Source organism: Canis lupus, chromosome 16, assembly GCF_048164855.1.
Source record: "Canis lupus baileyi chromosome 16, mCanLup2.hap1, whole genome shotgun sequence".
Lineage (NCBI taxonomy): Eukaryota > Metazoa > Chordata > Mammalia > Carnivora > Canidae > Canis > Canis lupus.
Window position 1 is genome coordinate 34,592,992 of NC_132853.1, and position 121,029 is coordinate 34,714,020.

The 121,029-nt window shown below is 56.6% G+C and overlaps 4 protein-coding genes across 35 annotated transcripts; all 4 read right to left on the reverse strand.

Annotated features, from left to right (window-relative positions):
- Positions 1–7,057: 7,057 nt before the first annotated feature.
- Positions 7,058–70,510, reverse strand: CACNA1G (calcium voltage-gated channel subunit alpha1 G). Of its 27 annotated transcripts, none has more exons than XM_072780069.1 (38): positions 69,595–70,510; positions 62,502–62,613; positions 62,211–62,344; positions 61,688–61,785; positions 59,426–59,585; positions 58,626–58,926; positions 58,363–58,455; positions 55,092–55,824; positions 52,387–52,763; positions 40,251–40,402; positions 39,281–39,466; positions 39,065–39,179; positions 38,827–38,982; positions 35,959–36,027; positions 34,357–34,441; positions 34,078–34,274; positions 32,785–33,216; positions 31,596–31,696; positions 31,283–31,406; positions 29,200–29,268; positions 28,879–29,063; positions 27,894–28,020; positions 26,200–26,325; positions 25,511–25,600; positions 24,739–24,931; positions 22,801–22,854; positions 17,566–17,717; positions 16,690–16,799; positions 15,902–16,035; positions 15,562–15,632; positions 15,341–15,419; positions 15,125–15,246; positions 14,557–14,910; positions 13,685–13,828; positions 11,619–11,753; positions 9,720–9,897; positions 9,265–9,434; positions 7,058–8,099 (listed from the first exon to the last, which is right to left on the reverse strand). In XM_072780069.1, exons 1-38 carry the CDS (start codon positions 69,834–69,836, stop codon positions 7,365–7,367), a joined length of 7,095 nt encoding a protein of 2,364 aa, XP_072636170.1. In that variant the 5' UTR covers positions 69,837–70,510; the 3' UTR covers positions 7,058–7,364. The 27 variants fall into 27 exon arrangements, with proteins under 27 accessions (XP_072636170.1, XP_072636166.1, XP_072636165.1 ...); XM_072780065.1 differs by having other exon boundaries at positions 34,078–34,271; positions 55,092–55,875; XM_072780064.1 differs by having other exon boundaries at positions 55,092–55,875.
- A 4,775-nt stretch (positions 70,511–75,285) lies between these two features.
- On the reverse strand, positions 75,286–82,476 carry SPATA20 (spermatogenesis associated 20). Of its 3 annotated transcripts, none has more exons than XM_072780096.1 (16): positions 82,319–82,476; positions 82,005–82,184; positions 81,773–81,837; positions 81,464–81,618; positions 81,238–81,381; positions 80,931–81,132; positions 80,399–80,529; positions 80,198–80,302; positions 79,898–79,972; positions 79,591–79,800; positions 79,313–79,505; positions 78,842–79,010; positions 78,345–78,556; positions 76,784–76,983; positions 75,825–75,905; positions 75,286–75,648 (listed from the first exon to the last, which is right to left on the reverse strand). In XM_072780096.1, the coding sequence occupies exons 1-16, from the start codon at positions 82,393–82,395 to the stop codon at positions 75,478–75,480; spliced, it is 2,370 nt and encodes a 789-aa protein (XP_072636197.1). In that variant the 5' UTR covers positions 82,396–82,476; the 3' UTR covers positions 75,286–75,477. The 3 variants fall into 3 exon arrangements, with proteins under 3 accessions (XP_072636197.1, XP_072636196.1, XP_072636198.1); XM_072780095.1 differs by having other exon boundaries at positions 79,898–79,993; XM_072780097.1 differs by lacking the exon at positions 79,898–79,972.
- Positions 82,477–87,760: 5,284 nt separating this feature from the next.
- Positions 87,761–97,036, reverse strand: EPN3 (epsin 3). 2 transcript variants are annotated; one of them, XM_072780099.1, is made up of 10 exons: positions 96,668–97,036; positions 92,964–93,640; positions 91,886–92,004; positions 91,153–91,233; positions 90,745–90,873; positions 89,728–89,815; positions 88,984–89,253; positions 88,682–88,753; positions 88,327–88,557; positions 87,761–88,116 (listed from the first exon to the last, which is right to left on the reverse strand). In XM_072780099.1, exons 2-10 carry the CDS (start codon positions 93,499–93,501, stop codon positions 87,779–87,781), a joined length of 1,866 nt encoding a protein of 621 aa, XP_072636200.1. In that variant the 5' UTR covers positions 93,502–93,640; positions 96,668–97,036; the 3' UTR covers positions 87,761–87,778. The 2 variants fall into 2 exon arrangements, with proteins under 2 accessions (XP_072636200.1, XP_072636199.1); XM_072780098.1 differs by having other exon boundaries at positions 87,764–88,116; positions 88,682–88,798; positions 96,668–97,030.
- Positions 97,037–98,215: 1,179 nt separating this feature from the next.
- On the reverse strand, positions 98,216–118,893 carry MYCBPAP (MYCBP associated protein). 3 transcript variants are annotated; one of them, XM_072780102.1, is made up of 19 exons: positions 118,757–118,893; positions 111,724–111,851; positions 110,566–110,725; positions 110,335–110,438; positions 109,326–109,509; positions 108,952–109,067; positions 108,265–108,415; positions 107,018–107,133; positions 106,814–106,929; positions 106,261–106,372; positions 105,282–105,471; positions 104,608–104,795; positions 103,073–103,219; positions 102,223–102,633; positions 101,713–101,834; positions 100,742–100,857; positions 100,198–100,343; positions 99,860–100,030; positions 98,216–98,400 (listed from the first exon to the last, which is right to left on the reverse strand). In XM_072780102.1, the coding sequence occupies exons 1-19, from the start codon at positions 118,797–118,799 to the stop codon at positions 98,299–98,301; spliced, it is 2,823 nt and encodes a 940-aa protein (XP_072636203.1). In that variant the 5' UTR covers positions 118,800–118,893; the 3' UTR covers positions 98,216–98,298. The 3 variants fall into 3 exon arrangements, with proteins under 3 accessions (XP_072636203.1, XP_072636201.1, XP_072636204.1); XM_072780100.1 differs by lacking the exon at positions 118,757–118,893 and adding an exon at positions 118,534–118,691; XM_072780103.1 differs by lacking the exons at positions 98,216–98,400; positions 99,860–100,030; positions 100,198–100,343; positions 100,742–100,857; positions 118,757–118,893 and adding exons at positions 101,276–101,505; positions 118,534–118,691.
- Between the last annotated feature and the right edge of the window lie 2,136 nt (positions 118,894–121,029).

The following is a 121,029-nucleotide window of genomic DNA, read 5'->3' on the forward strand; positions in this document are numbered from 1 at the left end:
CAGCACATGAGGAGCTCGGGGGCCTGTGTGCCTAAGGACAGGAGGTGTGTGGGGCGCCTAGCATCAGAGATGGTGCCTTCCCGTGGTCCTCTCAAATTGCTGTCTTCCTGAGGTTCTGTGGCTCCCTGATCCTGTGCCTGTTGCTGCAGTGTCACTCTGTGCCTCTACTTTTGTTTCTGAAAAACAGGGATAATCCTAGTTCACAGGCTTACTTCTGGGGAGTACCCAGCAAAGGTATGTAAAGCATCAAGCATGTTGCCTGGCACACTTAGTCGGCCCCTGGCGTGGGTTAATTTCCTCCACTCTGGCCCTGATCAGGGCGAGGGACCGGCAGGTGAGGCCCCAGAAAGATCTCCACGTTAGCACACTGCTAGAGCTGAGTCTTCACATTCTCCATCTGGAAAATGGGATTTGGGCTCAGTGGTCTTCTCTTGCTTGGCCCAGCTTGGACACGTTGTATCCCCTCCATCCTTCTATCTCTCATTCCCCCAACAGAAGCCAATTCACCTTATTGGGGCTGAGAAGGAATCCCCACCCATGCCCTCCCTACCCTCCACCCTCCACCTCTGCCCCATCTCTCTCCTGGCCTCATCTCCCCAACCCTGTGGTCAAGCTTGGTGCTGTCTTCTGGGTCTGCCGGGTTCACCCTGGTGATCCCTTCTCTGGCACTTGTTCTCAAGAGGTGTTTCCCTCCTTGGCTGCTTAGCAGCAGGCGTGGGTGCCCAGCAATATAATACAGAAGTAGCCAGCCAGCGCCTGTCCTTCTGGGCTGGCAGGAAGTGACCAGAAGGAAGTCTATGCCGTGAGCTATTGGAACAGAGATCTGAGCTGCACTGGAAAGAGCAGGGTGGACAAGGCTCCCCGCTCCCAGGCAGAGGGATGGGGGGGCAGCTTCCCCTCTACCAGGCAAGCCCTCTCAGCCCTTTGTCTGCCCCCCTCCCCTCCACTGACCCAATTGCCCTTCACCCCACCCCCATCTCTGAGCCCAAGACTTTCCAGAGCTTTCACATCTTGTCACAGAGTGTCTTGGATTATATTTAGTTGTGAAGAGTCTGTCTTCCCTGCCAGTCTGAGGTCCCCAAGGGCAGGGATTGACGGAGTCACCTCCAAACCCCCTCCCTGCCTCGGGCAGTAACTTTTGTATGCTGTGTGACCTCAACAAGGCCCTTGAGGTCTCTGGTACTTGGTTTCTTGAACAACTTGGACAGAATGCCATCTAAGGTCTCTCCCAGCCCTGGTGATCCAGGCTTCTGTGGTGAGCAATTGGGGTTCCTCCTTCAACTCTTCCTCTAGTTTGGGGCCAGGACCTTCAGTTTCCATCTTCAGCGTTGGGGTTGAAGCACCGTCCCGTCTTGCCATGGAAGAGCTGTCTCCGAGCTCATGGCATTGGGTGGGAGCCTCCAAGATCACGGGAGGGGACCTTTGCCATCCTCAACCTCTCTCATCTCTCTTGAGGTATTATTCACTGGGTCCTGCCATTTCTGGCCTCTCTTGGAATGGGATCTGTTTCGCATGGCCCTTGAATAATAGCCATAAAACTCCTAGGATGTGATAGTTTTGGCTTCACCAGAGCAAGAAAACATAGGCCCTGAGATGTCTTATCCTGGCAGAGGTGGGATGAGCTCCCCGTCTCCCCAGTGCCGGGCTGTCTCCATGTGGCTGCTCGGGCAGGATGCATTTCTGGTGTCCTTAGCTGTTGCACTTGTGCCCCTCAGCCCACCTTCAAGGTGCTGGGCACAGTCTCCTCCCTACACCTCAGCTCTCTTTCTGCACCTGGCAAACTCTACCCATCCCTGGAGATTGTGTTCAAGTCCCACAGCCTCCCCAAAGCCTCCTGTGAACCTCCCTCACCCCTGGGCTAGGGACCCTTCTCCACACCGTCTCCCTCCTGCCCTCATTATACTCACTGATCCTCTTGCTCACCTCTCCCAGGGGACTGTGCATACCTTCAGAATAGAGACCAAACACACTTATTTATTGCCATATCTTCAGCACCCGGGACAGTGCCTGGCAAAGCTGAGCCTCAGGAAATGTTTGTTGACTGACTAACCAAGCATCTCATGTCCTTAGAAGAAGTTATAAGTGGTGAGGACACTGTGGTCTCAGCTAGAGTCCCAGCAGTGGGCACCGTCCACTCTGCTTTAGACTTTCCAAAACCAAGATGTTTCCATCCGGAAGCTTCTGAGAGGAGGAATAGAGATCTGTGGGTTGGGCTGCAGCAGAAACAGGGGCTGCACCTCCCCCAGCTTTGTTACCCCGGCCCCATCCTCCGCTTCAACTGACTGCAGCTCCAGGAGGGATGGACAGAGTGTGTGTGTGCTGCGCCTCCCCCACTGGTGCGCATCCCAGGGGAACCCAGCAGAGATTTTCTGGCAGGGAGATGGAAAGATAATTGCAAGGTACAGCTCTGAGCAGGAATGACAGCAGAGAAGAAGAAAGCAAAGCAAGGTGGGGACAGGGAGACCAAGGGACAGGAAATGTTGTGAAGGTTGTGAGGAGGAGGGAGCCAGGTGGGAACTAGAGCAGGGAGGGGCGTGGAATAGAAAAGGTTATTCTAGTTCTCTCCTTCACTCACTGCCCTAGTCTTTTGAGCCCTTTGTGGTTCCTTGAAGGCCCGGAGCACCCCCAAACCAGATCCAGCTCCCAGACTCCAGCCTCCCCCTTCTCTCCTCCCAGGTAGTGGGGCAGGCCTTGTTTTGTCCGATCCTGCCTGGTGGGGCCCCACACAGACGCCCCTCATGGGCTCGGCAACCCGCACTTGATCTGATTTGGCATGCGTGTGAGCGCTGGCTGCTGTGCCCGGTTCAGGAGTTTTCAAAGCAGGAATTAATTAGCTCCGTGGGCCACAGTCAGCAGCTCCCGCACCTGGACCGGGGCTCAGTCGAGTTCTGAAGTTCTTAGCAGATTTCCCTCCTGGGTGTTTGCTGGAGCTGCCACCACCTTGACCTGCCTTGCTGTGTCCTCAGAGTGGAGGGCCGGCCCACAACTCAACTGGCTCCTGGCAGCCACTGTCGCGGGTTAGTCCTGGGTCCCCTGGCCCCAGACAGGGGTCACTGGGCACTGTGGGCTCAGCACTCCCATAGCTGGGATTCCCTATGCACAGACGAGTCCTTCATTGGGCCCGGGAGCGTGTTTCCTCCTTTGGGGGGCTATGCAGAGCCCCCGTCTATAGAAGGTGTCTGTCAGTGTGGTGTCCTCTCCCTAGTCAGGTCCCTCTACAGAAGAGGCACATGGTGGCCCCAGGGGAAGATACCTTGTGCTGCCACCTGGTGTCTGAGGTCCTCACTGCACCACCGTGGCCAGCCCTCCAGGTCTGGTTGCTCAGCTGACCCAGGAAAGGGGAGAGGAGGCCATGGGGAACTAGGTTATGATGGGTGGGGACCAGGGGTGACGATGGAGGAAAAAGCTGTTTGGAAAGTGGGAGAGGCCTGGGAGGGGCACGGGGAGAGGACAAGAAGGACAAAGGGATGGGAGGTGGGGAAGGGGAGCCAGCGCTCTGTGGTTCAAGGGCAGCATAAGGCCAGAGAAAAGATGCCTGGGAAACTGGGTGATCACAGAGCCAGCCGTGGCTAGCCCTTGGACGAGCGCACCTGGAGCTGAGGGAACGCCTTCTCTTGTGGTTAAACGTCTCTCCTCGCGCAAGGTGTGGGCTCCTTTAAGCTTCCGAGTATGCCAAGCTGGGAGCCCATTTCTATGAACACAGTCACAAATGTGACTGCCTTGGAAAATGCCTCCCAGGGAAGTTGTTTCGTGACCAGGATTCTTTGCACCACGTCGTCGTCCCACTCCCTCTACGATGAGAAGAGGCTGGGTTATGCGAAGCCAGTGGGCTAGAGGTTGGCCGGACCTAGGATGAAATCCCAACTCTGTGGTTTCCCCTGTGTGATCTTGGGCAGGTTACTAAACCTCTCTGAACCCATTGCCTCATGAGAAAATGGAAGCAATGGTATCCTCCTGGTTAGGGTGTTGTGAGGAGTAAGTGAGAGATTGCAGAGGAGCTTCAGATTTGTTTTTAGCACCAGCTCAGCTCTCCTCTTCCTAGTCCCCACCCCCCACCCCCAGGCAGACCTTTTCCTGGAGTCTTGGGGTGGAGGAAGCAGAAGCAGACAAGCCCGAGGTGGAGGCCTGCAGCTGTTGACACAATTTCCTCTGAACCCCCAAGGAGAAGGCTGAGAGCAGAAGTGCCAGGATGCACATTCTTACCTCCAAAGGCTCCCACACACCTGAAGCTCCTGGCCAGTTCCAGCCCTGTCCCTGGAGGCCTTAATCCAAGACCTACTTTGCTGCCACCAGCCCCTCCCCCTCCCAGCCTCCTTCGGGCTCCTCCACTCCCTCATGTACCCTAGAGCAGATACAGCCATCCAGACAAATGTCATGAGGTTTGCATCATCATTATTACTACTGTTAATAAGATTCAGCAGTGTTGTTTTTTCCACTTTTATTTTTTTTGAGATTTATTCACTTGAGAGAGAGAGACAGACTGCATGTAAGTGGGGGGAGGGGCAGAGGGAGAGAGAGAATCGGAAGCAGAGCCCCCGGTGAGCACAGACCAGACCTGGTGCTCCATCCCACCACCCTGAGATCAGGACCTGAGCAGAAACCAAGAGTCAGACGCTTCATCAACTGAGCCACGCAGGTGCCCCTATTTCCACTTTCTTTTAAGATTAATTTATTTATTATTTTAAAAAAGATTTTATTTATTTATTTTTAAAGATTTAATTTATTTATTCATGAGACAGAGAGAGAGAGAGGCAGAAACACAGGCAGAGGGAGAAGCAGGCTCCATGCAGGGAACCCGACATGGGACTCGATCCCGGGTCTCCAGGACCACGCCCTGGGCCGAAGGCAGGCACTAAACTGGCAGATGCCCAACCACTGAGCCACCCAGGCGTCCCCCCTATTTCCATTTTTAATAAGACACAACCTTTACCATTGGTAAAGATTTTACATTGTTGGGGGAGATTGCTGGGAGAGAGGCCAAGATTCTGCTACATGAAATATCCACGTTGACTCCGGGGGTTCCTGGAGGCAGGGATAGGGGAGAAGCCTGAGATGTAGAAGCCAAGCTCTCTGGCTTCATCTTGACCCAGAATCCTCCAACCATTAGAAGAACAAAAGACCCCAGAGCCCTCTCCCCAACTCTCACACCCTCATTAGGGAATGGACAGCTACAGAATTCTACAAAAATATAAAAGCTTAATCTGCAGACCCAGGTGGACAAAACTCTAGGAATTTTGTACAGCTATGCTTAAAAAAAAAATAAAGGTAGCTCCTACAAGCACCCCCCCTCTCTCCACCCAAAGAGGCCAGAGGAAAAAGAGTCCCACTCTACACTCCAAGAGGATAAAACCAGGTGTTTGCTTCAAGGAGTAGTATCATTTCTGTCCAGAAGAGCAATCAGAAATACTTTCATCAGCTTAGGAAACAAGATGGGACAAAGCCTCCAGGTGCCCCTGCAGCCTGGCATCCCCCCATCCCAAACTCATCCCAAGTTCAGAGGGGGGCAGAGTAGGGGCCTGTCAGCCCCCTGGAGCGGCCTTTGAGGTTCCAAGGGCCCTGGGAATGAGGAGGTAAGGATGTTCAAGGGAGTAGGGTTGGGGTGGATGTTTGCGGTGGCTGGCAGGGGAACAGGCCGGCTGAGCCTGTGGTTGAGGCCTGTGGCACTGCCTCTTGGCACCAGGGTTTCAGACAAGAATATTGACAAGGTAGCACCAGAAAGGAGGTTCTGGGCCACACCAGTAGCCCATCCTCCCCTCTCCCTCCTCCCCTCCTCCTCCTCCCCCCACCCCATCCCTCCAGTGCCAGCCTTCACCCCCTTCCTCCTCCCGCTGGCTCCCACTGAGCAGGCAGCAGCAGACCATGTAAACACCTAGATGGAGCTCATTCATCACCCCCCAGGGGGCCAACTCCAAACTCTGCAGCCTGGTCGCTGGGCCAGACCGACTCCACCGGGAGGTCACCTTTGGCCTGGCGGCCCCCTGGATCTCAGGTGGGAGCAGCCCTCTCCGTGTGCAGAGCTTAATCCCATTGCCAGCTTGATGGAGCAGTACCCACAGTGCCAGTCAGCAGGACCCCTGAGGAGGGAGGCTAAAGCCCAGACTTCCCAGGTCGGGGCGCCGAGGAAGGAAAGTCCAGAAGCGCCGGCCCTTCCCCCACCAACCCACAGATCCCCTTGGCAGCAGCTGAGGCTGCCTCCCCCAGTCTCAGTCGGCCCCATTAACCAAAACAGCTTCATTATGCCAATTTCCAGCTTTCAATGTGCGGCTGATAGCTGTCAGCAGAAATAAGAGTTAATCTGGAATTACATTCACAGAGCTGCCTGGCTAAGAGGAAGCGATAAAGCTTTGGTAGAAGCAGTGAACCCTGCTTGCCCAGCCTTCCAGCCAGCAGAGGGGCTTCCCTCCTCCCTGGCCCCGGGGACGTGAGGCTGCAAGGGTGCAGCCCTCCTGGGAGGTGTTCTCTCTCCCGGCCAAACAGACAGATGGACGGACAGACACCACACACACACTCAAGCACACTGAGGCAGCTCTGACCCCACTCCTTGCCCTCTGCCCACTCCCCAGCTCCAGGGGTCTTTTCTCCAGCGCCACCTGGAAAAGCCTAACTCTGTCCCTTTTGCTTTTACTCTGGACCGTGATTAACTTTTTATTTTGGAAAATTACTTTATTATAGATATAGATATAGATATGTATGTATATATATATATATATATATATATAAAAAGGTTCCATTTCATTTGTAAAATCTTATTTTTCTCTTTCTCTCTCTCTTTTTTTTTTCCTACAGAAAATGATGGCGAGGTTAAAGGAGAAAATAAGTTACATTACAGTTTCCGAAGTGGTTCTCGCTCTCCGCTGAAGATGGGCCACCCGGGCAGAGCTGTAATGCACTCTCGGTCCCAGCTTGTGCTTTGCAAGAAGAGGGAATATAACTAGACTGGTTATTTTGGGTTAAAATAGCCAAGAGACAGACGCCTTCGCCTCAAAAATATTCTGAGACACATACAAGTAGAAGGAAACAAGTCTCTTCAGTCACAAAATGCCGTACATCCCGCATATACTAGATTCAATTAATTTAATAAAATAGAATATACATAGAGATTCTGCACAAACGTATTGCTTTCTCCCAGTAGCTCCTGGCGTTGGGAACCTCAGCTGCACTGGGCCTCTCTCTTTCCGCCTGGAGCCAGGGTGGCCAGGGCTGCTGCTCCTAACGCTCTGGACAGTGGGCTCGCGGGTTCCCAGCCCCACTGAGGCGGGGAGGAGCGCCTCCTTGGAGTCCATATGCAACGTTTTTCAGGAACATAGCCCGGGAGGAGGAGCTAGGATTTGGCACCCAGTGGAGAAAGGGGAGTGGGGCAGGATTCAGGGGTCCAGGTCTGCTGGGTCAGAGGCTAAACCAGAGAGACTCAGCACGTCTTTCTTTGGGGGGGGCGAGGCAGCCATGCTGTCAGGGGGGCCGGAGGCCGAGGGGTCCCTGGAGTCGCTGGACGGAGCCCTCCGCCGGAGGCAGACGCCGGGGCTGGGTGGGGGCCGAGGGCCCTGACTCTCTGGGGGGTCTATGGAGATACTAGGTGGGCTGAGTTTTTTCTTGGGCCGGCTTCCAGGTCCCCCAAGAGGCTGGCCGCCAAGGCTAGAGGGGCCGGGGCCCAGGCTGGGTTGGGAGCCGCCGTCCAGGCAGCTGACCGCGATGGAGTGTCTCCTCTGTTCATCCAGCCAGGACGCAGGCCTGCGCCGGCAGCTCTGGGCCTCCACGCTGTGACACTTCTTCAGGTCCCGTGGGGACGGGGGCTCCTCCTGGCTGCCCACGGTCAGGAGGTCTCCTGAAATCCAGCTCAGCTCCGTGTCCAGCTCTAAGCTGCTTCTGGTCTCGGGTGGGTCTTTGCTCCAGGTGGTTTCTGAGCCTGGGCGGGGGGCTGGCGGGGGCATGTGCTTCGAGATCTTGCTCTGGCGGTGGGGATGCTGCTGCATCTGGGCGCCCAAGTGGCCCCAGAAGGAGGAGGCCCGGGCCAGAGGTGGGGAGGGCCCACTCACCTCGGACAGCAGGTCTTCCCGGCTGCCCAGGCCCTGAACGTCCAGAGAATCAGTCCTTATTGCTGCCTATGGGAGGTGGGAGGAGGGCTCAGCCCAGGGGCTTCTCCTCTCCCATGGACTGTCATCCTCCCCTCCCCCCACTCCATCCTGGTCAAACCAGATAACCCCCACCTCCCCCTACAGGCCCACCCTAAGCAGGAATGTCAGTATTTGCTCTTGCTGGGAGACAGGGGCTACATATGTGCAGCCTGGCTTCTGCTGCCCACCATGCCTGCTGCCCTGGCCTTCCCCGATGCCTGCAGGAATCACTCTCTGAAGCTCCCAGCCCCTGGGACACAAGAAAGCACTGGCCTGGCTCTGCTCCCATGCTGTGCATAGGCTGTTTCTTTGGCCTAGAAGACCCTTCTCAAATGACAAATACCCCTCAAATTTACAGGCTCAGATTCTCTTTGACACAGCGCCTGACAATCTCTACCTGAAAACTAACCCCTTCCTCCTCTTTGCTCCCTGATGCACCATGACACAGGAGCATCCCAGCAGCTGTGGCCTGTTGTTGCAATGGTCTGCTGGCATTTACATCTCCAGTTAGATTGTGAGTTCCAGAGGGCAGGGGCTGCGGCCCCAGTGCCCAGCACAGGGAAGCTGCTCTGTGAATCTTTGTAAAATGGATGGGGACTGGGCCTGGGTCAAGTGTGCAGCATCGAGCAGATTCTCATGTGGCCATGATCACACATAAGGGCACACAGGGCACAGGCTGCGGCCTTGTCACAGTAGGGGCAGACCAGTCTCACCTGCCTGCCTGAGCCTCAGCTCTGTGCCCCTGGAAGGTGGGCCCCAGGTTTGGCCAAAGGCAGAGGTACCTAAAATGTGCCGTGTGTCCCTTAGCTAAGTCTAGAATCCCAGAGAATAATTGGGAGTCGCCTCTGGGCCAGGGAAAGGGAATTCAGAGATGTGGGTTCTCCTGCCAAGTGGACCTGTGTCCCTGGCCTGGTCTCCAGGCCTCCTCAGTGAAAGAAAGGAGGGGAATATAAACACTCAAAGGGCATAGACCACTTCTGCTGTGCCCGGTACTGTGTCCCAAGGACCTAGAACTGTCTCTGGCACATGGTCAGCACACAATGAACGTCTGCTGAAAGAATGAAAGTGGCAACCCTGGCCATCACCAACAGCCGAGGGTTTCTAGCAGAGAGGCCAGCCCCGGGCCCAGGCCCACCTGTCCACACCTGCTCACCTGGCGCCTGAGTGGCCTCTGAGCCAAGGGGGAGCGGCCTGGTGGGGGCAGTTTGGGAATGGTGCCCCAGGTGGGAGCGCTGTGGGGCTGGAGCAGGTGAGGTGTGTCTTTGGGAAGCTGCAGGATGTAGCTGGTGTCTGCTGGCTGCGAGTGGACAGATAAGACAGAGCCTGCGAGCAGAGTAGGGAGGAGGAGAGAGGAGAGCAGGAAGGTCAGTGGTCTGACTCTCACCTAAGTCCCTTCCCTCCTTGCTCCTTCACCCACTGGGGCCTCCACCCTCACCCCAGACCTCTCACCCTGGATTGAAAGCCACTCTTCACAGGTTGGGGGCCCCCTGGAGGGCAGAGAGACCTGTCTTGCTGCCTCAGTGGCCCCCCTGCCCAGGTCAGGACGGGGCGTAGGCAAGGATAGGGTCTCCCTGTGTGAGCCAAGCTGGCCTGCTTGAGCCCTGCTACCTGACTGAGCTTTGGGGAGCCCCCAGCTTCTGCATCCTAGGGACCCCTCAGCGGTGCCTCCGTCCCGGAACATGTAGCTGTCATTGGGCAGGGAGTGTGTCCGGCTGACCCCAGACTTCCTCACAGTCAGCAGGTCCAGTCCCAGTGCAAGGGGCATCTCCTCGGGGTGGGGCTCCATCTGCAAAAGGAGCAGGGGCGGGAGGTGGGGGAAAGAGGGGGGCATCCGGATTGTCTAACTGAGGCAGAGCTGGAAAACAGAAACCAGAAGCTTCCCCACCCGGGCTCTGGTCCCATCCCCTCCCCACCGCAGGGCAGTAATGGGATGAGTTAGTTGATGGGGGAAGAGAGGGCAGAGCATGGATGAGCCCTCTAGCACAGCAGGGAAGCAGGTGGGAGGAGTCCCTGCCCCAGAAAGCTATCCAGTACCGCATCACTTCAGAGCCTCCAGGTGGGGAGAGTGGAGGAGTGAGAAGGTGTCCAAAAAAGGGAGAGCAGCCCCCAGGCCTGGCCCAGCAAGTGGTTCAAGAGATGGTTCCCAGGGCCCCATTAAGAGGTTCTGAAGCATCACAGTGGAGGGCAGAGGATGAAAAGCTAAAAGCGCTCCCCTATCCCTGTGCTGGGGTTGGGGGGTGGGGTGGGGAGTGAGGAGGACCCACCCCGTGAGCAGGGCCTGCCTCACCACCCAATGTTTTAAGACAGCCCCAGGACCCAGCATTGCACATGATCTGGGTTAATGTGGGTTTGATGACAGGTGACCAGTGGGGAATGTCAGCTGGCTTACCTGCCTGGCTTCCCCCACCTTTTAATATCTCAATGACTCTGGCAGGTAGCAAATGGGAGGTGGGGCGCAAGGCCTAAGTACTATGGACTCAGGACCTCCCTTACTGGACAGATTGGGGTTGAGAGTGAGTTTTTTTGAGTTTGTTTCAAAGGAAAGCAGTAATCAGGCTTTGACCTCAGCTGGAGGGAGCTAAGGTTTGTTCCCCAAAGACTTCTCCATCTCCCTGTGACCCCTTTCCTGTTTGGGGTCCCTTGTACCCTCCATTCCTAGTTCTCAGAGAGGCTGGAGGGTTCTTGTTCCCATGCAGGCCCAGCCAGTTAAGCAGCCCCAGTTGGGCCTGTTGGAAGAGTCTGCATCTTTTGCTTCCTCTCTGAGCCCAGGCTCCATTTCTGCCAGCCACCCCAAGACCCTGAGGGACCTCCCAGTCTGTGGTCAAGCCCCTACCTCAGCTGAACCCTGCTATGAGGAAGGGGACCCTGTCTCTTAAGTCCTAAGAGGAGGGGGAAGGCAGGGAGGAGGGGGCTGCTCTCAGTCTGTAGGGGAAGGGGAGCTGGGCAAGGGAGGAGAAGCTGTCCCAAACACAAAGAACCACCCACCTCCCGCGACATGGGGACACACAGGGACAGTCACAGAGGAGACAGGGACAGCCCCACCCCCCACCCCCCAGGCAGAAGGGCACAGTGGTAGCAGCAGAGATGTGGCTTTCACCCACTCCATAGAGGGGAATGGCTCATGTTGCAGGGAGGTGGGAAGGAGGGGGGCGGGGAGGGGAAGGGCTGGCTGGCACAGGCTCCAAATACAGAGACTGACTCTGCATCAGGTCAGCTGCCTGATGCCACCTCTGTTTTGGGCTGTGTTACTCCTGGATGTCTGGATTCACTCTTTCTTAACTGTGCCCCTGGGCTCTCGAGGCCCCAATTTAATATTATCTAATTTCTTTGCCCACAGTGGGGAACTGGGAAAGACCTAGCGAAGCCTTGGGCACCAAGCGCCTGCTGGGTGATGCCTCTGGGTGGGGCCTGGTGGCCAAGAGAGAGGAGTGGGGGGGATCTGGAGCCCTGCAGCCAGCCCAGCCCCTGGGGAGGCTGGGGGAGCAGTGAGGGGCCATGTGTAAGTACATTGCTGTCCAGGGCACTAGGTAAGAGTGTGTGAGTGTCATCAGGCAAAGAGTCATCCGTCAGAGCTAGAGAGTGGGACGGTTCAGACACAATCTCTGACGTCAGAGACAGAGCCTCCATCTCAGCTAGAGGGATCTAGACAGGGAGAGAGATGATCAGGCGTAAGAAACCAGGACACATGCACACGCGCACACACGCGTGCGCACACACAGAGCCCCCCTTCCCCCTTTTCACGAAGCACGGTGTGGGGGAAGGCCTCTCTCCTCTCTCCCACCCCTCTCCCAAGTAAGCTGCCGGCACCTCCCCCACCCCACTTCCAGCCCCCCCTCTGATCAGAGAGGCTGCAGCAGGCACCAGGGAGCCAGAGCAAACACCGACAAAGCAGGAGAAGCAGAAACTTATTCTAAAGATACCCCAGGAACCTTACCGGCCCCCTCCCACACTACCACCACCCAGGGAGGAAGCGGGGAGCAGGGACAGCTTTCGATTCTCATAAAGATGATACCAGAAAAAAAAAAAAAAAAAAGAACGAAGAAAGGCCAGCAAAGCGCCTCTCCGCTCTCGCCACAGACAGAGCAGCGTGGGGGGGCGCTGGGGACAAAGCCGCCAATCTGATGACTCTTTCCTGCCTATTCTCTCTGCTTCCAAAAGCCTGGCAGGACTTGGCCTACCCCCAGATTCTGGCTTCGCCCCTCCTGGGCCCTCCTCCGCCTGCCGGCAGCTTGCCCGCCCTCTAGCTTGGGTTCTGGGGGATGCTCTCCTCCTGCCGCCATTCTGAGTTGAGCGCACCCGGGTGGGCCGCCTCCCAACTGGCTGGCTCTGCAGGGAGACTTCAGTGTCTCCAGCACCCTGAGGGAGGGGAGGGCCCTCCATCTCAGGTGAGCCACCTGCCTGATCACGCCATCGCCATCGTGTCCCCTTCTCTCCCTGCACCTTTCCCCCAGGAGCCTCCTTCAGGATGGGAGGCCTCGAGAAGGGATGTGCTCTCTCACTGATCATTCTAGGTCACTGCCTGATTGCAGTCCTGATGGCCTATCTGAGGCTGAATAATCCCTAGAGGGGATTCAAGAGGTCAGGAACCCTAGGGCCAGGGTCCCTTCCTATGTGAGCATCGCTTTCTATTTCTTTGGATCAGGATACAGATGTCCCAGGTCCTGGGAACCTGCTTTCCTTCCCTTCCACCTGGCAGGGCCAGTGGAACACTAGGATTTTCTCTCTCCCACTGACACCTGTCTCCTTGCCTCCACTCCAGGTCTATCGGGGGCTTCCCTGCAGTACCTGACCTAGGAGGGGTGGCAGGGGGCTCTGCCAAACGGAGGGGGTCAAGGGCAGCCAGATAGGTCACAAGTGGGGAAGAGGAGGGTAGGAGAACCCCAGAAAGCAGAAGAGCTGAGTTTAGATGGGACTGGAGGAGAAAAACATACAAAACTATGGAAAGGGACTGGGCTTACGGGGGACACCCAGTCTTATTTCACAGCGAGGTCTCCAGAATCCACTCTCAGCTGGAACCTTCCATTCCCTCTCAGGACCAGGTCAGAAAGCACTGGCTACTGAGAGCACTCATCATGTCTAGTGGGCTTCATGGCTAAAAAAGCCACCAAACAGAGACTTTGGGGATGGGTGCTGGACATAGGGAAGAAGCAGACTATGCCTGAAGACATATCCCTCAGTGGGTCCCCTGGCCACCTGCACTGTCCCCAAAAGCCCTCTTCCCCGGCTTTGGCACCTCACTTCCTCCACCCACTAAGGTCCCACTGCCAACTTGTCTTCCCTCCCATTCTCTTTTTCTTGTCCAGGTGTTTTCTGACAAATGCCCTCTGTAAACCTCTCCTCAATTCATCCTTCCCTGGAAGTTACAACCTCAGCATCCCTACCTTCCAAGAATGTGTTCCAAGGGTTGATCTCAGCTTGTAAGAACCCCAGCTCCCTCCTGCCAAGCCCAAAGCTCAACTGAGGCCCTGAGGCTGTTCTTTCTCCAGAAACCCAGTGGGCAGGAAACACCCCCGCCTCCCCAGAAGCACGGCACAGCATGGCACAGCCCGGCACAGCACGGGGGGCACAGTAACCTGTGGGTCGGAGCCGCCCAGGCTGCGGGCGGGAGGGAAGGCAGAGGGCTGGCCCCCTGGGCCTGCCAGCTCGTCCATCAGCTTCAGCTCCCCTTCCAGGGAGCCCTGGATCAGCAGGGATATGGTGTCAAACAGCTGTCTGTCCTGGGGAGGACCAGCCCATGAGGGAGCCAGAGAGTCAGGGGAGCGGGGTGCAGAGGGGCAACAAGGGGAAGTGTCGTGGCAGGGGATTGACAGAGAGATATAGAAAGAGAGAGAGAGAGAGAAGGAGGAGGAGGAGGAGGAGGAGGAGGAGGTCACACACACACACACACACACACACACACACACACATGCACACGCACACCCCAGCAACAAAGAGACAGGAGAAAGAGGAGGGGATAGGACAGAGGAGAGAGGTATGGGAGGAAGGAGAATAGGAGCCAGAGATGAGAAGAGCTCACAGGGAGAGAGGGAGCAGGAAAGCAAAGATAAGGAAAGGATTGAGAGATGGAATCAGGGAGGTTGAAAGGTGGGAAGGAAAGAGGTTTGGTCATCGGGCAAGGGTAAGAAAGAAACAGGAAGGAAACAGAAAACTTAGCCTTGAACCTAAGAGCCAAGAAGGGGAGGCCGGCTGGGCTGCAGGTGCAGGGCGTGGATGAGCCACACACGTGCTGGTGGCTTGCTGGGGTGGCCCTGTGCTGCGGGTGCAGCAGCCATCTCTGGGGATGGGTGGGAGGGGGGACCACTCACCCCTCAGCATCCAGGCAGGAGGGGCAGGAGGATCTGGGCAGGGCTCTGGGGCCCACCACACTGCCGATTCCTTGTACACCACCCCCAGCCACTGGCCACCGGTCCCACACCCTTCTCGGCAGGGGTGGCTGTTTGCTCACCGTGGGGTGTTCCAGGGAGAAGCGCGAGGCTGCTCCCGTGTGGGCCGCGGTGTGCGGGGCCCCGAGCTTGGGGCTATCGGGGCTGTCGGGGCCCTCGACCCCCGGCCAGAGGAAGGGGCTGCCCAGTGGCGAGTGGGGCTGTGGGCTGAGCGTCTTCATCTCCAGCTCCAGCTCAGCCTCCAGCTCGGCCTCCTCTTTGGCCTCCTTGTTGCTTTCCTCCAGGTGCTTCATCAGCACAGCGATCACCACGTTGACCAGCACAAACTGGGCCGTCAGCACGAAGGACACGAAGTAGATGGGGGAGATGACTGTATTGTAGCATGTGGACTCCTGGTCACAGTCCCGGAGGGTGTCCTGGGGGTGGAAAAAGCATTACACGCTTTGTCCTGGGGAGAGGCAGTCAGAGTGTATGCTGGGGAGAGGGGGTTCTAGAGTGTTTCTGCATGGAGAAGCACATGCTTTTATTCATGGCCCCTCATCTCGCCAAGGAATCTGGGCTCAAGGAGTGGAAGTGCCTCCTGGGGTCAGGGCCAGCCCTGGGACAGCCCCTACTGCCGTGTGGGCTCACCTTCATAATGCCGTTCCAGTTGTCACCTGTGGACACTCGGAAGAGGGTCAGGAAGGCCATGCCAAAGTTCCGAAAGGTGGCATGCCGGCCCAGGCCCTCGCAGGGGTGCGTCTCATCACACTCTGGAGGAGGGGGGCAGGAGAGAGAGGCGGGAGTTAGCGCAGGAGCCCCGGGGCCTCCAGCCCTGGCCCCTCTGTCCTGCCCACCCCGACTCACCCAGGTCTCCAAAGAGCTCCACACCCAGAGCTGCAAAGATGAAAAACAACAACATGAAGAGAAGTCCCAGGTTCCCCACCTGGAAGAGAGGAAAAGAAATGGGAAAGGTGCCACTGGGTCTCCCAGCCAGCTTCCCCGAGCTCCCCCTACTGCCCGTCCCTTCGGAAATCACCCCCTCCTCCCGAAGAGGAGCCCTCCCGCCACCCCCTCCCTCCAGCTACCTGAGGCAGGGCCTGCATGACTGTGTCCAGCAGCGCCCGCATGCCCACAGCCATCTTCAGCAGCTTCAGCACTGCGGAACAGGACAGAGCAGTGAGCCTGGCCCCCGGGGCTGGCTCCCGGGTCACACAGCTGGATGGCCGGCCAGGGCCGGGGCGGGGCTGCTGGCTTGGCGGGGTGGCCAGCCAGGCTGCCAGGGCTCCACCCAAGCCCTCAGCCCAGCCCTAGCCCTCCTCTTTGACAGAGGCTGGGGCTGGGAGAGAGCCCCGGTGGGAACACACACGCATGAAGTCCCCGGCCAGCCTGGACGGGTGGGTGGTGGGTGAGCACCCGGGCACTGACCTCGGGCAATGCGCAGCACTCTCATGATGCGGATGATGGTGGGGTTGATGGGCAGCGAGGCATTGACCTCAATCTCCTCCAGCGTGATGCCCATGATGGACAGCAGCACGATGGCCAGGTCCAGCTGGTTCCACCTGGAAAGCCCAGGACACGGCTCCCTGAGTGTGTGTGTGTGGGGGGGCACCGCAGAGGAGGGGGCAGTTGTGGCAATACAAGTGATGACAGAAAGGGGGGTGGAGGTCTGTCAGTCCTGCCTCTCCATCCTGCGGAGAAGCCATGGCTTGACTCTGTCACACCTCACACCACCAGCTGGCCACACAGGTAGGACCAAGTCTTTTAGCTCAGGACCTCTACTTTGCATTTGTAGCCATTCTTTTTTTTTTTTTTTTTAATTTGGCACTTTTATACTGTTTACTAGGTGGCAAGCACTCTTTTAGGGGCTTTACAAATAGGAACTCATAATCATCACAGCATTCTTTCTCCTTTGATAGATCAGGAAACCAACGCACAGAGCAGTTAAGTAACTTACCCAAGGTCCCCAGTTTCTAAGTGGTGGAGCCAGGATCCGAATCTGGTCCAGGCAGTCTGGCTCCAGGCTCTGTGCTCATAAGCCCCAGTCTGGGCCACATGGATTTCCAGCTGCTAGCATCCCCCAGGCCCCCCGCTCCCCCTTGCCATCAGCTCTAGAGTGGAGGCTGAACCTTTCAGGAGTCCAGAAAGGTTTTCAGGTATTTCCTCGGGGAGATGGGTCCTTTCCCCACTCCCATAACCCCACCCCTCTCAGTTACCTGTCCTGGAAGAACCGACGGAAGCCAAAGGCCACGAGTTTAAAAACTGACTCCAAGACAAAGATGACGGTGAAGATATAGTTGCAGATCTTCAAGGCCTCGTCCAGGATCTGGCAGGGATGGGCCGGGAGGGTCTATGCAGGGCCTCCTAAGGCCCAGGGGGGATGCCTGCCCCTCCCCCTCCATCACACTCCTAGATTTGGGAAACAGGTGAGTCTAAGGGGGTCCTTTCTTTTCTGTCTCTGCCATGGTGGTCGACCACTGGCCACCACACCAGGATAGAAGAAGGTCCTCATTCACACGCATGATTCAAACTTTGTGCTAAAGGATCTCTCTCCTTGAGGGATGGTGAGGACACCACATGAGAATGTGTTGGAAGGCACAGAAGGCTAGAACCTGGAAAGGACCTTGTGTATTACTAATTCAGCATCCCCATTTTACAGATGGGGAGACTGAAGGCTGACGGAGGCTGATCTGAGGAGTGACAAGATCGCTGGTGAGTTTGGAGCTGGATAGTCACTAGAATCCAAACCCCAGAAGGGCAGATACCAGTTTTTACTGGTCTGCCTTCTGTACCTTCAAAGGGTAAAGAAACACATGGCAGACACTCAATAAATATTTGTTGGATGAAGAAATCAGGTCCTCTACTTCCTAGCTATAGGACCTTGGTCTGGTCATGTAACCTCACTGAGCCTCCGTGTCCTCATCTGTAAAACCAAGATGGTGCCCACTTCCAAGGTCACTACAAGGTATACACAGGGAAGTCCTGTAGGGTGCCCAGCACTTGCCCAAGGTCCCCAGCACAGGTTGGATTCGCCTTACCCTGCAGTCCCACAGCTGGAGGCAGGGCCCGGAGTGCCAGTTACTCACTCTTACCTGGGGCTGCTGGTAGTGCTCCATGGCCATGGTGACCACATTCAGACCAATGACACCCGTGATGAAGAGGTCCAGATAGTGGCTGGTACACAAGTGGTGGACGAGGAGCCGGAATCGGGAGTAGTCTGAGTAGTAGGGTTTACACTGGGCCTCTGGGGGGAGCAGAGGGGAGAGCAGAGCAACCATCGGCCCCTGCCCACGGAGCCCCCACCACCCAAGTCCCTCACAGGCGCCAGCCTCTAACGCCAGAGCTGCAACATTCCAGTTTCATCTGCGTCCTCGCCCTCCACACACTGCCTTTCTCGGGGGGCAAGGGAGCTCCCTCGGCGTCTGCCCCCCAAGCGTCTGTTCTACTGGCTACAGTTGGGTGCAGAAGGAGTCAGGACATGCAGAGCTCCCACCCACATTAGACACCAGGTGAGCCCCCTCCCCAGGGCTGCCTCCAAAATCCACCAGCCCCTTGTAATGCCCTTGACTTGGTGTTCTGCAGTAAGGCCAGATCGATAAGATGGAAACCAACCGGTCTTATCAGGCTTAGAGGAAGGAAGCTCCATCGACAGAGAGGCAAAGGCCCTTGCTCCTTCACCACGCTCAGCCCCTCGAGGGGAGCAGAGCAGATTACACAGAGCTGGGGTTCGGGAATAACCAGAGATCAGAAATCAGACATCTTCTTGACTGGCCACACTGACCCACCTAAGGGCCCCTGGAGGGGCAGGGCCTAGGTCCCCCATGCCCTCATGGGGGGCGGGGTACAGAGGAAAGGCCACAGGCTCTGCTCTTCCCAGAGTCATCTGGGGGTGGCTCCACCTGAAGGACTCACCCAGTTTCTAATGAGGCCATGCCCCGCCTGCTCCTGGGCGTCAGGGCAGCATCAGACTACAGGCTGGGCTGGAAGCACTGTCTGAGATCTGTCAGAGGCATATTTCTCTTGTAATTAGTGAACCACTTAGTTATAAAATCATGGTGCCAGAAGGTTGGCCTGCTAAGCAGGCAGAATGAATCTGGGGGCAGGAGATTGCAGGGGGCCCCTCCTCCAGGTGCTGAGGAAAGGCCAGGCCAAGTTGGGCATGGATGTCAGCTGGAGGCGGTTGACAGATTGGTCTCCTAGGCAGTCACAAAGAAAGAAGAGGCTCCCCACGGGGAGGTGTGGGGCAACCTCAGGTCCCAGACAGCCCTTCCCCCCCAGAAAGTCTAGGGCGGAAGCCAGCCAGCAAGGGCTGCAGCCTCTGAGGCCTGTGCCAGGGGTGGCTGGCTCAGGGGCAGCAGAAAGCTTTGGGTCCAGGCCAGCTCAGATAGAAGTGTCCTTCCCCATGCAGAGGACTGTTTAACAGAGAGGTAAACTGAGGTAGGGAGTGGCCTGGGGTGGGCCCCCACCAAAGGCCGAAGGAAGAAGAGTGCCCAAGAGCTGCATGTTCCGCCTCACCCGATGCCACTCTCCAGCATCGGCCTTGAGGTGTGGATAACCAAGAGGCAGAAAATCTAGAATGTTCTGGGGGAGGCACCATAGAGTGCATTAGGCCATCATTTAATTCTCAGAGCTGGGCCAGCCAACTCTGGCTTTGGTAGCTCAGATGGCCCTCGGATCCCAGGAAGGGAGGGTGGGTAGAGAGGCTCAGGACAGAAGACAACATGAGGCCACGGGTCATCCACACTGCGATTGTGGAGGGTGGACCAGGCGAGCGGGGCCTCTTCCTTCCTTCCTTCGGTACCCACAAGAACCAGAGGGCGCTAGTCGCCCTGCGTTGCCTTAGCAGCTGGAACACTGTCTCTGCATTAATCTCCATAAGTGCCGAGAGCACCCGATCCCATTATGCTAAAATATGAATGGAGAATTAACTAAAATGTTTGAATACAATTAGGTTAGAAAAAGTGGCTCCTTATTAGCCCCATTATTAGCTGAGATAACGCAGAGGAGAGGTGGAGAGAGTCCCCCCTCCCCCGTCCCCCTCGTCTGACTGCGTAGGCAGCCCCATCAGAGCTGCGGCCACCACCTCTGCCTGCTGGCCTTGCTCTAGCTATCTGAGGGCAGGCGGGCTGGGATTAGCCTGGGACCCTCCTCCAAGCAGCCCAGAGGAAAGGTGGTGACAGGGCTGAGGCAGGGCATCTGTTCACAGTGACAGGTGCCAGGCCCTTGAGGTCTGCCCTTCCAGCACCCCACTCCCCCAGACCAGCAGGTGCCGAAGCTGCCAGAAATCCCCCTTGGGAGCACAGGTCCAAAGAGTCCCAGGGTCAATCTGATCAGCATGTCCTAGCCACTCCTTTTGTTTTACAGAGGAAGAGAACGAGGCCCAGCACAAGTGAGCTTCCACACATTGTGAGGCCATGATGGAGCCAGGACCTGAACTCCCAGCTCAGATATCTCGCCAGCTGCCTGGTAGGTTTAAGCCCAAGGCCTTGGGGCCTTGCCCCACAGGGTCCCTCAGAGATTTTGCCCGAAGTCTCTTGCTGTTAGGCTTTGAATGATGCCACCCCCTGTTGCTCCCCAGGCTTGGGTTCCATAGGCAAGCACCTGTGCTCGAAGAAGTCGAGACCTCCTGGGGTAGCGTTGGACAAGTCTGCTGCTCTGAGAGCTCCGGCCATAGCCCATCTCCCTGCCCCCACCAGTATGAGCTGCCTTAGGAGGAAAAAAATGGCAGAGCTGGACAGTAGGGGGAAGGGCACCCCCAGGACTGCCCAGCTCCTTATCAGGGGTAAGATCCAGGAAAGGAACAGGGGGCAGCACAGCTGTGAGTGAGTTAGCCAGCAGGTTCGGGAAGTTAGTAGAGCCCAAGGCACAGCCAGGGCAGAGGGTTTGCAAAGAAGAGTGACAGGGAGTAAGCGGAAGGCAGGGGTCACTCCCCTGGGACTACTGGCCCCCATGGCAGAGGCCACACCTTCAGCTGCTGTGGCCAGGCTGATCACTGGGTCCCGGTGGAACTAGAGAGGGTTAGTGGACATAGGCTCCACAGGTGGTCGACAGGAGCACAGCGGGTACGGGAGGCTGAGCGGTCCCTTAGTGCTGACCTGATCAGCCAGTGACTCCATCCCTCTCTTTACCTGGAAGCTGGGCTGGACCCAGGTGTCCGGTCAGGCCATTCCCGATATCCACTGACTCTTCCCTTCTGCCTTTCCCTGGGGTCTGGCTGGCCCCCTCCTCTGGGAGTAGCACAGAGTGGGAGTGGTGCTGGCGTGGAGGTGTGATGCAGGGGCAGGGGTGGGGGGAGTTGATTCTAGCTGCCCCAGGCTAGGGGTTGTGACTTCATACCCATCAAACGGTTGGGTAGACCATGCATCATCATCGCCATCCCCTGGCAACTAATTGGAAATGCAGATGTTCAGGTCCTACCTTTTAGGTCCTACCACAGACCATTCCATGAGAATTTCTAGGGCAGTGCTCAGGAATCTGTGTTTTACTGTTTTTCAGGTGATTATTAAGCACACAAGTTTGAAAAGCTCTACTAGAGACCACACAGAACACCAGGTTTGGGAAAGAGAGATATGGAATGGTATAAGCTCCTGTTAGGGGTCTCTGAGTCTTTATTACCTGCTGAAAGGTAAGACCCAAAATTGTCATCAGGGTACGTGTCCGTTTGTGCCAATGGGAGCGTGGTGGAATGTGCCCAGAATGGGGATGCGGTGTGAAGGTAATAAAGATGTTGGGCATTAAGTGGGTGTATTGGGAGGAGATCTTGTGGCCAAGAGAGTCTTAGTGTGTTAATTCCTGGTGTGGAGAAGCCTCTATGGGCCATCCCCATGCTAGGGTGATATTGGGGTAAATGTGTATGTATGGACACTTCAGTCAACAGACCAGGTGACCCCATAAGGGAAAAGCTGAAGCTACTTCTTCCTACCCTCGCCTCATCCCTAACACATCAGGAATTTACGTACAGCCTGACACAGAGACATGGGACCCAGGCAATCCAGACACGAACCAGCTGGAGCTTCCTGAGCCCCCAGACAGATGGTCTCTCCAAACACCATAGCTCAGCACCATGGGGACAAGAGACATCGATCCTCAGGGATGGCCCCCCATACTGAGGCTCAGGGGTTCCCTGAGCCCCCACAGGTCAGACAGCCCAACCCCTAGAGGGCAGTGTCTGCAGGAGTCTGGCTTCTGGGGGAGCCCAGATTAGTGGGGAAAGGTATAGCCCAGTGGTTCCCAGCCTCAAGTCCCAAGTCCTCTGCAGCCTAAGAAGGCAGCCATGTGGGGGTCCTGAGGTTCTTTTCAATATTTCTAAAAGTGTAAAGAAATCATACCCATGCCTACATTAAGACCCCACAGACTAATTTAATGGCAAAATGGTCTTTCTTTGCTATCATTCTGTGTGAAACCTTCTGCAGCTCAGAAGCTCTGGTTAGCAATTAGATGTGCCTTTGATTAGCAAAAGCAGTGAAACAAAGTCATTACTTCAAAGGCCGGCTCTTAGAATGTGGGGTCTGCTGGAGGAAACGATAAGGGGTGCCCTTGGGGACGAACAGATTGGAAACCACCTGGCCAAGCCATCGGAGGGTGGAATGAGGCCCCACAGCCCTGTTACAGGCTCCCTGAGCCTCGGACCCTCTGCCTGGGGGCCGTGTTGGGGGAGCAGTGGCCAGAGGACCAGGGGAGGACGAGCAGGACCAGAGCCTTTGCAGGGACACGGCTCTCAAAGACAAGGACCCAACTCACCCCCAAATCTTTGGCTTTTTGTGGGGAGAAGCTTGTGGCTAACTCAGGCCTTCGATCCCCAGCCCTGCTGTTTGTAGCGATGACGTGGCCACCGCGATTACTTGACTATTAATGAACCTGTTCAATTATTCATTGTTACATTTTTAAAACAAATCCTTTTCCTCTCTGCTCCTCTCATCCCACTTGCTTGGATCAAAGTCTCCCCTTCAGACAAAAGGAGACGGGAGAGATTTGCAGCTCTAATAATTGAACGGTGTGACACGGAGGAGGAGTGGGAACAGGCAGCAGGGGGATGGGCAGCTTGGCCCTTGGAAGCCCTGTGCGAGAAGGAAGGTCCTCCATGAGGTGTGGGAGGAATGGGTTTGCAAGGCCCTCACCTCCCGTCTGGCGTAGCATAGGCCTAGAGGGTGACACAGAGCCTGGCGCCCCAGGGACCCTCACTCCCTCACCCCAAGAGGATGGAATCAATGAGCCAAGGAGGGGAGAGCAAAGAGGACATCCCAGCACGCATGAGGCGGGCCTGGGGGCAGGTAGGGCATGACTGCCCCCGGGCCTCGCCCTGGAACCCATAACCCCAGACGCAGTACCTGGCGCCGCGCTGGATGAGCTGCCGGAAGCAATTACATCGTCCAGCATTAGATCTAAAAGAACGAAACACGACATTGGTCACTGGCCGGACCAGGTGGGCTGGGCAGGGCCCCCCTCTAAGCAGCTCGCTCCCCCTCGGCTCCAACCCTCACTCTGCCTTTGAGTGGGGTGCCCTGAGCATGGGTGGCTAGTCCTGAGTGTCCAGCCCCAAACTCGGGGCCCAGGGCACTTGAGGAAGATGAGTAATTGGGCCAGCTCATCAGGGTCACAGGGACAGGGAGATGGAGGCTTGGGGAGGGGCAGGCAGCCTGTCATCAGAACAGATGTCCACTCCTACCCGCGCCTGGGCCTGGGCAGCACCTGAGATAGCTCCAGACCCCAGAAGGGGAGCCAGCTGGTCAGGCAGGGCCACAAGTGCCTCCTGCCAAAAGAATTCCATCTGGAGAGGCCCCGGCCGAGAAGGCAGACTGTAAGGAGGGGTGGGGCGGATGGAGCAGGGGTGGGAGCGTGGCTGCTGGGGGTAGTGCGCCTGCTTAGCTTCAGACATCCACAGGGAGAGCCCAGATGGGGCCCCTACCCCAGAGTTGAGCAGAGGGCCTGGGGTGCAGGCGTTGAGGATGTGGGATGTGGAGAACAGCACCCACCGTTGCCCAGAGGCCAGTATCTCCTTGCCATCCATCCTGAGGTCCTACCCCACCTCCCCTGGCACAGGGAGCACAGGCTCTGTCCACCCCTACCCCCTCTCCGGCCATCCCCCCATCGCTCCAGGTACCCCCCACAGGTAGCAGGAGATGGAGCAGGGGCAGAGCGGAAGGAAGGGCACCGCGGCCCCTAACCCATTTGTTGGTACTCACATTTCAACAAACCAAAGGGAAAACTCAGAGCACTGCACACATCTTATTGGCGTGAAGAAGACGGTTTGTGAAAGGGTAGAGAGAAGGGAACCCCGTAGACCAAATAGAGACAGACACACAAAGGCTCAGAGAAACCCACACAGAAAGATACTCAGCAAGACGTGGGCAGTGATTGAGAGTCTCAGAGAGTACTAAGTACCAGACAGACAGACAGGGATCCTGAAGACAGGGAGACAGGTGCAGACACACCTGGAGAAACAAAACCTGTTCCTCCTCTTGCATCCTTCCTGGAATCTGTGTCTTTTCCCTTAGTCTTGGCCCACCCCTGGCACATGAGCATGAGGAAGTTAGGATGGGGGGGGCCTCCCCCAACCAAGGCCATGAGATATTGGAGATCCCAGGTGAGGGGGCTAAGGCCAGAGAGTCGTGAGCTTAGAGTTCCTATAACTTCATACCTTCCCTGAGAGATCTTCCCCCCCACACCCCCACCGGCTTGGCAAAAAAAAAAAAAAAAAAAAAAAGATAGCCAGGAAGCTAGGGACTTTTGCTGGAGATAGGGAGAGAGACTGGGTCTGGGGTTCTCTCATGCCACTTGTTGATTTGTAGACTCTGCTGAGGCCCTTGCTCAGCAGCTACGGACACTAGGCAGGCACAGGTTCAAGATTCTTGCTCCCCAATCCTGGGGGGGAAGGTGAGTCTGGCACCTGGGCCAGTTCCTGGGTCTCCGGACACCGGCAAGTGGCAAAGTAGCATGATTCTCATCCCATGAGCTCCTCTGAGAGGGCAGCTGGGAGAGGTCGTGCATCAACTTCCACCTGGCATCATCCGAGGAGTATGATGCTGAGACCTGGGGAGCCCCGCGGGGTGGGGTCGCCCCCCTCCCCCACGGAGCTGAACTGGTCTGCTTCATGCGTGCTCTAAAGGCTGACATGCTTTTAGGGGAAGGAGGTGGGGAGGGGGGTGGGAGCATCTTCTCCCTGCCCCCAGCCCCAGCCCCTGGTCCCCTGCAGTCACAAGGCCAAGGTCAAGCACGACTCAGAGAGATGTGGAAAGACTACCGACCAGCCATCTGCTTCTCCTTACTCCTTCTCTTTTTCTCCAGTCTCCGCAGACGTTTCTCCTCTCGCCGCCGGGCCTCCTCCTCCTCCTGGTGCTGCCGACACTTGTGAAAGTTCTCCACCACCACACCCACAAACATGTTCAGGACAAAGAAGGCCACAATGAGCAGGAACGAGATGAAGTACAGCAGCATCCAGGGGTTGTGGTTCATGATGGGCTGGTGGGGACCAGGAAGGACAAGGGGAGGAGGCATCAGCCCGAGGAGGCAGAAGACCCAACTGTCTCAGGTGCTGCCCCACAGCCTGGTTCCCTCCGACATGGTCTGCAGACTTAGTCAGCTACAGGGCCCCAGCAGGTGATATAAATGAGGAATGTGGGTTTGGTGTTAGACAGTAGGGAGGGGTAGCAACTGTGGCAAAGTGGAGAGTAGGTATTGTCTCCCAAAGGGGCAGCTGCTTCCATGTTCCAGTAACTCCTGCCCTGAAGGAATGCAAGCCCTATGTTCCCAGATCCTTCGACTAATCCTGAGCAGGCCCGGTTCTGGATTATCACATGCAATCCACCAATTTTTTTAAATGTTTGCCACTACTCAAAAAAGTGTAAACACGTGGCAATCCAATAAAACACACCGGGATTTGGCTCTCAGGCTACAGGTCAAAGCCTCTGCTATACGGAGTGATGCTTCTTTGATGGCATTTTGCCAGGTAGCCCCACCCTCTCCCTGTCCAATGCCTGTACCCTGTTATGCCTAGAGAGACCTAAGTCCAAAGGTGGATCGTGCCCACCCCGGCCCTACCTGTTGGTCCACACCCACGGCGTCCAGCCCGTCGTACATGATGTCCACCCAGCCGTCCTTGGAGGCCAGTACGAACAGGGACATCAGGGCCTTGGGAGAGGGGAGGAGAAACCATCTGAAACCTAGGATATGTGGCCAAAGCACCCACCACCTGTCCCCAAAGCACCTCCTGACAGCAGCTCAGGGGACCCTAGCCTTTCAGAGCTCAGGGCTGAGTCACACTCCAGGCCCTTACGAGAGCTCTCTGCCCCAGGGCTCTGTGGCTGGTGTGAAGCCAGAGGAGCCATGGAAGATGATCAAGCCCTCTGACCCTGGCCAAGCGGAGCAAGGAACACTCGAGCTCTGGAAATCCAGAGAGCAAAACCACTCTGGGTCTGGGAAACAAACTAGCAAAAGCAAGTGAACGATGTCATGTTCTACATTGCTCTGCGTTGGCAGATATGGAGGAAGAGAAGGCGCTGCCTCGACAAGATACATGTGCCCTGTCCCTCACTAAGCAGACACACACATCATCTCATTGTGCCCTGACACGACCCTCCACAGAGATGCCAGGATGGCCCATTCACCGTTGACGAAGCTGAGGCCCTGGCAAGTGAGCTGCCCTGCATGCATCGTCATGCAGGGACTCGTGTCCTCTCCAGACTCTTGCTGCCGCCAGCCCCACCCCCACCTGGGAGCATGGAGCTCACCTGGCCGAGGTTGTCAAAATTGTACTTGTGCCGGACCCACCGGTAACTGGCCTCGGTGCAGTCAGACTTGTTGGTGATGTTCCTGGTGTCCTCGCCCTGGCACACGAAGAACTTCCCTTTGAAGAGCTAGACACACACGCGTGCAGAGATGGAGCAAGTGAGCTGCGGCCGCAGGGAGCCCTGAACTTGTCAGCCCCACCACTCCCACACAAGCCCTGGGGCCTAAGAGCTCCAGGGACACCTCTGGGTGAGAACAGGGTGCGCCGGCCAGTCAGGGGAACGCTAACAGGTACCACCCCTGCAAATACTCCTTCCTCTGGGCTCCCGGGAGCAGGGACCCTAGGGAAGGAGGAAAGGTCAGCAGGGCAGGTGCTGGGGAAGGACAGAGGGAGGGGAATGGCCATTGATTTTCAACCAAGGGTAAGGCCACTGGTTCTTCAAGTGTGGTCCCTAGACCAGGAGCATTGGCATCATCTGGGAACATGCTAGAAATGCAAATTCTCAAGCCCACGCTAGACCCACTGTATTAGATGCTCTGGGGAAGAGGCCAGGTGTCCTGGTTTAATGGTGGGGGCAGGCTAGGTATTATCAACTCCACTTTACAGGAGTAAATTCACTCACTAAGGTTGAATAGCCAGTAGGTGGCAGAAAGGGGGCTTGAACTCAGGTATTTCTGACTAGAAAGCTCACCCTCATTCCAGAACAGACCAGGCTATGACCATAGATGGGGAAGGTGTGGGAGGATCAGGAGTACCAGGAGCCCTGGGTAAACCTCTGAGGATGGACCTAAGTCCATGGAAGAGCCCAGGACTGGGCTCCCAGTGGTTCCCTCTGCTCATCCAAGCTGGCTAAAAGTGAGAGAAGGGGAAGGGGCCCTGGGCGTGCCAAGAGGCACCACACAGCTTTGGCAAAAGTACCCCAGCCTGGTCCCTGGGGCTAGAGAATTCTAGGAAACTGGGAACAGCCCTCTCCCCAGGGCAAAGAGGACACTCCAGGAAGCCAAGGGACGTGGGAGGGGCAGTAGCCACCCAGGAGTTCCCCTGTTGCCGCTGCCCAGACAGCCGTCTGTCTACCCTGAAGCTGAAACAGCTGGAGCCAGAGGGTTCTGGAAGGCTGGGCTGAAGGGGCTCCCCGGCTCCTGGGGGCGCCTGCTAAATCCTGCAGGCAGCTCCTGATCTTTTTTTCTTCCCTGGGCCAGAGGCCCAGTTTCCTGAGCAGCCCCCACTTCCTGCCTCGTCTGGGGTCTGCACCCTCCTGCCTGCCAGCTCGCCGCCGCGGCCGCTAACCTGGCCCAGCTGTCTGGGCCTTGGATCCCCCGGCCTGGCCTGGGGCCCACTCAGCTCAGGCAGGGAAGGAGGGGAGGGGATTCCGGGGCAGCCTGGGCCAGGGCAGCGTCTGCACTCCAGAGTGCAGGGTGTGAGCAGGCGGAACAGCAGTCTGCAGCTGCCGCAGGTCAGCAGCCTCTCAGAGGCCCTCGGCCCCTTTGGGGATCTCTTCTAGGCTCCTAGCTTTCTGCAAAACGCCCAGGAGGCAAAAGGGCCTGAGGCCTAGGGCCTCGAGGGAGGTGTCCCTGTTTATTCCTTTCTGGAATAAAAACTACAGCCGCAGCAGCTCAAGCCTCAGTAGCTAAGGGCCAAGAGGGAGGCCACTCCCTGGGTTTCCACCAACACGGGGGCCCCCAGATCCCCACAAACCTGCACCCCCAGGATGCCAAATATGATGAAGAAGGCACAACAAATGACCACGATGTTGCCGATGGGCTTCAGTGAGGACATCAGCGTTTCCACTACCAGCTTCAGCCCCTGGGCTCTGCTAATAACCCTAGGGAGGGAGGGAGCAGAACAAGAGGGGGCCCCTCAGCTCAGAAGCTCCCTTGTTCCCTGCCCTGCTGGCCCTGGCCCCCCATCTGGCTCTCTGGTCCCCACCCTGGACTCTGGCTTTCTGGGCTCCATGTGCAGAGCACTTCTTACACGGGATCACTGACTGACATGGGGACTGTGACCCCTAATCTTTCAAAACAGGATGTAGACACTCCCACCTCCCCCACCTTCCCCTCCCCTCCCAGATGTCAAACTATGACCTGATAGAGCTAGGGTGAGGACTCCACTCAAGGGAAGTAGAACCCTGGGATGCAATGTGTTGTGGGGACAGGGAGGTCAACTTGGAGGGGACATATAGGGTGCAGGCAAGGAGAGGAAGGAGGCAGGAGGTGACACCAGACCCCCCAGCCAGGGAGGTGTCACTAGTCAGTATTGTCATCTGTGACATGAGTAGGGAGGGGTGAGGGGTGATTGAGGGAGGGTCCCCTGAGAGAGTAGATTCCCTGCTAGGAATGTTACCCAGTGGGTGGTCCCTAAGAGGTGTGCAAAGATGGGGAAAGAAGTCTGTTATCTCATCAGGGAGGACTGTCACCCCCAACGGTACCACTCAAGGGAGAGCTCCCACTGAAGAATATGGGGGCCCTGCCTGTGGCTTCTTATGTGGTGGCCTGCCCAAGGTCAGGGGCATGTGGTGGAGGGGATGTGCCCAAGGAGGGAAATTCTGGGGCCATGGTTTAAGCCAAGTGATGCCAGGGTTCCCTGTGGGGGTCACAGGCAGGACGCAGGGGCTCGTGGGGCTTGCACTCCACTGTGGGCTTGTTGGGGGCGCCTCTGAGGATGACACTCAGCTGGGGCACACCTGAGTGGGCGCAGGGTCCGTAGCAGCCGCAGCACCCTCAACATGCCCAGGATCTTGGTGCCGCTGTCGGAGACCATGGACACCAGGATGTCGATGATGGAGATGAGCACCAGCAGCCCGTCGAGAACGTTCCAGCTGCTACGCAGGTACGCCTGCTCCCCGAAGCACCAGCCCAGCGCTACCACCTGGGGACGCCCGCTGCATCACTGTCGCCGCCGCCTCCCTGCGGTCCCCAGCCCTGTCTTCCAACAGGGGTCAATCTCTCCAGCCACCACCCTCCAGGAACCAGAGAGCCCCAAAGCAACACCGACCCCCCATCACCTTCACGGTCATCTCTGCCAGAAAGACTGCGGTAAAGATGTAATTGGAGAGGGTCAGGAAGATGCGCTCCTGCAAGAGACGGCAGGCAGGTATCACCCACTAGGACCCCCTTTCATGGGCCAGGGCTGCTCTGCACACAGAAGCTAGAAACCACCTCCAACATTTGACTCAGCAAAATGACCCCCACCTTCCCCAAAAAGGCAGACAATCTCCTCTCCTCAGACCTCTCTCTCTCTCTCTCTCTCTCTCACACACACACACACACACACACACACACACACACACACACAGCCAGCGCCCAGGCCCCCAGACTCACTTGCAGATCTGTGGACAGTCTCACCCTTGCTCCTGAACAGCACTGCCTCCCGCCCCCCGCATGGCCTGGAAGGAGAAACGTTCCCCCAACAGTGCTGTCATCTGAGTCCCATATCTCAGGCCCTCTCCTGATTCCCTTCTCGAAACTGGAGCAGGGTTTACCTTGATCCCTGATCCCCTCATCCTACTCTCTGCCCTTCTGCCAGCACTTGCTGTCCTGCTGTGTGGCCCAGAAATGCAGCCACAGGGCACACGACGAGCCTGAGTCCAGGCTCTGCATCCCCTGGCACCATAGTTATGGGTTGGGGCGGGGCAGGAAAGGAGGTGACCCAGTCTCCTGATGTCTGTAGACTAGGCCCATCCCTGGGTGGCCAAGAGAGCAGGTGGAGAGGTCTGGAGAGGCAACAGACAGAGTGTGTCAGAGAGAGAAACAGAGGAAGGGAGAGAGAGAAGCAGGCACATGGGTGGCTCAGCAGTTTAGTGCCTGCCTTTGGCCCAGGGTGTGATCTGGGAGGCCGGGGATCGAGTCCCATGTCGGGCTCCCTGCATGGAGCCTGCTTCTCCCTCTGCCTGTGTCTCTGCCTCTCTCTCTCTCTCTCTCTTTGTGTCTCTCATGAATAAATAAATTTTTAAAATATCTTTTAAAAAAAGTGAGGAACTGAGGGAAAGACTGGGGAAAAGATATGGTGACAGTGGTGGGGGGCCCTGAGGCAAGGCCTCAGGCAGATGGCAGACACAGGGTGGGGGGGCAATGTGACCAGCCACCCTTCCTCTACCCCACACAAGCCCTGGAGGTGGGGATCCCCTCACCCACCTATTCCCAGGCTGGCCTTCCATTCAAAAGGGTCCTCCATCCCCTCACCCTGGCCTGGCTGGAGCCCACTCTACTGAAGAATAGAAATCTAGGAGCACTGAAACCTGAACAACAGTGTGGGGGCAGCGAGGATGGGTGGGGGGCCATTCCAGGCAAGTGAGGCAAGATGCTATGTGGGGCAAACATTGCCTGGGGTAGGAACTATGGTGCCCGGCTTGGAAGAGACAGCTGCCAAAACCAGTTGGGCCCATTTCAAAGAGGTTGGACCCTGGGGAGCATGTCCAGATACTCAGGCCTCTGGCTCTTCTTCTCCTTCTAAGACAGACTAACAGGTTCACAACCAAGCAGAAGTGACCAATGTCCCCACTCACACCCCTAAAAACCTACTTGTCTGTGACCCAGCAGAACCAAGAGGAGCAAAGGGCAGCTCCCTCTCCTCCACTCTACATTGTCCGTGGTGTAGACTGGGCAGGGCATCTCCTCCATCAGCGCAGAGGTCATGGGCAAAACCCAGACCCTTTGCAGGGAGCAGGGGAAGCAAGACCACTTAGCCCAGCCGGGGCCACTCTTGCTGGTCGTATCACCCCAACACTCACGAAAATACACCTGGGCCCCACAGGTCTTAGGCTCCTAAGAATGTGCTGTCTGCAAATAGCTGGGATGCAACAGGGCTCACTTTTTACCCAGGTAAGGAGCAGGGCCCACTCCCCCAGCTGGGCTTTGCTGGGCTGCTGTATCACAGAAGGGAAATGGAGGCAGAGGCTGGGGAGGGTCACAGGAGGCAGCTCAGGGTGCCAGGTGCCAGGGAGGCCTAAAGGAAGTTCCTGGTTCCCTCCCTCCACGTCTCTCTGGGCCTCCTCGCCCAGCTTGCTGGCCCTATGAGTGCTAACCCAGGAGGGGGCTGGCACTGAGCAGGCACTCAACAGCCACTGAGTTTAGTCTTTGGTGACTCACAGCACTGTGGGGGTCGATCTTGGGACGCTCCATGGCGATGGTGATGCAGTTGAGGAAGATGATGACAAGGACCACATGGTCAAACATCTTGTGGGTGATGATTCGGTGACATAAGAGGCGGAACCTGCTCGAAGACAAGCAAAGGCTGGGCAGGAGGCAAGCAGGGCAGTAGTGAGAGTCCCGGCCCCATAGCCCCTACCCCTCCTGGGCCCTTGCCGCCTGGGGCCCCTCTCTCACATGCCCCTACGCCAGGGGACACTTGTAGCATCCCCAGGATGGTGTCATGGAGGCGACGTCAGGGACCCTTGCTCACCTGGACTGAGGAGGGAAGATGTACGCGGACCAGGAATCACGCTCGCGGCAGCAGGCAGGCAGCCGGGCTCGGATCCACACTCTTATCCGCTCCCCTCTGCTCTGTAGAAACATCACGGGACTGGTGTGCAGGGCCAGGTCCCTCAGTTCCCTGAACCTGCCTGCCCTCGTCAGCAGCTCCATGGTCCTCACAGCCTGTCCAGCCCCTTCCACTTGGCTCAGCCCTCTGCCAGGCTTCTCTTTATTCCTGAGACCCTCATCTCCCCCTATGCTCCCTCCTGCCCCAAGTATCCCTCACTTCGTTCATCTCCTCCCTCTTCCCCTGCACCCCATCTTCCCTGCTCTCAGCTTTCTTTTTTTTTTTTAGATTTTATTTATTTGAGAGAGAGTGCACAAGTGAGAGAGAAAGAGAGAGCAGAGAGAGGGGGGAGAAGCAAGCTCTCTGCTGAGCAGGGAGCCTGATGTGGGGACTTGATACCAGAACCCAGGGATCATGACCTGAGCCAAAGGCAAGATGCTTAACTGGCTGAGCCACCCAGGCGCCCCAGGCTCTCTGCTCTTACCTCTCTGTCTCCTGCCCAGTCCCTCCCACCCTCCTGACTGGGCTTGGAAGCCATATCAATTATCAAACATTGTCCCCATCACAGTTCCAAGACACCCAGAACGGGGAAACCCTGGCCCTTTCTCCTCACATGCTAACCCCAGGGTCCTAGGTCCCTGTGCCCAACCCCCAGGGCTAAAGGGGGTGGTGTGCGGAGCCCGGGGGAGGGGTGACTGGGTAAGGGCGGTGTGATCAAGGCTTGTAATGAGGTCAAGATGACAGAGGGGGACAGGGGAGGGGATCAGTTTGGAGAGATGAGTGATGGGTATTTCTGAGTCATAGGGGGAGGCCCATGAAAGATTCATACACATCTGCCCGAAACCATCCATATCCACTAAGGACCGCAGAGCCGCAGCCCTGCAGCCCCACGGATGATGAGGATCTGGGGCTCAGGGGACGGACATCAGGAGGAAAGGCCATTTGGAGCTCAGCTACAGGGCTGGCACCCCCTTGAGATCCCTGGGGCATGATGGCAACTCCCTGAACCCCACAGAACTGTGAAGGGGTTGTCCAGCCCGGTGCCAGGTCAGGCACAGCTCGGCTCGCTCGGGGTCAGGGGTGAGAGGTCACTGTGCCGCAGGGGCCTCACCAGGTTGCCCTCGTCATCGCCATCATCCCCATCCAGTGGGGGGTCGTCGGGCCGCAGGGCCCGGGCCAGGCGCCCCGAGGCCGACTTGCCGTTGCAGTCCTGGTGCTCAGAGGCTGAGCTGCGGCCACTGGCCGTGCGGTGCAGTCCGGGCACTTGCAGCGTGTCCGGCAGGTCGAAGGAGCTCTTGGCCTCCCGCTCCAGGGAGCCTCCATGGCGCCGGTCGCTGCCCGCTGGGCTGGCCCGCTCCTCTTCAGAGCTCTCCTCCTCATCCTGGCTCTCCCGACCCTCGCCGGACAACAGGGACCGCCGCTCCCCACTCGGGCTCCTCCGCTTCAGGCTGGGGGCTCGGCCCAGGCTGTTCCGGCTGGAGCGCCTGCTGGTCCAGCTGCTTGCTGCACTCCAGGGGCTGTGCGGAGTGCTGCGGGCGCTCGGCTGGGGGGCGAGCCAAGAAGAGGGTGGTCCCAACTGAGACCGCACAGTCCTGCACCCCCTCACATGCACCCTGTCTCCTGCGAGGCTCCCCAGCATCACATCAGGTATGAAAGTGTGAGCAGGAGCCCTGGACCAGACACCGGGGTTCAGATCACTTACTCCAACCAGCTGTATGACCCTGGGCAAGTTACTAAACCTCTCTGTGCCTCAGTTCCTTGTCTGTATAAGAGACATGACACTAGTACCTATTCCTCATTTAGTTGACTGGCTGTATAAAATGATGGCAGGAGCATGGGCCCTGACGTTGGCTCCTGGATTAAACTGCTGGCTCTGTCACCTGCTCACTGAAGAGCCTCCCACAAATCAGTTTGGCAATCTAAGACTCAGGACCCCATCTCTAAAATGGGGATAAGGATGATACCCACCTTATCCCCATCACAGGGGATGCCTACTTTATCCCCATCACAGGGCTGTGATGAGGATTCAATGCATTAGAACATTTCTGAGCAGTGTTTCTAGAATAGTGCCTCGTACAGTATCACTAACTGCATGGGGTTTGCTATTATTAAGATGAAGTATTAAGAAGATAAGGGCCCCCTCCCTTCCAATATGCAACGCAGAGGCTGAGTTTCACACAAGGTCATTGAGTTAAGAAACCTTGGAGTAGGATTAGAACACAGCTCTTCTGCCCCCAAGCCCAGGGCTCTCCACCTGGCTGTGCTACTAGCCCTGCTGACTGCCCAGGGGCTTGTCCAGGCTATGGCTTAGCGGCTGTCTCCTTGGGCTTGTCCACTTCCATCCTCTCTTCCCTCCTGACATCTGTACATCTCCCACTGTCCGGCACCCACATGCACCCCATACCGGTGACTTCATCTCATGGGCCGCCCCTGGCTCAGCAGACCCGCTGCTGCTGGTGCGGCGGGAGGCAGGGCCCAGCACCTCGGCCAGGCCAGTGCTGGAACTCTTGGGGAGCGACATGGGTGTGGCCGCCGTGTGGATGATAAGAGGTGGCAGCAGGTTCCTCCGCAGCTCTGGGTGCTCTCCCAGGGACACCACTGCTGGGGGGAGAGAGGGAGAGACCCCGAGTCTACTAGAGGCTGGGCCAGGGACAGGAGCCGCACCCCCAGCATAGATACTCACAGGCCAAGCGCTTCTTCCTGTCCCCATTGCCCTCCAGGCTGGGTGAGAAGAAATCTGGCTCTGATTCGGACTTGGTGGCATCTCCCTAGGGTGGGGGAGCAAAGGCCATCAGGGACCCTGCCGTGCAGGGGTTAGTGGGATGGATGGAGGTTTCCCTGTCTCCACACGCACACACCACATAGAGGCTATGGGAACCAGCAACCACGGCACGAGACATGCACTGGCGCAGGCCAGACCACCCAGGCGTGGGGCCCAGAGCCCTCCCAGGGCCCCCAACACCTCTGACTCCCACCAGCCACACCTCAGAGAAGGCCACAGCTAACCCCAGAGCCCACATCACAACCAGCCTGGCTGGGACTGGCTCCAGGAAGGGCTGAGGGGAGAAGGGAGAGTGAGCTGGGCAGGTGGGTGGCATAGGCCAGAGGGAGCTGGGGACCTAAGTGAAATGGTCACTATAGCCTGAATCCCAAAGGCCACTTGTACCCTCCGCTTTCCTTCCATGGCTGCCCTCCCCCGAGCCTCAGACCTGAGGGCCCCAGAAGGTGATTGAAAGACCCCAGACAGAGCAGCTCAGCCCAAGGAGGACATTTCAGGCCCTTTGCTTCTTCCTCTCGTCTTTCCCAAGACCCCGCCCCTTCCCCTGTCCCCATTTGTACCTCTGTCCCTGTCTCAGGGGTACTTTTTCCTTCTTAGCAGGTCAGTAGGTTCCTCAGTAATTACACACTTCTCCTTAAGAAGTTATTAAGAAATACTTGATTGCTACTTTTGATAAGGACATAAATATTGCGTAATTGGCATCTCAGGGGATCATTTTCATTAACTCAGTTTACATCCCTAACGAGGCCTTTAATTATCTCGCAGGATCTCCAGGGGGCTGCTCGGGATGCACAGCACCATGGGGTCCCGCAGGAATCCTGGCTTCGGCCCGAAATTCCAGTGCCAGTGTAGGGAACGGCAGAGCACAGGCTCTGGCATGGGAGCCAGAGGAGGAACGTGCCCCCACCCCCCGCCCCGGATACCTGCTGGACCTCCCAGGTGGTCAAGGGGCCAGAGACTTGGAAGTGGACTAAGAGTCTGGTACATTCTGGCAAGAGGCATCTCCACCCTCACATCCTCCAAAGACTTGTCCTGAGCTGAGGCAGCTTGTGGGGTCTCCAATAGGGGCTCAGGGCAAGGGGGAGGGGAGAGAGATGGTGGAGCACGGTCTGCGGCCACGGAACCTGAGTCCACTGAAGCCTGATGACTTGGACTCCTCAGGGACCTCAGTGTAGACACGCACACGCGGTGTCCCACACACGTGCACACAGAGGATTCTAAGTCCCTTCCTTCTCCCGCCCCTCCACCGGTCCAGCGGGGGACAGGAACTGTGCCCTTTGCAGGCTGATGGGCCCAGAGGTAAGGAGGCTCTTCCTCTCAATGTCCTGGGTGGGGGGTGGGGGAAGGGACTTAAAATCGAAGCAAACCTCACAACACCAATGACCACCACAGCTACCACAGTTGCACAGCAGCTGAGCGTGAACACGAGCACAGACGCAGAGGCAGGGTGGAGGGGACACAGGGCACGGAGAGGGGAGGCATGCCGACTCATGATTGCGTACCTACCCCCTGGGAGTCGACAGGCAGCTGAATACAGCTTAACTGTCCACTCGCATCTTCCCGTTTGCTGATTTCCTACAGGGAGACGGGGAGGCAGGGGACGGGCGCTGGTCACAGGCGCTCGGGCTTTCAGACATCAGCAGTGTCGAAAGAGGATGAAGAAAAGGATAGTGCAAACCGGGCAGGGGTGGGAGAGGGACGAGACACTGCGGGGAGGGGCACAGGAGAAAGGGAACATAACGGCCTTCCAGAATTCAACCACAGGCCCTCAGGCCAGAATGAATCTGAAGGGTGGAGGGCAGAGGCCATGAAGATGGGCAAAAGGGCAGAGGGGGAGACTGAACCCCCCGATAATCCTAGAACACAGCTACCATTCACTGGAGGAGTGCCAGCCCTCCCGAAACTACCTTATTAATACCGGCTCGCCTCTCGCAAGCTGGGAAGGAAGCACCGATGCCATCTGAGAAGAGGTACCTGAGGCTTGGAGAAGCTAAGAGCACTGCCCCAAGGCATGCAGAGAGTAGGGGTCCATCTGGGCCTTGCACCTGAGTCTCCAGCTCACCTTTCACTGGCCCAGCACTGGCAGGGGGCTTGAAGGGAGTGGATAGGGAGGGTGGGAAGGAGGACAGGATGGAGCCAAAAGCTGGGAGGAGGCTGAAGGCCGGGAGCTGGAACAGGCCTCCCCAGGCCCACCCACTCGGCCTGGTCCCTCCAAAACAGACCAGGGCCAGCTGCTCCGACTGGGATGGGATATGACAAGTAACACTGGGATGACAGCTATGATGTTGTTTAATATCAATTAATGGCCTCACACAGGGCTTGCCGCCTGTTCATTTAATTAAGTGTGTGGATGATAAATATACAGGGATTCAGGGCACTGCTCCCCGCAAGTCAGGAAACCAACAGCTGAACCAGTCAGTCCCCTGGGCCTCCTCCCTCTTACCTCTTGGCAGGGTGGCAAGGCCAGCCAGGGGCTACCCTTGAGCCCTCCTGCTAGTGATGCCCAAGAAAATGGGGGCCGCCACTTCCTCTCCTGAGGTGGCTTGCCTCGTTGGTAAAAAAGCCGGACATCACGAGAGTTAAAAAGCAGCCTCTCCTGCCAGATTGTGGAGCTCCCCCAAAGCTACATGTGCAACCCCCTGAAACTTGTACAAGAGAGGGCAGGTGCTTCTGAAAGAGTCCGGGTCACTGGCATTGAGTGACTGGCCCTCCCCCACCACCCAGGTGTTGGCTTTCACACGCAGGACAGGGGGCAGCTGGTGAGGGCGCTCCAGGGCCATGCCACTGCCTCCCCGCCTGGACCAGGATTGATCTGGAAATCTGTTCTCCATCCCACCCCAGACCTGAAGCACCAAGTGCTGAGTGGGACCCTCCTCTACAGACACCTGTGCTCTGCCAGTGGAGGAGGCTGTGGCCCCGGACCCTAACCGCCCCCATCAGGCTGGGGCAGCCACAGGCCCCCAGCAGGGCCAGAGTGACCTGCCTTCCTTCCCAGCAGCAGACTTCACGGCTGCCTAGCAACCAGGCCGGCTGGCAGCACTGGATTTAACAAAGTGTTTGCGGAAAGGGGCGGTGGCGGGAAGGGGGCTGTCTGTTCCCGAATGGCCAGCCAGGGCCAGCCGAGGGGAGAGGGATAGGCTGGGGTCTCTTCCATTTCCTTCCTTGGAATTTCAAAGGAATTTCTCTGAGGACATCTTAACCGTCAGGAACAACGACGGTTTGGAAGGGGCTGCAGGACCCCCATCCCCACTCAGCTCCTCTTCCCACAAGCTGAGAGTGGTGGGTATCCACGGAGACTCTGGCTCTTATGAAAGAATGATGGCATCCTCTAACTTTTCAGGCCCCAGGGAACCCCCAAATATGTGCCTCATCCCCTGTGCACCAGAGGGCCAGCCATCCCCAAAGGCAGGGCCCGCCTCCCCCATTGCTGCCTTCGCTGCCACCCTGCGGGAGGAAACCCCATCACGGATCACTACAGACTGCGCGGCTGACAGCAGGGGAAGGCCGGTATGGGACAGATGCACTCGCACCCCATCAGCCCAGCTGGCCTACGGGGAACAGCCCTCCCTCGCAAGGCTGGGAAAGAGTTGGAAAATAGATTTTTGTTTTTCTACCGTGTGCTGAGTATTTATAGACCAGGCCGCAGCGGGAGTTTCCATCCGGGTCACCCAGAGAGAACTGGACCAAGAGCTTCTCTACGCCCAACCTGGAGCATTTCTAGGTTGGGTCAACCTGCCTGTGAAAGATGCCTGGAGGCTGGGCTGGTCTGGAGCTCGGCGGGGCGAGGGGCCGAGCCGAGAGAGAGGAACGGGGCACCACTCATCAGGCAGAAGCTGAGCCCAGGCACAGCAGGGGCAGGATCAATGCGAATCAATATTAATTGATGACGCTGCCTGTGACGAAGGTGATGGAGCCTGGGCTGGAAATAGGACGCTCATCTCTGCCATGCCTGCAGCTAATTGGGCTCATTTCTCACCCTGGGCAGCTTAGCCCTGCCCAGGCCCTGGTGGCATCCTCATCAGCTCAGCTGGAGCTCAGATGATTTGCACACATGCTTCCCCCACCCCTCGGCTCAGATGGGTCCCCTCCTGATGTCCCCGAGAGCACCTGTGTCCGGGATCCAGCTGCATCTTGTACCAACCTCTCCAGCTCCCTGGGGAAGGGTCTAGCCAACTTTGATACCGAAACCCACTCGGCAGCTAATCTTGGCCCCAGGGAGCCCCCACAAGCTCCCTGTCTCCCCAGTGCTGAGGGGCTGCCTGAGACCTGGAGCCTTCTGCCCTAGACAGCCCCCACCTCCACCACCAGCCTGACGGGCATTTTTTTTGAGACCTCCCAGCCCACCACAGCTGACTGCTGAGGGCAGGGGGTTACCTCCGCCTGGAAGCCCTCCACCAGAATGGCGACAAGCAGATTAAAGAGCACGTAGTTGCCAAAGGTCATGAGGGCAATGAAATAAAGGGCGGCCCAGGATGACGTGGAGGCCATTCCATTGTAGAGCACCTTGTTCCAGTCCTCCTGGGTCAGGATCTGCGGGCAGAGGCCAGGAGTCAGGGCTTTTACCCGGGCACCTCCCCCACCCCCATACACCCCTGCCTGGTTACCCTGGCACCTGAAAGACGGTGACGATGGCCCAGAGCAAGGAGTCAAAATTCTTCCGGTCCGGCAGCGTGTCCCCGTCCCGCTCAGATGCAAATTTGCAGCCAAAGAGATGCATGCCCAGGATGCTGAAGACACAAGGAACCACAAGATGGGGGTCAGGGCAGCAGCACCCCTTTGCCCCTCAGGCCCTCCTCCCAACCGGCACGGATGCCGCACCTGCCCTCACCTGAAGATGAAGATGAAGAGCATGAGTAGCATGCAGAAGGTGGCCACGTTGTCCATGGTCTTCATGAGCACCACGAGCTGCCGCTGCAGTGCCGGCAGGAAGCGCACCAGCTTCAGCACCCGCATCAGGCGGAAGGTCCGCAGCACCGACAGGCCACCCCCCTGCTGGCCCACGATCTCCCACACGCTGCAAGGAGGGCAGGGAGCCTGAGCCCCTGCGTGCTCACCCTCCCCCATCCCTGCCTTTGAGAGGGCCTGGCTGCCCCTGGGGGCCCGGAAGAGCCAGCACAGCATGAGGAAGTAGGGCACAGGTGGGTCCCTGGGCCTCCAGACAGGAGCCCCTGAGATGGATGTAGGTGACAGCTCCAGCCCTCTCCACCCTCCAAGACCTGAAATCACATCCTGGCAGCGGAGAGCCCGCTCCCAAATCCTGGCCAGTGCAACGGCATCCAGTTATGGAATATCTGCTTTGTTCTCTTCTAATGAAATCTAAAGCCAATTCCAGAAAGCAATAAAGCAGCTCTCCTGGCCCCAGGCCTAGGGGCACGGAACACTTTTCTAGGGTCTTGGAAACCCTAAAGTAAGTTGCGGGTGTCTGAGATGGTTTCCAAGCACTTTGCAAGCAGGGACAGCTGCCGGGCCTCACACCTCCTGCAACTCCTCTGCAAAGTCTGATCCCCAATCTTCACTCACCCCAGGCCTGCACGGGGTCAAGGGCAAGAACTAGAGAGAGGACAGAGGACACTGCACAGGGGTCCGGCCAATGGAGATGTAAGGCCAAGTTCAGCCTGAGCGAGGTAGAGCTGAGAGAGGCTGGAGTGGATCACCCTCCACTGAGGGAGTGGCAGGGCCTGTGGGTCAGGGGGGCCCTCTACTGCAGAGGAATAGGCTGTGTGGCTTTGCTCCCAAGCTCCCCTCCACCCCACCAACGGGCGTCCTTCAGATGAGAGGCGGTGGAGGGGCAGCTATACCTGATGACAACAATGACGCCATCGAAGATATTGTAGGGGTTCTTGATGTAGCCAAAGGGACCGTACACCAGCAGCTTCAGCAGCATCTCCAGGGCAAAGAGGCTGGTGAAGACGATGTTGCTAATTTCTAGGGCGTTGGTCAGCTCCTCGGGCTGGAGGGCAGGATGGAGTAAGAAGCAGCCAAGGCTCATCCCTGAGCCCCTCGGCCCCATCCTCCCTAGCAGGGGGCCACGGGGAAAGGAGCAGCAGGAGTAGCAAGCTGGGGCTGGGCAGGCGGTGGGGGCCCACGGTGGTGCAGGAAGCTCAGGCTCCTGGGGAGGATCCTCCCCCAGACAGTCCATGAGGGACAGGCACTTAGGGGCAGCCACCACCCAAAATCCCAGCTCTGGGTCTCAAATCCCAGGGCCACAGGCTGGTGGGAAGCCCGTGCTGTAGGTCCTGCCCACCTCCTGCTAGGACCTCCGAGACCCAGCCTGTTCTGTGCTGCCATGTCAGCTCGGCAGGCCATGGCCAGCAGCACAACAATGCTGGCCGATGTCGGAGGGTGATCGCCAAGGCCCCACAATGCGTACCCAGACACCCAGCCACACGCAAAGTCACACGTGCTCTACAATTACTCTGTGGACTTGGCAGCCTTCTCCTGGACAACTGTTGGCTACGCTGCTTCCTTCCAGACACATGCATACACTGCACGCCCCCACACACTGCACACACAAACACGTGCACGCAGACACATGCACATATATGCACGCACGCGCATGCCCACATGCCGATGGGCAGAAGGGAGACTCCAAGAAGGGTTGTCATAGGCAAGGAGGTACCTGGAGCTGCTACCTGAGACTAGGACACCTGGGTTAATTTCCAGCCTATCCTGTCTACTCACTGTGTGGCCTTCAGCAAAATTCTCAACCTCTCTGGCCAAACATAAAACACTGGAGATAATTACTTCCATGCTTCTACCCAGGGTCTGGGACTGGGAGCAGGGGCACCTCCTAGAGAGGTCATCAGAAATGACAAACTTCTGCTGTTCCAGCTCACTCGTCACCTCTCTCCCTCCCTTCTGTCAGGATTAAGCATCTACTGTATGCCTAGCAATGCATCAGACATTAAAGGAGCTGCAAAAACATGCCCACCATGCTTCCTGCCTCCCGGGAGCCCAGAGTCTCGCTGGAAACAGGTCGTACACAAAATAGCTGAATAACCACAAGAGGCCTTAGATACTTAGGTTCCAAAATAAATTATCCGGACGGTAAATCCAAGAGTCTAGGGAAGAGTCGGTGAGAGAGGAACACACTGGGAAAGCCTTAGGAGGCAGCCCTTGAAACAAACTCTGAAGGATAAATGGAGTCTCCCCATGGAGAGGGGCACAGAAGGCATCACAGGGGGGAGCACAGGAATGAGCCATGTCTGGGGGCCAAGAGAGGGGCAGGGCTGGGCTGAGGGCTGGAGATGCAGGGTGAGACATGATTGGCTCAATGGAGCCCACTCCCCACCTAGTGGGATGTCCTGATCACCCAAGAGCCCAAGTTTCAAAAGCAGTTCAAGAAGTTTGAGTGAAGGGGATCCCTGGGTGGCGCAGCGGTTTGGCGCCTGCCTTTGGCCCAGGGCGCGATCCTGGAGACCCGGGATCGAATCCCACATCAGGCTCCCGGTGCATGGAGCCTGCTTCTCCCTCTGCCTGTGTCTCTGCCTCTCTCTCTCTCTCTCTCTCTCTCTCTGTGACTATCATAAATAAATAAAAATTAAAAAAAAAAGAAGTTTGAGTGAAAACATACAGCCAGATGAAGCCCTAAGTCCATCAGACACCCTCCCCTGTTTATCCAGCTGCCTCATTTGGCTGGCTGCCCACGGAGATCACCCAAGCATGGAGCTGGGCCTGGGCACCACCAAATGTGTCCTAATGGCCTGACTTTGTATAGCCAGCCTAGGTAGGAGGTGGGGAGACCTAGAAGGAAGGGCCTTCTGATTGGCAGGTGAGGAGTGTTTGGATGTGAACAGCTACTCGGAAAGAGAGAAGCGCTCAGCCTGTACATGCATTCTTTCCAAAGACAGGCCTGGGGGGCAGAACCAGGGTCAGCCAGTATGGCCAAGAGTCAGCTATGGGGGCCAGGGTGGCAAGGAGCCCATGGGTCCAGCACAACTCGAACAAGTCCTTGCTCACCAGACTACAAGTGGAGGCAAGAGGGGGGCCCTGCCACCTGACCTAGTGAATGAGGTCACCGAGAGGCAGGACCTTGGATCCCTCCAGGATTGGTGCAGTAAATGTGGTAGGGAAGAGGCCACTGTCAGGACAGATAAATCTCAGGGCGCAGAGCCCTCCCAACAAAGTGGATCCCCAACTCTGTGCTCCCAAGTCCAGTCTGCCAGGGAGCCATGGTCAGCAAGACTGCCTCCCTGTTGCTCTGCCACCTGCCCAGCTGTCCATCCTTGGATTGGATAAAGGTGAAAAGCACAGACCACACAAGTGCAATGCTTTGTGAGTTCCGAGGCTCTCCCTGGGTCTTACCTCATGTCTTCCATAGAACAGCCCTGGCACCCTTGTTTTACAGAGGGGCAGAAAGGTCAAGAGATGGTGAGCACCTGGTTCAAAGTCACAGGGCAGGGACAACCCAAGAGTGGGACCCAATCCTATCTCGTTCTGACCCTGATAACACTAGGTGGTCAGGCTTCAAACCCTCCCCAGGTGCCAGCAAGGGGCCAGTGCATCCATACACATGGATGGACTGAATTCATAATGTTCCTTCCAAAATATATAAAATTATATCTCACATGAACTTAGATGTATGAATAAAGAACAAGTTGATCTGAAAACACAGCTGAGGTGCCCTTACAATGGGTGAATTTTATGGCATATAAACGATGCCTTAAAAGAAGCTGCCAAAAATAAAAAATTAATAAAAAAAAAAGTAGCTGAAAGCACAATAGTTTTTGGTATCTTGTATTGACTCCATCAGTAAAACTTTTTTTTTTTTTTTTTTTCCATCAGTGAAACTTAAAAGCACAACCAGCATTGGGCACGAGAGGGGATTCTCAGCAGTTCCAGATGTCATCCATGGGGGTCCCAACAGTCTGCCCGATGGCTCATGGCTCCTGGATGCCTGTACACCGGCCCGCATTGTCCATGCGGTTGAGGAGGATGGCAGCAAAGGCTGGAGCTCCCGCCTCACCCCTCCAGGCAGCTTTGGGACTGGAGCAGCAGGGCGAAAGGAGAACCGGGCACTGTCCCTCAGCCCGTCCTCCAGTTCTTGCACCCTCTCGCTGCACACACTTAAGGGCGATGCCTATTTCCTCCTGGGGCCCCAGTATCCCTTCATGATCCATGGGAAAAGGCACTCCTCCCCAAGATGGGTCTGCCCAAGTTACTAAATTGGAGGCTGGGAATGTTCTGCAAACGCAGGACGAGGACACAGAGACACAATCTTAGCAACACGGTTGCCCCAGGGACTAGAGCCATGATCACAGCCACTGCAGCAGCAAAGGGGAGGGGAGGGAGCCAATTTCTGCTCCTACCTTCCCCGGCATGGCACTGGCTGATCCCTCCCTCCCAGGATTTCATTTCCTCCCGGCCTCTGAGGCAGCCAGGGAAACTGAGGCTCCAAGAGATGTGGTGCCCCGAAGTTGGCTTAGGAAGGTGCAGAGCAAGGGCTGCCTGCACTTTCCCTTGCATCTTCCGAGCTGCACACCCCTCCCCTGCAGGGAGAGAAGCCACGCAGCTGCACACAGGCCTGTCAGCTGGGCACCAGCCCGCTCCCCAACTCTTTCCTGCTGCCAGCAAGTCCCTTCTCAGGTCTAGACCTATCCTCCCTTCTGTTCACAGACATCAAGGCCCCTTGGAGTCTTCAGGAAGTTGAGGCCAGGCAGCCTGAGCTTCTCCCACCCGGGGGACCCAGGCTCTTCTCTGGGAAAATGCTAACTGTAAATGCCCCATCTCCCAACACTTCACCTCCCCCCTCAGCCTGCCACGCTGGAGCAACTGTAGCCTTCCATGAGCTGCTCCAAACCTCTCAGCACCAGGACTCCCCTGAAACCCACAGCACCTCTATTGACCAACTCCTAATGGGTTCCCTGTGCACAGAACACTGGCGATCAAAGCGTGGGGGTGAAACCAGAGTGTGGGAGGCCTGCCAACTCTGAGACTCTCTACCTGTATGACCTTGGACAGGTCCCTTAACCTCGCTGTTCCCCAGTGGTCTCTTCTGTTAAACAGGGTAGCATCACCTCATGACCAGCTGCTCTGCAGAACACAGGAGTTCAAGACTGCGGACACCCAGCCCAGAGCCACGCTCAGGCAGCCCTGTGGGCGCTGACAGTGGAAGCAGGCCTCACACGTGGCAGGATAGACCACCTGGAAGGCTGCACGAGGCACCACGCTGGGGGCAAACAGCGGGAGCACCCCAGGAGCTCAGAGCCAGCTGGGGCCAGTGTCAGTGAGGCAGAGGTGGCAGGTGGAGAACCCCGTGGAGGGCCTCCCCGGCTGAGGGCAGCACGCGCAAAGGTGCAGAGGAAGGAATGCACGGGGACCAAGAATCAAGCAGTTCTCCCAGGTCAGAGGGTGGGAGGGGCCCGTGGCGGATGTGGCTGCAAGGTCCGCAGGGCCTGGGCAGGATGGCCTTGACTCTGCTCCACCACCCGGGCTGGACTTGCCTCTGCCCACGACGCTGCCACTGGGGCTTCTAGGGGGAGGGAAGAGCTGTGCAGAGCGGTGTATTAAGAAGATTAATCTGGCTGCAGTAGTGGCAGCATGCTGATGGCTTGGAGAGACGGAGAGATGGAGACCAATTAGGGGGATACTGCAGCGGTCCAGGCGGGAGGCCTGGGAGCTGGCTCCGGCACATGGGGAAGGCGAGAAGGACGGTCGAGCAGGGTGACCACTGAGCAGAGGCTTGCACAGGTCACCCCTCCACCCCACTCTCCTCAGCTCCCACAGCTCCACTGACCTGGAAATCTCTACTCCCTGATTCTGACTCCTTGGCTCACTTCACCTCTGCTTTTGGCAGCCCTGTCTGCTGCACCCCCACACCCAGGAGGGGGCAGTCCAGGTGGGCCACAGTGATGGGATAAGGGTCACTGGGACCTCCTCCCTCCTCCTCCTCTAAGGGAAGTCAGGAGACACCTGAGCGGCAGCTGGTTTCCAGGAAACCCCACGGGCTTCACCGTATAGATCATGGCCTTGCCCTTCCGAGACCCCTGGGATTTCTCCCACTTGGAACTTCGCCTCCCTGGGCAGATCTCCTTCCAGCCGCTCGTGCCCACTGGGCCCAGTGCCCCCTAACCAGGGGTGGCCTTAGCCTCTCCCCACAATCTCCTGCCAGCTCCTCAAAGCTGCCCCAAGGAAACACACAAGCAAAGTAGGTCCAGGGCACCCACAGCACTCAGCTCGGAGAAAGCCAACCCAAAGCCCCCACCTGCCAGAACAACCTCTCAGTCTGGAGCCCCTGTGGACCATTTCAAGGCTGCCCTCCCGCCCCAGACCTCAGAGGGCTCCTGCTGGGCTGGCCCCAGCCCAGGTAAGTCCCCACCCCCTCCACCTCTGCCTGGGCCGTGGAATCGCTGCTCTGTCACGAACCTGTGCTGACTGGACAGGGCAATGCCAGCTGGGGGCCTCACGGCTGCTCTCTGCCTTCCCTCACCATCCTCTGCTGCTGGGGCTCCACCTCCCCCTCCTCTGCTGGGGCTAATCCAAACCCTCCCCCACTCCTTGCCCCACCTCTGTCCCCACCTCCAACCTGCCCCCTCCCCATACCGCCAATCCCACTTAAGGGGGCCTCTACTTCCCTCCCCACAAACAGCTCTGCGACCTGCTATTTCTCCTCTGCTCCTCCCTCCTCCCCTCCACCCCCTGCACCTCCATCCCCCTCCACACATACCCCACTCCCTGGGACCCCCAGGACCCATTCTCATGCATCACTTACTCCTATTTCCCTCCCTCCTCCAATCTCCTTTCCTGGACTCTGCACTCTGTGAGTGCAGGCCCAGTCCCCCCAAACCCTGCCCCACCACCCCAGCTCTCTCCAGACTCTCTTCCAACCGCCCCTTAGTGGATGCCAGGGCAGCACCTGAGCCTGCTGCCAGCTGCACTTGCCAGTGCCCCTGACTTCCCTGACCGGGTAGGAGTGCCACCTCCTGCCCTCCAAGAGCTCCTCTCCCACTGCCCCCTTTCCTCCCTGAGTTCAGTCAGAATCCTCTCCCTCCCCTTGCCCCCAGCTCCTAGAATCCCCCCTCCCCAGCTATCACTGGGGTGTGGATGACACTGAACAATCTCCCTGCAAACCCTTGGCTCCTCACCCAGAGAGCCAACCTGCCCAATAGCATTCCCGGGATGGCCTGCATCCAGCTCAAATGCAGCACATCCAAAACAAACCTGTTCACCCCCTCTTCCAAACCTGACCCTTCCCGGACATCACCCTCCAGAATTCTGTCTCAGAAACTGGGAATTATCTAGGATTCACAGGGGCCCTCATTCCTCCAGCAGCAGGTGCCAGGCCTATAGACCCTGCCAATGGCAGTGCTGGCCCTTCCCCCTGTGTTCCCCCCACCATCCTGGGGACCCTCTGCCTCTGACCTGAGGGACAGGAATAGCTTCTGGGCCCCTCCCTCAACCCAGCCCACACCCGGGGGACTCTCAGGCTTCCTTCAATGCTGCTGGACTCACAGGGGCTCCTGCTCAGACACCTTGGGTGGGGAGGGGGGCGGGGAGGCAATGACTGTCCTTCAGAGTGTCCCGTGCCACCCTGTGCACTTCCAGGCTGGGCTGTCAGAATTCCCCTTCATCCTCCCGCTGAGGCCTCGCTGCCCCTTGCCCCAGCTGCCAATCCCACCTATCTTTCAAGGACAGCTCTCAAAAGCCACCTCCTTTGTGAAGCTCTTTCAAGCCCCCACCTGGGTGTGAGCCTCTCTCCTCTGTCCCCAGAAGCCTCCTTTACAACATTTGGCATAATCGTCCATGAAGCAGAACTTTTCAGCTAGAACCTAAATCTCTCCGGTGCTTCTGGCTCCGTCCCCCGCCCCCTGCCATTCTGTTCTTCTATTCTAGCAGCGTGCTGTGCACAGGAGGAGGTGTTTGCTGAACTGGAGGAGCCTAGAGCCACAGGATGCTTGAAGGAATGTGAGCACCCCCTTAGCCAGCCATCTCCAAAACGGCACCCATTGCCCCCCGCCCCACATCTGGAGAGACTTTAGAAATCTGGGGCCAGGGCAGCTCTAAAAGGATCATTCCCCAATATCCTGCTTGGCCACCATGTCAGTTCTTGAGCCAAGGCTCCTCTGTCTGGAGACCAAGAATTCATGGAAGGCCTAAGGGACAGGCTTGGGGTGGGAGATGTCTGTAAACCCTTGTCCTCAAAGGCCACATTTGGGATGTCCATGCATGTGTGTATTTTCTGGGGACAGAGTCCCCAGTTTTCAGCAGGATCCCAAAGAAGTCTGTGAATGCTCTCAAAGGGAAGACCTGCCACATCTGGATTCTCCCCCACGCCCCACCCCACTCCACCCCCAGCTTCCCCCGCCTTGAACAGCTGACCTCACTCACTTATAAATAGAAACCCTCCCTGGACATGGATCTAGAGTGACAGGATGGATCCAGAATCTGAGCAATGAGCAGAATCATCACCTGCCCTGTCCTCTGCTGGCCTGAACAGCAGTCTGCTCGGGACCCTGCCTCTCTCTCATCAGCAGCCCAGGAGACCACTGGGCCACACGACCCTCCTCCACCTCTCTCTGTCATCCCTCCTCTAGAACGTGAAGTTAGCCTCTGTCCTCGGCACCCCAGAGCCAGGAAGGGGTGGTTAGGAAGCCCTGGTGACACCAAGACCCCCTCTCTGTACCCTTCCCTCCTCCTGGAGCAGCCTGGCCCCAGGGCAGACCCAGGCAGACGCAGCATCTCTTCTGAGCCCCAGCAACCTGCTAGCTAGGCCCGGGATGTCCCATGGGTGCCTTGTCTCAAATATCCTGCAGCCCCAATCTGCTCAAGGCCCAGTGTTCCCACCCCAAGCAGGAACTTGGTCTCGTCCTTGTTGGGTCCTTCCCCCAAATCTCCAACTGGTGTGGAGTCCTGCAAATTCAGCCCCCTGCCCATTCTCCCCAGCACCCCCTTCCCTCCACTTCCAGGAGCAGAAATGTATGAACCATCTGGACCCCTGCAATAGCCCTCTTGTTGGCCTCCCTGCCTCCTGTCTCCCGTCCTTGACTCCAGCAGACTTTTGATAGAACCCATGCCAGCTTGTATCACTGACCTGCTTAAAACGTTTTTTGGGAATTTATCACCTTCAGGAAAAAATCCAAACTCCTTCCTGTGCCTCTCAGGACCTGGCCCTGAATTTTTTCCAAACTAGTCTCTTGTCACCTGTTCATCCCAGCCCCAACCCAGTACCTCACTCACTCACTCCGAATTCCTTATAAATCTCTCAGTTTTGGTGTTTGGTGGTTGGTGCCACTGACCCTCCCTCATATTGTGCCCTACACCCCACCCTTCACTGGCTAGATCTCACTCTTCCTTCAGATTCAACTCCCAAATCACATCCTGCATGAAGCTCTCCCTGAATCTCTCCCGGTCTGGATCCCAGACTACTCCACATAGCCCTCTCTGAGTGCATACCACATCAAATAAATGTGCCCGTTCAACTTGTTGGTGACCTCTCTGAAAGGAAGGATGCGGTGCCTTGGCCCAATGTGTGCACCCCTCTTCCCAACCCCATTCAGTGGCACCACGTTGCTAGCTTGATGACAGCATTTATACCATGGCAATTGACAAATGCTGTAAACACCACAAATCAGGAAGTTTCCCCCCCAACTCCAATGGGCAGGAAATGTGTGTGGGGTGGATGGATGGATGGATGGATGGATGGATGGATGGATGGTTGAACGGATGATGGATGGATGGATGGATGGATGGATGGTTGAATGGATGATGGTTGGATGGATGGATGGATGGATAGACGGATGGATGGAAGGAGAGAGAGAGGGATGGATAAATCACAGCAAGCTCCTTGCTCCAGGTTCTGCCCCCTCATGGATAGGGGGCACACACATGCTTCTCCTCCATCAGATCACATCTCTGTTCTTGAGTCACTCCCTCCCCAGTGTCCTGTGTCCTTGTCCTCCTCACTAGTCCCTCTGGGAGAAACAGTCCTGTTAGTTCTCACCAGCCAGTGGGTTAAGGAGTGGGGGAGGCAGGAGGGTGTGGACAACATGGGATCTTCCTGGGGTAGGGTTGGGTATGACAAAACGAGTGCTTCCTCTGTTGGTAGAGAGTGGCATGGGGGTGTCACCATCCCCTGCAGGAAAATCGAGGGGTAAGGAAGGTGACAATGGGAGAGGACAGGCCTGGGGAGGGCAGCAGGAATGGGCAGGAAAGGGGGCTGGGCTCCTCGCTGGGGAAAGACACAATACCAGGATGGATGGACACGATCTCCTCGTTCAGGACACTACACGGACACCCTGAGCCTCTGGGTCCTCACCTCTTTCGGCCCGTGGCTGTCTCTCTCCCTCGGGTCTCCTCTGGCTCTCTTCCTTCCCTGGCTCCCCCTCCCCTGTCTGGGAGGCTCCATCCAAGTCTGTGTCTCCAGCCCTGCCCATGTGTCCTCATCTACCACTGGGTCTCATTCTCTGTCTTCAGCTCTCTCTCTCTGTCACCCCTGTGTCTCTCTGCCTCCGTCTGTCTCCATTCCCTCCCCAAGTGTCCATCTGCCCCTGCCTGTCTCTATTCCTCCTGTCCCTGCCTCTCAGTCCTTCCCCCCTTTATGGCTGCCTCTATCCCCACAGGCCGGCGTCTTGCCCACTGGGACCCCTTCTCCTGGTCTCCACCTCCCTCTGCGTCTCCGTCTCCCCCTCCATGGCTCTGTCCCTCCTCGGCCCCCGCATCTCCTCACTCCCCTGGCACCCCCCCCAGCCTGTTCAGATTCCGAGGCGCAGATGGCAGGACGTTCACGCCGCAGTGGCTGCAAGCACAGGGCCGTGGCTGCTTCTGGGACTTCTTACCACCCCTGGCCCCGAGCCTGCCCGGCAGCAGTCGGGCATCTGGCCGGCCTGCTGGGGACTCCCACTCACCCTGGTGGCGCCTTCAGCAGCCAGGTCCTGGGACAAACTACCCCTCTCCAGAGCAGACCGTGTAGCGCCAAGTGGGGGCTCCCTGCTGCTGAGGGAGGTTTGGTGGGGGGGGCTGTCCCCTGCTTTCCTCAGGACCTCGGGCAAGGGGACCCCTGATGGATCCCTTTCACTTCCTCCCCAAGGGGGTGTCCTTCTTGACGTCTAACTGAGAGGCTTCTTGCTGCAGCTCCATCAGCCCTCAGTCTGTGACTCAGCTCCTTCCCCACATAGCTAAAGCCTCCACCGGCAGCCTCCGCCAGGGCAGATTGTGGGGTTCAGCACCCCCAGGGGAGGGGCATCTGACCAAGGCCAGAACTGGGGTGAGCCAGAGGAGGCTGCGGTTCAGGCTCGTAGAGCCAGGGTAATGGGAGGTTAGGGCTGCCACGGCCTGGGTCCCCACAGCGGAACACGCTGCCCCCACCAGCCTGGCACAGTGGAGCACCTCTCCCCAGGAGGCTGGCTGGGCGGGCGTGTGCACACACACCCACGTCCCAGGCGCCCAGACACAACACCCTCACCACAGTGCCATACTCCCCACCTGCTGGCACTGCAGCTGGTGTCCTGTCCCCTCCCTGCACCTCACCTCCAACAAGAGAGAACCGGGCATAGCCACCTGGTGGGGGGAGTGTCGAGCAAGAGGAAGCACTTGTTCTGTCCTACCCCGCCCATGGTGCGATGGTGATGGCGGAGGGACTGGGCCGGACAGTGCAGCTGGGTTAGGAGCTGAGTGTGCACGACAGGAGGGGCACGGAGGTCAGCAGGGTGGGAGAGGGGGCCCTGAGCCCTCTGAAAAGTGACCGTCTCACATCAGCTCCAGCTCTGGCTTGGACCTATGCCCCCGGGGCTCAACGGAGACCCTCCCCCACAGGTACCACCTAGCCCCTGTTGCCAGCCCCTTCCCCCAGGCCCTCCACATCTCTAATATCACCTCAGTTCTCTACCAGGAAAGGTCAAGTTCTGGCACCCCAGTCCCCTGCCTGAGCCTCAGGGAGGCAGGGACACCCAGGAAAGAACAGGAGGGCCTGTGCTGGCAGCACTTACTGGCTGCCCCCCCCTTTTCCAAGAATCAGCCAAGGGGGTGACCTAGAAGACCAAACTGGGGCAAAGGGCTGTCTTCTGGAAAGAGCCGTTCTGGAAGGCCCCATGGGGCCTGCTCCTACCCCCAATCAGTGTGTGTGTGAAGGGGGGGAGGTTGGGGGCAGTGGGGTCCCCAGGCCACCCTTTGTGTCCTCGCACAGCTCTAGGAGTGAGAACAGCCTCCTCCCATTCAGCCCAGATCCTATTGCTTGCAGCCATCAGCCCCACAAAACAAGCCTATTCCCTCTTCCACATGACAGCCCTTCAAATATTTGAAGACAGCTCGCCTGTTCCTGCTGAGCCTCCTCTTCTCCTGACTAAACATCCCGGTTCTTAGAACGATTCCTCAAACGCGACAGTTTCAAGTCTCTTCACCATGCTGGGCGTTCTCATCCACCCAGCCACCCCACTCACAGCAAGGCTCCTGGACTGGAGGCTGGGAGCAGATGGCCTCCCTCCCTACCGGACGGGCCTCAGCTCCACCCAGGCGCAGCCACCAACCCTTTCCTCCTTGCCCCTACCCACCTCTAGCCAGTCACGCCCCCAGTTATCGAGTCAGGTGAATGCTGGGGGGTCTAGTACTGGGCTGAGGGATTCCCCAACACCTTCTCTCCCCTCTGTACCTTCTCCAAAGACCGGAACAAATCTCTTCCAATGACTTGTCCCTCCAGAGAAGCCTTATCCCTGATGTTCGCCCCTCATTCATCCTTCAAAACCCACCTCCTCTGAGAAGCCTTCCCAGATAGAACATACCCAGCTCAGACCCTGACTGCCTCAGGCAGCCTCCATACACAGAGACTGTGTGACATTCACTGGTTTTTACCCTCCAGAGTCCCCACACATTGGTAAATCTCTTGCCTGGCCTCCTCCCTGCCATAAGGTCATGGCATGGAGAAGAAACTGGAAACGGGGGTGGGAAGGGAGGAAGGCAGAGGGTCCCCAGCCCCAGGGACCGTGCCCTTGCACACGCCCTTACCTGTTCATGGTACTCGATGCCCATGCTGAGCGTGTTGACCAGGATAGCAATCATGATTCCCCGACCAAAGTACTTGCTGTCCACAATCTTCCGGAAAGTGTCACAGATCAGCCTCCAGAAGGCCAGCACAGAGTTGGGCTCCACGTCCAGCCCCAGGCTCTGGCGGTGCCGGCTGTGGGGGTCCCGGAGATCACCGTGGTGGACGTCTTGTGTGAGCTCATAAACTGCCTCGCTGTCTGAGTCAGGCATCTCGTGGCCGGCGAGCTCCACCTGCCCTGCCCCCGCCCGGGCACAGTAGGGGCAGCTGTCTGGGCCACCGGCTCCACTGTCTGCCTTCAGGCAAGGGCTGGAGATCTTGCAAGAGCTTTGGCAGGCGCCTAGGACAGGAGGGAAGAGATTAGGGGCTCCAGGGTTTCTTACTTGGGGTGGCCCTCCCCTCAAAGTGAATATAAAATGAGTTGGGAGGGCAGCCCCGGTGGTGCAGCGGTTCAGCGCCGCCTGCAGCCCGGAGTATGATCCTGGAGACCCGGGATCAAGTCCCACATCGGGTTCCCTGCGTGGAGCCTGCTTCTTCCTCTGCCTGTGTCTCGGCCTCTCCCTCTGTGTGTGTGTGTGTGTCTCTATGAATAAATAAATAAAAATCTTAAAAAAAATAAAAATAAAATGAGTTGGGGCTCTTTCAATGACAGGGGTGCTAGGCACTTAGTGGGTCAGGGGCGCTGAATGCCCTGCAGTGTGGGCAGTCTTAAGCTGCAGAATGCCCCCAAATGCCATTAGCATTCCACTGACAGTCACTGCTGGCTGTCCTAGGGTTTGGCCTCATTGTTCCCTGAGATCCTGGGCAGCTCCCCCATCCGAGAAGCCTTTAGCAAGGAGCCTAGACCAGCTCTCCTCCCAGGAAGCCAGCCCTGCATCAACACTACTCCGAGTAGCATTTCCCAAGGGATCCTTAAGACACACACACACTCACAGATCTGTGTTCGTATGCATACACACCCAGACACATACACATGTGAGCATACACATGCACACATATACTATGTGCACATACATACCGTTTACAAACCATGCATATCTGCACAGCCAAACAAGTGTTATATAATGCACATGTGCTAGGCATGTGCACACATGAGCATGCACAGACCAGAGCACCACCCGTGTGTGCACACCTTCAACTGCACACATCAGACACACAACGTACACATGAACACCAAAACGTGCGTGCATAGGCACACACACATACATTGGACACCTTCGTGCACACATATGCACATACATACACACCAGGATGCACACGATCATACGCACAGTGACCTATCCCAAGACACCAATGTCCATTTAAATGAGCTTCGATCACAGAAGCTGAGAGCCAGAGGGAACCTCGGAAAGCACCCAGGGAAAGCACGTCCGTGAAGCACAGGCACCTCGCTCAGGGCTGGCCCCCCAGTAAGCATCCAACAACGTTTCCCTTTCTGCCTGCACACAGGAGGGCTCACTGGCAACGACCACGGTCCCAGCCCTGCCTTCTACAGAGGAGGGAACGGAAACATGCGTGCGCGTGATTGGCTTACATCCCACGACAGGGTGGCGGGAAAGCTGGCACAGGAGCCCCTCGCGTGGCATTCTGTGACGACACCTTCTTGTCCCAGCCCACATTCCCACATGACAGCCCACACATATCCCACTGCTTTCCCGTGCTACATCCTTCCTGAAACGTAGGCCCTGGGGTTCGGCTACAGTGAGTCTGTCTTCAGGGGAGGGCTTGCCACCCTGTCTGCCAGCAGTGGTGGGGTGGGGGACACCCACAGGCATGAGTGTCTCACTTCCCCTATGACACGGGCTGTTCCTCCCACCAGACTAGCAGCCCCCTGAGGACTTGCTGCTGTTGGTCTCCAGTTTCCCCCTGGGGAGCCAATGAAACTCATGTTTACAAGAGGCTCCTTAGTGTGGTGCATGATGCCGGCCACGGTCACACACCATTTCCCCTCTGGGCCTTGCAGTGCAGCATGTGGGTCTCCACGTCAGGCAGCCCTGAGCGCATCCCTCACCAATGGCACAACCTTGGGCAGGCAAGTCAAGCGACCTCTCCGAGCCTCCTTTCCCTCATCAGTAAAATGGGGACAATAGGAAAGCTTATCATTGGGGCACTTGAGTGGCTCAGTGGTTGAGCATCTGCCTTCAGCTCGGGTCATGATCCTGGGGTCACGGGCCGAGTCCCACATCGGGCTCCCTTCTGAGCTGGGAGTCTGCTTCTCCCTCTCCCTCTGACCCTCCTCCCTGCTTGTGCTCTCTCTGTCTGTCTCAAATAAACGAATGACGTCTTTAAAAGAAAGAAAGAAAGCTTATCATCTAAACTATTGAGGGGACCCAATGGAATTCTGCCTGCAAAGCACGTGACAGGCACATAATAGTCGGTCACCAACTGTTAAGTATTCTTTCAAATGGCACAGAGCAGAGCATACAGCAGGTGCTCATCACATGATAGTTATCGCTCTCATTACAACACAAGAGTTAAGATTCCCATTTTAAGGGTTGAGCAAATTAGGACTTCAAGAGGGGATGGAACTGGCTGAGGGTGACAAGGCCTTGAGTGGCAGAGTGGGAATCAAGGGCTGGACCTTCTGACACCAGCACCCCCAGTCCTCTCTGGGATACCATGGGGCCCCTAGGCAAGGGGCACAGCAGGCCCCACCCAGAGTTCTCACCTGTGCTCTGTGTCTCTAGTAGCTTGTGCATGGAGCTGTAGGGCCCGGGCGGGATGTTGAGGCTGGTGAGGGTGGGGGGTCCAGAAGTGGGGGCCACCTCCACTAGCGCTTTCTCCTTCAGCATCTCTGGTGGAGGGCTGGTGTGCACAGTGGGGTACACCTTCCCGCTGCCCACAGTCCTGCCCGACGCCTCAGATGGTGACCTGGGAGGGGGTGCCTGGCAGCGGACCGGCTCCAGGTGGCAGTCGGCATGGTAGAAGCTGTGCACAGATTCTGCACCCCCTGGAGGGCCCCCAGAGAGGGCTGGCGTCGAGGGTGGTGGCAGCATGAGCCGGCGGGACCCACTGGCATCCTTGTCCTGAATCTCCGGGCTGGCCCGGGGGGCCCTCAGCGTCCCATTGCCCAGATGGTAGTGGTGGTGATGGTGGTGGTGGTGGTGCACCAGGTGGTGGACGGATGGACGGCGGTGGGAGCGAGAGCAGCTGCCGCCAGACTGGGGCTCCTGGCCTCCACGGGGCACTGGGCTGCTCAGCAGGCCGACCCGCACGCCCGCCGCCCGGGAGACCTGGGCCAGCCTGCGGGCCGCTTTACGGAGGATGTACACCAGGTACTTGAGCAGCTCCTCGTAGCAGCTGCCCGGCTCAGAGAAGCTGGCCAGGGTGCTGGCGTTGGACAGGAACCGCACACGTTGCTCTCGCATCAGCTGGCTTTCCCGCTGCTTGGTCTCTGAGAACTGCGTGGCGATCACCACCAGGCACAGGTTGATCATGAAGAAGGAGCCCACCTGTTGGGGTGGGGACAAGAAGAGGAGATGTCCTGAAGAAAAGGGAACCGCAATGCCAGTCACTGCATACCAAGCACTTTCTACACACCAGGAGCCGGGCTCAGTAAGTATCCAAGCATGATTTCATTTTATTCTCATGACAGTCTCAAGAGGTGACACTTTTATAACCTCCATCTGACAGGTGAAGAAATAGGCTCAGAGAGGTCAGCTAATGCACAGCAAAGCTGAGACTTGAACCAAGCTCTATGGAATTCCAAGGCATTGCTATTGATCATGATAGTATCCTATAAGGATTTCTTTCTTTCTCTTTCTTTCTTTCTTTCTTTCTTTCTTTCTTTCTTTCTTTCTTTCTTTCTTTCTTTCTTTCTTTCTTTTTTTTCTTTCAAGATTTTATTTATTTATGCATGAGAAACAGAGGATTTGAGAGAGAGAGAGATAGGCAGGGACACAGGCAGAGGGAGAAGCAGGCTCCACTCCATGCAGGAGGAGCCTGACATGGGACTTGATCCCTGGTCTCCAGGATCCCATCCTGGGCTGAAGGTGGCGCTAAACCGCTGAGCCACCAGGGCTGCCCCCTACAAGGATTTCTCCCAAACTCCCTGCCTCTAACCAGCCCCATCCATGGAGATTCTGAGCACCCCTCCCTAGTTCCCATTAGGGGTAGAGAAGGCTGTAGAGATGAATGCAATCTTGGGGACATGGGGTTTTCACACTGGATTGAGACTTTGAGGTCTTGGCAAAAACACTGTTTGCAAGAGTCCTGTGTCTAATCCCACTTCTAGCTGTATGCCTTTGGGTGTGACACTCAACCATGGGACCTCTCTTTCCCTCTGATCGTTGGCCTTGCCTGTACCTTCTTTCCCTCCACCTCTCTCCTCCCCCAGCGGGTGATGGGCTGAATTCTGATCCCTGCAGACTAGCTAAGCTGCTACCCTGTCTTGCCCACCCTCCCTCGTCTCTGTCTCCATGCTTCAGTTTCTCCACGACTCCAGGATGGCCATTGCTGGGGCGATAAACCAGAATGAAGGAAATGAATATTTATGGTGACAAAGCAGATCTTTTTTCTAGATTGTGTCCTAGTAATTATGATAATTAACTTCACTAGTATGATTCCAGAGAGCTGTTTGGAAGATTTTTCACGGGGTGTGTGGGTGGAAACTAGGCCCCTTACCACCCTGTCTGCTTCCTTCCCCTCCCCTAAACCTAGGGAGAGAAGCACACTGAAAAGACCACGTTTCCCAGAAGTGTTGGCCTCACACCCCAGGTGATGGTGGGGGATGGGAACAGGTCCCAAACCTGGCCCTTCTGCCACATGTAGAGGCAGGAGGGGGTGGCCCGGAGGACTTGTTTTTTTCTCAGGACCTAGGCTCTGCCTTTCACCAAGAGCTGCCTTATTCTGTCTCCACTTCTCCCAGGAGTTTGCCCGAGGTCCTGAGTAGATCTTAATCTCTGTCTTATTCTCTTTCTATCATATCTGTCCCTCTCTCTGGCTCTCTGTCATTGTCCTCTTGGTGACCTGGAGGAGGGCTGGACTTGGAACCTCCATAGCCTGGAGTTGAATTCTCAGCCTGGCCATTTCCTTAGCCTAGTGATCAGCCCCTCTGAAGCCCAGAGTTCTTGTTTAGGAGTCGGTGCTACACTGCCTACCCACCCCACCTCACAGGGGACTGTAAGGATTAAGCAGGCAGCAGATGTCGCAGCACACATCAGCAGCAACGCCCGCCCAGCCAGATCAATCCACGGCACACGCTGGGCCCGTGATGGGGTCAGACAAACGAGGAAACGTGTGTTTCCTCTCTGTGAAATGGAGATGATAATGGGATCGTGGTGAGGATTAAATGCACCAGCACATAAAAAGTGCTTACAGCAGGACTGGCGCATAGTAAGTGCTCAATAAATATTAGCTGTAACTAGTAGCAGTTCAATTATGAAGCAGGAATGGTAGTGATTACAACTATTAAACATTGCTACTCTTGCCTCTGTCTTCTGCCCTCGTGAAGCCTTGGAGCTTATGAGCTGGAAGGAACAAGAGGTCGTGCAGTGTTTCTCAACGCTGAATGATGGAAAGTCTGGGTGGTACAATTCTTTGTTTGCAAGGCTGTCATTTCAGGATGTTTACCATCTCTCCCCAACCCCCCAGCCAAATGCCAGTAGTGCTCTCCTAGACCTCATGAAAAACAGGGCCACCCTTTGCTATTTCCAAATGCTCCCTGGGTTGAGAATCACCCATTTTACTCATGAAGAAGCAGAGGCCTAGGGTGGGGGTGGGGGCCTCATGGGGAATGACTTGCCCAGGGTTATAAGTGGTACTAAGCAATAGAACCAAGCCTTGACCTTGAATTTCCCTGACTCCTCATGACGGGTACCCTCTCTGCTTGATTCTCTGTGGGACCTGTCCTGAGACCAAGCCAGCCTTCCTCTCTCTGGACTCCCTGCACCTGCTTCCCCAGGATCACCCTTCCCAAGAGGGCCCAAGGAACCACTCACGATGATGAGGAGGATGAAGTAGATGAAATTGTAGAAGGAATGAGCATCCATCACGAAGTACATGATGTCGACCCAGCCCTCCAGCGTGATGACCTGGGGAGGGGGCAGAGGGACAGGGCGACTCACTTGGGACCCCCTAAAGCCTCCTGCGGTCTCCTCGGAGGCCCCAACCCCAGCCCGGCCCTGAGGACGACCGCTTTGAGGCCGGACTGTGTCCTGGCACTTGCATTCTGGGGAACCTTCAGGCGCCCAGGCTGTCCTACCTGGAAGATGGCAATCCAGGCATAGCCAATGTTGTCGAAGTTGATGGCGCCCTTGAAGGGGTTGTGCTCCCCTGCCGAGCAGTTGGTGTAATACTGGTTCCAGTTGACGCAGGTGGTGTTGCTGGAGCTGTTGTAGGCCTCATAGTCCAGGCCGCAGGGGGGGCCGCCACCGCCCTCCCCACGCAGCGTGGGCACACTCCTGCATGAGCGCATGCCGTTCTCCCGTGGCTGGGAGCAGATGAAGGGGTTCTCGTCCTCGTTCTCGGTCTGGTAATAGCGCTCCAGGTCCACACTCAGGGGGCTGCAGGGGGAACAGGAAGGAGCTGGGAGCGGGGATCTCTGGGGAGAGGTCCCAGGAAGGACAAGGGGTGTGAGCCCACGGAGATCTGCAAGGTACACAGGGACCAGAACCAGGCAGACACCAGGCAGGGGCAGGGACTTGTGGGTGTGGGTTGGAGGGCACCAGGGGTGTGAGGACTAAGTGTGAAATTCCAGAGCAAGGATGACAGAAGGTTACGTCTTAGAGTGATGGCTTTCCAATGTGGCTGCATATCAGATTCATATCGGGGCTTGTAAGGATCCCATGCCTATGCTGAACCCTAGACCAAGGAAATCAGTCTTCAGGGGACCCAGGCTTCCGGAATTTTTTTGCAATTCCCCAGATGACTCCAGTGTGTAGCCAAGTTTGAGAACCAGACATTCACCAATGTGAAAACAGAAATGTCAACAGCAGCAGAGACTGAGATAGGTCCCAGCCCCACAGCCACTCCCAGGTCACCCCCATCCCGGGCAACACTCACAGGCTGAAATTCTCCGGCAGGAAGCATCGGTTACGAAGCAGCCCTGCCCACAGCTGGACGCCAACAATGCCGAAGATGAAGAAGACGAAGAAGCAGAGCAGCAGGACGTTGCCCAGCATGGGTAGTGTGTCCAGCAGCAGTGTGACAAGGATGCGCATGCCTGTGGGGGCAGAAGCCACGCTGGGGGTGCCAGGCTGGCCAGGCTAGGCTGGCTGCCACAAGCCTGGCAGCACTCCCAGAGGGGGCGCATCGGGGTTTCCGGGGCTAAATTGCCTGGCTCAAGCTGGAGGGGAGACCAATAGACACCTCTAACTCCACGGGCAGGCCTGGCAGCCCCTAGATCCTGCCCACTAGCCCTCTTGGCCCATTCACATTAATCAGTGCACAGTACCACCAAGGAGGAGCCAGAGCGATCAAGGTTTCCAAAGCTCTCCCCTGTACTGCACCCCACCTAACTCGGTTTACAGATGAGGATCGAGGAGGCTCAGAGGACTGACATGACTTGTCCAGTATCACAGAACTGCCCAGAGCTCTGCTTCTAGATCCCACCTCCCAAAATACACACACACACACACACACACACACACACACACACGCACACACTCCAATCCTACTTCCTTCTCTCACCCGACACAGTCACCTGACCTTTCTAAGTTATCAGTTATCACCACTGCAGGCATTGGGGAAACCGAGGCAGGGAACTCCAGGAGGAATGTCAGCAAGGAAGGAATCTCACTTTGAGAACCAGGCCTTCACAAGGGTCCAGATGCCCTGAGCTTCACCAGGGTTCGGAGCCCTCTGCCCTGAGTGCATTCTCTGTTGATACAGATCCTCACATCAGATGTGAGGAGACCCAAGACCATCTTCTCAAGTGGCCGTCAATTAACAAGTCCCTCTGCAGGGAAAGTCACCATACCCCCATCCCAACAAGCCCTGTTGGCAACACTGACCTCCCTCTCCACTCCAGGTTCAGGACTCAATCACCCCACAGGGTCTGAACTATGCCCCCCCCTCAAAGCCACCAAGCCCTTGTTAAGCATCCAGACCTCTGTAATGGCTGGTTTTGACTCCAGAAGTGCCACTCATGGCCCCCTGGCCCTCCAGGGAAAAGGTTTCTAAGCACAAGCTAATTAACCCTCCTGGTGCCTGCAGCCATCCTGCCTTTCCAGCCCAGCCTTCTCAGTGAGTCCCTCACCCCGCCCCCCAGCCCCATCCTCCTTCAGTTCGTCTGTGCTCCAACTGAGATCAATTCCTCAGGGTTTGCATTAAGGGAATTACACCAGTGGTTAGACAGAGGTCTATAAATCTGCCAGCCATCACCTGGGGCAGCGGGGAGAGGAGGAGATAGCATGCCCCTTGTCTGGAGCTCCTGTTAACACTAACACCTCAACACCCAGAGGATGCACTGAGCAGCTCTGACCACCTGCATCTCACACACACACACACACACACACGCACGCACGCACACACACACACACATGCACACACAGCAGAGGGGGCTGCCACTACATTGGGCCCAGAGCCCCAGAAACATGTCCCTACCCCTGACTCCTGGGACTGCCATGGAGACCATTTGCAGCTTGTGTAGTTTGGGGGAGTCGCAAAGGGGGCCTGAGCAAGGGTGGCGGGGCAGGATGGAGGGGGAGCTAGAGCTGCCAAAGCCTGGCTGGCTCGGGAAACCAATGCAGTTTAATTTAGATAATGGTCCCGCAGTCAGTTGCGGCAGCAGGTTGGAAGGGGGTGGGAAGGAGGAAGGGGACACAGGCAGAGGATGAGACATGCAGTGGCCTCATCTGGAGAAAAGTCATACTCAGTGTGGCTAGCATGATCTCACCAATGACAGCCAGACTGCATGAGAAGCTGTTCTAGCTGGAAGAGGCCATTATAACCTTCCACCCACCCCTCTTGGCCTACCAGCCTCTCCACCCCATTCCCACTCACCCCTGTTCCCCCTGCCGGGAGCTGTCTTCTAGCTGAAGGGCAGGGGTCATCTGAGACTCGTCTGTGACTCTGACCCATATCAGGCTAAAGTAAGGGGGAGAGTCTTTCCAGGTAACTCCCACAGTGCCACAGCCAGGTGTGGGATCTCCATGTGGCTCTGGTGGCCCCAGCTCCCCCTGAGCCCTTCTCTGATGAGGTCTGCCTGGGAGTGCCAGGCCCTGACTGCCAGGCCTTGGTGAGGAGGTAGGGGTGGGATGTGGGATTTTCATATTTCCCCTGGGGGCTCTCCATCCAGGGGCTTAGGGCCAAGGGGTCACTCACTGGGCACCCGGTTAATGGCCCTGAGCGGGCGCAGCACACGGACTGTCCTGACAGCTGAGAAGCTGACGTTCTGCAGGTCCAGCGAATACTCCAGCATCCTGCAGGGAGGGACCCAAAGGGAGGCCCTTTGAGTCTGAGGCCGCCATGGGGGTCAAAAGAGGTCAATGAGGAATCCTGCTGCAGTGGGGAGACACAATCTCTGACTCCTCCCCCTCCTCTACCAAGGGACCCCGAAAAGCCGGCTCTCTGGGGGCAAGGTCACCCCCAAGTCAAGTACAGACCCCCATCAGAGAATGAACAGAGGAGGGTGCAGAGGCAGGGACCATGGAATTCAGGAGCACAGGCTTGAGCATTACAGGCAGGACAGACTCAGACCCCAAGGGGATCATGGGGAGACAGCACCACTGGAGGTGGGCCGGGCAGGGGGGCGGCGGTGTGGGGGCAGTGCTGGGGCCTAGAACCCTGGCCCCAAGGTAGGGACTGATCCGGTCATTGCTCTCCCACCTCCAGCCCAGGCCCTCACCCTGCAATGACGATGAAAAAGTCAAGCCGGTTCCAAGTGTCTCCCAGGTAACATTTTTTCCCGAAGATGCCCAAGGCCACCATCTTCACCACCATCTCCACAGCGAAGAAGGCAAAGATGAAGTCATCAAAGGCCTGATGTGGGGACGAGAGGCTTTTGAAACTGAGAGGGGGGAGGAGGAACGCCCCCCCACTCCCTCCCCCACCAGCAGGGGTCAGGGCTTCTCACAGAGACAAGTTAGCAGTTACTCCGCTCAGGAGCTGCCCCTCCCCACACAGCAGGCACACTCACCTGCAGGATCCGGCAGCGCTGGGAGTCACAGGCGATGTCCTCACAGGGCCGGAACATGCCCAGGGTCACACAATTGAGAAGGATGACCAACATGCTGATGCGCTCAAACCAGGTATCCGGGCGGTCAAGGAAACAGCGGGCCAGGGCTGGAGCGGAGCCCGCGCCCCCCAGCCCTCCCTCTCGCCTCCTGCTTCTTGTCCTCCCACCCCCATCTGAGACGCAGCCAGGTCCAACGGGAGGGGCCCACGTGTCTGACCGACTCCAGGCCCGGGCCCACCTTGCCATCACCTCTCTGGACTCAGCTTCCTCAGCCGTAAAGTAGGAAAAGCCACAAATACCCTGACTATTTGCACAAACCATTTGGGGGATAAAATCGATCGTGCCTGTGGAAATGCCAGACACCAAGAGTGTGCTGCTGAATCTGAATCCCATTCTCCCTACCTCCCAGGGAAGATGTGAGAAGCAAATGAGAGAATGTATTGAATGTGTGACACAAACCTAAAGTCGGATTATGCCTGCTTTACAGTTTACCAAGCGCTTTCACGCCACGCCACATCTGATGCTCACAACAGCCCTGTGAAGGAGCCCGGGTAGATCATGTTCTTCCCCAGAACCCAAGCGCACTGAGGCCCAGAGAGCCAAAGTCACGCGCTGAAGGTCACGGGAGCAGCCAGGATGAGAATGAAGTGCCCAGGCTCCTGATCTGGGACAGTTCTTTCCACAGTTGCTCAGGCATGCAGGGGAGGGGCTGTGAGGATGTGCTGGCACCAGACAGACAGGCAGAGGCGGCCCAGAGGTCCACGGCTATAGCGGCTCCTTCACCACAGCACTGGAGCCAGATGCCGCCTCTCCCACCACCCACCAGCCCCTTGGCCTCTCAAAGGCCTAGATGGCCTCCGAACACACTCACACATTTAACTATGAGGACCTGCTACATACCAGGCCCTGTGGTAGATGTAAGTCTCCCAACTCACGCAGAGTAGACAGTGCTCTGCACACACAGACCCCAAGTCTTTCCACAGAGTGGATTTTATTAAGGGGTTCACTACCAGCCCATCAACAGGAGAATGTACAGAGTGGCCTCTGGACCTTAGAAGGTTCTGCACGCTGGACTCACAGATAAAGTGACCCAGCATCCTATTTTTCTTAAAGAAAATATGGGGTGGGGAGAACAAAGAAGATAGAAAGGAGCAGAGAGTGGAGCCTGGGCAAAGGAGGGGCATCAGGGATGGTGCCATGGCAGCCCACAGCATGACCGGCCAAGCTGGACTGTGGGACGCAGAGTGCCTAGAGCAGCTGGAATCTTCCATCATAACCCCACTTCTGCAGTGAGAAGGCTTTGTCCGGGGACCCCAGGACTTTCCTCCCAGCTGGTCCCAGCTAACCCCCCATCTCTGGCCTGAACCTCAGGCCACCCCGCTCCACAGCAGCTCGAGACACCCTCGATCCCCTCCCGGCCTCTCTGCCACCTAGGCCGTTTGCCCTCATATCCCTTCCCACCGACAGGCACCCAAACAGGCCGAGGCACTGCAATTTCCCATGCCTCCACCTCCCCCTCACAAGAATAAGAGTAAAAATTTTTTTTAAAAAATAGTTCTAGGTTTTTGGGGTAAGTATATGGAAGGGGGAAATAAAGAGTGCTCTGTTTCCATGGAGCTATTTTCCAGAGTGGAGTCAGAGCCCAATGGATGCCTCCCCAGAATGAGGGTCAGCCAGGGGTCACCCTGGAAAAAGGAGGATAGGGAGGGAGCTCCCTTGGGGCGATTATCTGGAAGGGGAAAGACTCGATTAACCTTCAAGAATTGGTCGGCTTTCCCCAAGCTAGCCCCCTCTCCTCTGCAGGAAGGGACCCATGTGAGCAGATATCTTACAAAGGAAACGTGGGTAGTTCTCTAGGAAGAGGGGCTCCCAGAACACCTGTTTGGACCCCTCTAATGGCAGTGATTCCACCATGCCATCTGTGCACTAGTCTTATCTCCCTGGCTGAGGGAGGGACACTCTGATACATGTTCACATCCCCTACAACGCTGACAGTAGTACCTGGCACGTAGCCGATGATCAATACATGGGGGGAACGAATGAATGATGAATGAATGAATGAATTGATCAATCAATCGCCCTGCTTAGAAGCCTGTGAGTCTCCCCATTCATGTTCTCCTGCCTTGTTTGCATTAACAGTAATACATTGATAGCTGTGAGGGGGAGGGGCAGAAGTGACACCACAGAGGAGCTGGGACTCCTTCTGTGCTCACTTTAGACATGCTCACACGAGGGCCTCTTAGAGCTAGATTCTGCCCCCAAATAACCCATTTCCAGCTCTAACCATGCAAACCCCTTCTCAAGGGTCCCCTTGGCAATTTAGCTTACTCCCAGGTACAGCCTATCTGCTGTCTACCTTTCCCCTTTCCCAAAAGGTGAGCATAAATGGACAGGGAAGACACTAAGGCACAGGGAAATTTGGGACCATCTGAATTGAGAAATAATTAATGAGGACGGGGGGTCTTTCACCCTTCTCAGGGTAGGGCTCGTTTCCTTGGGAACATGGCCTTATGTCACTGTGTGATGTTCCTCTGTTGCCATAACAACAGGAGGATGTGTCACCAGGTGGTGTGGATTTGTTGCTATGGCAATTTAAGGGACCCCTCACACAAGAACTCCCCTTAACCAGACTGCCATCCTGTCCTCATGCAGAGAAAGGAAAGCAGGAGACCCACAGGTTATCAGGTTGGGGGGAAACCATGTGACAAATCCCCATGGCAACCAAGGGAACGGGGGACACTGGTTGCCATAGTGACTATGAGAGACCTGTGCAGTCACATGTCTACTGTTGCTATGGCAACTGTCCGGCCTGGAGTGGATCCCAAAGGGGGAGGTGGGTAGGAGAGGGGAGGCTCTTTCTTCTCCCCACAACCCACCATCAAAAGCAGAGAAAAAGGAAATGGCAGGGCGAGGAAACCCACTTCCATCCCTCCTCCTCTTCTCCCTCCAGGAGAGAGAACCAGAGCATGTTATCTGTACAACTGAGTCCTCTAGAGCTTTATCTAGAGCCCTTGCTTAGCCTGGCAGCTGTAAGGGGTGAGGGGAGGAGAGAGGAGGACAGGGGCTTCCAGAGACACAGGGGGTAGGGGGGCCTCGGGTGTGACTGGGAAGGGAAGCAGGTGCCCCCAGTTGCCCCTCTCCCCAACTGAAGCCTGGAAATCTGAGACTAAGGAGCACTCAGGAGGAAATGGGCCTGGACCCAGGAATCCTTGCCTCCTAGTATGAGTTGGGAAGGTGGGATCCTTGTCTTGCCTGCCCCCCCCCGGGAGAAGCTGGCATCTCTGGGGGCTTCAGCATCCCCCAAGGGGGGCTGGGATCTAGGAGCTCAGCGGTGTGGCTGGCACTGGGCAGGCAGAAAGGGGGATTCCCCCAGCCAAGCCCCCACTCCCACAGCCTGTTTCCCAGTGGTCTCCTCTGCTCCAGCCTGTGGGCGTGTGGGGAGAGAGGTTTCCAGCTGAACTGAAAACTGAAGCCCAAAGAAAGGCAGCCGGCCCCACCCAGAGACAGAGACGCGAGACCCAGAGACACAAGAGAGCCGGCCTGTTGGAATCTTTGGAAGGGGAAATAGTCCAAAAATCTGATTCAAACGTCTGTGACTCGTGTGTGTGTGTGTGTGTGTGTGTGTGTGTGTGTGTGAGAGAGAGAGAGAGAGAGAGAGAGCACACACACGTGTGAGCAGTTGTGTCTGTCGCCACCCTGGCTGAGGCAGGCAGGGTGGGGTGAGGGCTGGGGCGGGAGAGAGCGAGGGGTGAGGGGGGGTTGCGTGGTGGGGGTAATCCCAGGAATGGCTCCAGCTGGCACTATGGGTGATGGGGAGTCCCCCAGCAGTTCCTGGAGTAGCGTGGGCGTGTGACCCAGAAGGAAGGTGGGCCTGGGGCAGAAGGAGTGCCAGGGGGTGCTCCATTCCCCCAGTCCTGTTCTATTCCCCAGCCCTCCTCCCCAGAATCCCCTCTGGAGTTTTAAAATGAGAGGAGGGAATTGGTGAGGAGACAGGAAGAACACCCCCTCCTATTTCCTCTGAGGACCAAAATGGAGATTCCTCCCTAGGTAAGAGAAAGGCAGATTTGGGGGCACTGGGACAGTGGCAAGGAAAACTCCAGAAATTCTGGGCCCCCTCCTCTCCAGACACACACACAGTGACGCAGTCACACACTCACACTCACTTCTGGAAGCCATTAGGGCTCCTGCCTTTTGGGCCTCCCCCTCTCCTCCCCCAACTCCTGGCAGGCTCCCTACTCCCCCTCTGGCCCCCCTCCCACTCCCCCTCTCGGCATCCCAAATGCCAGCCTGTGATTTCCAAATGAGAAAAAGCTGTGCTGGGCTCCGAGCTTGGAGAAACTCCTACACAAACTTCCAGATGTGACACAACAGCCGGAGAGGGAATGCTCAGGATCTCCTTCCCGGGAGGGGCGACGCACTCCCTCACACTTCAAGAAACACATATTGGAAAGTCCAACTCACTCCCCTATAACTGGGGGGGGTGGCTACTGATGTGAGTGCCCCAGATCTTCCCAGTACCAGCGCATGCTCTTCTGAGCCTCTCTTCTTCCTGCTGCCCTCCCCTCCCCCAACACACACACACACACACACACACACACACACACACACACACACTACTTCCTACCTGGGTCTAGATCTCCTCTCTAGGAAACCTGGTGTCTTAGAGGCTAAAGTGGGAGAGGTTGAGAAAAATGCCAACAGAAGTCTAACTAGCTTCAGCTGGTGGGGGAGGTGTCCCTATGTCCCTGAGACTCAACAGAGCCGGGAACCTTGTGGAGGCAAGGGAAGCTTCACTGATACCCAAAAAGAGAGAAAGGTAAAGACCGAGGTCCAAAAGTCAGCTCAGAGCCCCTCTGGCAATGAAAATACAGGTTTCCCTTGACATTCAGGTGTGATGGGATTTGTAGGGCACAGCTTAGGGCAGCCAAGAAATTGTTCTCAACCCATCTTCAGCCAACCCAGGCTCAGTGACTTGTCTAGACCTAGTGATGCCAATGCCCCACACCCCAGACTCCCACCATTCCAGACATAAGCCTGCTCCTCTATCCCTGAGAGGAGCACTGGGGTCCCACCTCTCTTTCCTCATTCCAGGCCTCTCCACTTGCTTCTTCCCAGAACCCCTCAAGAAAGGAACCTGCCTCCACCCAGAACCATCCACTAGCACCTAGAGACAGGGCAGGTGGGGAGATGCTGGCCCAGAGTTCTGGTTGTTTTACACAGAGATAGAAAGGGGAGAGAAGATCTCTATCTCCCCTGGACCCCTGAGGAGGAGGGGTGGGGGATGGGGCTTTTTACCATTTATGAAGAGGGTAGGTGGTTAGAGGTAGAGAGGGGGATGCCCAGGGCCCATCTTCTCAGAGACATTTCTTCCCCAAGTCCATCTCTACTGTGGAGAAAGGAGCCAGGGGGGGTAAGGATGTGGAGGTGGCGGGGGAGTCAGAGCCCTCTGAGACCCCCTACTTCTCTCTTTCTGCAGCTCAGACAGAAAAGAAGATGGGGCAAAGGATGAAGAGAAGGTGTAATGAGGGGAGCTTCCTAAAGACCTGCGGGGTGTAGAAGATGGGGGTTGGGGGGCGACCCAAGCTCACATCCCCGCTTTGCGCACTAGAGGCAGCAGAGCTGCAGAGAGTGAGGGCGGCACCAAGCTCCCCTCACCTCCCCCAAAGCAGAGTCCCGGTTGGGCTCTCAGGGTTTACAAGGGAAACCTGAGGTCTCCCACCCTGGTTCAAAAGAGCCTCTGAGCTGGGAGAAAGGAGTCAGGAGAAGCTGTCAAGACCTGGGATGGCAGTGCACCCCCCTTTCCTTCCGGCAGTGATGGGACCCACCCGGAGCCCCGCATTAGCCAAGCAGCGCTTTGTGCCAGGGGCTAAGTGGGAGAGGCCATGGGGCTGAGGGGGCCAGGATCTCCCATATCACCCCAGACCAGGCAGAGGAGAGGGGGCAGTGCCCAGTCTATCTCCCTGGAATGTGGGGCTTGCATTCCACAAACCCAGCCAAGGAGCAGCCCTTGGGGTGCTGGACCCGAGTCTTCCTTAGCCAACCAGCTCACAGCGTCACTGTTCCCCCAATACTTTCTTGGAGGCTGCGGTCTCCCATACCTGCTCTGCCGACAGGCGGGAGCACTCTCTATTTGTGACAGGGTAACTTGGACCGGCTCAATCCCATCCCCCGCTGGCCAAAGCTCCCGACAGTCTTTCCCTCTACAAGAAAAAAAAAAAAAAATCCAGCACAAAACTCCCCAACCCCAACACAAAGCACCCCGCGCTGAATGAAGAATTAGGGAAAAGGGAGGCACTCCAAGCCAGTGGGCTCCAGCTGAAAGGGTCCCTACTCCAGCTCTGGGGGCAGACAGCTTCCCCTTCACCACCACATCTTGTTCTCATTCTGCGCCCCTGACATCAGCCGCCGCCGGAATCTCCTTGTTGTGCCTCCAACCCGCGGGTGGGGGTGGGGGAGTTGGGACCTGGTCCCCGCCCCCCAACATCTCCCTCTGGGTCAGTGAAAACCCCTCGGCCTCAAGGACCAGGTCGGGGGTGGGGATCAGACCCTAGAATCCACCTCAAACTTTGCAGCGGGGGCAGGAGGGAAACCCAGGAGATCGCAGTCCCCCCTCCCCCGTCCCCGCAGCTTCCTCCCCACCCCACCCCCCAAACTCGGAAACCCAACCCAGCTCGCTAACGGGCGGCGGGCGGAGTAGAGCTCCCAGGCTCCCGAAGCTTCCCACATCTGGAGGATGACGACCCTCCCCTGCCCACATCTGGAGAGCATCCAGCTACAAACCAGCGGGGCACGTCTCCTCTCTTTCCCTGGCCCGGATCCCAGCCCCCCAAGGAGGACCGAGGTGTGTGTACCGAGGTGGGGCTGGTCTGGGGTATCCGCCAAACCTGCTCGCGTCTCCGCTCCCACTCGGAAGCCCCCTCCCTCCCTCAGCGGCCCCACTCGTCTGCCCACCTTCCAGGCTCACTTCTCCGACTCACCTGGCCTTCGGTCCCCTCCCGCGGCGCGGCCCGCCCCCCTGCGGACCCCGGCCCGGCCGTCGTGCCCCGGAGGATATGGGTTACAGACCGTGCGGAGACACCAGCTCCGCGGGCGGCTGTCCTGGCTCAAGTAGAAGAAAACCACCGGGGCCAGCGCCGGGTAGGGCAGCCCCTCCGCCTCGGAGTCGGCGCTGCCCGGGTCCTTCTCCGCCGACCCCGGCCCCGGCCGGCCCCCGGCCCCCGACAGATCGTTGAGCCGCATGAAGCTCCGGGGCTGTCCTGACTCCTCGGTGCCCGCTCCATCCTCCTCCTCGTCCATCCTCTGGCCAGCCGGGGCCCCGGGCGGTCTCGAGAGGGGCGAGCGGCGCCCCTCGGAGGAGGTGTCCTCACGCCACCGGGGGGCCCCGGCGGGGGCGCATCTGGGGGGCTCTAGGGTGCAGGCTGAGCCCCCGGGAGGGCCAGTTCAGCCCAGCTCCCCCTGCCCGCAGGGGCATGCTGCCCGCGGGGCGCCGGGTCGCAGGGCAGCCCCGCCCGGCGCGAGTCCCGCTTCCCCAGGGCTCCTGGGGCCCCCCCGGGCCAGCCGGCCGGCTCCCCCTCACTTTGTTCCGGCTTCTTCGCTTCGCGCCCAGGCTCCGGTCGCCCGATTCGGCGCTACCTTCGGAGAAGCGGCCGGGAGAGGGGTAGAGAGAAGGGGGTCGGAGAGCGGGGCGTACCGGGGAGGGGCGCCCCCTCTTCCCGCGGCGCAGCTGGAGCAGGATCTAAGGGGTCGGCATCGTCCCGGCTCCGCGCCAGCGGCGGCGGGGGGAGGGGAGGAGGGCTCTCTTTGAGGGTGGGTTTGGAGGGGGTGGGGGGCGGCTCTTTCCTCCGCCCCGCGGCGGGCTCACGGTCCGGGATGGGCGGGGAGACGGTGGGGGGCCGTCCCGGGCGGGGGCGGAGGCGGAGATGCCGCCGCAGCAGCCGCCGCGGTGGCTGCCGCTGCCGTAGCTGTCGCCGGCGCCACTGCCTCCTCCTCCGGCCGAGACGCGGAGCGAGCGAGCGAAAGCGGCGGCGAGGAGCCCGGCGCACGCCACAGCTGGATCCCTCACTCCAACTTCAAGCCTCGGCCCCGCCTCCCCCCAGCCAGCCCCGCAGCCAATGGCCGCGCGCCGCCGGCTCCGAGCCCCGCGCCCATTGGCCGGCCGCCGTGGCAGCGAGGGCGGGGGCGCGGGAGAGAGAACCACAGCTGGAATTCTGTTCCCACCCCGGAGCCCAGCACCGCCCCTCTCCCCTCCCCTTGCCCCTGGGCCCGCTCCCGAAGGCCGGAGCCAATGAGACGGCTACCCAGACCGAACCCACTTTCCTATTGGCCGCTGGGGTCTCCGGGACTCCCCCCGAGGGAGCCCCGGGGAAGCAGAGGACTCGGCGCCGGGTCCTGGGATAGCGCCGACGGCCCCGGGGCATCCTTTGTCCACGACCCCTGAATTGGACCACAGCCGAAGGGTGGGGCTCAGCTCTGGGCGGGCCTGGAGAAGAGAGGCTGGCGGCCGGGCTGCGGGGTGTGACCAGGGTCCCGGAGGGAAATCCCCACCTGATTAATCGCCCACCCTGGAGTCGAACCGGGGAGCAGGACCGAAGAAGAGGAGGAGCGGAGAAGGATGTAAGGGATGTAGGGGGTAGGGCTTCAGGCTGGGGGTGGGGTGGGGGGATGGTCTTGGGGAACCGGGAGGAGCCGAGGGAAGTCAGGGGCTAGCAAGGTCTGCGTGTGCTTTCCACCTGCCTCTCAGCCCTGTAGACCCCTTCTGCGGCTTTGACCCTGACCTTCTAATCCTGACCCGCTGACCCTAACCTCAAGTCAACACTCCAGCCCCTAGGAATCCTTTGAAGGCTCTGGATTTCTCTCAGGGGCTTAGTGCTTGAACACGTGGCCCCAGACAGGTCATGTCGAGCCCAGGGCCCCCAGAGCAGCTGAGGATGCAGAGAGAGGCTCCTGCGAAGGGACCTGCTGGGGCCTCGACTATGAGGGAGGGGGTGGAAACACGGAGCTGGGGTTTCTGAGTCTTGGCCTGCAAAGTGTCACCAACCCTCCCCGCGCCCCACTCCGTGCCTCAGCTTTTCCCTCTGAGTGCCAGTATGGCTGGGGGGCCGTCCGCAGGACAGGAGCTTCGCGTGGCCGCCCTCCTCGCATGCCTCTGTTCTACCCAGAGCGTGTCCTCGAGGCTCACACGCACGTGCACAGCCCGGGCCTCGCCCCGCCCCTGCTCCCCGAGTCCCCGGGCTCAGCCAGCTCCAGCCCCCTCTCGCCGCCGCCGCCGCCGCCGCCGCCGCCGCCCCCCCAAGGCTGCAGGTGCCCGGAGCAGAGCGCCGCGGGAGAGCTGGGCGCTGGAGTGAGGTAGGTCGGGGAGGGCATCGAGCATCAGACGTCGGGAAGCGCTTCCCACCTCTGGGAAGGTAGACACGGCCGCGGCGGAACCAAGCAGGTCAGTCAATTCTCTGTCCCAAATATTCGGGTCGCTGACGCCACAGCGGAGAGGCAGGGGCATGGACCGGGTGACCTCCCAACCCCCGCCCCCCGACTCCCGAGGCTGCGCCACCCGCCACCCGCGCAGGCCCCGCGCGCCTCCAGCCGCCTGCGGCGAGTGTCTCAGCTCCCTCGCGGGCGGCTCGCAGGGAGTGCGGCGGGGAGGGCCACGCCGCTGCAGCCTCCCGGGTTGCCCTTTCCCCAAATCCGAGCACCGAGTTGTGTAAATGAGGCCGAGCTCATTTGCATTTCATGCTAATGAGCAGATCCCTTAAGTGCCTTTCCCTCCTGGCGGGAGTCTCTGCTCTCATTCCGCGTGTGTGCGGTGCCAGGCTTGAAGTCTCAGCGGTCTTCTGGGAGAGGGGCCTATTTATGGTTCACTCCACGTGTCTGACACCTTCGTCTGCAGTCTGCCTCCTCGGCCTGCCCTTCCCCGATGGGGTCAAGAAGCCCCAGGGCTGACACCGGGACGTAGTGACTTTAATCATCCCTGCTTTGCAAAGGGGATGATGAGCCCAGAGAGGCTGGCCCAGCCCAATGGTCAGGTTTCCTGGTGGTCCACAGGCCTCATGTCTAGATCCCTCATCCAAGCCACCCCTGTCTCTGGGCTGAACTCTGTTCTAGAACATACCCAGAAAGGGGGCAGGGTGTGGGGCAGATACACATTACTTCCCTTGCCTCGGGGCCTGGGGTGACCTGCCACCTAAAGCATCCTGATCCCTGGGCCGGGGGCAGCAGGGGACTCTGACATCCAGTCAGAGATGCTATCTTCACCTGAGTGGGGGGATGGGGAGGAGGTAGGCAGGACCTACAGAGAAGGCAAAAGAAGGGGTGAAACCATCTTTAAGTCTCACCCTTCCAGCCTCGGCTTTGCCATCACCTCCCCAGAGCAGCCTTTTTCAGCAAGTACTGTGATGCTACATGTGCCAAGGTGCTGAGGACACAGTACTAAGCCAGACCAGAATCTGGAACCTCATGGCTCTTCATGTTGCTGTATGTAAGGAAATGATTGTCTGCCCCTCTAGGATCTCTGTTCCCTCAGGGCAAGGGTTACGTCCATTCTGCTCACCACAGCCTCCTCTGCTCCAGTTTGGCACACAGTGGGTACTTAGTAAATCTTTGTTAGATGAATGAGTAACCTCAGGCAGGGAGGAGAATGAGGGATGGGAAATTTCTTGAGGCTCAGTTTCCTAACAAAGAAGTTAGGCCAAAGCCTTGTCTAAGATTTCCTCTGGGTTTGGGGGAGAGCCTCCATATAGGACCTGCTCTGTCAGCCCCTCCAGGCCCCTCCAGCCCTCTCCCCTTTACACCTCCCGCACAGCCTGGCTGGCTCCCTCAGGAACTGAGACAATCTTCCCATCTGTGAGGCGCTCTGCTCAGCGATGATACATCATCCCGTATAGTCACCTCACAGCCTCACAGTGGGGTGGTGGTTGTCCCATTTTTTAGATAAGAAGACCGAGGCTCAGGGAGATGAAATTAGGTATAGGATTTCTCAAACGGTGAGGTCCCATCTTCACTGGCGCCAGCTCCCAGCTCCTCCAGGACAGCCTTGCTGGCAGAGAAAGGACCACACGCAAGAGGGACTGGCCAAGGGAAGAGAGGTGGCAGATGTAAAAGCCCCTATCCGAGCAAGACTGATGTTCAGCTTTGCCCTAGTCAGAAAATGCTAGCTCTCCCGCAAGCCTAACTCTTTCAGGCCCTAACTCCTTCCTTTGAACTGATTACAGAATCCCGTTAGCAGGGGAAGGGAAAGAGGACACAGAGCAGAAGGAAGACTGGCTAGAGGGGTAGGAGACACCAAATGCATCCCCTTTCACAGCCGTGCCTCTACCTCCTGGGGGAAGAGGAAGGCTCAGTGATTTTTATTGTCCCCCGAAGACCACGGAAAGAACCAGATATGCTGAGTGGTCTCAGGCCAGTCTTTGATCTCTCTGGGCCTTGAGTATCCATCCATAGGAGGCCAGAGGTACCTGTCTTGCCACCTCATTCTTGAGGGTCAATGAAACAGAGACAGAGGGTTTTGCAGACTGCCTAGGTTTTCCAGAGCCAGGGCTGGGGCAGCCAAAAAGGCCACCTGTGCTTCCCCGGCTCCACCCTCCCTCCTCGCCGCCTCCCAGACCTGGCTCCACTTGCCCAGGCCTTGGACTTCCTGCTTGGGGCTGAGCAGGCTCCAGCCAGAAAAGGGCCACCTGACCTTGTTGGCTGGAGCCCTAATCCTCTCCAGATGGGCCGGTGGCTTGCACCGAGGGCCCAGCTGCCCAGTCAAAGCTGAGCCTGGTCCCCTGACCATGTGTGGCAGTGTGTGACCATGTGCAGAACTTGCAGGGACACTTCAGTCTCCTGTTCCTGCCCACTGCTGACATCTCCACAAGCAGTGGCCCCATTTGGGTGTCATCTCTAGCAGCTTCTTCTGGCTGGCCGTACTGCTTGGCTCTGGGACTTCAAGGGTACCCAGGCTCAGCAGATCCCCCTCAAGGGTACGGGGAGGGAGACAGCTCCTTCCCCTTTCCCTGCCTGTCAGCCCCATCCCACTACACCTGCCCTTCCCAAAGCACGCTTCCCAGTGCCATCCCAGCGGTGGAAGCTAGATGGGGTTTCTGGGGGTCTGTGAAGATGCAGAGGTCAAGGACAGGGCTCGGGAGCATCTGAAGGGACTGGAGGAGGACACAGAAGAGTATCATCTTTCCCTCCAGCAGGAAGGACTCAGATTTGGAGAAGAATTTCCAACCCAATATATGTTCCAAATGAAAGAGAACCCTCCTTGGACTGGTTGGTATGAAAGCGGGGGCATGGACGATATGACCTCCTGTAGGGGGCCTTGGTTCCATCCTGGGGTAAGGGGGAGCAGCTAAATGGACATCCCAAAATAAACATCCCTGGTCCAAAGAACAACAGCTCCCATGATGTACCGAAGCATATGCAAATGTCATCATTCCTGAAAAATAAACGCTCATATAAAACATCCCCTTCCTTTTCCCCAGCTTAGAACAGGAGACAGGGGGAAGGGGAGGTCAGGATCCTTTCCTAACCCCGCTGAAGGCCAGGCTCAGCCTATATCCCTTCTCCAGGGCAAGGCTGCACCCCAACCCCCAGCCCTGGCAGGCATTACAGGCTCCCCTACCCTGAGCTTCATTCAAGCTGCAATGACCACAGACTGGGGCAGTGTCAGCCCAGAGACCTCTGAAGGTGAAGAAGGAATTGGAGAAGGCAGAGGCGTCAGCTAGAGGTCCCCCCCAACACACACACAAGCAAGGCTGAGGCCCCAAGGTTCCCACGGGATGCTGTTAGGTTTATTCCAGGGTGAGTGGGTGCCCATGGGGGGGATGGTGAGGATGGCCGAGGGCGTCTGGTGACAGGGCGCCCAGGGATGGCCACAGCATGCACAGGGCCCTACTGGGCCTGAGTCTCCGGCCAGCTGGGAAGCTCGGCCTCCTGCCCCTGCCTGACACGGTCGAGGAAGTCATTGGTGTAACAGTTTCCGTAACTCGCAGGGCTCCGTGATGGGCATTGAGCAAGCTTGGTCCTCACACACGTAGGCCGTGGCCCGGTCTTCCAGCCGCCGCAAGGTACTCAGGAAAGGCAGCTGGCGGGACAGGAAACTGGAGGGGTCCCCGTTGGCCAGGATCAGCACCTGTGGTAGCAGAAAAGTAGACAGTCACCTGGGGGCTACTGGGACACTGGCAGGGCCCACAGTGGTTTTCCTCTCCTGGGGCCACCAGAGGAGGGGATAGTGGAGAGCTGCAGAGGGGCAGGGGGGCCCCCAGGCAGGAGAGTTGGGAGGCTGGGGCAGGGCTCACAAACTCTAACCTTGTTAGGGATGTAGATGGAGTGGACACACTGCAGCAGAGCCTTGGTATCCTTGGCCTGGGGATCTCCACAGATCACGATCTGGCCAGAACAGAGAGGTAACTCCAGGAGCAGGGGTGGGGAGCTGGATCCAGACCTACCAGGGGTTCCCTGTTCCCTCCACTCTGCACTATAGCCCCAGGAAGGAACAGGGATGCAGCTGAGCATCCTCCAGACCAGCTGCCAGGAGGCTGCCTCGGATTCAAGCTCAGCAAGTGGGAACATGGACGCACGTACATAAGAACACATAAAGTGATGGTATCCTACACAGCAGTGGGATACAAACCCAGGGAGACGCACCCACAGGTGCAGACATCAGCACACAACACACACACACATACACATAGAAGCAGAGGTGTGCAGGTAAACATGCAAATATAATCAGGGCAAATCTGAACATGGCACATACATACTGGTGAACACACTAGCACACACTCGGCAGGCATGCAGATGCACAGTCACACACCTCCAGAGGCACACATATTTAGACATGCACACCCAGCAATAATGTAAATAGGGATTTGCACACAGATAAGCACATGCCTGCCCACACAATGGCAGCCCCAACCACACAGATACAGAGACAGAGAAACACTTCACCAACCGCAGGGACCCATCTCTAGCCCCTGCCTCCTGCCCTCTCTGCTCTGAGTACCCCAGTAGCAGGCGCTCACACAATCATTTACCCAGGCCAGAGGCCTGGCCCCTCAGATGCACACTCACTTGGATACCTCCACTGCCTAGAGCAGCTCGTATGGATATTCCCATGGAGACACCTGCACACACTCCTCGACGGCCACACACTCACAGACCTGAGCTCTGGGGGACAGCTCCAGGAGCCCCACCCCATGCCCCCAGCCCCCGATCCCTTCCTCTCCCCTCCCCCGGGTCCTAGCATGAGTGCCCTCACCCCCACACACCTGCTTGAGGGTCTGCTGGTGGGCTGAGAGGGCGCGGACCATCTCTGGCAATGCCACAGGGACACGGCGCATGCGCTCGGAGAAGGCAGTCAAGAGACACACACACTTGTCCATCCAGTCTTTGTGACCCGTAAAGCCGTGCATCCGAAGCAGGTTGTGGGCCGACACAGAGTTGGCACTGGGCTCTGCGCCATCCTGGTCTGCAGGGGACAGGGTGGAGGGGGTAGTAAGGGTCAGTCACAGGGTCCCGGGACCCAGCCCCAGGACAGTGACCACAGTGGTGGCGGATGGGGATGGGATGGGAAAGAGTCCACCCCGGCCCAATCCTGCCCCAGCTCTGATGCCCGGCACTTGCTGACCTCTTGCTCTCTCAGCCACTTGGCACGGGGCTGAACATTTGGTCCCCCGGCTCCCCCATCTATGGACTCCTCAATCCAGCTACACAGCTGCTCAGCTGCTCAACCAGAGTGCCATCATCCTTGCCGCTCCCCACCTTTCCCCTACTTCCCACTTCTAATCCACCCAGTCTGCTGGGTCCATGGCCAGAGTAGACCTAAATCTCACCACTTCTACCCATCTTGTACTTCCAGCTTTTCCGCAGCATTTGCCCACCCTCGCTGGGACTGAATGCCACTGATGGCCTCCTGACTAGTCACCCGGTTTCCCCTGCCCCCCTTCGGAAGGGCCTTTTGTCCACCTGCAGTCAGAATGATATTCCTAGAACCTCACCGGACCAGCCCACGACCTACTTAAAACCCTTCAGAGATTTTCACTACTTGCCAGGCCTATAAGACCCTGCAGGGACCCAGCTTGGCCTAAGAGGGCGCCTCCCCTCCACTAGCCTCCGTCCCATCCCCCATCCTCCAGGCTTCTCAGAGTTGTTGGCTAAGTGATGCTTGTCCCGGGTTTGAGTCCATCCCCCTCACAGAGTTAGGTCCCACTGTTGTTCTCCAGCAGGGTCCTTTCATTCCTTCAGCTAACATTTGTGGAGCACCTGCTAATGTACCAGGCCTATGCTAGGCACTGGGGATGATGCAGAAGGAAAAGAAGAAAAGTCTTGCTCCCAAGATGCTTACATTTTGGGGGGGGGGGCACCATTAACATACCAGATGTGTCAGGTAATGGTGAGCAGTACTAAAATGCAAGGGGCCAGGCGCCACTACTCTATGACGCTCCTGTTGTAACTACCCATCTGTGCGTGCACTTTTGTAGTGGTCATTACTATTTATTAGTTGTTTCCCCTGCTACATTGTATTTTGTGAGGGTAAACCTTGAATGATCTATGAATCCAAGCACCCAGTTACTGCTGCCAAGTGTGTTCGTGGAATAGCTCGATCCATCTCTGTATCCACCTGTAAGTTAGTACCAATGCTAGCTCTGTTTCATGCATTAGGAAACAGGCTCTGGAATATAATAAGACCAACTCCAAGTCAATTGGTGAACAAATAATTGGTGGAGATGTGAACCCAGGCTGGCTCTTTACCACCACGCTGCGCTTATGCCTCCCCCAGGGAACCCAAGCCTTAACTGGGTCGAGGTCAGCCCCACACCCACCACTGACCGTCCTTCAGACGCAGGGGCAGGCCAGCCCCTAGCTCAGCCTCACTGCAGAAGTAGCCACCGCCTTGGGAGTCCCAGAAAAGCCTGTCCTGCGTGTCCTGCAGCCGCAGAGCCCACTCGAGCCATGAGCTCTCCTGCGAAGCTTCGTACAGGTCCAGTAGGCCCCGCACTACAAAGGCATAGTCCTCCAGAAAGCCCCAGCAGGGTGGGTTGCTGTGGGGACAGGCATTAGGGAAGGGGCTGCGGACAGGCCGAGGGAGAGAGGCTTTCCCAGAGGAGGCCCTCTACCTGCCCTTTCATTTAGCCTTTAAGATCTATCTCTTGGTGGGTACCTTTAGCCCACTTCCTGGATGAGTAACTGGGCTCAGGGAAGGTTAGAGCTCATAGCCAGCAAATGGAAGAGCAGGGATTGGCGCCTACCAGGAGGGAGGGAGAGGGACGGAGATAGGTCCGCGATGCCCAGGGAGACCGGCCTTCCCAAGCTGTCCTGGCCCTGACCTGTGCTCCACAGTTCCCCCAGGGCCTGCATAGCACGTCCGCATCAGGCGCCCACTGGCCACATCAAACATATGCCGCTTCAGGAACTTGGCACCATTGATGGCATAGTTGATCAGCCTCTCCTGGCCCAGGACAGCCCCAGTCACAGCATAGCCAGACACCATCAGTCCTGGAGGGAGGAGACACTAGACACTTCAGGAGAAGCCAGCTGGACCCTTCCAGGTATGTCCGCCCTGACCCTCCAAGCCCCCGACACCTCTCTGGAGCAGTGGGTAAGAACTCCTGGCTCCTGAGTGTGACCTAGGGTGGGTCACTTCGGCTCTTTAAGCCTCGATTGGCTCATTTGTAAATTGGGAATGATAAACCCGATAAAGGGAGAACTGATATCTAGCAGGTGCCTGACAGATAGGAGGGGCCTCTTGAAGGATAAAATCTGTCAACAGGATCAGGCCGCAGACATGGCCACCCCACCGTTCCAGGCGGCCAGCATCTTGCTGTCCAGGTGTGGCTTTGGCCGATGTTTCCGGGCCTGAAAGAGCTTCTCCAACCCCGTATTGAGCAAGGTCCGGACGGCATCTACGTCCAGGCCAAAGCGGGCAGCGGTCAGTTCCAGCGAATAGCGGACGGTCAGCACATTCTGGCCCTGCAGCTCCCCCTTGGGGTCCTGAGGAAAACAGCCCTGGTGAGAGGGCGTCACCTGGCCTGCTGGCTTCAGGGCCCCTCCATCCCGGACAGCCCAGCATCCTCACCTGACTGGGGCTGATGTTGCCAGCCTCTGTGAGCCCGTAGTGCTTCATGAGGAGCTGGCCCGAGGTCAGGGGCTCGGTGGCGTCCAGCACAGGCTCAGGAAGGAGGTTCTGGACCTCCTTGACCGTCCACACATAGAAGGCCCCCTCTCTGGGCCGCATGCCCCGCTCTGGGGGTGAGTCTGCGTCCTCAGCGCTGTAGAAGCCTCCAGACTGTGGGAAGAGGAGAGTTGGCTGGCCCCTGCCTTCAGGGCGGCTGAGGCCCCGAGCCCTCCTGCCGCCAGGCCCGCCTGCCTCAGTGGACACACACCCGATGACTCAGGTTCCGAGCCACGTACTGCAGGATGCCTTTGGCAACATCGGAGTAGAACTCGTCACCAGAGATCTGAGGTGGGAGGAGGGAGGTCTGTAAACAGAGGTCTCTGGGTGGCCTGGGTACAGAGAGGGCTGTCACCATTCTCCCAGGAGGGTGGGGAGAGAGCCTGGGCATACGGGAGGGGATTAAGGGTGAAGTCAAGGGGGCAGCTACAAGTCCCCAAGCCTTAGAAGGGCAGCCAGAGGTAGGGGGACAGGCTAAGTGTCTTTGCTCTAGGCTGGGTTCAGGGGTCACCTGGAAGGCTTGTGAATAGGCCACTGCAAGCTGTGCCTGGTCATACAGCATCTTCTCAAAGTGGGGGATATGCCACTGGCGGTCCGTGGAGTAGCGATGGAAGCCCTGTGCCGGGCAGGACATGGGGCTCGAGGCTGACCCCAGATTCTGCCCCCACCCCACTACCTCCTGCTGCCCCCTCCAGGGAATGCCTCCCCTCACCTGTCCCACATGGTCTCGGATGCCCCCGTTAGCCATCATTTTCAGGGTGTGCAAGGCCATCTGTTGGGCCCGAGAGCCATCTTGGGTTAGTCTATGGCTGAGCCAGTAGGAGAACAGGAAGTTCAGGATCACTGTGAGCATCAAGAACAGTCACGTGAGAGGATGGGGGACTTAGGGTAGGGGCGCAGAGATTTGGGTGATCAGGAGGCCTTTGGCCAGGCTGGGGTTAGGAGTTCACTCAACAGGCTGTCTCCCTGGACACGCTGGAGGTTAGGAGGTCAGTGGTCAACACAGAGGACAGAGGATCGCTCTCCAGGTCAGTGTCATAGGGCTGCTGCTCAGATCAGAAGTTAGGACTTCACCAGAGAGCTCCTGGCAGGCAGGGGTGGGGAGTGAGTCAGAGCAGCTCTGGTCAGCCAGAGCAGGTGGTTAATGACCAAGCCAGAGGTCAGAAGAGATCGGCCCAGATAGGCATCACAGGCATCGGAGGGCTGGGATGGGAGCGGGGAAGGCAGGGATGGGGGGCACGGACCCGGCGTGGGGAACTTGGGGGCCTCAGCAAAGCCACCATACTCCTCGTCATAGCCCTCATCCAGCTGTTGGAAGCAGCGGCTGTTCATGGTGGCGGCGGATGGTGGCACCTGCCGGTCACCCATGCTGATCTCTGAGCGGGCCAGGAGGGCTGTGGTGACACGCTGGCTGTTCTCCAGCAGGGTGTTCTTGTTCTGCTTCCACTGTAGGAGGCAGGGGCAGACCCAGAGGTCAGCATCCAGTGGGGGGGGTCCTTGCCCTGGACTCCCACTCCCCCACGCATCTCCACTCCCTGGGAGCACACCCACCTGCTCCCGTATCCTCAGCAACACTGTGCGGAAGCCAACTCGGGTCAAGCCATCCTCGGGGGGAAAGTAGGTGCCCCCCACAAAGGGCTGGAGGTTGGGAGTCAACCACACATTCATCGGCCAGCCCCCACCACTGCTGGTGGCCTGGCAGAGAGAGGACGAGGGTGAGGGGAGCGGCCCCCTGTGCTCAGAACACCCCCACCCCCATATGGGGAAGACTACTTACTTGCACGAAGGTCATGTACACCTTGTCCACATCTGGCCTCTCCTCTCGGTCTACCTTCACGCTGACAAAGTCCTCATTGAGCAGGTGGCCAATCTCCTCATTCTGGAAGGATTCCTCCTCCATCATGTGGCACCAGTGACAGGTGGAGTACCCCACTGGAACGGGGCCACGGTGGACCGGTGGTGGTGGTAGTGGTGGTGATAACCAGTGATTGGTTAGAGGTTTCCTGGGAGGCTCCAGGCCCAGAGGACCCTTCCCCTGTCCACTACCGCCCCCTTCCTCCCATCCCAGGGAAGTGGGGTACGTTACCTGAAAGGAAAATTGGCTTGTTTTCTTTCCTGGCCTTGTCAAAAGCTTCCTGTCCCCAGGGGTACCTAGACCGGCAGGGTTGGGCTTCACTGGCTGACCCCAGGATGGGGGTGAGGGTGGGGGAGAAGGGGTGTAGGAGGGGCTGAGAGCTCTGATACCCCCAGAGGGAGGGGGGCAGGGAGAGGGAGGTTTAGGAGGTCGGGGAGGGAAGAGCTTCAGGAGTGGTACTCACCAGTCCACAGGGTTGTAGGCATGTTGCAGGAGGTACGGTGACTTCTCATTGATCAGGCGGTTGGGGACCTTCTGGGGTACGGATGGGGAGCAGTTGGTCCGGCTTCCCTTCCCTCCAATAGGCATGGGTACTGAACTGCTGACTGTCGCACTGCGGTCCTTGTCCCGGGAGGAGCTGCCCCTGGTGTGGGCAGGTGTGTCAGTGACAGCTTGCCACCCGCCTCCCCCCAGCCCAGGCCCACCACGGAGGCCCACAGCACTCCCCCTGCCCCCCCGGCCCCTCTCCTGGAGCCCCCTGCTCCAGGCCCAACCCACCTTTCTGAACCACGGGGGAGACCGCGGCCTTTGTGCTCCCCCTTTTGTTTTTGGGGGGGTGAAGAAAGGTGGCTCATTGGGGGATCCCTGCCAGGTTAGTCTCCCCCAGCCTCTCGGACCTGGCGGTGGGAAGGATGATGACTGTGAGGTCAGAGTGAGTCACAATGGGCAGAATGGAACTTCAGTCTCCATTCTTTCCCCCTCACGGGGCCCCTCCCCATGGTGTCTGCACTGGCAGGTGTCTCTCTGGCCGGCCTGGGTTAGTGACCTGGGCAGGAGGCTGTCTGCTGCTGGTGGCTGGACAGGGCAAGAACTGGAGGGGCAATGACAGGAAAATCGATACAGGGGGCCCTCTCACTCAACATTCACCCCCTGGGCCCTTCCATAAGGCCAGACCCCCCCAGCACCCCCAGGGAGTCAGAAACTGGCTCAGATCTCAGGGGTCCCAGCCTGGGAACCTGGCACTGCGGGGCAGACCTAAATGACAGGCCCCTCCACCCATAAGGATTGGGACAGGTCAGCCCAGGGTGCCCCTGGATAAGGAACATGGCCTGGCACTGGGGTCCAAGTAAGGCTTCCCGGAGGTGGTGTCAGGAGAATTCCGGGGAGCTGGCCCTGCAGCAGGAAGGCGGGGAGTCGGATGCGGGATGAGGGGGATGAGGGGTTGGGGAAGAGGGGGCGGTACAGTCTGGGCCAGGTCGCGGGAGCAGTAAGGGTGGCGCGGCGTGCTGGGGACCAGCACTGTGATGCGACAAGCGGTCCCGGGCCCCTCGGGCTCGCGGCTCGGCCCACTCACCGGCCCTTACCGGCGGCGGGCGGGGAGGCCCCGCGCGGCGCGGGGCAGCAGGAGGCCGCGGCCCAGCCAGGCCCGGGCACCCAGCACGGCTGCGGGCGGCCAAGGCGCGGACGCTGCGGACCGGGAGGGAGGCCCAGGCTGCGAGGGGCGGGCCAGGGCACCCACCGGGCCGGGCCTCCCGCCGCCGCGTGGCCGGTCTCCGCGCGCCGCCCGGTGGCCGAGCGTGGGATCGCAGGCCGGACGGCGCGGCCTTGGGAGGCCCGGGTCTGGGCACGGAGGGGGCCGGCTGCGCTCCGCTGGGCTCCGCTGGGCTCCGCTAGGCCTAAACCGGCTGCCCGCGGGACAGTCACGCCTCGTGAGAAGAACATGCAGGGCTGGGAGGATGTCAGGGCCATTGGATGCCAGAGCCTTAGGTCATTTTGTCCAACCCTTGCCCATTGTACAAATGAGAAATGAGGCTGGAGGGACCCCTGGGTGACTCAGTGGTTGAGCGCCTGCCTTCGGCGGGGGGGCGTGATCCCGGGGTCCTGGGATCGAGTCCTGCATGGGGCTCCCTGCATGGAGCCTGTTTCTATGCCTCTCTCTGTGAGTGTCTCTTATGAATAAATAAATAACATTTTTTTTTTTTTTAAGAGAGAGACAGAGAAGCGAGGCTCGAGCAGAAGGCATGTATCCTCCAGGCCCACCCAGCCAGAGAGCTTTGACTCTGCCTTTCCATTTAAAGATCCTGGGCACATCCCACCCACTCCAGGAAGGCTTCCCTGAATAATAACGACAAGCCAGCTCTGTGTCCTATCATATACTTTCCACACTTATCTCATTTACTACATTCAGCCAATATTTATTGAGTGCCTACTGCCTGCCAGGTGCTCTGCTTAGGTACAATGGTGGGTGGAGAGAGACCAGGCTCCTGCCCCTATGTTGCACACAGTCTGTTGAAGGAGACAGAATTTAATCTGACAGACAGACACACACACACACACACACACACACACACGAATGTACAACCACCCACTGTGAGAAGTGTCATGACTAAAACAAGGAACCTGATCTGGTGGGAGAGGCGACGCAGGAGAGGCTTCCCTGAGGAAATCACATTTGTGTAGCAGCCATGGAAGAACGAGAGCACGGGGTCCTGAGAGAGGGTGTCGGGGGGGTGCTGGGGAAGCAGGCGGAACTGATGTGCAAAGGCCCTGGGCATAGCAGTGAGTCAGGGCTGAAGAACTACGGAAGGCAGGCATGGCTGCAGGGCAGAGAGCAAAGGAAAGAGACATAGGAGATGACGTGAGTTTGGAGGAGGGCAATTGTCCAGGTCCTGGAGGGACTCATGAACTGTGAGTAGGAGTTTTGGTTGTTGATGAGAGAACAAAGATGTTCAAGGGCTTTGGTCAGGGAAGTGACTGTGCACTTTGGAAAGGTCCCTCTGGCTTCTAAGTGGAGAATGGGCAAGAGTGGAAGAAGCAGGATTGGTTAGGAGGCTGTGGCAGGACCCAGAGGAGATGGTGGAGGTTTGCACCAGGTGGAAGTGGAAGTAGTGAGAAGGGTCTGGAGGCCTGTAGAGGAGAAGGCATCCTCAGGATTGGCAGTGAGGGAAAGGAAGATGTCAAGACTGGTTTGCAGAGTAGGGCTTATGCTGGACGGTGAGGCCATTTGCTGAGGAGGGGGCATGGAGAGGCTCAGGTGGGAGCTCGAGAGGTCATTTTTGGACATGTTGGTTTGAGGTGCCATTGAGATATATGTGTGGGGAGAACATGGCTCTGGAACAGAGGAGAGGTTTGTAGGAGGAATTGGGGCAGCGGGGAGGGTTCAGTGTGTAGACAGTGCAGGCATGGCAGGGACCATCCAGGGAGCAATGAGAGGAGCAAGCTCAGGTCTGGGCTCAAGGAACTCAGGAGCGCACCCATGAAAGACACAGACAGAGAATCACAGGAGGGTCAAGGGAACACCAGGAGAGGGTGGTGTCCCAAAGGCAAACGGACAGAGAGTTGCAAAGAGGAAGGGTCCTCACGGTCAGATTCTGGAAAAGCCAAGTGAGATGGGACAGAAAAAGGTCAAATGACTTCAGCAACACGGGAGTCATTGGCTGAACTTGGCAGACAGTGTTCAAGTGAGGTGGGGCTGACAGCAGAAGCCAACTGGAGTGGGTCAGGAGGAAGGGAAAGAAAGGGGATAGAGAGAGGTGGCATGGGTGCTTGAAGTGAGGGGAAAGATGGAAAGACTTTCAAGATAGATGAGGCTAATTATGATAAATATCAAGGAGAAGGACTTGGTTGACAGAAAGCAATTGATGACGTCAAGGAGAGAAGAGATCTCTGAGAAGGTTGGGGTGGTGGCAGAAAGGTCAGCAGGCCAGAGGGTCTGGTAGATGCTCCCTGGAAGGAATGAGATTAAGATCAGAGAACAGGAAGCCTGCCTGGAATGTGAAGGAATTTGGGTGATGACGAGCCCAAAAGCGTGACCATGGGTAAGGGTAGCTGAGAGGTCAAGGTCATCTTTCTGATTAATGGAGTCAGGTGGGGTTAAGGAAGATCTGGGTGAGGAGATTGTGAGCCAAGAGGGCAAGCATGGTGAGAATGAGGTGGAGCACAGCCCCAGGCAGAGGAGGCAGGACAACCCAGGGACTCCAGCCTCCAAGAAGGAGGCTCTTAGAGGAGGAAAATGGTCCAGAAGGAGCTATGGGGAAATAAGGCTACCCACCTCTTCTTTGTGGGGGTCAAGCAGCATCCCTTGGGGGTCCTCAGAAAAAGTCCACAAGGGAGAGCCAGCTTAGAAGAGGAGGGCCCAGATAGGGGAGGGGTGACTGGTGGGTGAGCTACCAGGAAGGATGGAAACCTCCCAGGTGTGTGTGACAGAAGACAGACGGGGGCTGGATTCTGGGTGCTGCCTGGCAAGACCAGGAATGAGGGTATGACGGGCTCATTGCTCACGGGAGTCTCTGAAGAGGGTGGGCCCTGGGCCAAAAGGACACTGCATGGGAGGAGCCACATAGCAATCTCCTAAGGAAGGAACTCTTGTTCCCACTTGACAAGTAAGGAAATGGAGGCAGAGTCATAGAGAGGTTAAGTAATTTACTCAAGGTCAGGGAGCATAACCACTTATTACTAAGTGATTATTATTATTATTATTATTGAGTGCAAATCTTGGAGCAGAGTTGTGAGCTCTGTTGGTCTAATTCCTAAGTAGGAGCTCTTGTTGGTCCTGCCTGTAACAGCCATAGTAGGACTCCCTCCTTCCAAAAAAAAAAAAGGAAAAAAAAAAAAAAACCAACCCAAACCAAAGTAGCTCCTTTTGCCACATCCTCCTTCCACTTAAGAAAGAGAACAGCATCGTATCCTCCCTCCACTTTGGCGTTTCTGCTCTATAGAAGGCTATTTTCCCTCAGTGACCCAGAAGGGAGTGGGGGCTGGGAGCAGGGCTACTACAGGGCCAGAGTCTGAGCCCTGAGGACAAATTAGTGTCCAGTGGTGGAAGAAAAGGAATGGAGGGTCCATGGTGGCCCTAGGATAAGGTACTGGGCCCTGCCCCCTTACCTTTGTTTCTCAGACCCTACATAAGCCCCCAGAAGGGGTCAGGCTCTCTCAGCAGGCCTGAGATAGAATTTCTTGCCCTGGCAACGAAGGAAGGGGGCGGGGAAAGGGTAGAACCAGATTTAAAGTGACTCAGTAAAACAAAGGAGCACAAGGGCTCCAGTACCGGTTTTGTCTCCCCACTGAGTTCTGAGTTCCTGGAGGTTGTGGGCTTAGCAATTCTTGGATTCCTCCCCGGTGAGTGGAACACTTTGGTCGCTGCAGGTCAATATTTGTAAATGAAACCGGGGGCCCAGCCTGGGAGCACAAGGCTGTGGAGTCAGATTTTCTGAATCCCAGTCCCAATCCGTGCTAGCTTTGTGACTTTGAGCGTGCCACTTAGCCTCTCTGAGCCTGTTTCCTCACCTATAACATGACAGCAGGACCAAGGGCTATGCACTTGGTTTAATGCTCTGCTGCCTCCATTTTGAAATTCTTAATTTGGAAGAAGGGCCCTGCCTCTTCATTTCGCACTAGGCCCCACAAATTATGTAGCCAGTCTTGAGTGGGAATAGTATTATCTACCTCAGAGGGTTGTTGCAAGGGTTAAATTAAATAATCTGTCTAAAGTGCTTAGCACAGAATGAGTGGCAACGAATGGGAACAACTGTCTATTGTTCCCTGCCATTAGATCATCCCCAGGGCTGATCCACGGTAAAATGAAATGAGAGAACGAGTGAGAGCTTGGGGAGCGTCTGGAAGCGCAGGTGCCAGGCTGTGGGATGTACGGCAGGTGGGAGCATCTCTTGCCCCACACCGTGGAGCACTTGTTTCCGCCGCAGCCGGCGATTCGCGCGGTGGTCCCGGTCCAGCCGCCACGCCTCGCAGGAAGTCCACTTGGTGGAGCCGAGGAGGCGGGCTCCAGTCCCTACCACGCGGGCGTGCTCTCGGCCCCGGGAAGGCGCGGGTCTCAAGCTCCAGGAGCTGCGGAGCGGAGGGGCGCCCGGGCCGGCCGGGGGGCGGAGCCTCAGCCGGTCCGGGCTCCCGGGGGCGGGGCCTGGTGGCAGCCCCGCCCCGCCCCGCCCCGCCCCGGGGGCGGGTCCTCGTGCGCAGGCGCAGGCGCAGGCGCCGGCCCGGGCGTGCGGGGCGGGGCTGCGCTCAGAGGAAGGGGTTGGTGCCGCCGGCCTGCGGGGGTGGCTGGAGCGGCCCCGCGGAGCCCGACGTGGGCAGCAGCGGCTGCGGCAGGCTGGCGGGCGGCGGCGTGAAGGCTCCCGCCTGCGGGAAGACGCTGACCGAGGCGGGGAGGGTCACGCCGGCCGGCACGCTGCTGAGCGGGAGGGGCAGGGAGGCGCTGTAGGTCATGGAGCCCAAGGGCGCCCCGACTGGCCCGCTGGCGGGAAAGCCCAGCGCCGGCGACCCGGTGCGCATCTGATTCAGGGTCGGCCTGCCCTGCTCGCCCCCGCCGAACGGGTTGGTGGGGGATGGAGCGCTGAGACCTGCGGGGCGAGAGCGGGTGGGGAGCTTGGAGCGCGCCAGGGCGCGCAGCCCTAAATGGAGGGGGAGGCAAGATCTGGGGTCTCAGGGATAGAGAAGAGTAGGTTTTTAGAGAAGGTTTTTAGGGCAGGAGCTGGGCTCCGAAAGGAGTGATGGAGAAAAGCAGGCGGCCCGCAGTGTGGAGACCCAGCGGGGACACGGGAGTGTCCTACCTGTCAGGAAGGGGTTTCGGGTCTTTGCAGCCTGGGGCGCCTTGACTAATGAATCAAGATTGACCAAAGAGGAGGCTGAAGGGCCCAGGAAAGACTCAGGGGTCCGGCATGCTCGGGCCTCCTTGCTGGGCTGGGTTAGCACTTCCCCCAGTGCACTCAGGTCAAAGGCGTCTGGCTCCTTGGTGCCATTTTGCTTGGAACTGGGGATGGGGTCTCCAAACAGGTCCAGCTCTGGAACAGAGATAGAACGCATTGGTAGGGAGAGGGAATGGTCACTCTGTGGGAAGAGAGGACAGAGGTCACCTCTGGGTGGGCCCTTCATTCCCCAGAGCTATATCATCCCCTGCCTCCTTACCCACAGGACTGCTGGGCTTCCCAGAGGGCAGGGCCTGGGCACACTCTGGCGCCTCCTTGGTCTCTGTGGGTCCTGGAGGTTTGGCAAATGGGTCAAAGGGTGAGGTACCACCTAGAGCTGGCCAAGGAGGAAGAGGGAGAGGAGGTAGGTTGGCAAAAAGGTGGGTGTGCAGTCACTGGTCTGACCCCTTTCGGGCAAGCAGCCCTCTTAACATAGACAGGACATGCTGCCCCTTGGCACTGGAGGGAGGGGACCCAGAAGTCCTCCAGCGCCTCACCCACACTGTCTGGCCCTCTGCTTACCAGGTGCATTGGAGGTCTCCCCTGAGGCCCCCCAAGGGTCAGCCCCAGTGCTGGGGAGCTTGTGATGGGGGGAGCTCTGTGCCCAGAGGTCTGTGGAAGGGGGTCTGGCAGGCAGCACTGGGGTCCGGCCCCAGGGCTCAGAGGAGGAGAGCATAGGGGGCAAGTCCCAGGGCTGGCTTCTGGACAGGGTGCTTCCTGAAGGGACAGGAGACCAGGGGTCTGTAGAAGGTCCCCAGGAGGAGCCACTGGGCTCTGTGTTCGGCCTGAGACCTAAAACAGGAACAGCACAGACATGACCTCAGACCCACCTTTACACCCAGTCCAGGGCCCTTCCCAGTTACCCAGACCAAGTTGGGATGCAAGGGTCCCATTTCACAGATGGGATGTTGATTCAGGACCCACCCAGCAAGCTGGAGCCCATATTGAGCAAGTTGTGCCAGGAGCGTGGACTCCCAGGCATGGGCAGATCAGGCCACTTCCCAGTCAGGGATGGGCTGGGACGGGAAAGCCAGGGTGACCAGGGGAAACGAGAGAACATCTCTTGTGTTTTCCATGAGCTGGGCTCTTCAGACATTCTCTCCCATCCCTTACTACAACCCCATGTCCCAGAGGAAGCTGAGGTTCAGAGGGGTAAGTGACTTGCCCAGTGGCCCCTAGCTATGGGGAGGGGGCGCCAGCAAGTGGTGGAAAGGAAGGGGCTTTCTGGGACCAGCCTGGGAACCTCTTGCAGCCCTGCGTGCCCACCTGGGATGTCCCATGGGTCAGCGGAGCAGTGAGTGGAGGGCGGGGCCGGGGTGGGTGCGAAGATGTCTGCCAAGTCCAGGATGGAGGACTGCGGAGTGGGAGAGGCAGCCATGGCTCAGAAGTGGGTGAGACCAGAGGAAGGGCGGTCCCTGGCCTATCTTCCTCAGTCCAGCTCATTCTCTCCTTTGTTCATTTACAAACATCTGCTAATGATCCCTCGCCTCTGTACAGTGCTTTGCAGTTTATAAAATGGTTCCTCATCCATTTAGTACCTGACTTTCATAACAACCCTGTGCAGTAGATAGTACAGGTAGTGGTGTGCCCATTTTACAGATGCATCAGCTGAGGCCCCGAGAGGGGAGATGCATGCATGAAATTGCACAGTTGGGGAGAGGCAGAGCTGGGATAAACCCAGGCCTGCCTGACCCCTTCCTCAGTTGTCCTGATCCTCCGCCCATTGGTGGTAGAAGACAGATTTTATGACAAGTCTGCCTTCCTAGGTCAGAAATTAGCCACTGTTGAACATGGCAGAAAGGAGACAGAGACATCCTAGGGGTAGCATGCACTGCTTTGGAGGATGGCTTTGTTCCAAGTAGCTACCCACCCCCGTATTTTTGGAAAGTATGTGTATGAGCCCAAGATATTGTCTGGACCATGTGCCTGAGCCCGCTTCCCCCTCAACTAGATCCACAGCATCACATAGCCCTAGAATACGAGAGGTGGAGCTGTCCAACAAAAGGAAACGGAGGCCACCATAGTGATATGCCCAAGTCAGAGTGACAGCAAATCCAGAACCCAAGTCCAGGGACCTCAGATCAGGATTCTTTGCATCCCACTTTGCTCGGGCATCAGCCCATGCGGTCTGGAACTGGGGGCTACCGCACCCCCTCCACTCCCATTCTTGTTGAATAAATGCTTAAACAGCGCTAATTATATACAAAGTGGGGTTCTAACTGCTACGGATACCAATCTGGTTCGTGTCACAGGCTCAGTCCATGCACCGCAGCCCCTCCCTACCTGGCTGGTTTTCAGCTTCTCCTCCTCCTTTCTCTCTTCTCTCTCTGGCTCTTTGTCTTGCCAACGGTGGACAGCGGCCCCAGCGCCATTGGCTACAGGGGAGTCATCTCCCCGCCAGGACCTCACCTCCTGCAGAAGGCAAGAGGAGTGAGGACAGCATGAGCGGCCCAGGCTGGACTTGGGAGGACTGGAGCTGGAGTTGAGAAGAGTGTGTGAGAGAGGTTAGGCACGGCAGGACCACTGGGCGAAGCAGGAGGAGCCTGGTTAGTGCCTATGTAGCACCTGTACCAGCACCTGCACCAACACCTGCACCAGCACCTGCCCTAGCACCTGCACCTGTCCCAGCACCTGCACCAGCACCTGCACCAGCACCTACACCTGCACCAGCACAGGAGGCTCAGCCGCTACCTTCTCATGCTCCTGCCGGCTCAGACGCAGAGCCAGCTGCAGCTGCAGATCCTCATCCCTGTGGGAGGCTGGGGGAACCGGCTGTGAGGGGGGAAGACAGGAGTGAACAGGGCCCAGTGCTCCCACTCCCGAGGGGAGAGAGAAGTGCCCACGCTAGTGGGTGTGAGCAGCCTGCTTCCAGGCAGCAAGGTGAATGTGCCTGCCTGCCTGGATTTGCGACCAGTTTCAAAATCTAGGAGATTAATCCTTTTCTTCTGGGTCCCCTGAGTGCCCCCATGTCCTGCTGTGTGAGGCCCAGCTGCTTCCTGCCCATCCTACATGGATCCAAAGAAGTGGTGGCAGAGAAGATGATGTCAGAGGGGCTACTCCTGCCCCCTAGAAGGACAGCTGGTGGCAGGGGTTGTGGGGGCAGCGAATCTCGGTGTCTCCCAGCACACTCACTACTTCCCACAGTGCACCTGGAAGACACACACATACCCTCAACCCACTAGTACTCACTGCCCTTTCTAGGCCCAGCCAGAGGAGACTGGAAGCAGGGAGGCAATCCCTGCCAAAACACTCGCGGGCACAAGGACAGGCCCTATGCTGTCCTTGGGAGCTGGACTGAGGTCTGGGGGCCCAGAGGAGAGGACCCTAGGAGTCAAGGGTGTGGGGCATCAGGGCACCTTTCCTGCCTCCCTCCAGGCTCCCCTCACCCCCAGTGCCATGCCTAGCTGTGCCCCAGGTGCCTTACCTTCTCAGCCTCCTCCCGGCTCATGGCTAGAGCCAGCTGCAGCTGCAGCTCCTCTTCTCCTGATGTCTGGGGCCGGGCCTGCTCCAAGTCGGAGGTGTAGCGGGGGGATGATGAGGAGGCTGCAACGACCACCGACCATTGTGGCTTCTTTAACCACAGAGGTGCCCGTGCCACTCCCCTCCCCCTGCCTCATCAGGAAGCTAAGGCTCAGAGAGGGAAACAGAGGAGGAAGGAAACAACTGGCAGCTGAGGGCTCTAGGGGGCCAGGCAGCATGCTGCCCAGTGCTTTGTGTGTCTTCCCATTCCACCCCCAGCAGAGTCTCCAGTCCCTCCTTTACAGACACGCCAAGAGCCCAGGGTTGCCTGGCCAGGGTCCTGTGGTAAGACTTGAACCTGGTCCCCTACTCCACCTCCTGCACTCTTCCAGTGGGGTCCCATCCTACCAGGGATCAAGTAAGGTAGGAACATGAGAGGTTCCAGGCAGTCAGGGTCACAGCTCTCAAGGTCCCCCAGCACACCCTCTAGGGCTTTATGAACTGAGGCCCCTCCTGAGTACCCCTCAGCTCCAGGACGCCCACAGTGGGGCAAGGAGGAGAGTCAAGAAGAGCTCTGCAGCCACCCGCATTTTCAAGGACAGTGCCCTCGAGCAGGGAGTCATGAGGGATGCCCCGATGGAGCGCCCTGTGCCATGTGTCTGGGCTAAGGGTATTCCTAGGCCTGGCCTCACCTAATTCTCACATCCAACAACTGGAGCAGATAAGATTTTCCCTACTTCATAGATGAGGAAACGGAGATTCAGAGAGGCGACCGTCTAGATTGCTCAGCTGGAAAGGTGCCGAGGGCGACCCCGCTGGGGGACTGCGGAGCCTGTGCATCTGCCACCCTGGCCCCGGCCTGCCGCTGGACAGCTCCCCGAGGAGCACTTAGGATCCCGCTGTGGTCTGTGCTAATTTGCGGCCCACCTGCTCTGCCAGCCAGGTGTGCCTCCCGGGCTCCATTCCCCACCTCGTCTCCCTCAATGCTCGGGATCCCCCAACACTCAGGGCCGCACCCCGCCCCGGCCCTGGGGCTCACTCACAGTTGTAGGAGGACGGGGAACCTCGAGAGCGGCCGAGCCCCAGCTGCCCGCTGCCAATGCCCGTGCCCTCCAGCGCCATGCGCTCCTTGGTCTTGAGGGCGTGGGTGCGCTCCTGCCGGAGGCGCTCCTCGTCCTTGAGCAAGGCCATCACCTGCTTGACCTTCTCGCGCACGTTGACGCCCTGGTCCTTGCCGTCGCGGTCGATGTACTGGAAGTCCTTGAGCGTCTGGATGGTGTAGAGGTTCTCGCGGCACTGGTGGGCCACCCGCTCGGAGCCCGTCTTGAGCAGGTAGTCCAGCAGCGTCAGCGCCTTGTACACGTGCCGCCAGTTCTTGCCGCTGTCATTCAGCCGCCGCCACAGCATGCCCATGACCTCAGCGAAGGCCACCGTGTTAAAGGTCAGGTCGGCGATTTCCGACATGAGCGAGCTGGGAGGGCCCCACGGGTCATTGCTGGTGGCCTCTCGCACCTTAATCTCTGCCTCCGAGTAGTTGTGCACAATGTTCTTCACCTGGCGCCGCAGCGCGGAGGTCGTCATGGCTGGGGACTTGGAGATGGGCAGCCCCTGCCCCCGCCGGAGGTGGAGGGCCGAGGGCCACCGTCTCAAGGTCACGATCTCCAGGGGTGGGCCCCCGCACTCTCAGTGGGGCGGCCGCGTCCTCGGGTTCCACATGGGTCTGCAGGAGAGAGGGACAGAACTCAGGGGCAGTGGCCCCCCTTGACAGCCACTCAGCCACCAACGGAAGGCCTGGCCACAGGTCCCCACCGGCCAGGAGCCACCGCTGGCAGGCACTTATTTTTATTTTTCTTATTTTACATATTATTCAGAAGGCATGTCTAGCCTCACATGCACGCTGCTTGTCACAGTCACACTACAAAGACGAGCTTATTATCTCCGTTCAGAGATGGGGAAGGGAGGTTCACGGAGCTGGTGTGAGCCAGGAGCTACCTCGGACACGCCCACCTTGCCCTTAGCGAGAGACACAAAAGTGACCCCCAGGGATGCCTGCTTATCCTGCTCATGCTTCGTTACCAGGATCTAGCGTAGCACCCATTCTTTCTGGTCCTCGGTCCCCACTCTCCCCATTTCTCACAGCGTTAGTTTGTACACCTTCATTCATTCAACACCTAGTTCCTGGGGCCTTCTCTGAGCCCAACACTGTGCTGAGCACAGAGCACAAGTCCTGGCCCACACAAGTCCAGTTCCAGGGGCACAGATGATGATTCAATCAAGCATGGGCATGTACAGGAGTACCCAAGCTGGGAAAATCGGGGGAGACTTCCCAGTGGAGGTGATGGTCAGAGATCTGAAGGGAAGATGAAGCTGCAGGGTGACAAAGGGTAGCTCAAAGGGAATACTTGGGAGAGGCCAGAGGCCCAGAGAGGAGTATGAGGCAGGAAGCAGGGCCTGCCTCTCGAAGAGACCTAGCCCCCGCCGCCTCTGTGGTACACACAAGAGCACTGAAGTCAGGGATGGGATGCAGCCTGCCCACAGTCACACGGCGTGTAGGTGGCCGAGCTGGGACTAAACACCTAGGTCTCCAGAAGACGAATCTGATACTTATTGTCAGGGTTACTGGTTTAGTCGTTAATTCATCTGATTGCTTTATTGTTTTGGTTCCATCTCAGCTAGATTGTAAGCTCCCTGAAGGCAAGGCTGGTTTGAGCACCCCAAATCTGAGGGGGAACTAGAGTCAGCCCGCTGGCCTCTCCACAGCTTCAGGACCAGGCCATCTGGGGAAGGCAAACCCAGGTTCAAGACAGAAAAAGGTTCTCCCAGGGCCCCACCAGAAACCAACACCAGAATCCCCTACCATGGCCGTTCCTCTGGTATGGGTACACACACACACACACACACACACACGCTAGACCCCCAGAACCTCCACACCACCCGTGAACCCCCACCAATACCACCACCCATGGAGATTTTGCCTCCCCCCACCACCTCCCCCTGGCCTCGGGTCTCTGCCCTGGGCCTCAGCAGGAGTCAGAAGCTGCTCATCCTGCCCTCCCCCATCTGGACTTGCCCTCCACCCAGCCCTGCCAACCCTGGGCTCAGTTCAAAGCAGCCAGCAGGCCTTGGCAGGCTTCTTTGGGGCCCAGGTGCCTGGGAGAGCTTGGGCCCAGAGGAGGTGATCCCGTGGGACTCCAGGGAGATGGAATGCTGGCTGAAAGGCTGCCTACCTTCTGTCTGCTGTCTGTCCGTCCAGCCTGGCAGGCCTTCTGTGGGGATACCACAGCCAACGCTTGTTTAACTCCTGCCCTCCCCCTCACTGGTGACTCAGATCTGTCTTTACCTCCCCAACTGGTGGGCTGGCGGGTGGCAAGAATCAAGATGAGAAATAATTGTGCCCCACAGCCCGCCCGGAGTGCCCGCCCCTCCCAGTGCTGGCCACAGAAACCAGCAGAACCAGTCAGGCATCCTGACTCCACCAGCCACCCTGCCAGAGCCTGGCTTCCCCAGCCCTCCCGCCAAGCCTGGGGTAGTGGGAGGGGCCCTCCGTGCGGACCCTGCTGCCCTGCCTGGACTTTCCTTCTAGGAGGGGGAGCGGAGGAGCCTTCTCTGCACACCTTCGCTGGAGCTGGGGGAAGGGAGGCATCAGAAGCCCCAGGGAGATGCCTGGACTTCCCTCCCCTAAAGTTAGAAGGGACAAGGTGGGGAGGACGAGGGGGCAGGGTGAGGCCCAGGGAGCTCTGAAGGGAGGGAGGAGAAAAGGAAGGAACACGGGAGGGAGCAGCTGGGAGCTCTGCCAGCGGTGTTACAAGCCCAGGGTTTTATCGAACACAATATGCCCAGAAATAAAAGGGAGTGAAACAGAAACCCAGCAGCCAGTGGCGGCAGCGGCAGGCCCGGGCGGGCGGGTATGGAATTACTGCAGTGACCTTGAGCCAGACCCTATCAGGTGGAGGGAAGGACACTGAGAAGGCAGAGCCTGAGAGGCTCATTCCGAGATATGGGGGAGGAGGAGGCAGGCGGGTATGGGGCAGAGTGGGGAGGGGCGGGCTGGGGGGGCAGGCCATGTGGCACAAGTATCCGCTCTCTCCTTTATAAAGGATGCCAAGGAGAACTTTCAGGGGGTGAGGGGGAAAGGAGAGATGGGCTCCAGGACTGGGGAGGGAAACTGTCAAGGCTCAGGAAGTAGATGGCATCCCTAGAGTGGGGATTCAGGGACAAGGGGAGAGCCTAGATACGTTGTCACGTGCAAGAGTTTGTCCAAAGTGTGTGTGTGCCACCAGCCTGCAGAGCCCCCGGTCTGCTGAGGCAGCCCCAGCCCCTGCCCCGTTGGGGTCAGCGGGAGCCCCCGGGGCAGGGGGCAGAGGGAGAGGGAGTAACTCTTGCCAGAGGGAGGCGCAGGGACAGGTGTGAGCTAGAACTCTAAGCTTAAGTCAGCCCTGAGGTGGCTGTGTCCTGGGGTCCTGGAATGGGGTGGGGGTTGCCCTGAGGCTGGAGATGCAATGGGGGGTGGAGCTAAGGAGGATGGGTGGGCAGAGGAGGATGGGACTCTGTGGGGGGATGCCACCAAAGATGCGGGTTTCAGGGTGGGGAGCCAGCCCCCCGAGTCCTGCTTCCCTGGGGCTGCAGGCAGGAAGCCTCTGGGATCCTCTACTGTCCTCCTCACCCCTCTCCCTTGGACCTGGGATGAAGACTAAGCCCCAAGCCTTCCATGAGAGGTACCACCGCTGCCAGGGAGGGGCCAGCTTACCTCTGGTGCAGGCTCCCTTGGCCCCAGCCCTGGGACCACGAGCAGCCTCTGCAGTGACCTTCCGACCCGCGCGGCAGGGGGACAGTACAGCGTCAAGAGTGACCCCAGAGCCATCCACCAAGGACCCTCGTCCTGGAGATGCCCACCCTCTCCCAGGAGGTGCAGACCCCTCGGAAGGGTGGCAGCAGGGTCCCCAGAACGGGCTGCAGCTCTGCCTCTAGCTTGCTTGTCTTTTAGACGCTCAGCCTGCAGGCAGGCAGCACTCGGAGGAAAGTTGCTCAGCTGGCCGGGCAGGTCTGCCTCAGCAGTAACAGGACACAGGAGGAAGCGCAAGGCTTGTTAACCCCTTCCTGCTGGCTGGGCAGGCGGCAACGTCAGGGGGGACGCCTGCCGGCTGGCTGGCTGACTGGCTAGCTCTCCCCAGGAAATTCGTTTTCTGAGAGCCAGGGCTGCTAGCCCACTCCCACCCCGCAGGGAGTTAACCCTTCCCCTGCCTCAACAGGAAATAGGGTGGGGGGGGGACCCATCTCTGCTGGGCCAGGAAGACCATTCCCAGGGGCTGACCCTTTGGTGGAGTTGCTTTCTGTGGGCTCCAGCTGGCCCCCTCAGCCACCCTGAAGGGGGCATCCAGGCTCCAGGCATAGCCCCTCTCTGCCTCTCTGAGGAACAGAGTGACCTGCTCTCTCCAAAACTCTTCCCACTCTCTACTGGAGGATGCTGAGGCCCACGAGGTCCTTATCTGAAGCACCAAATACAAAACCAAGCAGGTGGGAGGTTGTGGCCACTACCCCATCTCCCACCCACACCTCTGCTCCACTAGCACTTAAGGTGGTGAGCCCAGCATTAGCAAAGTTGCTCTTCAAACTCTGGGAGCTTAGAGCCCACTCAGCACGAGGTCTGGCCCTGAATGATGATTTTGGACAGAAAGCCATTCAGGTACTAAGTCTAAGCTGACAGTACTTTCCTTTCCAGGAGCCACCCCTTGTCCACTTCCCATTTCTCTAAGCGGGGGGGGGGGGGGGGGGGGGCGCGCAGGGGGCGAGCATAATGTCCAGAGCTGTTTTTAAGGCAAAAAGTGGTCCAGGGGGGCCAGCTGGTCTGACAGGAGGAAGGGATGAGACAGGCTGCCGAGGACACAGGGATCTGGCCTCTAGGGTTTGACAGTGTAGTGAACATGATCCCCAGGGACTGCAAATGGGCCTTGACCCAGCCAAAGTGCGAGGATCTCAGGGAGCCAGGCCCCACTGGGTCCAGTTCTCCTGGTCTCACACTTGGTCATTCTTGGTGATCACACCTGGGGAAAACCTGGTTCCAGGAAGCGTAACCCCAAAACTGTGGGCCAAGAAAGGTGAGAGGCAGGGTGATGCTGATGTCTGTCCAGTCACCTGATTCATTCCTTGTCCTGATAACAACCTGTTTTTCTACTCGTCATCTTACACATCACCTTTCAGGTAAACGTGTTTCTCCTTCCACCTGTGGGATGTCTCCAGGAACTGGAGGAGGGGAATCTGAATCAGGATCAAAATCCAACATTCAAGACATGAAGGCTTAAAGGAAGCGGTGGGAACCTAAAGGTTCTTTATTGATTTGTTCATTAACCAGTTTCCCAGAAGGCCCCTTGGACACATGAGTCAGGTACAAAGACGCAAAATCTCCTCGACATTCTTTATGGGTCTGAGCTCATCAGCCAGGACCATCAGGTCAGTCACTAGGGTGTCCAGCAGCCCGTAGACCTGGAAGAATGGGAAGAAATCACAGGCAAGGTTTGCTCTATGGAAAGCACCTACACCAGCGAGCACACAGCATGCTATGAGGGCGGACATGTTTACACCAGGACAGAAGGGGTCAAACCAAACCTGCAGAGTGTCTGTAGAACCTTTTTTAAAATTATTTTTTTATTTTTTAGAACCTTTGTTTTTACAGATAGTTTTATTTTTCTAACAGTTTGGAGAAATAATCCTGCAGCAGGCCCTTGGACATGTGGGGACACTAAAGCCTGGAGTGGTTAAAGGGTAATTCTGGAGCCCATTTACCCCTTGGGGTGGTCCAGTTCCACGCTGGCCATCCAAGGGCCAGATTTCCTTCCAGTTAAGATCACAGATCCACATATTGAAATGTCTCTGGGACGATGCCCTCTGAGACTGGACCATGTGGGCTGGACCACATGAGCCTTGGCAAGCTGCTTCTTCATTTCAGAGAGCCCTAGGATTACTTTTTAAACCCCATCGACCTTTAGAAATCGCCATGATGTCACCAGCAGCAAATGGGATATCTGAGCAAACGCGATCCGGAGCATTACCACAATGTACATGACGCAATCCCAGCTATCTAGCCACCAACGCCAGAGGAAGACGAAGCACTGCCATTACACGTGGTGACAATCGAATGTGACTTTGCGGACCTTCCCTCCAAAGCAATAACAATACCTGGGTGAATCTCTAAGGACTTCCAGCTTAGAATATACCAGTATGAAGTCTCTCCTCTGCGGCCCAAGACTCTACTTGGTGGTTCCCCCAAGGGACCCATTTGCCAAGATGCACCTAATGCAGAGAAAGTGGAAACAGCAGGAAGGGAGGAGGGGCTTCTGCTCTGTTCCTCTGGTCTGTTTTCCAAACCACAGCCAGAATGATCTTCCAAAGCCTAACACAGACTATGTCACTCCTCAAAATTCAAACCCCTGTGGATTTCTCCTTTTGACTCAGAAAAGCCTCAAGTCCCTGCAATAGCCTGCAAAGCCCCACCTATCTGCAGCTTGCTCCCTTTCGGTGGCCTCTCTGCCCTCTGTCCTCCTGGTCCACTCTCTCCCCTGCATTAGCTGCCCCCTCTGTCAAAGGTACTCTTCTTCGATGGCCACATGGGCATCCCTCACCTCCCTTTGAGTCTGTTTGATATCACCTTCTCAGTGAGGTTCACCTACCCCAGCCAGCCTTCCCGCCCCCTTCCTCCCCCAGCCCTGGGTTATCTCTCTTCCTCCCAGAGTGTTTGCCTTGTAGCATACTGGGCGTGTCACTTAGGCATGAGGTCTTGTACACTAGGATGCCCTTCACAAGGGCAGCTCTGTTTCCATCTTCCATCACGGCACACCAGGCATTCATTGTTCATGGAATAAGTGGGATGAATGAGGGAGGGGAGGAAGGCCTACAGAGCAGGCATGCGCAAGGGGAGGGTTGGGTGCAGGGCTTGTGCCCTCACCTCTGTGTGCAGCCTCTTGGTGTATTTCTCCATGACCAGGGGATCTATGGGTTCCTGAGAAGTGGTAGTGCTGTCAGGGGCAGGGTCTTCCAAGGAAAGCCTGTCTCGACTTGAAGATTTCATTGGTTTCTTGTCATCCTTTGCCTTGTGCTTCTTACTGTTTGAACGGTCCTGTTGAGAGAGCCAGAGACACACACAGCCTTCAGGAGCTCCTGGGGGAGGTTCAGGGAAATCCAGGCTTTCTGCAGAGCAGCTTACTGGGAGAGCCAGGACATCATGCTAGAGGACCGCCCACCTGCCACAGCCCCACCTGAGGCCCACATTAGGTCCCCACATGCCTCTTTCCCTGGCAACTTGGCTGATTTTTTGTCCTCTTTCTCTCTGATTCCCAGCTGCTTCTTTTCCTGGGCTGTCCCTTTCCGCTCTTCCTTCCCAAGTTTTGAGGCAGTCGGTTTCGCTTCCACAAAAGGAGGGGACTTTTGATCTAAGGGAGGTGAATGGAAGACAGCATGACCTGTCAGAAGAGCCAGACGAGTGAAGAGCCACTGGCTGAGACACATGATGTTATGGAACAGGACTGTGGGGCAGGGGTGCGAAGCCTGGTTCCAGTCCCCACTCCACCACTGCCCCATCTATGGCACAGGCAAGTCATTCAACCTCTCTGAGACTGCACCTATAAAACCAGGGCACTGGATGAAGGTGGTTGCTTAGGTCACTTCTGGATCCCAAATCCTAGCAGTAGACAGAAGGGTAGCAGGGCCTACTCCATTGGTCAACCTGACAGAGGTCCCACCAGAAGGGCATGGATGGCTGATGGCTGAAGCACACAGCCCGCTGGGTGGAGGGGTGGGGAAGCTACGTGGTGCATGGCTGCATTCTGACCTTGCTCGTCTGGCATGTCCAAATAGATGGTCTCTTTCTCAGGCAGACCTAGCAGAGCCCTCAGCCACAGGGAATGGCTCACCAGGCCATCGATCACATCCCGCCACAGCTGCAAACTAGAGAGCAAGGCATGCTGGAGAAAGCCATCACCCCTCGTTTGCCCTGAACATGTGGAGGCATGGGTCCTTCCCTTCTAAGACATGGGTCCCAGGGGCTGCCATAGAGAGGCCATGCCCGGTCCAGCCAGCAGCATCACCAGCACCTGTGCTGGCGTCCGGATACGGATCTGGCTTCCCTGGGACAACAGCCGGGAAAGAGTGGCCTAGGACGAGGGTTAGGTCAGTCTAGGGTCCAGCTTGAGACCCTGGCTAGCCTTGGGTGCAAGACAAAAGTGGGGGAACTTGCGATTCCCTGAGCACCCCCCCCACCCCCCGCCAACTGAAGGCACCCATGCATAGCCAAGCAAGTTCCAAAGGAGATGTGAGGCTTTTCATGGTCTCACTATGCTCTCTTTTTTTTTTTTTAAAGATTTATTTATTTATGATAGACACAGAGGGAGAGAGAGAGAGAGAGAGAGAGGCAGAGACACAGGCAGAGGGAGAGGGAGAAGCAGGCTCCATGCCGGGAGCCCGATGCGGGACTCGATCCCGGGACTCCAGGATGGCGCCCTGGGCCAAAGGCAGGCGCCAAACCGCTGAGCCACCCAGGGATTCCCACCATGCTCCTCTTCTTACTGCTCTCCGGTTTCTCCTCGGCCCATTTGTCTGCTCATTGAGAAGTAACCAAGCAGGAAGGTGGGAAAGAGATGGGGAGCTCCATCTGCTGGAAATGCTCCAGGCTAGGGGGCTGCTGTGGCAGGTGCCAGAGCAGAGAATGTTTGTGGCACCTTTCTGCATCTGGGCTTAGCCCAGAACCACAGGCAGGACTTCACAGTGGGTAGGCAGGGCCGGCTCTCCCATGGGGGCACCTACCACACCTGGTGCCGGAAGTCAGATTGCAGGGGCCTCTGTTCCTGGCACAGCTCCAGGGCTGCTTTGTTGAGCCTGATGAGGGCATCTTCCCTCTGGTTCTCCTCGGGGAGTGCCATCACTGCCTGGCAGAGTTGTAGGTACCATGGGCAGCTGTCCTGCCCAGGACACCAGGGATCTCTACATCTTCTAGTGATGGGCCTGGTGCGGCGAGGACAGATGGCCAGGAGAAGATGCAGCCGTGGAGAGGGGACCTCCCCCAGAACTATGTACCCATGAACCCCTTCTCCAAGGTGTGCCTGGGTCAGAGAGGGATCTGTCCCACCCCACTCCATGGTGACCTAGGCACCCAAGACAAAAAGAGATGATTCAAAAGACTGCTTTATCTGGGCTCTCAGCAGGGTTTGTTTCTTTGCTTATGGGGGCGGAGAGTCTGTTGGGGCCCTCCCTCAGTGTACTGCCACCTACACCAGGGCCACCATTCTACCCACCCCTTCAGAGTCAGGGGAGCACCTTTCTGAAATCCTCCAAGCATAGGTTCCATTCAGGAGAGGGAAGGCCATCCGGCTCCCAGGGGCTCTTGGTGCTCCCCAGGTCTGGGATCTCCTCCACCAGGATCTCCTCCATAATGCTCTTCCGCAGAGGACCCTGGGCCCCTGCTCCAGGCTTCTGGGACCCGAAAACATCTTGGGAGTCCTTAGGAGCCTCACTCTCTTGCTGGAACAGTTGGGATTCTGAGCCTGGACTCTTAGAGGGTGCTGAAGGCTCCAGGTTCACACAGGCTGGCTGTGGGGTGGCAGCCTGGGCTTTGGGGTTGAGGTACTCCACCTCACTGGGCCTGGCCTCCTCGGACTTGAGGGGCAGGGTCAAGTACTGGCACCACAGGCTGTGCAGGCTTTGGACCACTTGGTGCTGGTAATGCAGCTGCGGCAAAGGCAAGGGGAGACATGTGATGGGGAAGGCGGTAGGCAAGGTGAGAACCCAGAATCCCAGCAAGCCTGTTCTGGCTTCCCCATTCCAAGAGCACTGATGGAGGCTGCAGGGAGGAAGCCAGCAGGAGCTGGGGTGGCCAGAGCAGCTCCTCACTTCCCCTTCCACCTGAGTATCTCTGACGTAAAGCTTTTTTTGTATTTGCATTTCCAAGTAAGACTGGGGTTGTGCAGCTCCATTCAGACCAGGTATCCACTTACTTGCTAAGTTATCTTGGGCAAATTGTTTAACTGCCCTGGGCCTCAGTCTCCTCACTGTAAAGCAAGGATATAAATAGTACCCCCAGCACCGGGCTGCTGTGAGGAGAAAGTGAGTAACTCATGGAAGATGCTCAGAATGGGTGAGGGCGCAGGGGTGGGCGCTGGGCCTGTACCCGGGGGTTCCTATGGTGGAACAAGTCCTCCTCTGTGAGATAGGCATCCACGGGGGACTGTGCACGCTCTGGGGTCAGGATCCCACTCAGCAGCTCCTGCAGCACGCTCTCCACGATGGTGACTGCTTCGCGGGCAGCCATCTTATGCTGGGGAAAGGAAGGTGGGACAAGATGGCAGCTCAGCCTTTCAAAACCCATGTTGCAGCCCCGAGGGGGGTCAGAGCCCTCAGGGCTTTGTGCCTTCCTAGGGGTTAAGCTACTGCCACTGTCTGTCTCTTAAACACACACACACACACACACACACACACACACACATGCATACTCCTGTTCCCACAGTCAAAATCCCTGGGTATCACCAAATATCCTTCCCTAGAAAGGGGGACGCCTGGAGGGCTCAGTGTTTGAGCCTCTGCCTTTGGCTCAGGGTATGATCCGGGGGTCCTGTGATTAAGTACTGCATTGGGCTCCCTGCAGGGAGCCTGCTTCTCCCTCTGCCTGTGTCTCTGCCTCTCTCTGTGTCTCTCATGAATAAATAAACAAAATCTTAAAAATAAAAAAAAAAAAAGAGGCTGAAAGGACGTAGGAAGGGAAGCCATTCCCAGAGATTGCTCCCTTGTGGGGCCAGAAGGTCGTACAGTCAGCATTTTCCCCTCAGATTAGGAAGAAGGGTAGGGGCACCATGGTTTGGGCCCTGTTTACAGTGTGGCTTGGCCACACTGTTGGTGTCGCAGGAATAGTGAAGGGGCATCTTATGTGAGAGATGGTCCTATAGTCAGCAAGTCAAGCAGACATGGCACTTATCAGAATTACCTGTGCTCACCTGGGGCTGACCTCCAGCTAAAGTAGTTGGCTTGTATCTGGGGACTACAGTAAAAAAAAAAAAAAAAAAAAAAGTGCAGCTTTCTACAGAATACCTGGAAGCACAGCAGCAGCTGGCCAGCTCTGGAACCGACTGGAGCCAGGGCCAGCAGACTCCCGGTGCCCACCTCGCTCTCTCCCCGGGTGTCAGCCCCACTAGTTAAGTTGTTGTCTCTGGTTCAGAAGGCTTGCCAGTTAAATCAGACCCCACTGGATAGCATCAGACCACAGTGCAGGAACAGAACTTCCAGCAGGTCTGCTTGCAGGTGGGGCAGAAAGCTGTTCCTCTTCTCACCCGCCTACCCACCTTTTACGTCACAAAGCCCTGGGGGGTGCTGGTTGAGCAAAACCAGCTACCTGTTGGTGAAAAATTCACCCTTTTTTTTTTTTAAGATTTTATTTATTTATTAATGAGAGACACACACGGAGAGGGGGAGAAAGAGAGACAGAGACACAGGCAGAGGGAGAAGCAGGCTCCATGCAGGGAGCCTGATGTGGGACTCGATCCAGGGTCTCCAGGATCACGTCCCAGGCTGCAGGCGGCGCTAAACCGCTGCGCCACTCCGAAAAACTCACCTCTTAAGCTGGGAAAAATAAGATCCCTAAAGGTAGTACCAAGAAGAAGACCAGGGGAACCTATCTGGTGTCCAATGGGGCCAAGATCTCGGGCCTCTTACCTTCAGTAACTTCCTCTCTTCCTTGAAAATGTCCTGGGTCAGGGAGACTGCATGGAGATTGACCTGCAGGGGAGCACCTCCTAACAGGGTGGGGTGGGTTCCAAACTCCCAACATTCCCTGAAGATCCCTGCATTCAAAGACTTGAAGAAGAAGGTAAAGGTTTTCGTTTCTCCAGGCAGGATCACACCTGAGAGGGACCAAGACAGAGGTTTTCACCACACAGGAGTCAGCTGGGCCTTAAGCCTGTGTGTATAAAGTTAACTGAACCCTAAACCTTTGCATACACAGTTAACTGAGCCCCAGGCAGAGTGACCGACACCATCCCGATTTGCCCAGAACCAAGGGGTCTCCTGGGACGTAGGACTTTCAACTTTCTGTGCAAAAACTGGGGAAGTCTCAGGCAAACAGGGATTGAGGGTTCCTAGCCTCAGGTCTGAGCATATAGGTAACTGAACCTCTAGAAAGTTTCTGCTCCCTGGTGACTCTCCTCTCTGTGATCTCAAGAGTATGACCGTTCCACCAAAAGACATGGACAGTTGGGAGAGGACACAATTCATGGAAGAAATGGGAGGGATGAGGCCAGGGAGGGGGGCTCAAACTTTCAGGAGCATCAGCCAAACTCTGGCTCCTCACAGAACGAGGGCAAAAGCCAGGGAGCAGTGCAGCTAGGTACCTTCCCGATTGTTAAAATAAAACCGCGGCATCCTGCTTCTCTTCAGGCCTTGGAAAGAGTCCTGCTGGGACCTCCGGCGCCAGTCATACCAAATGGCCACTGTCCCGTTATTGACTACAGTCAGTTCTGAAGATGTCTTCTCCCCTTCTAGAGTTTCAAAGATCAAACGGACGGCAATTCCAACATGCTTCTGGGGGAGGAGGAGTTATGAGAAACGTCTTTGAGGGATGCTGTGGCCCAGGGTGACCAATTCATCCTGGTGTGCCAGGGACTTTTCTGGGTTTGACACCAAAAGTCCTGTGTCCCAGTCCTCCAATGCCTGGGTGCTCTGAGGTCTATCATTGGACCAGGATAGTGGCTGTCTCTGAAGTTGCCATCCACAGCAAGAAGGGGAGAGAAAACAGATTTTGTATCTGATGAACAGTTCTGCTCCTCAGATCTGAAGGGTTTTTTTTTCTTTTTTTAAGAGAGAGAGATTAAAAGAAAGAGAGAGAGAGAGATGGTGCATGTCCATGAGCCGACAGGGGGGCAGTGGGGTTGGGGGGGAAGGTCAGAGGAAAAGGGGAGAGAGAATCTTAAGCAGGCTCCATGCCCAGCATGGAAGCTGACATGGGCTCCATCTCACGACCCTGAGATCATGACCCAAGCTGAAATCAACAGTCAGATGCTTAACTGAATGAGACACCCAGGCACCCCCTGAAGAATATTTTAGAACCTTCTTGAAGCCCTACCTGTTTGAGAAGGTTTGCTTATTTACATGCTTGGGGGTGGGGGGCTACGTACAAACTGGGTGGCTTGTGACAGTCTCTTTTCAGCCTTGTGATTTTATTCTGGCGTAAGTTAGCACTGCTGTTACCATTTTCAAACATGCTGAATGCATGACCAGATAAAAATGCAAATAGGTGACTGTCTAAGCTCCTTGTGACTGCACCTGAGGGAGGCCCTTCCACCAAGTGGGTGAAAGTGGAAGCAGTTTTACCTTGTCCTGTGGGTTACTGCCTCTGATCCAGCAAGCTGGCTTCCCACAGAACAGCAGAGAAGGGCCAAGAATAGGCATGGGGATCACATCAGGGTAATTGGCCAACAAGTCTCTGTAAGAAAAACCAATGATTTATTTTCCCTAGCTACCACAGTCTTGCCACAGGGAGGCCAGGGAAATGGCTGCCAGGAAGTCTGGAGAGGTGCCTGGCTCTGGCCTCTGATGGAGGACCCTCAGCTCCACTTGGCTTCACTTTGTCCTGCTCTATTCCTACAGGTGGGCACTTCTTGGACACACAGATTCTTCACGCATGGCCACTCGGCATGCATGGCATTTACCAGCAAAGGAATGGCTGGGAAATCCCCTTTAGGGGCTGGTTGCTGGAAGGGAGCAGATGGTCATAGCAAAGCTGGCGCAGGTGTTGGAAGGGACCCAGAGACAAGCTGGGATGGAAGCACTTGGGTTTCAGAGGGGGTTGTCTGCCCCTTGTACTGTGCATGCTGGGGAAAGCCACTCTTTCCAACCGCTCTCCTGAGGGTCCAGGCCAACTCACAAGGACACAATGTCTTCAGAGGAGCTTTCCTGGCTCCTATCAAATACTGAATAGTCTTCCACCGTAACAGCCGTAAAAGGATGCCCTCTGCCCACCACTTCCAGGCCATCAATATCCTCAGAGAGATCGAGAAAGGGAAGATTAGCTCACTGAAGATGGGGGCATCACAAAGGGGCTTCGGACCCAGCACAGAGGCGTACCTACCTGCTGGCTGAAATCCAGCTCTGCCATGACCTTCTGCAGCTCCTTGCGTCGGTAGATCAGAAACAGACTCCGATCCCAGGTGTAGCGGTACCGAGCCTCCTTCTGGGCTGGCAGTCCTAAAGCAGCAAGGTCCAGAGGTCCTCAGCACAGTTGGCTGTGGTGGCCTCTTCCCCACCCATTCACTCTCAAGGGAACTGCGAGCACCCCCTCCCTCCAGCACCACTTCTGAGAAAGGAGAAAATACAGTTTCCCTGTGAGGCCCGATTCTAGTCCTCCTGTCCCAAACCTACCACCTCAGCAGCCCAGTACAGGACATCCTGCAAGATCAGCTTGCAAACCTGCAAACCTTTGGATTATAATCATTTTTTTAAAGATTTTATTTATTTATTCATGAGAGACACAGAGACCGAAAGAGGCAGGACACAGGCAGAGGGAGAAGCAGGCTCCATGCACGGAGCCCGATGTGGGACTCGATCCCAGGTCCCCAGGATCATGCCCTGGGCTGAAGGTGGTGCTAAACCGCTGAGCCACCCAGGCTGCCCTTTGGATTATAATCATAATAGCAGCTACGTTTGACTGAGTCTTTAACAACTGGCTCAAATCTCTTACTATACATCCTGTCTCATTTAACACTCTCACATTCCACAGTACTTTACAGATGGGGAAACTGAGGACCAGAGAGCTTAAGTAACTCTCTGGAGTTGGCAAACCCAACACGGGGAGTGGGGGGGAAGGGCTGAACCCAGGAATTTTGGCAGCCTTTAAAGCAGTGCCGCCACATAGAAATAGCATGCAAACCATAAATGCAAGTCACCAATGTGATTTAAAATTCCCTGATGCCACACTGGAAAAGGTGTAAAGAAACAGGTGAAATTAACTTTAGTAATATAGTTGAACCCAACAGATCAAAACTAGTATCATTTCAACATGTAATCAATATAAAAATGATTACTAAAGTATTTTTCTAGTACTAATCTTTGAAACCAGTGTGCAGTCACACCTGAGTCCATGCTAGCCACATTCCAGGTGCCTGATGACTACCGGGCCCATGGCGGCCGCACAGCCAGAGCAGCCCCACGGCCCCCTTCCCACTTCTCTCACTAACCTACTGCAGGGGGCTGGACCTCCAGGGCTTAGAGGCCTCCATCCCAGGCAGTTCTCACTCCAGAGCCATGCTGGCCCCCCACCTGCACCCCCCATCCTAGGCCAGTTGCAAGCTGCCAGTGTGCTTCCAACCTGCTCCTCACCCATCTCCACCTGGATGCAGCGGGGCTTCCTGACGTGAGTGATTGGCTCCAGGATGCCACGCTGAGCTTTTGTCTTTGTCATTGCCAGACCCGTCATTTCATCTCCCAAGTATTCCAGGCGACTCCAGAACCCAGTGGTCTCCTCACAGCTCTGGCAAGGACATATGAGTCACATCACTTGGACACTTTGGAGAGAGGGTGGTGGAGGTCCAGGGCCCCGGGGAACAAGAGTGTCACAGACTTCAGATGCTCCCCCTGGGGGACTCGCTGCTGCCCGAGAGCAGGACAGAAGCACCCACTTTGTTTCTGGGATGCCCTGTTGTAGCCCCAGTCAAATGGCTTGGGCCCACATAGGTGGCTGCACTGACAAACCAGAGCACAGGATGATGCCCCAGGTCACCTGAAAGCTGGAGTCTTGGCTTTTAGAACACTGAGACTATTCTAATAACCCAGTAGCTTTCCCCTCAAATTGACTACCACTGACCACCACAGGCTGAGTAACCAAGCTAGCCAGGCAGCCCCAAGCATCTGAAAGCAGGACCAATGAGAGGATTTAGTAAAGTCCTTCAGAGCTTGACAAGGCCTTGCAATGAGCAGATTTGTTGTTGTTCCTAATTGTGCGACCTGAGGCAGCCATCCCTGGGTCCAGACTCCCTCTCACGGAGCACTTGGGAACTCGGTTCTCACCTTCCCATCATGCTGTGTTGGAAGTATTCGGTCAATGAGCTCCCGTTCTTCCTGGATCTGTCGGTAGGTCTCCCCAGTGTGCATCAGCAGCTCCCCCACAGGCTTCTTCAGGCATTCTAGAAAGGGCAAGCCAAGAATGCAGCCCCTTCATTGAGTCAGAACAAAGGCTCCAGTACTGCACATTGGTCAGCGCCATGGCTGGGCTGATTTCAGGACCCGCTAAGAGCAAGGAGCACTTGGGAGTAGATGGTGGAAATGGGACCAGCCTGTATCCAGGCTGTGGCTGGGCGGAGGGACAGAAAAACACAGCAGCAGAGCCTCGGTGGTGGTGGTGGTGGATGAGGCCCAGCAAGAACCCTATCCATTGTGCTCACCGCTGAGGACTTCCTGCTGCTGCTTCCACAAGTTGATGTTGCGCTGCCAGTTTTTGAGAAAGTTGTGCTGAGGAGGTGGGGCCCAGGGATGTGCCTTCTTTTCTTCTGGGGCTTTCTGCTTTGGTTCTTTTTTAGCTGAGATTAGGGTCACCAAGCCTGGTGGGGTGTGTATCAGCTCAGCCAGCTGCAAAGTACACCGAAGGCGTGTGGGTGGCAGGGAGGTACTGAGCCAGAGTCAAGCAGAGACTTCTCCAGGCTTCACCCCCTGCTGTCCCCCCACCCTCGCGACCTTCTGCTCAGAGGCCCTCCTGTTCTGGACCCTCACATAGGGACTGACAGACCCAGAGAGCCTTGGAAGCCCCTGTCAGAAACCTCTCTTTCAGATGGGAACCTTTGCTCTGAGACGGTGGTCGGCAACTCAGTCTATAGGTCCCCCTCACAACTAATGCTAATTGACACCTTCATCTGCAGGGCCACAGAGCCATTTTTATATGACTCCAGGCCTCTTGACACCAGACCAGAGATTTTTGCCTAAAGCCAGGACAGCAAAGGAACTAAGAGAGAGCAAAGCACCCCATGCCGGGGAAAGTCAGGCAGACATGTGGCCCTGGGAGCTTCAGGAAGCCACCTTCTTCCACCATGTGGACCAAAGAGGAAGTGGGCCAGGCTTTGGAGGAGGGATAATGAAGCTGGTGCATAGAGGAATGGAGGGAAGGAAGGAGTGGGAACTGAGTCCTGGGGTCGGAGTCCAGTCTAACTGGAGCTGGACACACTCTTGCTTTGGGGTTCCTTGAGGAGCTTCTGTATCTTTATTGTGAACTCCTGACTTCAGCTGAAGCTAGTTTAAGGTGGTTTCACCCTTTCAGGGGGAGGGTTGCTAGCACTTCGGACACAGGGCCCATAGACTGAACTGTCTCTGTAACCCCAGTCCTGCTGGACTCTGCCAACTGGTTAAGGCTGGAACAACTTCAGTGACTTCTCTCATCCGAGCAGCTCTGTACAAACCAACCTGGGTGTTCCCTTGAGCAACTGCAATTCTCTTAAAGTCCTGGAGGCTTCCCAAGATGTGGTGAGACAGGATCTGTTCACAGCCATGGAAGCTGTCACCTGGACCTGGTGGGGAAAAGGAGGGAAAGGACTACCTCATGGAAACATTTCAAGGGGGTTACTTTCTGATGGCAACCCAGCTTGGTCCCATGAATTCAGAGACCAGTGACGCCAGGGCCAAGGCCGGACATACCAGAGTAGTCCAGGGGCTTCGTGGCTGCATCTGGAGTTGCGGGATGTGCTACTAAGTGGCAGACCTTCCTCTTTGGATCCTTGGGTTTGAGTTTACGGATGATAAATTTCTGGGTTATGACAGGTCTATCTTGTGTCTCAAAAAGGCGAGGAATGTGTTGCTAAAAACAAAACAAAACAGAGGAGAATTCCACTTGCGATCAGGAGGAGGAAAAAACACCACCCATCTCCTCTGTCCTAATTCTTGGTGGAATTCCTGAAGGCTGACAAATCTGTTGCTCCAGCTTTGTCCATATGCTCTGTCGAGGAAATGCCCATACAACAGACATAAGGCTCAGTAATGTTCTGGAGGAAAAAACTACCATTTAGTGTCTCCAGACAGTATAGATGAGGAGTGGCTGACTCTCCCAGGGTAAAGCATGGGGTTAGGGTTTAGCAGCTATATCCACATCTGTAATGTGCTTCTCAGACTCATTTTCCCATCAGTGAAATGGGGATGATGGGCACTTGCCTCCATGGGAAGCAAGACATACCTCAATATCTCATTTCCCTGGGGTTCTATAGGAGTCTCAGAAACGTTAAAACAACATAGTAAATTTTGTTAGATGCAAAAGTGCAAAGAATTCATGTTCAACTAGAGGATGTTATGCTAAGTGAAATAAGTCAATCAGAGAAAGATAATTATCATATGATCTCACTCCTGTGGAATTTAAGAAACAAAACAGAGGGTCATGGGGAAGAAAGGAAAAAAAAATACAAGACAAAATCAGAGAGGGAGACAAACCATAAGAGACTTAATCGTAGGAAACAAACTGAGGGTTACTGGAGGGGAGGGAGTGGGGAGAGGAGATGTGGTAACTGGTGATGGGCATTAAGGAGGGCGTGTGATGGAATGAGCACTGGGTGTTATATTAAGACTAATGAATCACTGACCTGTACTTTTGAAACCAGTAATACATTATATGTTAATTAATTGAATTTAAATTTAAAAGAACTCTAAAAAAAATTCATGTTCAATTTTTCCATGGAGTAAGACATTCCCTCTGAGTAGGAAGGTGGTGAAGAGACAGTAGACATGTAGACATGGTCGATGTTTTAGACCACATAGACTGGCCCAGAAAAGTTCCTGCTGTAAGGGATTCCTGGACTTTATGCTTACCTTCTTGAGGTCTTCTTTCTTGATGGCTAAGGCAAGAATATCATCTCCTTGTAGGACATTGCTAACAGACTCCGGTTCTTCCTGAATGGGGGGTGTGGGCTGCTCAGGTACCTTTGCCCGCTTCTTTTCTGAAGAGAAGCAAAGGTACAAGTATATATATATATTTCTAATATACAATAAATATTCTAATATCTAATAGATATATAATATATTCTACTATCTGATAGGTAATATCTACCTATATTAGGTTTCATGGTAGAAGGCAGAGCTCAACACCTAGACAGACAGCAGAGGCTGCTAAGACGGCCTGCAGTTTACTCTGGAAGGTCCCCCTACCTGTTCCCCTTGGCCTGCTACAGTGACTGAGACTTCCGGAGCTGGAGTTGAGATCAGAAGACAGTCCATTCCAGGCTGTGCTACTTAGAAGCTATACAATCTTGGGTATATCACTTACCCTCTCCTGGTCTCTGCCTTCCTTTTGGTAAAAAGAGAAAGCTGGACTAAATCAGTGGTTACCAAATATTAGTCAAATGTCTGCCTGAGGATCTTCTGGAGAGTTATACAAATATAGCTTCCCAGGGATCCCTGGGTGGCTCAGCGGTTTAGCGCCTGCCTCTGACCCAGGGTGTGATCCTGGAGACCCAGGATTGAGTCCCACATCGGGCTCCCTGCATGGAGCCTGCTTCTCCCTCTGCCTGTGCCTCTGCCTCTCTCTCTCTCTGTCTCTCTCTGTATGTCTCTCATGAATAAATAAATAAATAAATAAATAAATAAATAAATAAATAAATATATTTAAACAATATATATATATAGCTTCCCAGATACTGAGTAGGGCCAGGGGAACTGTTTGTTGTTGTTGTTGTTGTTGTTGTTGTTTTTAACACCCTAGGTGGTTCTGATGCTGAGGAGTTTGAGACAACCAGACTAGATGCTTTCTCAGCCTCCCTTCTTGCTGGCAAACCATGCATTGTTCTAGATGAAGACACCAGGTTTCCTAAGATACTGGCTAAAATGTAGATGTTCTGAGGGAAGCAGAACATTCACCTTTGAGCATTTATTTCACATTCTTTCATATAATAAATACTATTTAAGCATCCAGCCAGACACTGTGCTAGGCTCTGGGGATACAGGCAGAGTCTCAGGTTTCCAAGAACACAAACTCATGGGAGACAAGACTGTCAAACAGGGTCACTGAACTAGGGTCACCATGGGGGGCATCAAGGGGGACCCCAGCCCAGTGCACGGGGCACTCAGGGAAGGCTTCCTGCGGGGGTGATTTTTAACCCAAGAGCTGAAGATGACAGAACTTAGATGTGAGAAAGGCTTGGGGAATAGGCATTCCAAAGGGAAGAGCAGGAAGAGGCCTAGAGGCAACAGAACAGAGTGGGCATCTGGAACTCAGAGCACATTTTTCAAATAGCTGGAGTGCAGCAAGATGAGGGGTAGAAAGCAGTGCCTGGGAAGGGAAGTAGGCGCCACATGGCGAAGAGCTTAGTGAGCTGTGTAAAGAACTTCGGTCTTTACCCCGTGGGCTACAATATAGCAAGGAACAGATTGGGGGGTGCAAGACGGAGTGGGGCACTATTTATGAGTCTACTGGGGACAAAAGTGGCTCGTGGGACTGGACGAAAGTGGAGAGATCTGAGCCTATTTCTCTCAAGTGCGGGGGCTGGAGCGCAGCTCTGACAACTCATGGTTAGAGCGAGTCACTCTCCAGTGAGAATACACTCCCGGTCTGCTTTCCACAGACGTGGGTTAACAGTTTCAAATGCATCTTGCTTCTCTGGCTAGGGTCCTCCTGTCTGCTGCCCCCTGGTTTAGAATGATGTGATGTGGGCAGCCCCGTTGGCTCAGCGGTTTAGCACCGCCTTCAGCCCAGGGTGTGATCCTGGAGACCTGGGATTGAGTCCCACATCGGGCTCCCTGCGTGGAGTCTGCTTCTCCCTCTGCCGGTGTCTCTGCCTCTCTCTGTGTCATGAATAAATAAGTAAAATCTTAAAAAAAAAAAAAAAAGAAGAAGAATGATGTGATGTAAGGCCCACCACAGGATAATCAACAGAAAGACTAAGTCCTGCCTTTTAGAGACTTTATTTATTTTTAAACTACTGTTTTTTTTTTTTTTAAGATTTTATTTATTTATTCATGAGAGACACAGAGAGAGAGAGGCAGAGGGAGAAGCAGGCTCCATGTAAGGAGCCCGACGTGGGACTCGATCCCAGGTCCCCAGGATCACACCTTGGGCTGCAGGCGGCACTAAACCGCTGTGCCACCAGGGCTGCCCCCTTTTGGAGACTTTAAAACAAAACTTGATTTTGTCCACTGCTCCTCAGAGTACTCTAATTTTGAAGGGACAATATCTCTAAAACATCAAAGCAGGGGTTTTGATTACCAAAATCCAATGTTTTTAGGAAATGCCCACATAGTGGCTGAAAAACCCACGTCAGAATCATTCCAACATAATTCTAAACGCAGCCTATTGGTCAGAGTCTTCTCCTCTGCCAATAAGGTCAGCAGAAATCCAGGAGTATCTGTTAGTTAAACCACTGAGCTGTGTGCACGTACGTGCATGCACACACACACACACAGAGCTGAATGGCTTGACCCCCCGAGTTCTGGTCCCATCTGCTGCTGTACGTGCAGGTACAGCCTTAGGTCTTAATTTCCACTTCCTCTCTCCTTTGTACATAAAGCCACCAAAGTTGGTGCTAGTCCAGGAGAGAACTGGTAGCAGTTGAAGGTCTGCTTTTATAAATATTTTGGAATTTGGGAATGTCTGGCTGGCTCAGTTAGAGGAGCATGTGACTTTTGATCTAGGGGTCATGAGTTGGAGCCCCACACTGGGTGTGGAGATTAAATAAATAAATAAAAAGACTTTACATAAATAACTATTTTGGAATTTATATTTTCCAGGACTTCTGCTTCCTGTCTGTCACCTCAGCTGGGTCTACATCTTCCCAAGGGATTAAATATCTCCAGATGTATGCTTTTTACTGGTGGGCGTATAATTACCATGCGTAAACTTAAAAACCTTCAACATTGCTAAAGATTTCTGAAATACTGAAACTCTGCTCTGAGATTTCTCTGAGGTTATCTTGAATGCTGTTTAATGCTCTGTTATGGCATAGTCAGGGAGTACTGTGTTCTAGTTAATGAAGTATTTAGAAAAATGATATATACATTTGGAACTTCAAATCACCCTAGAGAATATTCATTGAGCAACTTTTTTTGTGTGTGCTATAAACTGCAGAGAAGATGGTATGAAAAGTTAAGCTATGGGGCACCTAGGTGGTTGACTGTCTGCCTTGGGCTTAGGTCATGATCCTGGGGTCCTGGGATCGAGTCCTGCATAAGGCTTCCCTCAGGCAGCTTGCTTCTCCCTCTGCCTATGTCTCTGCCTCTCTCTGTGTGTCTCATGATTAAATAAATAAAATCTTTAAAAAAAAAGAAAAAAGGTTAAGCTATGGCTCCTTCTCTTGAGGAACTGAAAAACTGCAGCAGACACTAACATGCACCAGCATAACATAGGGGCCTAACTTAGTGGCATAGATAAGGTGTTTGGTTACACATCAAAGAGGGAACAGATGGATGTGGATCATACAGGTTAGGGCTGTAAAGAAAGGTTCAGAAGAGCAGGTGCAGGGAACAGAGGCTAAGTTAGGCCCTGAAGGACCAGAAACCTTCAGACAGAGCAGCAAACAAAGATGTTCCAAGTGAGGTCAGAGAACAAAGGTGGAGGCAGGGCAGAGCATGACGTATGTGAGGCATGGTGACACAGAAGGCTTGTTGGGGGAGGTAGGGGTGATATTGGGGATGAGAGAAAAATCAGGGCATGACAGCTTGGTAAAGTAAGGCTGAAGCATCTGTCTTCTTGCTGGCAGGAAGAAGGTTTGGTCCAGGAGAGTGAGTTGGTAAAAGCAGCATTTCAGAGTGATTCATCCAATGAGGGTAAGCCAGGTGGACTGGGGGCTGGGCGGGGGAGGTTGGTGGTTTGGAGAGGCAAGTTGGGGAGAGCAGGGAGGAAGGACTATTGTGTGTAGGGGGGTCATTTCAGGACCTGTGGGAGGACTCAGCAGGATCAAGATATGTCTTACTACTAAACTTAATGGAGGCTCAGCTATTCCCTGTTCTTTGGTCTATAAACCCAAGCTGAGTGGGGCTTCTGGGGAGTCCCATAGCTGGCATTTCTCCCTTGATCCTGGCAGCTGTGAGGGGGTCAGAGACAGCCCCTTTACATGGGGCAGTTGGGTAACATTTCTGCCTAACACCCCGGTGTTAGGCCAGGCAGCTAGAAGCAAGGTGCTCAGACGAGGTAGGGGTGGGGGAAAGGGGAGAAACTATGGAGGGAGAAGAAACCTGGTCTCAAGTTTTCTGTTTTTTGTGTTATCTAAACATTATTCTTTTTCTTTCTTTTTTTTTTAATTTTTATTTATTTATGATAGTCAGAGAGAGAGAGAGAGAGAGAGGCAGAGACATAGGCAGAGGGAGAAGGCGGCTCCATGCACCGGGAGCCCAATGTGGGATTTGATCCTGGGTCTCCAGGATCGCGCCCTGGGCCAAAGGCAGGTGCTAAACCACTGCGCCACCCAGGGATCCCAACATTATTCTTTTTCAATGTTGACCAAGGTCTTTGGGAAATTCTGACTTCAGGGTTGCACTGGGAGAACCAGGGGAGAGGCTGTCCCTAGGGTTCAGGGCTGAGCTTTCATTGATTGGCGAGGGGCATCTGGTACTGCTGGGAGTCTTCCCGGTTTCTTAACAAAAGCAGGGAGAAACACGGAAGTCAAAAGGGCTCACGTCCCCAAACAGATTTATGGTCACATTATTTGCTTGCCTTTTTGCTTATAATTCAGAGACCGTGGAGAAACATAGCACAAGATTATATTGTTGATTAATTATATCATATGGGGGAGAGGGTGTAAAAAGTACTTTTCTACTACATTATTGACATCCCCTGAGATATTTTAGGGGGAAGAAAGGGGTATCTTGCATACCACTAAAGCCACTAAACACTGGCTTTATCCTTCCTCACCCCGGTGCATGTTCCCAACTCAAATGGCTATTTAACAAACTACGTTTCCCCTTCTTAAAAAAATAAATATGTAGTGATAAATCTTTCCTTGATTCGTTTACAGTAGAAAGTTCAAATCTGATAAGATCCAGAAACTAGGTGTGCAGAAGGCAATGGCTAAGAAAGCCCTTGACTGCCCTTGGGAAAGGGGCCCAGCTATTTTTCTTTCCCTCTTAACTGTTAAGAATTATATCATGAGGGACACCTGGGTGGCTCAGTTCGCAAAGTCTCTGCCTTGGACTCAGGTCATGATCTCCAAGTCCCGGGATCGAGCCCTGCGTCAAGCTCCTTGCTCAGCAGAGAGTTTGCTTCTCCCTCTGCCCCTCCCCACTGCTTGTGTTCTCTCTCAAATAAATAAACAAACCTTAAAAAAAAAATTATGTCATGAAACAGCATCTCAACCCAGCCTAAATCAGACTTTTATACTACGAAGAGGGATAAAGCCAGCCATAGTGACTAAGCAGGCCTCCCAGGGGCCTCTGCTGACTGCAGACCTGCCCCTCTCCTCACGCTGACCACTGCTCTGAGGCTGGCTTTGGGTCTCCTCAGGGCCTGCAAGAGCATGAACAGACTTTTTGACCTAGCAAGTAAGGCCCTGGCGTGGTCTGGCCCCCGTCTACCCATGTAGCCCTGTCTGGTTCCTTCCCTCTCCTCCACTCCCACCACCTCTGCCCTGGCCACCAAGGTCCTAGTTCCATGCTTCAGCTCATGCTGCTCCCTGCTCCCTAGACCTGGGAAAGCAAACTGCCTTTTTTCAGAAGAAGGTGGGGAAGGGGATGTCAGCCACAGATGTCACCTCTTCAGAAAACTTTTCCCCCAAATTCTAGCATCTAAGGCCTGGGATCAAGGGCTCTGAGCCCCCTTAACCACTAGGGATCCCTGTATCCGAGCATTGATATTTGCCTGGTTCCTCCTCTGGCAGTTCACTAGATTGAGTTTCTCGTGGGCCAGGGTCACACAGTCAATACTGACACCGTTGCTGCCCAGCACAGTGCCTGCCCACAGCAGCAGGCCCTCAATAAATGGAAATGGCAAAAGATGGAGATGAGGTGAGTTGCACATAGGAACACGTCCACGGGGGTGAATGTGCAGTCAGACACCTTGGGACTCTGCCACCTGCAACCAGAGGAGGCCAGGACGCTGTCATGTCTGAGGCGCTCTCCAGTTTAAACAAGTGGGACAAGTGTCATCCATCCCGAGAGGACATACGTGGTGGAGAGAGGTGGGAAGAACTGGCCAAGTCGGGCATTTCTCCTGGGTTTTTCCAGCCAGCGGCTTATGTGAACACCCTCAAAGGATCCCCCTGGTGGGGTTGTTGGTTTCACCACCTCAACATGTTTCGTGCATTCTTTTCTGAATCTCTTTTCCCAAGGACTGGGGTTCCTGGACCTCTTTCTTGACTCTTCTGAACCCCCGCCAGCGGAGGGCTCGGGCCTGCGCAGTCCCACCCTGAGATCCGGCCTTCCTGCCCTGGGCCATCTGCCCAGCAGTTGACCCTGAGGCCTCTCCGGCCTTTCTGCGTCCCCATCCCCAAGGCCCAGTGCACTGGGCCCCCTCCCCTCAGGGGTCGCTGCCTTCAGCCCTGAGGTTTGGGGTACGCCTTGCTCCGTACCCCATTCCCCCGTTATCTTTACCTCTGTCCTGGTGTCACCCCCGTCCTCCAGGCCCTGTGTCGTGAATCCCATCCAAGAACCCCAGCCCCTCTCGGGTTCTCCTGAGCTCCCAAGGCAGCCAGCGCCAACCTTTAAAGACTTCTGCGGCCTCCAAGAATCTGTGAGTAGACATTTTGAGGCGGGACTCCTTCTTTAGAGACTTCATGGTGCCGCCCGGGCCGAGAGCGTGACCCTGCGCCGCGGGACCGGGGACAACGAGGCTGCGCGACACCCCGGCGACCCCGCGCCCCCCCGCCCGCCGCCGCCGAGGCGTCCATAGCAACCAGCGGCTCGCGCGGGGGGGCGCACCCACCGATCAGCTTGGGCGGAGACTGCTTGGCGGCCACCTTCTTCATCCGGCCACGCCCTCGCGCCCGCCGAGGGCCGCTCCCGCCGCGCGCCGAACCGAGCGAAGCTGCCGGCCGGGGCCGTGATGTCACAGGGAGCCGGCGAGCGCCGTGACGTCAGCGGCCGGCGGGGCGGGGGCGGGGGCGGGGGGCGTGAGTCAGCACCGCCCCGGCTCCCGCCTGCCCTCCGCGCCTCCGTCGGGCCGTTTCTTCCACGCCCCGCCGAACCCCCCTGCGCCGCTTCCCGTGGGCTTCAGTGACCTGGGGGCCCCTGCCCGTCCCCTGTGGCCTCCGCCCGCCCGCGCCCGCCACAGGCTCTCCGTCACTTCCCCCAAAGCCCAGGCTTTTACCCCGACTTGGGCGCCCCTTGTACTGCTGGTTTCAATCCCTGCAGATGCTGCTGCCCTTGACCCCCGAATTTAAAGTAGACCCTCTGTGGTCTCAACTTTCAGTTGCACCTGGTTTATATTTTCCCTAGAGCCCTAAGGCATTCTCGAATTATTCTGTCTGTTGGGGCAGGCGGCGGGGTGTGTGTGTGTGTGTGTGTGTGTGCCTGTTATCAAGTTCTCTTGAGAATGTAACCTCCGTAAGAGCAAGGCAGGCCTGTCACTTGTCCCCACCCCCACTCCAACCCAAGTTTAGCACTTTGTAGTCACTCAAACTGTGTGTGGAATAATGAAGGGGCTTTGGAGCCAGACTGCCTGCTTGCTAGCTGTGTGTTCTTGGACCAGACCCCTTGACGTCTCTGAGCCACAGTTTTCTCACTTATAAAATGAAGATGATGATGCCTCCCACACAAGGCCACTTGAGATCATAATTGAGAATATGTACTTGAGTACTTGAGATGCATAAGTGAGAATATGCATGAAAAGTACCCACCACAGAGATCTCCATAAGCCATAGAATCTTCTCAGTTCTCAAAATCATGGTAAGGTTGGGGAGATGGGCTCTATACCCATTTTACAGATGAAAAAACTGAGGTCTACATAAGAGGAGGCTGTAAAGGCACCTGAGTAGCAGGAAGTACAGTTTGAGCATGGTTCCCCCAAATCCAAGGCCAGAACTCTTTGTGCCCTGTCTTCTGGGCCATGTCAGAGCTTTGCTTCAGTCTGCCCTAGACAAGGGGAGGAACTAGGGAGGATGACTGTAGGGGTAATCTCTCGGCTCCCTGTGTGTTCCCCAGACACCTCTTCATGCCCCTCTATATGGTCACTTTCTTACTGAAACATCCTCCGTAGACAACCTCTCTTTTGCTCTTGGAGGCCCAACCACTAGCCTCCTTCCACCCACCCTACCCCCGCAAGGGAGTCCCCAGTTTAGCTCACTCCATGAACATTTACGGAGCACTTAAGATAGATCAAGCCGATCACTGTGTCATCTGGACTTGCCAGGAAGCAGACATGGAGATGGGTTTAGGAGTGCAAGATGTTTACTGCAGGGCAAAGTGGGGGTGTGGTAAAGCCTTAGGGGAAGGAAGCAGGACTGGGCTGGGAAAGCCTCAGACGGTGTTGCAGATTCTCCAGAGTAGTGGACCTCTGGGGCAAAGAATGTTCATTAGAGGCTGTCTGCGGCCTGCACTTCTTGCAGGTGAACAGTGATTTCTTTCTTGAAGAAAGTAGCCTGGAGCTCTGTGACATATGGAGGAAAATAAGAAACATCCCCTCTTGCTCTCTGGGTGCTCAGAGTGCACTCTGGAACTAAAGACAAACACTCATGAAACTCATTCTAAGAGCCCAGCTTCTGGAAGGCCTTTTAACTTTGGGAGGCTGCACAGCTTGTGGGTAGCCTGGCTAGGAGCGGGACAGAGGCCTGGGCTCTGCAGAGGCTAAAGGACGAGGGAAGAAAGGGGTGGGAGAGGTGCTTGGTTAGGTGGCTACATAACCTGGCTGGGCTCTCCTGTCGTCCCCTGAATGACCTTGGATGGGTCCCCTCTGCTCTCTGTGCTTCAGTATCACCATCTGCTTCATGAAGGTGTCAGACCAGATCAGAGTAGTTTAACCTTTGGAAAATCTAAGCAAAGCTAGGGAGTTTCTCCCCTGATATGTGCATTTGGGTTTTTAAAAAAATGATTGTGGTAAAATACATGTAACATACACCATGTCAATAATTGCAATTTAGAGGCATTTGGTGCACTCATGATGTTGTGCAGCCATTACCACTATCTAGTTCTAGAACTTTTCATCATCCCAATAAGAAACCTTGTACCCACAAGTCGCTCCCCATTCCCCTCTCCAGAGCT

Excerpts from the sequence above, each read along its gene's own strand:
- CACNA1G (XM_072780064.1), bottom strand. The coding sequence starts at position 69,836 with ATGGACGAGGAGGAGGATGGAGCGGGCACCGAGGAGTCAGGACAGCCC. Across the intron at positions 16,036-16,689 it reads CGTCGGTTCTTCCAGGACAG|GTGGAACCAGCTGGACCTGG; the intron begins GTAACTGAGAGG and ends TGGGCTTTCCAG. Across the intron at positions 8,100-9,264 it reads AGAGGCCACTCAGGCGCCAG|GCAGCAATAAGGACTGATTC; the intron begins GTGAGCAGGTGT and ends CACCTCCCATAG.
- SPATA20 (XM_072780095.1), bottom strand. The coding sequence starts at position 82,395 with ATGAGCCACCTTTCTTCACCCCCCCAAAAACAAAAGGGGGAGCACAAA. Across the intron at positions 82,185-82,318 it reads CTCCCCCGTGGTTCAGAAAG|GGGCAGCTCCTCCCGGGACA; the intron begins GTGGGTTGGGCC and ends TGCCCACACCAG. Across the intron at positions 79,506-79,590 it reads GCAACATCAGCCCCAGTCAG|GACCCCAAGGGGGAGCTGCA; the intron begins GTGAGGATGCTG and ends TGTTTTCCTCAG.
- EPN3 (XM_072780098.1), bottom strand. The coding sequence starts at position 93,501 with ATGACGACCTCCGCGCTGCGGCGCCAGGTGAAGAACATTGTGCACAAC. Across the intron at positions 91,234-91,885 it reads GCCGGGAGGAGGCTGAGAAG|CCGGTTCCCCCAGCCTCCCA; the intron begins GTAAGGCACCTG and ends CCCCCCTCACAG. Across the intron at positions 88,799-88,983 it reads GGAGACCTCCAATGCACCTG|CTCTAGGTGGTACCTCACCC; the intron begins GTAAGCAGAGGG and ends CTCCTTGGCCAG.
- MYCBPAP (XM_072780100.1), bottom strand. The coding sequence starts at position 118,609 with ATGAAGTCTCTAAAGAAGGAGTCCCGCCTCAAAATGTCTACTCACAGA. Across the intron at positions 105,472-106,260 it reads GCAGTAACCCACAGGACAAG|AAGCATGTTGGAATTGCCGT; the intron begins GTAAAACTGCTT and ends CTCCTCCCCCAG. Across the intron at positions 101,835-102,222 it reads GCTTGGAGGATTTCAGAAAG|GCAGTGATGGCACTCCCCGA; the intron begins GTGCTCCCCTGA and ends CAACTCTGCCAG.